Source organism: Procambarus clarkii, chromosome 82, assembly GCF_040958095.1.
Source record: "Procambarus clarkii isolate CNS0578487 chromosome 82, FALCON_Pclarkii_2.0, whole genome shotgun sequence".
In the NCBI taxonomy this organism is placed as follows: domain Eukaryota; kingdom Metazoa; phylum Arthropoda; class Malacostraca; order Decapoda; family Cambaridae; genus Procambarus; species Procambarus clarkii.
In genome coordinates, this window is record NC_091231.1 from 21994352 (window position 1) to 22138530 (window position 144179).

Consider the following 144179-nt stretch of genomic DNA (forward strand, 5'->3'; position numbering starts at 1 on the left):
AAAATGTCAGGTAGTATTTGCTAGAGTACTTGTCATGGGGGTGAATAAGTGATGAGGTCTCTCTCTTATTTTTAAAAAACTACTTTAACAGATAAAAGAAAAAAAACTTGACATCTATACAATTTTTTATTTTATTATGAGTACATATACAAAAAAAAACAAGCACTTTTTTATTATTCGTCGTTAGTGTAATAAGATCTAAGGTTCCTCCTTTTACTCGATGGTCTTTTCAGTACTTGTGGCGGTACTTGACCTTTCCCTGTTCCATCTTGTTTAGGACGCACCAGCACAAATTCTTTTTTGCATTTTTTCATTACATGGGCCAAATGAGCCAGTGTAGGGTAGTAAGATGCCAGCCATTCTTCTTCTTCACCTGCTCTAGACCAACCCACCCCAGAATTGCAGCCTATACCAAATGGCATAACTATCCGTTTGATAGAATTATTTCTCTTGGCTTCGCTCATAATGCGACTCACGGCCTTTTTAAAACACCATCGTCTGTTGATAGTTGTATCTCTCCGCAATCCCGCTACTAAATCAATATCTTTACTGTGCTTAATATGAAATTGGTTAATGTCATTATTTTCAATAGACGCACCTACACTATATTGACATATGAGGGCTATGAGATAAGGCTGCACATTAGGTTCTGGTGGCGGGGAGAGGATTATATTTCCTGGAGTGTCACGATCCGTAACTACAGCACAAAGCGTTTCAGGACATATTTTCTTTTCAACCACCCCATAAGGATATTTTTCCCACAGCTGTTGGGAGTAACCATTAGAAAACTGGTGTAGGGCAGGAAGATCATAGACAATACAGTCCCCGGGTTTAAATATATCATCGTTGGGGAAATCCACTTCAATAATAGAATCTTTGAGTCTCCGTAATTTGGCTCGCATGTAGTTGGAACACATCTCGAAGCGATTAAAAAGGTTTTTTAACATAACCTTTGTCTTATATACACCTTGTCACATAGAGTTGTTAGAGGCTTTTATAATATGTAATTCATAGGTTTTTTTTTCTTTTTGTACAGAGAAATTAGGAAACAATAAATAAATAAATGAAATACAGGTCAACATTTTGTGTGTGTGTGTGTGTGTGTGTGTGTAGAGAAATTAGGAAAAGTAAATAAAAATACAGGTTAACATTTCTTTTTTTTGTGGTTTAATTTGTATGAAATATTACAATATAGATTCTACAGCTTTTCTAATCTCATCTTCATTATATTCCATTTCCATTTTCTCTTTGTCTTCATTGTCGTCGTCTTCCACAATAGTGAGCACTTCATCACCTACAGTAACAGACATGGCGCCGGTAGATGGATCATCTTCCACGACAGCTGACCCGTCTTCTCTCACGTCAGCGGCAGGTCCGACAGTAGAAACAGAGTCTTTATCATTCGTAGAAACAGGTGGAATGGCCATACGTCGAATCTTGTGTCTAAAGATGCCATGGGTTGGAGAGCGAGTTGGCGTGTCATTATTTACAGGACATATCATTAAAGTGTCTATACCACGTTCTTGCAGTTTCTGAGCTAATTTGCACATCACAGGGAAATATTTAGTCTCCCATATGTTGCGTTCGCCACTTGTGAGATACTGCCCGCAAGCCTTGCCCAACCCATATGGGAAAATAATCCTTCCCACTTGTCCTCTTCGGCTTCTCTGAAGAATATGTTCAATGGCTTTTCGCAGAGCTTTGTCAAACCAACGCCATCTTTGGTATTCGGTATCATTTTTCAGGCCGTCATAAAAATGCTCATCCAAACTCCATGCTTCGTGCCTGGGCTTTTTGTAAGAAGATGGCGTCGCTGGACCGTTGGTAAACTGGGTGATTAATCCAATAAGGTGCGGTAAAACAGCATAACTTTCATAGGGGTCGTCATCCATCCTATTGCAGAATTCGGGTGCTTCGCCAACAAATATGAGGCCGGGGATATCTCTATCAGTTCTAACAGCACGATTTTTGTACGACAGATTTTTCCGATGCAATCGAGCATAGGGGTATCGTTCCCATAAAGTGTGCACCATTTCACTCAACTGCACGCTTGTTGCATCCAAATCATAGAGCAGACAATCACGATTGTTATAGATGGGCAAAGAGGCAAAGTCGCCAATCAGGGAGGGGAGCGCCATAGTGCTGGCTTGTGAGGTAGTGACTCGGAAGGGGGTCTATATACACTTTTCACGCCGGCGCGGGGGACAACTGCGCATCGTAGAGTTGCCAGGAACATTTTTTTTTTCCTTGGAGCTCTGGTCATTACGCACCAATATAACATTAACATCGTAATGTTTTAAGTTTTCCTACAGATCTTCGATAATTGGAAGATATGTTTCCTCCCAAACTTCATCTCTTTGAACACAGGTGCGACCAATACCCACAGGTAATACAACTCGTGCGATTTCCGGAGAAGACTTGATGAATCTCGTTATGGCTTCTATAGCCATTTTGAAATAGATGAGGCGATTTTGCGTTGTATCTTCTTTTAATCCGGCGAGCATATCACGATCTTTGGCGATCTCATTGTTCTCTACAGGCGCCCCTATACCATATTGCACTGCAGCAGCAATAATGCAGGGGAGATTTTCAGCTCGACGATTGGAGACATGAATTGAACCGGGAATTGGGCGATCATGGGGAACACATCTCTTGAGATTATACAAAGGCCTGCGTTCACCATAGGCGCTTGCGTGTTTGTATTTCACTGATATGTCCTTCGCCATCCCATACGGGACGCAAGATATGCAGTTTACAGGATACACAATGCAAGTTTCATTATTGCAAAATTCTTCATCGGTTAAATATCCGGTGTGCGTTTCCAGCCACGTCTCCATTTTTCTTTTTTTTTTTACTTTCCCTTATGTTTTGGATAAAGCCTAGTCAACCGCCCTGTGTCGACCCTGCGAATATTCGTCGTGGGGGCTTTGCGCCCTTATATCTCCATCCCTGCTAGTGCGTGTAAAAGTTGCCACATACTGAGCAAATATTTATATTATTATTATAAGGGCCTCGACCAACAAGAAGCCCATAGGAACATTTTTTTTTCACTGACTTAATTAGTATAAAAAAAAAACCCACCTCAAATAGCGCAATATGTATCTCAAAATATCTTGCCATAAAATATCAATATACGTCAGCTTAATACCCAAACACTGGCAACCTTTTTTTTTCAGAAGCAGAAAAGGTCAAACACAGTGCGACATGTTACAATTTTTTTTTTTAATGTTCCCCCCCCTCCCCATGAAAAAACCATAGTCAGACCATATTCCCTTAATGAAATATATATATATATATATATATATATATATATATATATATATATATATATATATATATATATATATATATATATATATATATATATATATATATATATATATATATATATATATATATATATATATATATATATATATATATATATATATATATATATCTATATATATATAGTCATGGAGGCCACATCATTATTGGAAGGTTTGTGATAACTTATTGACATTAGGGATACCTTATGTAGTTAATGACATTTCTCGATAATTATCACAAAAAATAAGTACTTGGTCACCTTTCCTAGACTACCAACTGCCATCTTCTTTTTTTTTAATTCACTGCATTATGCAACATGATTTAGCACATTTGCGAGTCATTTGTCCTTTCCCTGTTTCCTCATAATTATGCCATAAAAAAAAAGTAGCGGTGGCTAGAATTGCCAAACCAAAAAAAAAAAAAAACCAGCACATATGTAGCGATCTTTGAAACTTATTTCGGGGAGGGAAAGGACGGGCAATATATAGCCTAGGATCTTGCCTCCATTCGCCAGTGTCGCACCAGTACACAATGGAACCTTCCAGTACTAAAAAGTTTTACTCCAGGGACAGTCTTAAATGTGCCCAAATGCGTTTAGACACCTTTATAAATTGGCCTGTCGAGTGGCTAAACCCCCAAGACCTGGTGAATGAGGGATTTTATTATCTGAGAGTTGCGGATCATTGTTCCTGCGACTTTTGTTGTAAAGTTGTGCATGCTTGGATTGAGGGCGATACGCCCCGTAGTAGGCATGCGAAAGTGTCGCCAAATTGTTCCTTCATAAGAGGCGAAAAGAACAATAACGTTCCTTTGGAAATCACCAAACTGGCATTCGAATATGGGCTGGATTTCTTTTCACCCCTATTCGAACCAAAGAATATAGCAACATCTGATCGTGAGTATATTGTATAAATATAATTTACTAGTTTATCTGTGAATAATTAGTATTGGCGATATGGAGGGAGGACAAAAATAAGTATAAACGCAGGAAGTCTTTTCAAATAATTTTTCTTTATTTTTTTTTGTTTTTGAAAGAATTGACTTAGAACCTGTGTCTTATGCATATATGTGATGGAGCATCTTTGTTTTTTTAGAGACCCCACCCCGCAAGGAAGAAACTAAAATGACTGGAGATGATTTGCAGGTTCTGGGCGTAATTCCATACGCTAAACCTAGATATCCAGGCTTGGCAACATACAAACAGCGTTTGGAAACATTCGACCTCAGCTGGATTGGTTGTGTCAAGCAAACATCTCACGAATTGGCAGAATCAATCTTGCAGTCTCTGTGGTGTAGTGGTAAGACACTCGCCTGGCGTTCCGCGAGCGCTATGTCATGGGTTCGTATCCTGGCCGGGGAGGATTTACTGGACACAATTCCTTAACTGTAGCCTCTGTTTAACGCAACAGTAAAATGTGTACTTGGATGAAAAAACGATTCTTCGCGGCAGGGGATCGTATTCCAGGGACCATAGGATTAAGGACTTGCCCGAAACGCTACGCGTACTAGTGGCTGTACAAGAATGTAACAACTCTAGTATATATATATATATAAAAAAAAAAAAAAATCAGGATTTTTCTTCTGTGGTAAACAAATATTGTTGGAGTTTTTGTTATTTTTAGTGTGTGTGTGTGTGTATCCTCCTGGCCGGGGAGGATTTACTGGGCGCAAATCCTTAACTGCAGCCTCTGTTTAACTCAACAGTAAAATGGGTACTTGGTTGTAAAAACGATTCTTCGAGGTGGGGATTGTATTCTAGGGACCTGCCCGAAATCCTAGGTCGTACAAGAATGTAACAACTCTTGTATATATCTAAAAAAAAAAGTGTGTTTACTCCCCTAATTGTGCTTGCGGGGGTGGAGCTCTGGCTCTTTGGTCCCGGGAAGTGTGTGTGTTTTGTATTACAACATTGCCGGATGTGAGCTATAATAATAATAATGAATGGGAATATTTTTTTTTCCTAAATTTACAGGCCTAAATGACCACATGCGCTGCTTTTTCTGTGGAAATGGTTTTCGTAATTGGGAACCCGCTGACGACCCTTGGACACTGCACACGCAATGGTATCCTGAGTGCACCTTTGTCAACATTAAAAAGGATGCACAGTTCATTAAGAATGCTAGAGAATCTTCGCAGCGTCGAACTGTAAAACCCATAGATGAACATCTTTTAACTGGTCTGATGGAAGGTTTGGGTTTTTTCCCAGCATTAATTGAACATTTTGGATTTCCTGATGTCTGTGTGAGACCTGCCTTACGGCAATATCTCAAAAGCACCAAAGATTTATTACCGTTTGTTACAGAGGGCAGATGTATAGAATTAATGTTGTGGTATATGCAAGAGAGCACTAAAGCCGAAATGGGTTTAAGGGGAATTCATTATGAGGATGTGGAAGGTAGGGCAGAGCCTGAGAATCTGGAATGGCAATCTGCGCCCTCTGACATGGAAACAGTCGCCACGGCTAATGAAATGGATGTCGACGTTGTTGGATCAATGAGCGGGTTCATGAGCACTAATCTTGGTTTGCAGGCTTTGCCTTCTCCTGTTGAAACAGAGGCGGAAGAGACGACTATAGTCGCTAATGAAATGGATGTTGAAACTGGCGAAGAGGCCACAGACTTTGATGCGACATCCCATGTTGAAACTGTGATGAACACATCTACGCCAACGTCTTGGGCTGCTGATATTTTGTGTAAAGTGTGCTTTACCAATGCGTTGAGTGTCGTACTGCTGCCCTGCAGACATATGGTAACATGCGGTAATTGTCTTGTATCTATGAGAAACTGCCCCATTTGCAGATGCACCATTTTGCATGTCTTCAACTGATTATTTCCTAAGAAGACAAAAAAGGCATAGAGACTAATTTATTTATGTAAATAAAAATTGTACAAATGTCGAGTTTTTTTTTTATATTCATAAATTAGTATAAATAAGCTCACATTTTCATGAACAGTATTTTTTTTTTTTGGGGGGGGGGGGATTAGATTGCAATTGCTTATTTACTGCCCTAAATTTGTTGGTCCGGGGGGTGGGGGCGAGATACTGCCTCATTTAGAGAAATTTGCTATGTTCAATAGCTCGGACGTTGGGGAACTGAACCGGGTCCTGCACGAAGGTTGCTCAACATTCCGCTCGAATATGGACAAAAATAGAATCTCTCTCTCTCTGAGGTAAAGAACCTTTTGAGAACTAGCACTCAAAGGTTATAAAAAAGATTAACAACTTTATAATTAGAGAGGCTGCTAAGATAATGAATCATTTAGTGAAATTTGTAATGTCCAATATCTTGGACGTTGGGGAACTGAACCAGGACCCGCACGAAGGTTGTTCAACATTCCGCTCGAATATGGACAAAAATAGAATCTCTCTCTCTCTCTCTTTCTGAGGTAAAGAACCTTTTTGAGACCTAGCACTCAAAGGTTAAAAAAAGATTAACACCTTTATAATTAGAGAGACAGCTAAGATACTGCATCATTTAGTGAAATTTGTAATGCCCATTAGCTCGGACGTTGGGGAACTGAACCAGGGCCCGCAGGAAGGTTGCTCTGCTCCTGTGCAAATGAGGAAACATTTGGGAGAAAGAGGAAGCAAGATTTACTCCCTTGGAAAACCTTTATAAAAAATTTGTGGCCAGAGTTTTGAAAATATTGGCAACTTTTTTTTTTTATACAGAATGAAACTCTTAATTAATAAATAATATATATCCTGAAGAATAAATCTTCCTTTATGAGATATATATTTTTAGTTAGTTTTAAAAGCTTGTATTTATCATAATGATGAAGCCTTCCAACCATGGCTCATTAAAAGTTTTTGTTTATGAAATCGTGTAAGTATTTATGCAATATTTATTATAAAACAATCATAATACGCAGTGGCATATCATTTTTATAAAGAGGCTTTATAAGGTAAATATAATAGCAATGCGAAACTCTTTCTATCTGACGTATTATTTTAAATAAATACAGTTGGGCGAAAAACATGTCTATTGCCCGCGTGAGCGACTTGGGTGGGCTCTTGCAGATTCTATGTATTTTAATCTCTAAACATTTGAGTGCCAAGAACAACTCTCGTGCAGGCCCGCATTCAGTTCCCGACGTTCAAGCTTTTGCTATAGTAAATGTCTCTAAAAATGAGGCCGTATCTCGCCCTGACCAACTGTTTTTGGCTCAATTGTAACCCATCCAGCCGCAGTCTGCTGGACAGGACCCAGTGCAGGTTTGGAAGGCTTTGGCAATTAAAGCACCGTAAGATTGTGAGTGTTCAAGTCTAGGGGGGACTAAGCATTTTTTTTTGTGTGAATGTGCAAAGCCCGTGTTTATTTGTGTAAGTTAAAAATTGAGTTTTTGTTTGTGTAAAAGAGTTTAGCAATGTGTTTAAGTAAGATTGTGCAACTGTTTTAAGTTTAGGGGGGACTAAGTATTTTGCGCGAATGTGAAAGCCCTGGGTTTATTTGTGTAAGTTGAACCAAAAAAAAAATGAGTGTTTTTGCGAGCGAGTTTGTTTAAGCATGTGCTATAATTAAAAAACTTCCAAAGTAATGACAGTAATGCCAAAATGAATTCATCTTTTCACTTTTTGAAAGGTGGAGGTGTAACATTTTCTGAAAACCTTTGCGCTTGATATACCACGGCACTGACATAAATGGCAACTGTCGACTTTTAAATTTTAACACATGATTTCAAAAAGCATTTCATAGCAACAGATAGTGCCAGTCGATGCGCTATATGAAATTATTGGGCCCCCACCACAACAGCTGCATACTATTATGATGTTGAAATATGAAATTTAATACAGAATACGAACAGATTCCCAGTACGTATTAAATTGCTTAAACCACTCAACTACTTTCCTTTATAGTATATTTACGAGTCAATTTAATGTTTGGAGTGTCAAACCCAACACAATATGGCTGAGGCCCCACTATTTAAACTTCTTTTCGTATTCTATGAAATATCACAGGTATTGTTAATGCTTGTAACGTTTATTACAAAAGATAGACATACATTTTATGCTATTTTTCATATTAAAATCTAATTTGAAGCCCGAGAAATATATCTATAAAATCTATAAACAGGTTAGAACCATACAAACGCAAGTATGCCTTTTTCACCAGTAATCAACTGAATGCCACAGAAAATGGAATCTTTACTTTAGCTACAGAAAATGGAGCAAAGCCAAGGGGGGATGACTGGAATAAACAGTTTCCAACCTGACTCTTCTCGCACATAAACATGTCTTTCTTGACCTCATTTCAAATTATATAGAGTACTGAAAGCTCATTTTCCATAGCAAATATACTAAGGAACTCATTTTACGACTAGAACGCAAACTAGGACCCCTCATTCAGATTCAAAACACGAGAATTATTGACTGAACATTTCCCCACTATCAAGCACACAGGACTCTTTAAAGCTATCTTAACTTCTTTAAAACCCCAATATGACCCATCTCACATGCAGATCCTGTTCTATGACTCGCCCTTCATGTCAATGTACCCCACAGTATCATGCAAATTCAAGATAAGGCTTACTACACCTATATATCCAACTTGGTCTTTGTAAGGAATCTTGACCCCCCCCCCTTGTATGCTTGACCCCCACTGGGGTTATCTACCTCTGACCATTACAGAAAATGGAGCTGTGCCCAAGGGCTCCCTATACTATTCAGTCATAGCCTCATTAAAGTACTCCAAAAACTTCTATATTCGCTTTCAACTGTGTTTCTTGGTTTGAATCTATTGAACATTCACCCTCTGATCCATTCAAAAGTAAGGGCCCCCAAATTGATACCGTAGTACTCTCGTAACACCCCTGGGCCAAATCGTGAATTTTTGCTCATGCCATTAACATACTCCAAAAACGTTTATATGCCTTTCACCAGTGTATTTTTTGGTTTCCAAGTATTGAACATTCATCCTCGGTACCTCTCATAAGTAGAGACCCCCTTCTTGAGGCCCTAGACTCATCTTAAAGCAAAGCGACAAATCATGCAAGAAAACAAGTTAGGATAGGGCACCAGTTCCTCAGGTACACCCTGGGTGGTGGGCCCCCCGGGACCCCAGGGGGGAATGGACCACCCCACCCCGCCAGCCAGCCAGGTGTGCGCTGACTGTGCCCTAACCTAACCACCTAAAACAAGCGGTTTGGTCGAATCCGCCCGCCAGGGTCAAGTCGGCATGGAAGTGCCCAACCGTTTCTGAAAATTTTTTCCCCAATTTGTCTCCTTTTACACTACTGATATGGACTCCATGATGGGGCTCCATACTCCAGGATTGGCCTGACATATGTGGTATACAAAGTTTTGAATGATTCCTCACACAAGTTTCTGAATGCCGTTCTTATATTGGCCAGCCTGGCATATGCCGCTAATGTTATACTCTTGATACGGGCTGCAGGAGACAGGTCTGGCGTGATATCAACCCCCAAGTCCTTTTCTCTCTCTGACTCGAAGTATTTCATCTCCAAGATGATACCTTGTATCTGGTCTCCTCCTCCCTACACCTATCTTCATTATATTACATTTGGTTGGGTTAAACTCTAACAACCACTTGTTCGACCATTCCTTCAGCTTCTCTAAGTCTTCTTGAAGCCTCAAGCAGTCCTCCACTGTCTTAATCCTTCTCATAATTTTGGCATCGTCCGCAACATAGAGAGAAATGAATCTATACCCTGCGGGAGATCATTTACATATATCAGAAACAAGATAGGTCCGAGTACAGAGCCCTGTGGGACCCCGTAGGGGCCTCATAGCCTGGTGGATAGCGTTCAGGACTCGTAATTCTGTGGCGCGGGTTCGATTCCCGCACGAGGCAGAAACAAATGGGCAAAGTTTCTTTCACCCTGAATGCCCCTGTTACCTAGCAGTAAATAGGTACCTGGGAGTTAGTCAGCTGTCACGGGCTGCTTCCCGGGGGTGGAGGCCTGGTCGAGGACCGGGCCACGGGGACACTAAAAAAGCCCCGAAATCATCTCAAGATAACCTCAAGATAACCCCACTGGTGACTTCACGCCAATCTGAGGTCTCACCCCTCACTGTAACTCTCTGCTTCCTATTGCTCAGGTACTCCCTTATCCACTGGAGCACCTTACCAGCGACAACTGCCTGTCTCTCCAACTTTTGTACCAGCCTCTTATACTGTACTGTGTCAAAGGCTTTCTGACAATCCAAGAAAATGCATTTCGCCCAGCCATCTCTTTCTTACATAATCTCTGTCACCTGGTCGTAGAATTCTATTAAGCCAGTCAGGCAAGATTTAAACTCCCTGAACCCATGTTGGCGATTTGTCAAGAAGTCCCTTCTCTCCAAATGTGTTACCAGGTTTTTTCTCACGATCTCCTCCATCACCTTGCATGGTATACAAGTTAAGGACACTGGCCTGTAGTTCAGTACCTCTTGCCTGTCGTCCTTTTTGTATATTTGAACCACATTCGCAGTCTATCATATTTCTGGTAGGTCTCCTGTCTCCAGTGACCTACTATACACCATGGTGAGTGGCAAGCAAAGTGCTCCTGCACACTCTTTCAATACCCATTGTGAGATTCCGTCTAGCCCAACAGTTTTTCTCACATCCAGCTTCAATAGGTGTCTCTTGACCTCCTCTCTCGTAATTTCGAACCTTTCCAAGGCCGCCTGGTTTGCTGCCACCTCTCCTAGCGCCGTGACATCTCCTTGTTCTATTGCAAATACCTCCTGGAACCTTTTGTTGAGTTCTTCACACACCTCTTTGTCATTCTCTGTGTACCTGTCCTCGCCCACCCTAAGTTTCATCACCTGTTCCTTCACTGTTGTCTTCCTCCTGATGTGACTGTGTAGTTGCTTTGGTTCGATCTTGGTTTTATTAGCTATATCATTTTCATACCTTTTCTCAGCTGCTCTTCTCACACTAACATACTCGTTCCTGGTTCTCTGGTATCTCTCTCTACTTTCTGGTGTTCTGTTATTACGGAAGTTCCTCCATGCCCTTTTGTTCAGCTCCTTTGCTTTCATACATTCCCTATTAAACCACGGATTCTTCCTTTGCTTCTCTGTTTTTTCCTGTTGGGCTGGGACAAACCTGCTTACAGCCTCCTGACATTTTTGGGTGACATAGTCCATCATGTCTTGTACGGACTTGGTTCTGAGTTCTGTGTGTCAATGTATATCCCATAGGAATTTAATCTCCTCATAGTTTCCCTTTTGGTATGCCAGCCCTTTGTTTCCCAGTTCTTTTTTGGAGGTGATAATTCCTAGCTCAACCAGGTACTCAAAGCTCAATACACTATGATCACTCATTCCCAAGGGGGCTTCCAACTTAACTTCCCTTATATCCGACTCATTTAGGGTAAATATCAGATCAAGCAAGGCTTGTTCATCCCCTCCTCTCATTCTTGTCGGTCCCTTGACGTGATGACTTAGAAAGTTTTGTTGCTACGTCAAGCAGTTTAGCTCTCCATGTGGGTCTCTGTTCCCCCAATCTATCTTCCCATGGTTGAAGTCTCCCATGATTAGTTGTCTGTATCCGTTCCTGCTAGCCACAGAAGCTGCTCTCTCTCTATTATATTGATGGTGGCCAAGTTGTTTCTATCATATTCCTTTCTGGGTCTTCTGTCATTCGGTGGGGGGTTATATATGACTACTACTATAATTTTCTGTCTTCCAGTTGCTATGGTGCCTGATATGTAGTCACTGAAACCTTCACAGTTCTGAATTACCATCTCTTCGAAACTCCAACCTTCTCTTAGTATCAAAGCTACACCACCTCCTCCTCTCCCTTCTCTCTCTTTCCTCACTACATAGTAGCCCTGTGGAAACACTGTATTGTGTTATAGTTTTCGTTAGCTTTGTTTCTGTGAGTGCTATTATGTCTGGGTTTTCTTCTAGTGCCCATTCTCCGAGTTCACTTGTTTTATTTGTAATCCCATCTATGTTAGTGTACATTGCCTTGAAGCTCACTTTCTTCTGTTCATTTTCTTGTCCCTTTCTTGGCGAGCATTCTGCTGGTGTGGGAATCTGTTCCATGGGTGAGAAGGTCTGTGAGGTGGTTTGCAGGGTCTCAGAGGATTTTGGGGTGGGGGGTGGGGGGTTTAAGGGAAGGGGGACAGGTAGGGTGTGGGTTAAGGAGATAGGGGGGACATGAAGGATACGGGGTGAAGGGGGAGGAGGGATAGGGAGGGGAATGGGATGAAGGGGGAGGGGAGACAGGGAGGGGGGAAAGGTGGGAGGGGGACATGATGGGAATGAGGAAGGGGTGACAGGTTCAGAATTGGATGGGGGGGGGAGAGGGACGGTTGGGTGTGGGCAGGTAGGGTGAGGGGAAGGGAGGGTTTCTATGCAGAGGGGGGGTGGTGGTGTTGCCCTCCCCTCTGATGTTGCTGGGATGCTGGTTTTGGGTTCCCCTCTTGTCTCTAGGACTGTTGTGTTGGGGGCTGTGATTTCCTGGTTTGCTCCACTCTCTCTGCACTTCCTCCTTGCCTCTGCTGCCCTGGTTCTCTCCTCCTTCGTCCTGTCCCTCTGCAGGAATACTTTTTTGTATCCCTCCACATGCTGCAGAAGACTCTTCCTTTCGAGAATATCCTCCTTCGTGGTTTCGTTTGTAAACACTACCTTTATAAGTCGGTTTCTGTCCTTGTTGTACCAGCCCAACCTGGCAACCTTCTCAATGTTTTGTTCAGCCCCTTCCATCTGTAACCCCTTCAGTAGCCCATGTACTGCCTCTCTATCCTTGCTATCCCATTCTTGCCTGTTGGATCCTTCCTGTTCTTTGATGCCTACGACTACCACTGATCTTTTTCTCTCCAGCAGCTGAGTGGTGCACCTTGCTGCTTTCTGTGAGGTAGCAGCTTGCATGGCTACCTCCCTCACTGTGGCCATTGCTTCTGAGCTCTTGTGTGTGTGTGTGTGTGTGTGTGTGTACTCACCTAGTTGTACTCACCTAGTTGTGCTTGCGGGGGTTGAGCTCTGGCTCTTTGGTCCTGCCTTTCAATAGAATTCTCTCAAGCCTGTAAGGCAAGATTTACCCTCCCTGAACCCATGTTGATGGGTTGTCACGAAGTCTCTTCTCTCCAGATGTGTTACTAGGTTTTTTCTCACAATCTTCTCCATCACCTTGCATGGTATACAAGTTAAGGACACTGGCCTGTAGTTTAGTGCCTCTTGTCTGTCACCCTTTTTAAATATTGGTACTACATTAGCAGTCTTACATATTTCTGGTAGGTCTCCCGTTTCCAGTGACCTACTATACACTATGGAGAGTGGCAAGCAAAGTGCTCCTGCACACTCTTTCAATACCCATGGTGAGATTCCATCCGGCCCAGCAGCTTTTCTCACATCCAACTCCAATAGGTGCTTCTTGACCTCATCTCTTGTAATTTCGAACCTTTCCAAGGTCACCTGGTTTGCTGCCACCTCTCCTAGCGCCGTGACTTCTCCCTGTTCTATTGCAAATACCTCCTGGAACCTTTTATTGAGTTCTTCACACACCTCTTTGTCATTCTCTGTGTACCTGTCCTCGCCCATACTAAGTTTCATCACCTGTTCCTTCACTGTTGTCTTCCTCCTGATGTGACTGTGTAGTAGAGTTGGTTCGGTCTTGGCTTTATTAGCTATATCATTTTCATACCTTTTCTCAGCTGCTCTTCTCACAATAACATACTCGTTCCTGGTTCTCTGGTAGCTCTCTCTACTTTCTGGTGTTCTGTTATTACGGAAGTTCCTCCATGCCCTTTTGTTCAGCTCCTTTACTTTCATACATTCCCTATTAAACCACGGATTCTTCGTTTGCTTCTCTGTTTTTTCCTGTTGGGCTGGGACAAACGTGCTTATAGCCTCCTGACATTTTTGGGTGACATAGTCCATCATGTCTTGTACCGACTTGGTTCCGAGTTCTGTGTCCCAATGTATATACCATAGGAATTTATTCATCTCATAATTTCCCTTTCAGCCCTTTGTTTCCTAGTTCTTTTTTGGGGGTGATAATTCCTACCTCAACGAGGTACTCAAAGCTCAATACACTATGATCACTCATTCCCAAGGAGAATGTGTGTGTGTGTGTGTGTGTGTGTGTGTGTGTGTGTTTACTAGTTGTGTTTTTACGGGGGTTGAGCTTTGCTCTTTCGGCCCGCCTCTCAACTGTCAATCAACTGTTTACTAACTACTTTTTTTTTTCTTTTTTTTTCCACACCACACACACACACACACCCCAGGAAGCAGCCCGTGACAGCTGACTAACTCCCAGGTACCTATTTACTGCTAGGTAACAGGGGCATTCAGGGTGAAAGAAACTGTGCCCATTTGTTTCTGCCTCGTGCGGGAATCGAACCCGCGCCACAGAATTACGAGTCCTGCAGGAATTAGTCCTGCAGGAATTAGTCCTGCGCGCTATCCACCAGGCTACGAGGGCCCCACGTAGCCTGTGTGTGTGTGTGTGTGTGTGTGTGTGTGTACTCAACTATTTGTACTCACCTATTTGTGTCTGCCGGATCGAGCATTGACTCTTGGATCCCGCCTTTCTTGCCATCTGTTGTTTATAGGAATGACTCCTGTCATATTTCCTTTTCTTACCTAGTTTCAAAATTATGAATAAAGTTTGTTTCCACAACCTGCTCCTTAAGTGCGTTAAATTTTTCCACTTCTCTAACGCTAAAAGAAAACTTCCTAACCTCTCTGTGACTCATCTGATTTTCCAGCTTCCACTCCATGTTCCCTCGTTCTGTTAGTATTCCGTGTGAACATTTCGTCTATTTCCACTCGGTCAATTCAACCGAGTATTTTATACGTTCCTACAATATCCCCCCCTCTCCCTTCTTTTTTCTAGTGTCGTAAGGTTCAATTCCTTCAGGCGCTCTTCATAGCCCATCTCTCGAAACTCTGGGACGAGCCTCGTTTCAAGCTTCTGAGCCTTTTGCAGTTTCCTTATGTGTTTCTTCAGATAGGGGACTCCATGATGGCAAGGCATTCTCTAAGACTGGTTTCACGTAAGCAGTATGAAGCGCCCTAAAAGCCTCCTTACTTAGGTTTCTGAATGACGTTCTAACTTTTGCCAGTGTAGAGTATGCTGCTGTCGTTATCCTATTCATATATGTGCCTCAAGAGATAGATTAGTTGATACGTCCACTCCTAGATCTCAATCTCGAATCTTTACTGTAGGCAGTTCCCTTTCATTGTGTACTGTCGCTTTGGTCTCCTATCACTTAATCCAATTTCTCTAACTTTATATTTGCTCATCTTGAACTCCAGTAGCCATTTCTCTGACTATCTCTGTAACCTGTTCAAGTTCTATTGGATGATCCTACAATCCTCACCTGTCACAACTCTTCTCATTAATTTTGCGTCATCCGCGAACATTGATATGTTGGAGTCTACTCCTGTAAACGTCATTTATTTATTTAAATATTTATTTATTTATTCATTTATTAACTGTACCTGGCCACACATTGTTGTGGCTCAGCAGCGCATGTGGGTTGTTGAGCCACAGCAACTTATCCCTATCTTCCAGTCCCCCACCCCATCCCCCCCCCTCCCCCATCCCCTCGTACTCCCAACCATTCCTCATTCCCTCGTCCTCCCAACCATTCTCCACTCACCCATCCCTTCGTTTTCCCCACCATCCCATGACTCCCCTGTTCCCTTATCCTTCCCCACCATTCTCCATTCCCCCTGTCTCCTCGTCCTCCCCACCATTACCCCATCCCCTTTCCCCTCATCCTCTGCACCATCCCCCACTCCCGTCCCCTCGCCCTCCTCACTATTCCCCACTCCCTCGTCCAATGCATTCCCAAATGATCCGATGTTCATCAGAAAACTAGAAAGTTATTTCAGTTTCATCAGAAACTGAAATATAAGAAAAACAGTTTAAAAAACGAAATGAAAAACAGTGAAAAAATAAAAAAAAATAAAAACTATACTCACGAAATAAACGGTATGCTAAACAACATGGCTCAATTCCAACCCAATGTCACACAAAATAATTAAATCAAAATGAAAATGAATAAAAAATCTATGAAAATTCAATTTATCAATGCAATCGGAAACATTGAAATGGAATCGTAACGTATTTAGTACCGCATGTGTTGCTATTACGGGCAACAGATTGTGCTGTCTTTAAAAAAAGCATGTTTTTTTTACCTGTCACAGGTGTGGCATCTATATAGTAGGTATATAAAAACACACGCATATTCGAATGGAACGTTGTGTCAAAATTTCAAAGCAATCCGTGAAGAAGGTTTGGAGATTATAGCATGTGTTGCTTTTACATCCAACAGATGGCGCTGTTTTTAAATAAAAGCATGTTTTTTTTCTGTCACAGGTGAGGAATGTACATAGTAGGTACATAAAAACACATATCTATTCGAATGCAATGTTGTGTCAAAATTTCAGAGCAATCGGTAAAGAGGTTTCGAAGATTTCCCTCATGAAAAACATTGTTTTTCAAAATAAGCATATCTTTTTCCCATCACAGACGTGACATCTATGTAGTATGTATATAAAAACATGCTCGGGTGCAAATGGAACGTTGTGTGAAAATTTCAAAGTAATCAGTGAAGAACTTTCGGAGATTAGCGATTTTGAAGAAACGAACATTTACTTTTTTATTTATATTGATTTATTTATATACAAGAAGGTACATTGGGTTTATTATAGTACAGAGACTTGACGTTTTACATTCTTGTAAAGCCACTAGCATGCTTAACGTTTCGGGCAGATCCTTAATGTAAAATATAACTTTAAGAAGGTAATTTCAAGCAAAATTAAAAAATGTTTACAGGTACATTATGAGAAAGTTTCAAATTACATTGAAAGAACGTATAAAAATTACATTGTAAGAAAGTATAAAAATGCATTGTAAGAAAGTAAGAAAGTATAAAAATGCATTGTAAGAAAGTATAACGAAATACATTGTATAAGAAATTTGACAGAAAAAATGTAGGGACATTAAAGTAAATTTAAGGGTTATCCACAAGTACATTTTAGCATAATTTCAGGATTGTTACAAGCTATAATGTAGCAAGCTATGTGTATTACCATGATATAAGATAACAACAATGATTACAATGGTAAAGTTGTATGGGATTGGTACATATTTTGGGGAATTGAGTAGCACTAGATACAGTGCGAGTTTCAATCATTAGATAGGAAACTATGAAGATGAAACAAGTTACTTTTTGGTTTTATTTTTTAATAAGACAAAGTTTGACAACTTTTCAATTCGTTAGGGAGTGAGTTCCTTATACCATGTCACTTTATTTGCATAAAATGTCTACACAAATTATGTTTGACTCTGGGGATACCAAAGAGATATTTATTTCTGGTGTGGTGATTATGTGTTCTATCACGTCTGTTCATGAATAGTTTCAGAACAGAGTTTGCAGTTAAGAACAGGGTTTAGTAAATATAACTGGCACAAGAGACTGTGTGGAGTGAGTTTATGTTTAGCATGTTTAGGGATTTAAACAGGGAAGCTAAGTGTTGTCTGAAAACAGAGTTTGTTATTGTTCTGATAGCAGATTTTTGCTGGCTGATGATGGGACTGAGGTTGTTTGCAGAGGTTGAGCCCTCATGCACAGATAATATAAGTAAGATAGGAATAGATTAGCGCATAGTATAGTGAGAGGAGAGCCGAGTTTGGAACATAATATCTGATTTTAGAGAGTATACTAACCGTTATTGAGACTTTCTTGGATATGTGTTGTATGTGGGTGCTGAAGTTGAGTCTCTTGTCAATGTATAGGCCAAGGAACTTTCAATCATTTTTATTGCTGATGTTAACATTGTCTATCTGAAGTTAAATTGCATTTGTTGATTTGCTTCCAAATAAGATGTAGTAGGTCTTTTCTATGTTCAGTGTGAGTTTGTTGGTTGGCATCCATAAGTGAACTTTGTTTTAGTTCGTTTTTTACAACATTATTTAGTGTATGTGTGGGTTGGGTTCTGAGTAGATGAAGGTAGTATCGTCAGCAAATAAAATAGGAGTAAGAATGTTAGAGACACTAGGATGTGTGGCGGAAGGGCATGGGAGACACTTTTGTATACAATAGATAGTATTTCACTATTGTTCCCAGCTTTGGTGTTTATTGAGTGAATGATGGACACATCATCATTTACGTATATTAGAAATAGAATTGGTCCCAGCACAGATCGTTAAGGTACTCCTACTGTTCGCTATTCCAACTTCTCGCCCCTTACCATTACTCTCTGGCGCCTTCCTGTTACGTAGTTCCTTACCCATATTAGGGGCTTTTTGCTTACTCCCGCCTGCCGCTCAAGTTTGAATAGCAGTATCATGTGCAGTTCTGTATCATAAACTTTTGGCAGTATGCAGTCTGCCCATCCTTCTCTGTCCTGCCTTATCCTCGATATTTTATCATTGAATTCCAAATGATTTGTAAGACATGATTTCCTTTTCCAGAACCCATGTTGATGTAACAAACCTAATGTTCTCTAGGTGTGTAACAAGTCTTAGCCTAATTATTCTTTCAAGTATTTTGCAGGGGATGCTTGTCAGTGATACGGGTCTATAGTTAATTTAAGTGCCTCCTCCCTATCCCTTTTCTTGAAAATCGGTACGTCATTTACTTTCTAGCAGCAACTGGGCAATTCTCCCGACATAGGTGTCTCATTAAAGATCTCATGAAAGATCTCATTAAAGTACTCATTGCCAGAGGCACGCTGAGGGTCTGCGCTGCCTTTTTTAGTTTCCACGGTAATACTTTGTCTGGTCCAACTTCTTTAGTTGCATCCAGTGTTGTCAACTGTTTCATTACCTCATCTGCTGTCACCTCTGTATCTCAAAGTCTTTCATCTAGGGTAACCCTTTCTAACAATGGGAGCTGCGCATGCTCGGTTGTGAACACTCCATGAAAACTGGCATTAAATGCCTAGAAGATTTCCTTGTTACTTTCTCCATTTGCCCCTTCTGTTTTCCTTAGTCATGTCACTTGGTCGTTCACTGACAATTTTCTTCTTATATGTCTGTGTAGTAATTTAGGTTGCTTTTTCACTTTGATTACAATATCGTTCTCATAATTTCTTTCCGATATTCTTCTTATGGTAATGTAATCGTTCCTAGCTCTGTTACATCTAATCCTGTTGTCCTCTGTCAATAGGTGAGTTCTCACCTATTTGTGCCTGCAAGTTCGAGCTCCAGCTCTTGGACCCTCTTTTCTAGGCGTTGACCCTCCTGGCAATGCAATGCCAGGAGTCATTGCATTGTCTAATGCAATGACTCCTGGCCTATTTCCCTATCATACCTTCTTTTAAAGTTATGAATTGAGTTCATAAATGTCTTTCAATTTACTCACTACCTTATGCTAAAATAAATATTTCTAACATCTCTATGACACATCTGAGTCTCAAGATTCCATCAGTGCCTTCTTGTCTTATTGTTATTTATTGTAAACATTTCCTCTGTTTCCACGTTGTCAATCACAAGGTGTGTGGGTTTGTACGTGTGTGTGTGTTGAACTCACCTAGTTGTGCTTGCGAGGGTTGAGCTTTGTTTCTTTGGTCTCGCCTCTCAACTATCAACCAATGAAATGTGCCAGAGTATCAGAAAGTAACTCACCTAAGTTCCTTGGGACCGGCAGTGGTATGATAGGTTAGTCAAGATGATTGGTTGTGCACAAATATTAAGACTGGATTGTCGACGCATGTTGCAGCGTAATTGGTGTTTCTCTGATAAGATATTAGCTTTTGCCAACACCAATCAGTAGAGTAAAGTGGCTCTCTGTATATTACTTCGTAAGTTCTTGAAATAAACGTTTGAAGTTTATGTTAATCCCTTTTTATCACTATTTTAACCAATTTGATATTCTTGCATAATATAATTTCCCCAAAGTTACATAACATTTAGGCCCCTACACACACATACATAATTGATATGCTAAACACTGGAAACGACCCAATATTTCATTCTTTAACTTTCAGGGACTTTGACGACCAATGTGACTCGGGAGAGAATCGCAGCTGACATATAAGGAGTTCCGTACAGTTAGACACTTATCAATACTATGCATCATCCTGGATGCTTTCTCCATATCTTGTAAAGGTTGTGGTTGCCTTGTTGAAGCCGTCTGGCATTGCGTTGTGATGCTGTATGCAGTTGCAACCCAGACGAAGTAAAAATCCAGAGTTACCAGCATTTGACACTCTCTAAATACCCGCTTGAAGTCCACAGAGGTTCACCCTGTGGGTGTTTACTAACACGGATTTCTATTGCTGAAGAGATAGGATGGTCAGTGGATGGGAACGTCAATGGATGGGATGGTCAATAGATAGGATGGGTGGATGAATGGGATAGTCAATGGATGGGATAGTCAATGGATGGGATGGTTAAAGGATATGATGATGAATGAAAGGGATTTTGAATATATGGGATGGTGAATAACTGAGATAGTGCATGGAGTGGAATGTGAATAGATGGGATGGTGAATGGACAGGATTGTTAATGCATGGATCGAAGAATGGATGGGATGGTGAATAGACAGAATTTTAAATGGATGGAATGGTGAATGGTGGGGAATGTGAATGCACGAGATGGTGGATATATGGGGTGATGGATTGATGGAATGGTGAATGGTTGGAATGTTGAATTTATGGGATAGTGAATGCAGAGATTGTAAATGAATCTGATGGTGAATGGAGGAGATGATGAATGGATGGGGTAGTGAACGGACGGCATGGTGGATGGATGAGATGGTTAATGGATGGTATTGTGAATGGGTGGGATGGTGAATGGATGAGATTGTTAATGGATGGGAGGGTTAATGAATGTACTTGTGAATGGCATGACTAATGACATAAAGTTAATGAATGTATTGGTGAGTGGCATGACTATTATCGACGGGAGGAGAGGGGGGGGGGGGCGCCGTGGTCGTGCGGCAGACTAACCTGAACCATAGCACATGACGCCCGGAGCGTGCAGATGCACTAGTCCTCCTAAGCATAGACGCCATACTTGTGCTCCAAACAACTACCAATTGCACCAAACATCATCAGAGCGATAAAATAAGAGGACTTCAGATGAAGGAACAGCGATGGAAGGAAATCATTGAACATCTAGAAGGTGGGAAATACCTTTCGAGAAAATAAAGTTTCTCTTTAAATGAATTTACACTCAAAGAAGTGGTCTTTTTTTGTAGGGACGCGAGTCTTATTTTCCATAGCGTCACCCCTTTTATATAGGAACCATCGTGTTGTACCATGCAAATGCTCAGAAAGACAGGGCGTTTTTTCAGCTAGTCATCCCAACGCATTAAAGCCTTCAGTATTAAAACTTGCGCATGCGTCAAAGATTGCACGTCACCCGGGAGTATACAAAACATCACAAAGGCTAAGTCATTATCACTTTAGTGCGCGAAAAAAAAGCAGGTTGTGCGCACGGCGTTCTGGGCGCTCAAGCGTGAACACAAAATAGTTTATCATCTTTTCACGCTCCTAACATCAACTCTCAAGCTACGTTTTTCATTTTGGTATCAATGCGTTGGCAATAAAATTCTCTACAAGATCATATGCATAAAATGTCACCAAAACATTTGCTATCCCACCACGAAGTAAATAAACACGAAGATGACTCGCCGTGACACCCAAACAGGAAGTAAATGTTCATACTCTTTCGTTTGTTGCCAGCCTCACAGTCATCCTACAGCACCTATTTTGATATCACTGAACTCGCAATAAAATTCCCCACCTAGACATATGCCTATCAATATCTAATTATGTTCCGCACGAGTGTGGGAACTGGGCGAAGCGTTAGCCGTGATTTCAGCAGCGACGACACTGTTGTGATGCAGCGCTTTGAAAGTTTATACTTATTTCACTGTCCTGACATTATTTCTCGAGCTACGTAGTTCATTTTTATAGCAATGTGTTCGCAATAGAAATTTCCATATGAACATGGGTAGAATTGGCCAACAGAGCGTCAAATCAATTTGCGGCGAATAAAATCTTACGCGAGTTTGTACCCGTGAGCGTAAAAAGTTTTTACTTTGCTCATGTTTTTTCAAGTTTATACTTGATTCACTCCGTTTTTTTTGTTTGTATATTGTTCAGAATAAAATTCTCTACACAGACATATGCATATAAATGTAGAATCATGATCGCGGCCAACACAAGAGTGTGTGGAGTGCGCGATTACCCTCGTTGTGTCACCAATTCAATAGTATCTCCTCTAAGTTACAATACATTGCCGTTTTCTCAAATAAGCACAGTGCCTTTTAGAGAAAACAAAAATTTAATGGCAAACATATTCATACAAACCCCAAGTCGCTCAAGTAGTAAATACCCAATATAACACGGTCCGTAAATTTACGTCGTGATCCGACAAGCGGTTAGGCAAACCGCCCGTAAGTCCAAGTCGAAAATCCAGGAAAGTGATAATTATTATAATTCCCAGGGTAATTATCACATATAATTAGGCATGTAAGGTCATGCGGGAACTGTCAAGGACGCAAAGGTACTCCTAAAGTACAAGCCCCACTCCAGGAGTTCTCAGAGATAGCCGAACCCTTGGATTGGGTCGGGACTGCTTTAATTAATTTACACAGCAACAACTCAGGTAACAGATATGCGCTAGTTTTAGTAGGCTACCAGAGTGGTCCAGGTATACCACTCTGGTAGCCCCTCCTAGGAAAGACCCCCAAACAGTGGCAGATGAATTTCTAGATAGGTTTGATACGGTGTTCGGACCACCTAAAGTTTTAGTATCTGTCAGGGGACAGGATTTTATTGGTACTTTATTTCAGGAGGTATGTAAACTCTTAAAAACAACAACAGAGCTAACAGCAGTATACCATCCCCAAACGAACGGCATGGTGGAACGAACCAATAGAACGGTGAAGGATATGCTTGCCATTTTAGCAGAGAATGATCCGGCCACTTGGGATGAACAGTTGCCTTTTGTTCAATTTGCAACAAACACCGCAGTGCACCAGTCAATAAATACTCAACCACTCTTGCTGTTCACTGGACATTTGTGTAATTTTGCGTCTGGTCTCCTTAACAGATATACCATTATTTATGGAGAGGATTACCCTTCAGAAATACTCACCAAGATGAAGAATGCATGGAGGATAGCAGCTGAAGCATCAAAGAAAGCAAGAACACGGTATGCCCATTATTGTGATAGGCAGGTATAACCATTAACAGTGAAGGAGGGGAGCTTCGTGATGAGTTTGAATGAGCCAGCGCCCGCCTTTGAGAGCAGGAAGTTATCAGTTAGAAGGCGAGGCCCTTATAGAGTCATTAAGAAACTAGGGCTGTAACGTACGTTTATGTTACGTTGATGGGTAGATTAGATACACATTGTTTAGAGAGTTTTCATATTTATTTAGTAGTCTTGATTACAGTAGTCGGTTATTGGCATTGTCGTAAATGTTCAGACGGAGCTTGGAGCAGAGCAGAGAGCTGAGTGAGGCCGGATTCGCAGAGCTTTATGTGGGAGAGCGTGGTTGCTCGATTGGGAATTGTGAGTGTCTGAACTAAGGGAACGAGAGCGTTGTAGCTCGATGCGGTCGTAGTCTGCTGTCTGCTCTGTGTCGAAGCTGTAGCGTCTTGGGTCGATTAGAACTGTACACGCCGAGTGCTACATTGTCGACTGTGGAAATTATACTCTCCGCTATTCCTCATATCGCTTGCTGATATGGTGACTACACCTCGGCTCCCTCCAACAAGATGAGAAAAGTATTACCTGTACTTGGGGAAAGGATTGTAGCTTCTGTAATAAGTGCTAATTAGTTATGCTATTATGATAAAGATAATGAGATAATGGAGCGAGTATAAGATTACCTCGCTACAGGCCCAGTAAATTTCCTAATCAAGGGTATATTTGAATACCAGACTGAAAGAAGCATCCATCAATAAATTGAAACTTTATGTGGCAAGAGAAGGACTGGAATTACCTTCAGTAATCCCAGCACCCGAGAGAGTTGAGGGAATGGTTATTCCTGATGCTCAATCAGAGGAGGAGGATGACCTTTTGTCATACTTAAATAGTAGCCAAGTTAGGCCTGGTCACCCTATGGTCACCAGATCTCGCGCGCACGTGAGCGCACAATAACTGCACTAAACTGTCATCTAAGTCAATAGGTAGAGGCAAAGAATTATAATGTATGTGCTTGGTCAAGAGTGACGTACCTTTACCAACCCTGGAGGAGTTATCTCTCTTAAAACCTCCAGAGCAGATCCAGGTCTCCACCAGACATGAGTTATGAATGTTTTTTTTCCCGGGTCTGGTCACATTACCACACTATCTGCCATATTCCCTCTCGACTGAGGCCAGAATAGCATGTCAATGCTATTGTCTGGCGGGAACCAGGTTTAGTTTCCGAGGGACAGGAGGGGTAACATTTCACCCCCCCCCCCAGTCCTCCCCCCAAATCCCATCACACTCCCCCCTCCACCATCCCTCTCCCCCCCCCCACCCCCATCCCTCTCCCCACCATGGTGGGGAGCGAGAAGCGACGTTATTTTTAAGAGGACGGGTTGAGAACCTGTTTACTGGCTCGTAATGCTGCTGTCACCAGCAAGGGATACTAGGCATCATGTCTTAACAAGTACTCACCATCTCTTCCTCTTCCTTCTTATCACTTCTTTCTTCTCTCTTCTTTCTTCTTTCTTCTGTAGACAAGTGACATAGGTTCCACTAGTGTCCGTCCGCAATGGGGTCCATCCTGGGTAGACCAATGTTGGTGGGACAGACTGGAGTCGTTGTTGATCCTCTTCCATATTTACTGGGTCGTCTGGGGTCATCTACAAGTCGACCTGGGGTCCAGTGGGGTCCGTCCGTCTTGGGGTCCATCCTGGGTAGACCAATGTTGTGGGACAGACTGGAGTCGTTGTTGATCCTCTTCCATCTTTACTGGGTCGTCTGGGTTCATCTGCAAATCGACCTGGGGTCCAGTGGGGTCCGTCCGTCCTGGGGTTCATCTTGGGTAGGCCAATGTTGTGGGACAGACTGGAGTCGTTGTTGATCCTCTTCCATCTTTACTGGGTCGTCTGGGGTCATCTGCAAGACGACCTGGGGTCCAGTGGGGTCCGTTCGTCCTGGGGTCCATCCTGGGTAGACCAATGAATATGATTGGGTTTGATATGAATGGATAATATGATTGGACCATCGATTGGATGATGAATGAATAGGTTGGTGAATGGATAGTTTCATGAATACATGGGTTAGTGGATATTTGGATTGGTGGATAGTGTGGTTGGTGAATAGTTGGGTTTGGTAATTGACGGATTGGTGGATGGATGATTAAATTGGTATATGTAAGAGATGGAATATGTATGGGGCTGGTACATGGATGGGATAATGAATCAATGAGTTGGTGAATGGATGAGGTGTTGAATAGAAGGGGTGATGGATGAGGTGTTGAATGGAAGAGGTGATGGATGAGGTGTTGAATGGAAGGGGTGATGGATGAAATGTTGAATGGAAGGGGTGATGGATGAAATGTTGAATGGAAGGGGTGATGGATGAGGTGTTGAATGGAAGGGGGTGATGGATGAGGTGTTGAATAGAAGGGGTGATGGATGAGGTGTTGAATGGAATGGGTGATGGATGGATAAAATTGTTGATAAATGGGTTGATGAATGAATGGGTCGGTAAATGGATGAGGTGGTGAGTAGTTGAATGGGTTGCTGATTGAATAGCATGTTGAATGGATAAATTGGTGAATAAATCTGGATGTGAATGGAGGGATGATGGATGGATTGGTTGATAAGTGGGTGGACTGATGAGTGAATTGGTTGATAAATGAATGGGTTGATGAATGGATGGGTTGGTAAATGGATGGTTTAGTGAATTAACAGGCTCTTGAAAGAATTGGATGGTGGAAGGATATGTTGTTAAAAGGATGGGTTTGTGGATGAATAGGTTGTTGTGAAAGGATATGAATGATCTGGTGAATGAACATGATGGTGAATGAATGGGTTGGTGAGTGGTTGGATTGTTGACTTGATAGGTCTGCAAATTGGCGGATGTCATTATAGCTGCTGATACAATAAGGACACTGGTTGTCACCAGTATTCTTGGTGTGTCACCAGCTCTAGTGGGTTGTCACCAGTGTTCTTGGTGTGTCACCAGCTCTAGTGGGCTGTCACCAGTGTTCTTGGTGTGTCACCAGCTCTAGTGGGCTGTCACCAGTGTTCTTGGTGTGTCACCAGCTCTAGTGGACTGTCACCAGTGTTCTTGGTGTGTCACTAGCTCTAGTGGGCTGTCACCAGTGTTCTTGGTGTGTCACCAGCTCTAGTGGGTTGTCACCAGTGGTCTTGGTGTGTCACCAGCTCTAGTGGACTGTCACCATTGTTCTTGGAGTGTCACCAGCTCTAGTGGACTGTCACCAGTGTTCTTGTTGTGTCACCAGCTCTAGTGGGCTGTCACCATTGTTCTTGGAGTGTCGCCAGCTCTAGTGGACTGTCACCAGTGTTCTTGGTGTGTCACCAGCTCTAGTGGACTGTCACCAGTGTTCTTGGTGTGTCACCAGCTCTAGTGGACTATTACCAGTGTTCTTGGTGTGTCACCAGCTCTAGTGGGCTGTCACCAGTGTTCTTGGTGTGTCACCAGCTCTAGTGGACTGTCACCAGTGTTCTTGGAGTGTCACCAGCTCTAGTGGACTATCACCAGCTCTAGTGGATTGTCACCAGTGTTCTTGGTGTGTCACCAGCTCTAGTGGACTGTCACAAGCTCTAGTGAGCTGTCACCATTGTTCTTGGTGTGTCACCAGCTCTAGTGGACTGTCACAAGCTCTAGTGAGCTGTCACCATTGTTCTTGGTGTGTCACCAGCTCTAGTGGACTGTCACCAGTGTTCTTGGTGTGTCACCAGCTCTAGTGGACTGTCACAAGCTCTAGAGAGCTGTCACCATTATTCTTGGTGTGTCACCAGCTCTAGTAGACTGTCACCAGTGTTCTTGGTGTGTCACCAGCTCTAGTGGGCTGTCACCAGTGTTCTTGGTGTGTCACCAGCTCTAGTGGACTGTCACCAGTGTTCTTGGAGTGTCACCAGCTCTAGTGGACTGTCACCAGTGTTCTTGGACTGTCACCAGCTTTAGTGGACTGTCACCAGTGTTCTTGGTGTGTCACCAGCTCTAGTGGGCTGTCACCATTGTTCTTGGAGTGTCACCAGCTCTAGTGGACTGTCAGCAGTGTTCTTGGTGTGTCACCAGCTCTAGTGGACTGTCACCAGCTCTAGAGAGCTGTCACCATTGTTCTTGGTGTGTCACCAGCTCTAGTGGACTATCACCAGCTCTAGTGGACTGTCACCAGTGTTCTTGGTGTGTCACCAGCTCTAGTGGACTGACACCATTGTTCTTGGTGTGTCACCAGCTCTAGTGGACTGTCACCAGTGTTCGTGGTGTGTCACAAGCTCTAGTGGACTGTCACCAGTGCTCTTGGTGTGTCACCAGCTCTAATGGACTGTCACCAGTGTTCTTGGTGTGTCACCAGCTCTAGTGGGCTGTCACCAGTGTTCTTGGTGTGTCACCAGCTCTAGTGGACTGTCACCAGTGTTCTTGGAGTGTCACCAGCTCTAGTGGACTGTCACCAGCTTTAGTGAGCTGTCACCATTGTTCTTGGTGTGTCACCACCAGCTCTAGTGGACTGTCACCAGTGTTCTTGGTGTGTCACCAGCTCTAGTGGACTATCACCAGTGTTCTTGGTGTGTCACCAGCTCTAGTGGACTGTCACCAGTGTTCTTGGTGTGTCACCAGCTCTAGTGAGCTGTCACCATTGTTCTTGGTGTGTCACCAGCTCTAGTGGACTGTCACCAGTGTTCTTGGAGTGTCACCAGCTCTAGTGGACTGTCACCAGTGTTCTTGGACTGTCACCAGCTTTAGTGGACTGTCACCAGTGTTCTTGGTGTGTCACCAGCTCTAGTGGGCTGTCACCATTGTTCTTGGAGTGTCACCAGCTCTAGTGGACTGTCAGCAGTGTTCTTGGTGTGTCACCAGCTCTAGTGGACTGTCACCAGCTCTAGAGAGCTGTCACCATTGTTCTTGGTGTGTCACCAGCTCTAGTGGACTATCACCAGCTCTAGTGGACTGTCACCAGTGTTCTTGGTGTGTCACCAGCTCTAGTGGACTGACACCATTGTTCTTGGTGTGTCACCAGCTCTAGTGGACTGTCACCAGTGTTCGTGGTGTGTCACCAGCTCTAGTGGACTGTCACCAGTGTTCTTGGTGTGTCACCAGCTCTAATGGACTGTCACCAGTGTTCTTGGTATGTCACCAGCTCTAGTGGGCTGTCACCAGTGTTATTGGTGTGTCACCAGCTCTAGTGGTCTGTCACCAGTGTTCTTGGTGTGTCACCAGCTCTAGTGGACTGTCACCAGTGTTCTTGGTGTGTCACCAGCTCTAGTAGGCTGTCACCAGTGTTCTTGGTGTGTCACCAGCTCTAGTGGACTGTCACCAGTGTTCCTGGAGTGTCACCAGCTCTAGTGGACTGTCACCAGCTTTAGTGGACTGTCACCAGTGTTCTTGGTGTGTCACCAGCTCTAGTGGACTGTCACCAGTGTTCTTGGTGTGTCACCAGCTCTAGTGGACTGTCACCAGTGTTCTTGGTGTGTCACCAGCTCTAGTGGACTGTCACCAGTGTTCTTGGTGTGTCACCAGCTCTAGTGAGCTGTCACCATTGTTCTTGGTGTGTCACCAGCTCTAGTGGACTGTCAGCAGTGTTCTTGGTGTGTCACCAGCTCTAGTGGACTGTCACCAGCTCTAGAGAGCTGTCACCATTGTTCTTGGTGTGTCACCAGCTCTAGTGGACTATCACCAGCTCTAGTGGACTGTCACCAGTGTTCTTGGTGTGTCACCAGCTCTAGTGGACTGACACCATTGTTCTTGGTGTGTCACCAGTTCTAGTGGACTGTCACCAGTGTTCGTGGTGTGTCATGAGCTCTAGTGGACTGTCACCAGTGTTCTTGGTGTGTTACCAGCTCTAATGGACTGTCACCAGTGTTCTTGGTATGTCACCAGCTCTAGTGGGCTGTCACCAGTGTTATTGGTGTGTCACCAGCTCTAGTGGTCTGTCACCAGTGTTCTTGGTGTGTCACCAGCTCTAGTGGACTGTCACCAGTGTTCTTGGTGTGTCACCAGCTCTAGTAGGCTGTCACCAGTGTTCTTGGTGTGTCACCAGGTGTAGTGGACTGTCACCAGTGTTCTTGGAGTGTCACCAGCTCTAGTGGACTGTCACCAGCTTTAGTGGACTGTCACCAGTGTTCTTGGTGTGTCACCAGCTCTAGTGGACTGTCACCAGTGTTCTTGGTGTGTCACCAGCTCTAGTGGACTGTCACTAGTGTTCTTGGTGTGTCACCAGCTCTAGTGGACTGTCACCAGTGTTCTTGGTGTGTCACCAGCTCTAGTGAGCTGTCACCATTCTTCTTGGTGTGTCACCAGCTCTAGTGGACTGTCACGAGCTATAGTGGACTGTCACCAGCTGTAGTGGACTGTCACCAGTGTTCTTGGTGTGTCACCAGCTCTAGTGAGCTGTCACCAGTGTTCTTGGTGTGTCACCAGCTCTAGTGGACTGTCACCAGTGTTCTTGGTGTGTCACCAGCTCTAGTGGACTGTCACCATTGTTCTTGGTGTGTCACCAGCTCTAGTGAGTTGTCACCATTGTTCTTGGAGTGTCACCAGCTCTAGTGAGCTGTCACCAGTGTTCTTGGAGTGTCACCAGCTCTAGTGGACTGTCACCAGTGTTCCTGGTGTGTCACCAGCTCTAGTGAGCTGTCACCATTGTTCTTGGTGTGTCACCAGCTCTAGTGAGCTGTCACCATTGTTTTTGGTGTGTCACCAGCTCTAGTGAGCTGTCACCAGTGTTCTTGGAGTGTCACCAGCTCTAGTGGGCTGTCACCAGTGTTCTTGGTGTGTCACCAGCTCTAGTGAGCTGTCACCATTGTTCTTGGTGTGTCACCAGCTCTAGTGGACTGTCACGAGCTCTAGTGGACTGTCACCTGTGTTCTTGGTGTGTCACCAGCTCTAGTGGGCTGTCCCCAGTGTTCTTGGAGTGTCACCAGCTCTAGTGGACTGTCACCAGTGTTCTTGGTTTGTCACCAGCTCTAGTGGGCTGTCACCAGTGTCCTTGGTGTGTCACCAGCTCTAGTGGACTGTCACCAGTGTTCTTGGTGTGTCACCAGTGTTCTTGGTGTGTCACCAGCTCTAGTGGACTGTCACCAGTGTTCTTGTTGTGTCACCAGCTCTAGTGGGCTGTCACCAGTGTTCTTGGTGTGTCACCAGCTCTAGTGGACTGTCACCAGTGTTCTTGGTGTGTCACCAGCTCAAGTGGGCTGTCACCAGTGTTCTTGGTGTGTCACCAGCTCTAGTGGGCGTCGCCAGTGTTCTTGGTGTGGCACCAGCTCTAGTGGGCTGTTACCAGTGTTCTTGGTGTGTCACCAGCTCTAGTGGACTGTCACCAGTGTTCTTGGTGTGTCACCAGCTCTAGTGGGCTGTCACCAGTGTTCTTGGTGTGTCACCAGCTCTAGTGGGTTGTCACCAGTGTTCTTGGTGTGTCACCAGCTCTAGTGGGCTGTCACAAGCTCTACTGAGCTGTCACCATTGTTCTTGGTGTGTCACCAGCTCTAGTGGGTTGTCACCAGTGTTCTTGGTGTGTCACCAGCTCTAGTGGACTGTCACCAGTGTTCTTGGTGTGTCACCAGCTCTAGTGAGCTGTCACCAGTGTTTTTGGTGTGTCACCAGCTCTAGTGGACTGTCACCAGTGTTCTTGGTGTGTCACCAGCTCTAGTGGACTGTCACCAGTGTTCTTGGTGTGTCACCAGCTCTAGTGGACTGTCACCAGTGTTCTTGGTGTGTCGCCAGCTCTAGTTGGCTGTCACAAGCTCTAGTGAGCTGTCACCATTGTTCTTTTTGTGTCACCAGCTCTAGTGGACTGTCACCAGTGTTCTTGGTGTGTCACCAGCTCTAGTGGACTGTCACCAGTGTTCTTGGTGTGTCACCTGCTCTAGTGGGCTGTCACCAGTGTTCTTGGTGTGTCACCAGCTCTAGTGGGTTGTCACCAGTGTTCTTGGTGTGTCACCAGCTCTAGTGGACTGTCACCAGTGTTCTTGGTGTGTCACCAGCTCTAGTGAGCTGTCACCAGTGTTCTTGGTGTGTCACCAGCTCTAGTGGACTGTCACCAGTGTTCTTGGTGTGTCACCAGCTCTAGTGGGCTGTCACCAGTGTTCTTGGTGTGTCACCAGCTCTAGTGGGCTGTCACCAGTGTTCTTGGTGTGTCACCAGCTCTAGTGGACTGTCACCAGTGTTCTTGGTGTGTCACCAGCTCTAGTGGACTGTCACCATTGTTCTTGGTGTGTCACCAGCTCTAGTGAGTTGTCACCATTGTTCTTGGAGTGTCACCAGCTCTAGTGAGCTGTCACCAGTGTTCTTGGAGTGTCACCAGCTCTAGTGGACTGTCACCAGTGTTCCTGGTGTGTCACCAGCTCTAGTGAGCTGTCACCATTGTTCTTGGTGTGTCACCAGCTCTAGTGAGCTGTCACCATTGTTTTTGGTGTGTCACCAGCTCTAGTGAGCTGTCACCATTGTTCTTGGAGAGTCACCAGCTCTAGTGGACTGTCACCAGTGTTCTTGGTGTGTCACCAGCTCTAGTGGGCTGTCACCAGTGTTCTTGGTGTGTCACCAGCTCTAGTGAGCTGTCACCATTGTTCTTGGTGTGTCACCAGCTCTAGTGGACTGTCACGAGCTCTAGTGGACTGTCACCTGTGTTCTTGGTGTGTCACCAGCTCTAGTGGGCTGTCCCCAGTGTTCTTGGAGTGTCACCAGCTCTAGTGGACTGTCACCAGTGTTCTTGGTGTGTCACCAGCTCTAGTGGGCTGTCACCAGTGTCCTTGGTGTGTCACCAGCTCTAGTGGACTGTCACCAGTGTTCTTGGTGTGTCACCAGTGTTCTTGGTGTGTCACCAGCTCTAGTGGACTGTCACCAGTGTTCTTGTTGTGTCACCAGCTCTAGTGGGCTGTCACCAGTGTTCTTGGTGTGTCACCAGCTCTAGTGGACTGTCACCAGTGTTCTTGGTGTGTCACCAGCTCTAGTGGGCTGTCACCAGTGTTCTTGGTGTGTCACCAGCTCTAGTGGGCGTCGCCAGTGTTCTTGGTGTGGCACCAGCTCTAGTGGGCTGTTACCAGTGTTCTTGGTGTGTCACCAGCTCTAGTGGACTGTCACCAGTGTTCTTGGTGTGTCACCAGCTCTAGTGGGCTGTCACCAGTGTTCTTGGTGTGTCACCAGCTCTAGTGGGTTGTCACCAGTGTTCTTGGTGTGTCACCAGCTCTAGTGGGCTGTCACAAGCTCTACTGAGCTGTCACCATTGTTCTTGGTGTGTCACCAGCTCTAGGGGACTGTCACCAGTGTTCTTGGTGTGTCACCAGCTCTAGTGGACTGTCACCAGTGTTCTTGGTGTGTCACTAGCTCTAGTGGGCTGTCACCAGTGTTTTTGGTGTGTCACCAGCTGTAGTGGACTGTCACCAGTGTTCTTGGTGTGTCACCAGCTCTAGTGGACTGTCACCAGTGTTCTTGGTGTGTCACCAGCTCTAGTGGACTGTCACCAGTGTTCTTGGTGTGTCGCCAGCTCTAGTGGGCTGTCACAAGCTCTAGTGAGCTGTCACCATTGTTCTTTTTGTGTCACCAGCTCTAGTGGACTGTCACCAGTGTTCTTGGTGTGTCACCAGCTCTAGTGGACTGTCACCAGTGTTCTTGGTGTGTCACCTGCTCTAGTGGGCTGTCACCAGTGTTCTTGGTGTGTCACCAGCTCTAGTGGGTTGTCACCAGTGTTCTTGGTGTGTCACCAGCTCTAGTGGACTGTCACCAGTGTTCTTGGTGTGTCACCAGCTCTAGTGAGCTGTCACCAGTGTTCTTGGTGTGTCACCAGCTCTAGTGGACTGTCACCAGTGTTCTTGGTGTGTCACCAGCTCTAGTGGGCTGTCACCAGTGTTCTTGGTGTGTCACCAGCTCTAGTGGGCTGTCACCAGTGTTCTTGGTGTGTCACCAGCTCTAGTGGACTGTCACCAGTGTTCTTGGTGTGTCACCAGCTCTAGTGGACTGTCACCAGTGTTCTTGGTTTGTCACCAGCTCTAGTGGACTGTCACCAGTGTTCTTGGTGTGTCACCAGCTCTAGTAGACTGTCACCAGTGTTCTTGGTGTGTCACCAGCTCTAGTGGACTGTCACCAGTGTTCTTGGTGTGTCACCAGCTTATTACCTGTTCCAACTTGGCTTCTCTGTGCCATCCAAGCAATAACATCCCGTTACTGTTCTTCAGCACCCAGCTGGTCATTGTCAGCAAGGAGGAGGCAACATCCAGCTGGTCATTGTCAACAAGGAGGAGGCAACATCCAGCTGGTCATTGTCAGCAAGGAGGAGGCAACATCCAGCTGGTCATTGTCAGCAAGGAGGAGGCAACATCCAGCTGGTCATTGTCAGCAAGGAGGAGGCAACATCCAGCTGGTCATTGTCAGCAAGGAGGAGGCAACATCCAGCTGGCCATTGTCAGCAAGGAGGAGGCAACATCCAGGTGGTCATTGTCAGCAAGGAGGAGGCAACATCCAGCTGGCTATTGTCAGCAAGGAGGAGGCAACATCCAGCTGGTCATTGTCAGCGAGGAGGCAACATCCAGCTGGTCATTGTCAACAAGGAGGAGGCAACATCCAGCTGGTCATTGTCAGCAAGGAGGAGGCAACATCCAGCTGGTCATTGTCAGCAAGGAGGAGGCAACATCCAGCTGGCCATTGTCAGCAAGGAGGAGGCAACATCCAGCTGGTCATTGTCAGCAAGGAGGAGGCAACATCCAGCTGGCCATTGTCAGCAAGGAGGAGGCAACATCCAGCTGGTCATTGTCAGCAAGGAGGAGGCAACATCCAGCTGGTCATTGTCAGCAAGGAGGAGGCAAAATCCAGCTGGCCATTGTCAGCAAGGAGGAGGCAACATCCAGCTGGTCATTGTCAGCAAGGGGAGCCAGGCTCTTGGGAACTCATTACAGTAAAACATAGAAACAAAAATAAAGAGATTGCAGCAAGTCTGATTGCAAGCAAGTCCTAACTAAAGTCATTTATATATAAATGTTTATTCAATCTTTGAAACATTTTGTTTCATAAATCAATAATCCAGTTCACAAACCAATTGTTACCCAAGTCTAGAGCAAATTTAGACATATTTGGACATAATGGACATAATGGTCCGGGCGGCGGAGCATTATGTCCAGCATCAGGAGCGGTCGGCGGAGCATTATATCCAGCTTCAGGAATGGTCAGTGGACCAATAGGTCCAGCATCAGGAATGGTCAGGGAGTATTATGTCCAGCATCAGGAGCGGTCGGGGTGTATTATGTCCAGCATCAGGAGTGGTCAAGGGAGCATTATTTCCAGCACCAAGAGTGGTCAGATGAGGATTATGTCCAGCATCAGGAACGGTCAGTGAACCATTATGGCCATATGGAACTGGCGGCGGACCAATATGTCCAGCATCAGTAGCGGTCGGCAGACCATTAAGTCCAGCATCAGGAGCGGGTGGCGGGCCATTATGTCCAGCATCAGAAGCGGTTGGGAGAGTATTATGTCCAGCATCAAGAGCGTTCAGCAAAGCATTATGTCAAGCATCAGGAGCGGTCAGCGAAGCTTTATGTCCAGCATCAGGAGTGGTCGGCGAAGCATTATGTCCAGCATCAGGAGCGGTCTCCGGTACATTATGTCCAGCATCAGGAGCGGTCGGCGGAGCATTAAGTCCAGCATCAGGAGTGGTCGGTGGAGCATTATGTCCTGCATCAGTAGCAGTCAATGGAGCATTATGTCCAGCATTAGGAGCGGTCGGGGGAACATTATGTCCATCATCAAGAGCGGTCGGTGGACCATTATGTCCAGCATCAGAAACGGTCGGAGAAGCATTTTAGTCCACCATTAGGAACGGGCGGCGGACCATTATGTCCAGCATCAAGAGCGGTCTTCGGAGCATTATGTCCAGCATCTGGAGCGGTCAGTGGAGCATTATGTCCAGCATCAGGAGCGGTTGGTGGACCATTAAGTCCAGCATCAGGAATGGTCGTGGAGTATTATGTCCAGCATCAGAAGTGGTCGGGGAAGCATTATTCCAAGCATCTGGAACGGTCCGCGGTGCATTATGTCCAGCATCAAGAGCGGTCAATGGAGCAATATGTCCAGCATCAAAAGCGGTTGGCGGTGCATTAAGTCCAGCATCAGGAGCGGTCAATGGAGCAATATGTCCAGCATCAAAAGCGGTTGGCGGTGCATTAAGTCCAGCATCAGGAGCGGTCAATGGAGCATTATGTCCAGCATCAACAGAAGTCAGCGGAGCATTATGTCCAGCACCAGGAGCGTTCTGCGAAGCATTATGTCTAGCATTAGGAGTGGTCTGCGGAACATTATGTCCAGCATCAAGAAAGGTCGGCGAAGTATTAAGTCCAGCATCAGGAGCAGTCGGCGAAGCATTATGTCCAGCATCAGAAGCGGTCGGCGAAGCATTATGTCCAGCATCAGGAGCGGTCGGTGGAGCATTATGTCCAGCATCAAAAGCGGTCGGCGGAGCATTATGTCCAGCATCAAGAGCAGTCGGCGGAGCATTATGTCCAGCACCAGGAGCGTTCTGCGAAGCATTATGTTTAGCATCAGGAGTGTTCTGTGGAGCATTATGTCCAGCATCAAGAAAGGTCGGCGAAGTATTAAGTCCAGCATCAGGAGAGGTTGGTGGAGCATTATGTCCAGCATCAAGAGCGGTCGGCGGACCATTATGTCCAGCATCAAGAGTGGTCAGCGGAGCATTATGTCCAGTATCAGGAATGATCGGCGGAGCATTATGTTCAGCATCAGTAACAGTCCATGGAGCATTATGTACAACATCAGGAGCGGTCGGTGGAGCATTATGTCTAGCATCAGGAGCGGTCGGCGGGCCATTAAGTCCAGCATTAGGAGCGGGCGGTGGACCATTATGTCCAGCATCAGGAACGGTCGGCGGAGCATTATGTCCAGCATCAGGAGTGGTCAGCGGAGCATTATGTCCAGCATCAGGAGCGGTCAGTGGAGCATTATGTCCAGCATTTAGAACGGTCAGCAAGAATAATGTCCAGCATCTGGAGTGGTTAGTGGAGCATTATATCCAGCATCATAAGTGGTCAGTGGAGCATTATGTCCAGCATCAGGATCGGTCGGCGGAGCATTATGTCCAGTATCACGAGTGCTTATCGGAGTATTTTGTCCAGCATTAGTAGCGGTCAGCGAGAATAATGTCCAGCATTAGAAGCGGTCGGTGGAGCATTATGTCCAGAATCAAGAGTGGTCGATGGACCATTAGTCCAGCATCAGTAGCAGTCCGCGGAGCATTATGTCCAGCATCAAGAGCAATGGCGGACCATTATGTCAGGCATCAGAAGTATTATGTCGGCGGAGCATTATGTCCAGCATTAGAAGTGGTCAGCAGAGCATTATGTCCAGCGTCAGGATCGGTCGTCGGAGCATTATGTCCAGTATCAGGAGCGGTCGGCGGAGAATTATGTCCAGCATTAGGAGCGGGCGGCGGAACATTATGTCCAGTATCAGGATCGGTCGTCGGAGCATTATGTCCAGTATCAGGAGTGCTTATCGGAGTAATTTGTCCAGCATTAGTAGCGGTCGGCAAAAATAATGTCCAGCATTAGGAGAGGTCGGCGGAGCATTATGTCCAGAATCAAGAGCAGTCGATGTCCATTAGTCCAGCATCATGAGCGGGCGGCAGAGCATTATGTCCAGTATCAGGAGCAGTCAGCTGAGCATTAAGTCGAGCATCAAGAGTGGTCGATGGAGCATTATGTCCAGCATCAAGAGCAGTCGGCAGAGCATTAAGTCCAGTATCAGGAGCAGTCAGCTGAGCATTAAGTCCAGCATCAGGAATGGTCGATGGAGCATTATGTCCAGCATCAGGAGCAGTCGACGGAGCATTAAGTCCAGCATCAGGAGTGGTCGTTGGGGCATTATGTCCAGAATCAGGAGCGGTCGATGGACCATTATGTCCAGCATCAGGAGCGGTCCGCGGATCAATATGTTCAGCATCAGGAGCGATGGCGGGCCATTGTGTCCAGCATCAGGAGCGGTTGACGGAGCATTATGTCCAGCATCATGAGCGGTCTGGAAACATTGTGTTTAGCATCAGGAGCGGTCGGCGGAGCATTATGTCCAGCATCATGAGCGGTCTGGAAACATTGTGTTTAGCATCAGGAGCGGTCGGCGGAGCATTATGTCCAGCATCAGGAGCGGTCGGCGAAGCATTATGTCCAGCATCAATAACAGTCTGTGGAGCTTTAAGTCCAGCATCAGGAGCGGTCGGTGAAGCATTATGTCCAGCATCAAAAGAGGTCGGCGGTGCATTAAGTCCAGCATCAGGAGCAGTCGGTGGAGCATTATGTCCAGCATCAAAGCAGTCAGCAGAGCATTATGTCTAGAATCAGGAGCAGTCCGCGGAGCATTATGTCCAGGATCAGGAGCAGTCGACGGAACATTATGCTTGACATATTTGACCAGACATGACTCACCTTAATAATGACCAGAGACACGGTTCACTGTAACAGTGACCAGAGACATGACTCACCTTACCAGAGACCTGACTCACCTTAACAGTGACCAGAGATATGACTCACCTTAACAGTGACCAGAGACATGACTCACCTTAACAGTGACCAGAGACATGACTCACCTTAACAGAGACCTGACTCACCTTAACAGTGACTAGAGACATGACTCAACTTAATAGTGATCAGAGACACGGTTAACCTTAACAGTGACCAGAGACACGGTTCACTTTAACAGTGACTAGAGACGTGGCTCACCTTAACAGTGACCAGAGACATGACTCACCTTATCAGTGACCAGAGACATGACTCACCTTAACATTGACCAGAGACATGACTCACCTTAACAGTGACCTGAGCCATGACTCACCTTAACAGTGACCAGAGACATGACTCACCTTAACAGTGATCAGAGACATGACTCACCCTAACATTGACCAGAGACATGACTCACCTTAACAGTGACCAGAGACATGACTCACCTTAACAGTGACCAGAGACATGACTCACCTTAATAGTGACCAGAGACACGGTTCACCTTAACAGTGACCAGAGACATGACTCACCTTAACAGTGACCAGAGACGTGGCTCACCTTAACAGTGACCAGAGACATGACTCACCTTAACAGTGACCAAAACATGACTCACCTTAACAGTGACCAGAGACACGGTTCACCTTAACAGTGACCAGAGACACGGTTCACCTTAACAGTGACCAAAGACATGACTCACCTTAACAGTGACCAGAGACGTGGTTCACCTTAACAGTGACCAGACACACGGTTCACCTTAACAGTGACCAGAGACATGACTCACCTTAACAGTGACCAGAGACGTGGCTCACCTTAACAGTGACATGACTCACCTTAATAGTGACCAGAAACATGACTCACCTTAACAGTGACCAGAGACATGACTCACCTTAACAGTGACCAGAGACCTGGCTCACCTTAACAATGACCAGAGACATGACTCACCTTAACAGTGACCAGAGACATGACTCACCCTAACAGTGACAAGAGACCTGACCCACCTTAACAGTGACCTTCCTCACCTTAAAAGGGAGGAAGTTTAGTGTTGGAGTAAGTGTGATGGACGGGCCGTTGGTGTGTCTGTGGAAGTCAATCATGGAGGCTCTTCAGTTCTCTGAGGGCAATGAACCAAGTAATGGGTCTCTAAGGAACGTGTTTCAGTTTGATGGGCCAAGGAAGTCACTATAGTTTGCCGTTAGAAGTGATTTCATCTTTTTATATTTAAATGAGGAGAAATCAAAGTTTCTAAATTTTTAATATGTTGTGAGAGCACAGTGTAGGAGACCTGTTATGCGGTTGTACTCACCTAGTTGTGCTTGTGTGCTTTGACTCTTTGGTCTCGCCTCTCAACTCTCAATCAACTGATTTACAGGTTCCTGAGCCTACTGAACTCTATCACATCTACACTTGAAGCTGTGTATGGAGTCAGTATCCACCACATCACTTCCTAATGCATTCAATTTGTTAAATACACCGACACTTAAAAAGTATTTTCTAATATCTCTATGGCTCACTTGGGTACTCAATTTCCACGTGTGTCCCCAAGTGCCTGTAGCCCTTGTGTTAAATAGCCTGTCTTTATCTACCCTATCAATTCCTTTGAGAATCTTGTATGTGGTGATTATGTTCTCCCCAACTCTTCTGTCTTCCAGCGATGTGAGGTTTAATTCCCGTAATCTCTCCTCGTAGCTCATACCCCTCCGTTCGGTTACTAGTCTGGTGGAAAACCTTTGAACATTTTCTTTTTTAGTCTCATGCTTGACTAGATATGGACTCCATGCAGGAGCCGCATACTCCAGGATTGGTCTGACATATGTGGTATACAAAGTTCTGAATGATTCCTTACAAAAGTTTCTAAAGGCCGTTCTCATGTTGGCCAGCCTAGCATATGCCGCTGATGTTATCCTCTTGATATGGGCTTCAGGGGACAGGTCTGGTTTGATATCAACCCCCAGGTCTTTATCTCTTTCTGACTCTAGAAGAATTTCATCTCCCAAATGATACCTTGTATCAGGTCTCCTGCTTCCTACACCTATCTTCTTTACATTACATTTGCTTGGGTTAAACTCTAACAACCATTTGGTTGACCATTCCTTCAGTTTGTCCAGGTCTTCTTGAAAACTCAAGCTGTCCTCCTCTGTTTTAGTCTTCATAATTCTGGCATCGTCAGCAAACATATATGTGTCTGTACTCACCTAGTTGTGTTTGCGGGGGTTGAGCTCTGGCTCTTTGGTCCCGCCTCTCAACCGTCAATCAACAGGTGTACAGATTCCTGAGCCTTATGGGCTCTATTATATCTACACCTGAATCTGTGTATGGAGTCAGCCTCCACCACATCACTTCCTAATGCATTCCATTTGTCAACCACTCTGACACTAAAAAAGTTCTTTCTAATATCTCTGTGGCTCATTTGGGCACTCAGTTTCAACCTATGTCCCCTTGTGTTAAATAGACTGTCTTTATCTACCTTAACTATTTCCATCAGAATCTTGAATGTGGTGATCATGTCCCCCCTAACTCTTCTGTCTTCATGCGAAGTGAGTTTTAATTCCCATAGTCTCTCCTCGTAGCTCATACCTCTCAGCTCGGGTACTAGTCTGGTGGCAAACCTTTGAACCTTTTCCAGTTTAGTCTTATCCTTGACTAGATATGGACTCCATGCTGGGGTTGCATACTCCAGGATTGACCTGACATATGTGGTATACAAAGTTCTGAATGATTCTTTACACAAGTTTCTGAATGCCGATCGTATGTTGGCCAGCCTGGCATATGCCGCTGATGTTATCCGCTTGATATGTGCTGCAGGAGACAGGTCTGTGATATCAACCCCCAAGTCTTTTTCCTTCTCTGACTTCTGAAGAATTTCCTCTCCCAGATGATACCTTGTATCTGGCCTCCTGCTCCCTACACCTATCTTCATTACATTACATTTGGTTGGGGTAAACTCTAACAACCATTTGTTCGACCATTCCTTCAGCTTGTCTAGGTCTTCTTGAAGCCTCAAACAGTCCTCTTCTATTTTAATCCTTCTCTTAATTTTAGCATCGTCTGCAAATATTGAGAGAAATGAATCGATACCCTGCGAGAGATAATTTACATATATCAGAAACAGGATAGGACCGAGTACAGAGACCTGTGGAATTCCACTGGTGACTTCACGCCAATCGGAGGTCTCACCCCTCACTGTAACTCTCTGCTTCCCATTGCTTAGATACTCCCTTATCCACTGGAGCACCTTACCAGCTACACCTGCCTGTCTCTCCAGCTTATGTACCAGCCTATTAAGCGGTACTGTGTCAAAGGCTTTCCGACAATCCAAGAAAATGCAGTCTGCCCAGCCCTCTCTTTCTTGCTTAATCTTTGTCACCTGATCGTAGAATTCTATCAAGCCTGTAGGGCAAGATTTACCCTCCCTGAACCCCATGTTGGCAATTTGTCACGAAGTCCCTTCTCTCCAGATGTGTTACCAGGTTTTTTCTCACGATCTTCTCCATCACCTTGCATGGTATACAAGTCATGGACACTGGCCTGTAGTTCAGTGCCTCTTGCCTGTCTCCCTTTTTGTATATTGGGACCACATTCGCCGTCTTCCATATTTCTGGTAGGTCTTCCGTCTCCAGTGACTTACTATACACTATGGAGGCAAGCACAGTGCATCTGCACACTCTTTCAGTATCCATGGTGAGATCCCATCTGGACCAATAGCCTTTCTAGCATCCAGATCCAGCAGGTGTCTCTTGACCTCCTCTATCGTAATTTCGAACTCTTCCAAGGCCGCCTGGTTTACCTCCCTTTCTCCTAGCACAGTGACCTCACCGTGTTCTATTGTGAAGACCTCCTGGAACCTCTTGTTGAGTTCTTCACACACCTCTCTGTTATTCTCTGTATACCTGTCCTCGCCTGTTCGAAGTTTCAATACCTGTTCTTTCACTGTTGTCTTCCTTCTGATGTGTCTGTGGAGTAGCTTTGGTTCGGTCTTGGCTTTGTTTGCTATATCATTTTCAAAACTTTTCTCTGCTTCTCTTCTCACCCTGACGTACTCATTCCTGGTTCTCTGGTATCTCTCTCTGCTTTCTGGTGTTCTGTTATTCCGGAAGTTCCTCCACGCCCTTTTGTTCAGTTTCTTCGCTTCCATACATGCCCTATTATACCATGGATTCTTCTGTTGCTTCTCGGATTTTTCCCTTTGGGCCGGGATGAACCTGTTTACTGCCTCCTGAACCTTTTGGGTAACATAGTCCATCATACCCTGTACAGACTTATCTCTGAGGTCTGTATCCCAAGGTATTTCACTCAGGAAACTTCTCATCTGTTCATAATTCCCCTTTCGGTATGCCAGCCTTTTGATTCCTACTTCCTTTTGGGGGAGATAAGTCCTAGCTCTACCAGGTACTCAAAGTTCAATACACTGTGGTCACTCATTCCCAAGGGCGCTTCCATCTTAACTTCCCTTATATCTCACTCATTTAGGGTAAATATCAAATCAAACATTGCTGGTTCATCTTCTCTTCTCATTCTTGTTGGTTCTTTGATGTGCTGGCTTAGAAAGTTTCTTGTTGCCACGTCCAGCAGCTTAGCTCTCCATGTTTCTGGTCCTCCATGCGGGTCTCTGTTCTTCCAATCTATCTTCCCATGGTTGAAGTCTCGCATAATTAGTAGTCCAGATCCATTCCTGCTAGCAACAGAAGCTGCTCTTTCTATTATGTTAATGGTGGCCATGTTGTTTCTATTATATTCCTGTCTAGGTCTTCTGTCATTTGGTGGTGGATTATATATGACTACGACTATAATTGTTTTCCCTCCATTTGTTACGGTACCTGCTATGTACTCACTGAAACCTTCACAGCCCTGAATATCCATCTCCTCAAAATCCCAGCCTTTTCTTACCAGCAGAGCAACATCACCCCCACCTCTTCCTTCCCTCTCTTTCCTCATAACATAATAGTCCTGTGGGAACACTGCGTTTGTTATCGTTTTCGAGAGCTTTGTTTCTGTGAGGGCTATTATGTCTGGGTTTTCCACTAGTACCCGTTCTCCAAGCTCATTTGCTTTATTTGTAATTCCATCTATGTTAGTGTACATCGCTTTGAGGCTCACTTTCTTCTGTCCCTTCTCAAATCGCCTCCTTGGTGAGTGTTCTGCTGGTGGGGGAGGCTGTTCCATGGGTGTGAGGACCTGTGAGGTGGATAACAGGGTCTCAGAGGATACTGGGATGAGGGGCAGGGGATCCAGTGAAGGGGGAGGGACAGGGAGGGTATGGGCTGAAAGGGGAGGGAGGACGGGAAGGAAAGGGGGGGAGGGAGGACGGGAAGGAAAAGGGGGAGGGAGGACTCGGGAGGAGGGGAGGGGTAGAAGGGTGGGGATTGGGTGTGGGGGGAGGGAGATTTGGCTGAACATTTGAGTGGGAGTAGGGAGGGTTTGGGGTAGGGGGGTTTTCTATGCAGAGGAAGGAGGCGGGGTTGTCCTCCCTTCTGGTGTTACTGGGTAGCTGGTTGTGGGTTCCTCCCTCGCCTCTGGGGGTGTTGTCTTGGGAGCTGTGACTTCCTGGTTTTCCCCTCTCGCCCTGCGCCTCTTCCTTGCTTCTGCCGCCCCGGCTCTCTCCTCCCTTGTCATGTCTCTCTGGAGGAATACGTTTTTTAATTTTCCCACGTTTTTCAGTGAGCTCTTCCTTGATAGGATCTTCTCCTTTGTGCTTTCGTTTGCAAACACTATCTTTATCATTCGGTCTCGGTCTTTGTTGTACCAACCTAGCCTGAAAATCTTCTCAATGCTATGCTCAGTCCCTTCCATGTCTAGTGCCTTTAGTACTTCAATCACTGCTGCTTTGACCTTGTCATTCCACTCTGTCCTATTAGACCCTTCCCGCTCTTTAATACCCACAGCAACCACTGATCTGTTCCTTTCCAGCAGTTGGCTAGTGGAGCGTGCCGCCTCCTGTAAGGTGGCTGCTTTCATGGCCACCTCCATCACTGCCGTCATTACTTCAGAGTTTTTTTTTTAGTATTTCCGCAAATGTTGCTTTTATTGTGGCATTCTCATCCAAAAAACTATTACCACCTTCTCCCTGGATGGTTTTCTGAGTCTCAGACTCGATACCATTCTCTTTGAGGGCTCTAATCTCCTCCTTTGCTGCTGTCAGCTATCTTTTCAGGTTGCTTATTTTGTTCTTCATTTCCTGCATCATTTCTTGCATCCCACTCTTGATGTCCTCCAGAAACTGGGCGAACATTTCCTTCATTTCGTCACCTTGGCTCTTCCCTGTTCCCCTGGTACCTCTGGCTGCCATGCTTGCCCCTGTTCCTATAGTTGTGCAGTGATAGGATTTGTCAGGAGGGCAGAGCGGGATGGGGGAGGGAGAGAGAGGAAGAGAGAGAGAAAGAGAGAGAGAGAAAGGGAGTGATAAAGGGAGAGATAAATGGGTGGGTGGGGGCGATCCGACCCTACCACTGAAGTGAGAAGAAAGTAGAAGGGGAGGGGGGGGGTAAGGAGATGGAGAGAGAGGTGGGAGGGAGAGAGAGAGGAGAGGGATGGAGAGGAAGAGAGGGGGGGAGGTGTGTGTGTGTGTGTATGTGTGTGTGTGTGTGTGTGTGTATGTGTGTGTGTGTTTGTGTGTGTGTGTGTGTGTGTGTGTGGGCAGAGAGGGAGGGGGGAAGGAAAGAGAGGGAGAGAGAGCGGGAGAGAGATAGTGGGAGAGAGAGAGAGAGAGTGGGAGAGAGATAGTGAGTGGGAGAGAGAGAGTGGGAGAGGGAGAGAGTGGGGAGGGGAAGAGTGTGTGTATGGGGGATGCCGGAGACTTTGGGTGGGGGGGGGCGGAGATGGCGGCCAGGTCAGATCAGGTCAGATGGGGGGGGGGGTTAAGAGGGGGGGATAGTAAGGTCCTATTCCTTGTTCCCAGGTGTTAATGCCTTTTCCCCTGACTGAACGTTTGTGTGTGTGTGTGCGTGTGTGTGTGTGTGTGTGTGTGTCTGTTTTAGCATGTGCACGTTTGTGTGCGTGCATACGTACGTGGGTGGGCGTGCATGTATGTGTCTCGAGATCCCTTAAGCGTTACCTCTACCTAAATGACCCACCCTGAGATTTTTAAATATATATGATATCCTGAACAAGAATTTGATAATATTTTACCTCAACCTTTTACCTTAATCTGAGATTAAGTGTCTCTGTCCTCATGTTCTCGGCCTTTATGCTGAGTGTCAGAGTAATGAGGAAAGCGGGTGGCAGCCGAGTGAACATCGTCCCTCACAGTATGGTGAGTAACAGAGGCGTCAGTACCCCAGGTGGTCGGGTTGAATGCCTGGGAAGGAGTGGTATGAGTACTATCAGGTCCCCCCAGACCTCATGGCAATTGTCCGCCTTGGTTGATCACCCAGAGATTATGACAAGATCTTTGATCTAGTAAAGCCGTTTTCATGAGTGAGTGGACTTAATGTCTTGGATCTGGAGTGGTGGGAGTTCAGGCGCTGGACGAGTTCCTCGAGGATAATAAGGGTAGATGGAAGCCCAAGATGCCTAGGTTTCAGTTCAGTCTTGTTTAGTATTTAATAACCTTAAGGTTTAAACAAAAAATCGCTTATTTCAACTTTGAATAAATATAAGATTTTTAACAAGCAGGGTGATCATCTCCACAAATAATGCAGTGATGTGGCGGCCCTGGCAAAGCTGATCAGAAGCAACAAGTGGGGTAAAGTGTATCTGTACTCTGACAAACATCGTTGTTACGGACCCGAGTCCATCGTCGGAGCACGGAGCGATGATGACAACGCCATCTGTGAGTCCGCTCCCAAAACCCCCTCCAAATGGACAACGCCATCTAGTGAGGGCGGGATATACCAGCCACAGGTGCTAGATTCCCGTCTTAATCAGCTCGTAACATAGCCGCTGCTGACCTCTGGTGAGGTGGCGCTTAGACAGCAACACCATCTATGGAGTGGATAGGTGGACGTTTGTGTCTAAGCCTGTAAGTGAAGTTCCCTAGCCCCAGTACTAATGGCGTGTCTGATTACAGAGTCGACCTGGGACTGCTGTATTGGACGATGGATCAGTCTACCCACGGCAGCCGAGGTCTCTCTACGAGTTTGCTCTGAAGAAGCTGTGAGTCACCCCCGGACGAACCCTGTTGAGAGTGTTAGCCTGCCTGTGACGTGGCAGTATCAGGAATCACCTTATCCGGAGCTGGCTGGTGGAAGAGACTAGCCACTGTGGTGCTTAGAGAGGAGGGTGATCAGCGGGATCACATGAGGCTCCTGCCTAGGGCTCACAACCCTAGTATCTGTCGTGGAGTGGCCTACACAGCGGAGCTGATCGGAACCTGCCAGCTACAGGCTGGATTGTGGTTGAAGGCCTCCACGACGGAGCACCCAGTGGGACTGTGATTTGGCTGGCCTGTGGCCAGGGTAGATTCGCAGAGAGAATCAAAGAGGATTCATCGTGGGTCGAAGAAAAGAACCAGGGCTACTCATCGTGAGCACCGTGGAGCATCCTGTGTCTTCGGAGGAAGACAATTCTGTACATTATAGTGTATTTATAACCCCCATGTGACTGTTATATATTTATTTATGGTGGTGGTGAAAATATATATATAAATCAGAACATTTGTATCCCTCCCCCTTTAAGTTAACTTGCGTTACGGAACTTATCCCTTGAAAGCCTCTACTAACTTGGGGCTGGATTCCCAAATTCTAATAACACCAGAAAAGAACCCGGATACGCCCCAGTAGGGCCGTAACAATCGTCTCCATGATTGAAGGGTTTCATAAATTACACTCGACGAGGAAGTAACCATGAAGGGGATGTCCCCAATTATGTCCAAAGGATTGATTAACACATAAGGGCATCAACCACTATTACGTATTTATATGTCTAGTCTCTTCTTTACTTAGATGGTTTGATAAATGCATTGTAATCTGCTTCTGTTGTATAATTACAGATTATTTTTACAGGATACCCAAGAGGCTTGATGAGAATACTCCTCGTGTCGTATACGGTGGCTGTCGCATTTTTCTTCACACGGTTCTTACAGCAGCAGGTAAGTAGTTATAAACTGACACTTGTAGCTTCCTTTAATTCATTGTTTTATATTATCGCATTTGTTTTATTTTTAAATTAACCAACTGGGGAGCTCGGCATCCCTCCATGAAGTACAGGGCCAAAACTTCATTACACACAATTTTCATCTTTGTAACATCTTCACGGCCATAACAGACTCTTCCAGTTCTCTTATGAAAACAAAATATGTAGATGATGTCATATAGGTTACAAAAACTTCAAAGGAAGCCTATGGAAGAACAACAGACTTGAATCCTCATTTAACCCTTGACTTCCCCTTGATTCAGCTGATAAAGTGTTATCAGTTATTTGTACTTACAGAAGGTAGATTATTTAATTTAAAAGAAAATTATGAACATTAAGGGAAGTTTTAATTGAAGTTTATAGCTGAACCAAAGAAACACTTGCTAAATGACTACCACTACTACCAATGCCACTTCCAATACACTATTTGCACAACAACCATCATTACCACCATCATCATGGTTGATGATTTCAACTTATGGCATCTAAAATGGAAAAAATATGGCAAATAAAGTCATTCCAGAAAGAATCTTAGGAAGAAGTCTAAATTAACAGTCACACACAAATGAACTCATGCAGGTGTATGAGAGTTTTCCTTTAAACAGCAAATAGTAGTACCAACTAGAAAGGAGAACATCATAGATCTTATTTTCACAAACAATGATGAACTCATTAGGGTCATAACGATTACCAATACATGTTACTCCTATCACAACCTAATGGAAGTCCAGAGAAGCATGGGCAATAGACCTGTGCAGCCAGTCTCAATTTCAAGATGAGGAGAATTCAGTATATTCAATTTCAGTAACAAACTGATTAATTGGGAACTAATAAACCAGGACAACGCAGAAATATGCTGGGAAGAACAGCTAGATAATGCAAAATTAAGCTAGTGTGTCGAGAACGTATGCACAATAATACAAGATATATGTGGAAATCACATACCATTACGAAAAAAGAGAAAAAGATGCAAATAGGAACGAGAACGGCATTCCCTCTATATGCGAAGAAAATAAATCACAGAACATCTCAAATGTGCCACTCTATTTAAACAAGGACTAGGTAGAGATAAGGAAATGCTCGAGCTTAAGGTGCAAGAATCATATAATTCAGGAGAGGCAAAGAATACAAATGACTATAAGTGCAATAGAGAGGAATACAAAAATTCTTCTTCTCAAGTTCAAAATTTAGAATAAAATTTACATATAGCATTCAAACCTTGCACAAGTGTGACGGAACATTTACAAATAACAAAGAAATGAATGAAATTCATAGGCTACATAACGACTCGCTATTCAATGAATCTCTGAACACATTCAAGATCGATGATCCAAACGAATTCTTTATGCATATGACATCAGCATCGAACCGTATATTAGATGACACCCTTTCCCCACTAAACATTGAAGTAGCCAGAGACAACATGCCCATGCACTCTGCACCAGGCCCAGACTCCTGGAATTCTTCATTCATCAAGACGTGCACAACACCACATCACAGGCCATAAGTATCTGTTGGAGAGGAAGCCTAGATACCGGTGTTATCCCTGACGTACTCAAAACAATGGAGATCGCGCCACATCAAAAAGGAAGTAGTAAATCTGATACGAATAATTATAGACCAATGACCCTAACATCATATGTCATATAAATCTTTTAAAGAGTGCTAAGAAGTAAGTTCACTAATCACATGGACTCGCAATATCTACATAACCCTGGACCACTTGGTTTCAAAACAGGGTGCTCTTGCCTCTCACAATTGCTAGATCCCTTTGACATGGAAGTAAATGCCACAAGAGGAAAGCACAATGCTGACTTATTATACACTGACTTTGTAAAAGCTTTCGACAAATGTGACCATGGTGTTATTTCACATAAAAGCATCCAAAAGTAATTACTAGCAAAGAAAGAAGACGGATCCTTAACTTTCAAACGAAGAGAAATCAGAGTGCAATAGTTAATAAAGTAAAATCCGTATCATCCAACTGGAAAAGCTCAGTCCCCACAAGGTACCCTGCTTGCTCCTGTATTTTTTTCTTCCTCTTATCAGACATATAAAAGGAGACAATCTATTGTGCTGTGTCATACTTTGCATATGGCACTGGGATTTTGATAAGAGTAGACAATATAGAGGTCATTTAAAATGCCACAGATAATATGTTTAATGCAACTCATGCGCTCTGGAAGAAACGAAAATATAAAAACGGAAACTATATATAAATCACAGGTAAGGTGCCAGGTGACGGTGCACCGAAACTTCCTCAAACACTCAATTTTTGTTGTGAATAATCTTCATGGTAAATGCTCCAACGTTTTCTAATAGATCAACATCAAACCATGAAAAGAAAAAAGTTAAAAAAAAAAATAGAAAAAATCACAATATCAAATTAGTGATAAAAATCTTAAAATGTCACTAATGTGGGGAATTTTGGCTCCAGTATAATACTAATAAAATGTTTAATTTTAAAATGCAAAATAATGATTAATTCTAAGATAGCTCGAAGGACCAGAATGAGTAATGAAATGAAAAAATCAGTGGTCTATGATTATATGTGAATAAATTCTATTAAGCAATGACGGTAAATTATATAATTCTAGAGCCAGCCTCCCATGACACATTTTTTTCTGGGGGTACTCTATAAGATTAATCTGTGTGTAACATATATTATGCAATAATAATAATAAGTAAGGGCAGTATCAGATATATATATATATATATATATATATATATATATATATATATATATATATATATATATATGGATGTGGGAACCGACCTGTGAGATTTATATTTATTTAATTTATATGAATTTATATTTACGTTAATTTATATACTTCGATAGCAATTTGTATAATGATAAGTGGACTGTATTTCTGCAATAATCTCTTAATCTCACAAATCGATCCTCTACACATTAGGGGGGGGGTTTATATTAATTGAATATATATGCAGCCAATCAAACTACAGTAATAGACTACATACATTGAAGAGGTTCCTTATCTTATAGTACAGCAGGTTAGTCCACCAGGTATAACTAGGGTGTAGACACCAAATTATCCTCTTTGAGGTAGCTTCCATCACCCAGTAACTGGTGCACAAAATCTTGCTTCCTCGTCTTGACCTGTCAAAAGGGCGCTAGCTGTGAAGCCAGGTTCTATATATGACAAGCTATATCAGAGAAAACACTCTACATGGAACATGAAGACCTGGCTTAATTACCTTTAGTTTGAGGCTATTTCGTGCTCTAACCGGCTAACCCTACCCAATGACATTAATGGCCACTAATGATAGATAATGGGTTTCGGAAAGAACACTTAACTTGATTTGATGACAGCGTGTTGAAAATGGTACACCTTTGGTTTCCATAACACTACGTCCAAGTAAAATTAACAGGAGCCAAATTTGCTCCCGTGAGAGCCTCTGGTCTAGTATAAACAACAATGCCTGCCCTCCTTCCCCACTGACGCCTGGCCTACATTGTCCAAATGTCAGAAAGTGATAGAAGGGTCACATTTACTCTACTTTAATATTGATAATTAAGTTAATTTATATAAGATGTTTTTATGATGGTAAAGTCCAAAGACTAATGTATTTAAGAATAATTCCCACCATAATAGGTGGTGAATTATAATAGTATGTGGTGATGATATCCCGTTTTCTTTAGACGGTAATTCCACTACAAGTTACGTTTTCTATGGGTAACTTGTTTATACAACACAGCTCTTATCTGTCTGTATTAAATGGTGTCGGATTTTCCGACATAATTCCCCAGGGGCTGCTCACGGGTCGAAGTCCTAATTAGAACAGACGAACACCGATACTCCTCCTTCGAATTATTAGATTAATTTGATGTTAGTAGTTAGTAATCACACATTTGTGCGTCTGTTCGTACAGGACGGATGTCCTGTACTAGAGTTGCAGGGGTTAGAAGTCTAATGCGATTTCATTTCCCTGTCAACTCTTGAAAGGCTAATATTCAAGCCTAATTACATATTATTTAACCCAGAAGACTGGATGTGATCAAGTACTACAGTCAAGTATGATTCAGGGACTGCAGTGAGATCAGTGACATTAGATATAACTTGAAGTTTGTTCAGGTAACTGGTCACTGATATATAAACACTGAGGCCCATGGAATACATCTTGATTAAATAATAAATGCATCAAATCAGTCATCAGATTTATTGGGGTTTAATTTAGTTAATATATTCAGAAGATTGAATAGCTCATCATTAAAGTAAAGTATGGTTCTGAGACTGCAGTGGGTTCAGTGACATTGGTCGCAGTGACTTGTAGCTGTTTTAGGCTACTGTTCACTGATTTGCCACTGAGGCCTCAAGAACTCATCTTCAGCTTTAAATGATGATACTAACATCAACCTCTGTTGGTATAGTCAGCTGTAATCTCCTTAGTATAATGCTACTGGAGAAATATAATCAGCTGACAAATTTAGATTTCTATTGGTATTGTTTATCTGCAGGCATAGGTCTCCTCAGGCTTGATACTGGGCCTGAGAGTAATTTACCTCCTGCAGAGTTTAACATGGTTATACCCTGATATTTAGTAGGGCTACCGATGAATCGATGACAATAGTCTGTCCCTACAAGGAGACCGAAGTCGGTGAGGTGATCAGACTTAATATTATCTGCCAATTTTATTCCTCTATTTCTCAGGAATTTGGCTGTTGCTCTCAGACCTTGAACTTGTAGGTCTACTGGTATTTTGTCCACCACAATGGCTTGTACTCGACAGACGTACCTGCCTAAACGTACTGATGGTTGTACCACCTGGTAGACTTGAGGTCCTGCATCTGTTACAAACCCTGAGATGTTGAATGACATCTGGGCTACAGGCCTTAATTGTAGTTCATCTGCCAACTTTTTAGTGACATATGTTCTCTGGGACCCTTGGTCAAACAATCCACGGGTATGGACCTTGGCCCTCTTATTCAGGATGGTAATTTGGGCAGTAGGCAAAGCCGTATTACCTTTAGACTTTGCCGAATGGACACTCTTTGTTTGTTGCACCTTGCAGTACTGTACTGAGGTGGGAATGCTATCTTCCACCTTGGGGTTTGGAGACGTTGTTTTGGTGTCTCTGCACAATGCTGCATGGTGTTGACCTTTGTTACACCTATTACAGGTGTGTAATTGGGTCTCACAGTCCTTGATGTTATGTTTCCTGAGGCACCTCGTGCAATGTTGCAAATCTTTGAGTCGCTCAACACGGGCGTCACTATCAGGAAAATTAGGGCAGTGGTACATTGAATGTTTCTCATTGCAGAACAAACATGTTCCATAGCTTCCAGTACCCTTTGGTGTCACGTTCTTGGGTGACACAGTAACTATAGGCTTGGAGGGTCCCACTGCATATACGCCCACACTGCTACTGTTCCACTTTGGTGTTGAATTATATTGTCTAGATTGATTTGGAGTACCTTTGGTACTCTGTGGTTTACTATTATTGGTTTCTGAGGGTTTACTTGGTGGTTTTAATTTGTCATGTGTTCGTAATTGATGAACTACTGACTTCAGACCTTCAGATATTTCATTCATAGAAAAGATGCTTTTATTGTAATGAGCACTCATTTGTCTCAATATATCCCTAGGTATTTTCTCCTGGACAATTATTTTCAAGACCCACTCAGCCCCGTTTGTATCTGCTGTCAGGCTGAGGGCATTGATCAATGATTCTACCTCCAGCTTGAAGACTTGGAGTGAATCAGCTGAAGCCTCCGGTGGGGGTAAATGCAACAGCTCATGAACTAAATGTGATGTTCTTACTTCTGGATCAGCATAATTATCCTTGAGGAGTTTTACTGCCAGATCATAGCCGTCATTAGTTAATCTCAGATGGGATACTACTGTTTTAGCCTCACCTGATAATTGGCCTTGCAAATAAGAGAATTTACTACTCTTTGGTAAAGATTGTTTTGAGTCTACAAGGTCAAAGAATTTGTTCCAAAATTCGTCCCAATCTTCCTCATCTTTTCCTGAGAAAGTGGGTAAGTTAATTGGAGGGAGTCGAGCTTCTGCTTGACTCGTATTAGATGCAACTGTTGTTGTTGCTGTTGCCTTGTTCTGGGCAATTAATTTGACATAAGGCTGTAACGTGGCCTGAGTGTGATCTTCATAATTCGCAAGATCAACCATAATGTCGTCTATTTCTGTTTCTGATAAATTGGTGTTGGCAAGTTCAGCCACATATGTTGCTATTTGACATTTGATTTGCTCAAATTTACCTGCAGCTGCTTGATAATAGCTTTCCAGGTCAGCATAATCAACTTGAGATTGTTGTGACAAATCTTCACATTTCTTGATCTGTCTTGTTAAGTGGCCTTTAAGACCTGCAAGGGTTCTTTTCATTCTCCCTGCATTATCCATACTGGCTAGTTGGTGAAGCCTTGTGGGACTTGTACTTGAGCTGCTCATAATACTGAACAAGCTCTAATGGTAGCCTAGGGTAAATTCTGCACTCACTAGGCAATAATCCTACCTCTACTAGAGGTTAGCACTTAAAATTAATACACATTATATATATACAATCATACACACTAATGATTTGAGTGATAAACCAGTGTCACTGGAAGTACCTTTAGGTTAGCTCTTCTATATCACCCTAGGATGGTAGAGACACTAATTAATCACTCAAAGGTGTAATGATCATAAGTAAATTATTATATATACACAACTCAACTCGAGTTGATAAAAATTACACCCAAAATAGGGTCTGGACCATTCATTATTGGTGTTAGGTTATTGAATATAGTACAACTGACTATGGTAATAATGGGACTAGGATGAACGATAATAGTTCAACTAGTCATATCCTACCCTGTTGTGGGTTGGCAATTAGTAAATATTATACTGTGATCACTAGTGCAATATATATTAAATAATTCTCTATTTTGGAGAAATAATATACACAATTATTGATAATAGCCTCTTAATTAGCCTCTATGAAACTTCTAATACTATCTAGAAGTATTAAATATTATTAGTGACCTCGCGAAATAAAGTCCACAAAATTCGTAGATAATCTCTCGCGAAATGTAACACCACGAAATCCGTGAACAATCTTGCGAGGACACAGCCACTAATTTGGCTGGCTTCTATATTAGTGCTGTCATTTCACAGAATAACACGCCACCAAATCTCTGTGGGTGTGCATGAAACAGCTGACGAAGCTGATCTGAACTGAGCGGGGCTCGTGAACTCGCACGAGTCAACGCCGCCGTCATTGACTGCTGGCTTTGTTTAAATAACACTGCACTAGTATATTTAATGAATCCACTGGTTAACTGGTTCATCCGGTACTAAGATGACCAAATGTGGGTTCAAAGGACCAAATAATCCGGTTTGAAGGCCCAAATAATGTGGGAACCGACCTGTGAGATTTATATTTACTTAATTTATATGAATTTATATTTACGTTAATTTATATACTTCGATAGCAATTTGTATAATGATAAGTGGACTGTATTTCTGCAATAATCTCTTAATCTCACAAATCAATCCTCTACACATTAGGGGGGGGGGTTTATATTAATTGAATATATATGCAGCCAATCAAACTACAGTAATAGACTACATACATTGAAGAGGTTCCTTATCTTATAGTACAGCAGGTTAGTCCACCAGGTATAACTAGGGTGTAGACACCAAATTATCCTCTTTGAGGTAGCTTCCATCACCCAGTAACTGGTGCACAAAATTTTGCTTCCTCGTCTTGACCTGTCAAAAGGGCGCTAGCTGTGAAGCCAGGTTCTATATATGACAAGCTATATCAGAGAAAACACTATACATGGAACATGAAGACCTGGGTTAATTACCTTTAGTTTGAGGCTATTTCGTGCTCTAACCGGCTAACCCTACCCAATGACATTAATGGCCACTAATGATAGATAATGGGTTTCGGAAAGAACACTTAACTTGATTTGATGACAGCGTGTTGAAAATGGTACACCTTTGGTTTCCATAACACTACGTCCAAGTAAAATTAACAGGAGCCAAATTTGCTCCCGTGAGAGCCTCTGGTCTAGTATAAACAACAATGCCTGCCCTCCTTCCCCACTGACGCCTGGCCTACATTGTCCAAATGTCAGAAAGTGATAGAAGGGTCACATTTACTCTACTTTAATATTGATAATTAAGTTAATTTATATAAGATGTTTTTATGATGGTAAAGTCCAAAGACTAATGTATTTAAGAATAATTCCCACCATAATAGGTGGTGAATTATAATAGTATGTGGTGATGATATCCCGTTTTCTTTAGACGGTAATTCCACTACAAGTTATGTTTTCTATGGGTAACTTGTTTATACAACACAGCTCTTATCTGTCTGTATTAAATGGTGTCGGATTTTCCGACAATGGACTCTGAATAATAAAGTACTATCTACAATGAAAACTGATTAAATCTCAGCTGTGACAGAGGGACGTAGATACAGTCCACTGTACGCCAGTCTGGAAACAGTTTGAGATAGTGATACTTGGAGCACTTTAGGGTATGGCGGTCACACGCTTCCTCAAGGGTGTTTCACCATTCTGCAATAATGATAATTCCGTAATTTCCACCCCAAAATAGTATTCACACACATATAAGGTAATATCTAAATATTTGGAGGGAAAGGAATTGCACTCATGTGGGAATATTTGGTACGCCCGCAGCGTCACGACATGGCTACCTTTATTAGTTATTATTGTGAGCTCATCAATGAAACTAAAAGGTAAAAATGCCTGCCGAACTGGTGTCCGTTATTCTGGTAAGCTGCGTTCTCAATCCAGCATCTAGGGATGTAAGGATTCCGTCAGGATGGTAAGATTTGTTGGACCGCTTCGGAGCACCGAGAGTCCTCTCTCCTCCTTCCCGAAAGTCTCGCATGTGCAATAGCTCACCATGAGGATTCGAGCATAAATTATATTTATTTATTAAAGCTAAATAGGGAAGGGGGTGTTTATGAACACTTTATATTTTATGTGGTGATGTTTAATTCTCACAGTGCAAGTCAGTTAATGTAGACTGCACAAATAAAACAATACTTGCTTGGTGGTGGAAATGATGTTAGATTATGATATGATTTACTGGAACAGCGATTATGCTGGGTACAAGAATTCCAGTAAACTGTTGTATACTAAAAGTAATCCTATTACTAAATAATTATTCCTAATAAAGGAAAGTAACTGGTTGTACTTGTGGTAGATCTACAGGCATGTGGAAATTTTATCCTCTGTGCGTGGCTGACGCAACACTACACAATTCTAGGAGATATTACATTATGTTCCACAACCTAATACAGTAAATTCTACAATACTAAACTATGTATTAGTAGTGTTAGTTAATTAGTACGCTTAATACAGAAAATACATCCTGTTGTATTAAGGATTAGTAAATGAATATTAGATGTGTATGAAGCCTAATACAGGAAATACATCCTGTTGTATTAGGGATGAGAATAACTGTTGGAAATTTCCAACATAATTCCGGGGTGGGAAATTACGGGTCGTAGTTCAATGTTAAGTACTAACGTACCTATTCCCTTTCCCTGAAATTACATTCTTATATGTTAGTAGGTTAGAATGTACATAACGAATGTCCCGGATCTGTGTGACAGGTATGATCTGTTATCACGGGATTAATGATTATTTACACTGACGTAATGATTAATTATTCTATATGTCTCTTTGAGATCAAGGAGATGCTAAATCTACAGTGAAATCAGTGTCTAGGGTCGCAGTGACATGTAACTAGATGAGTTACTAGATACTAACTGATCACTACAGACTCACAAATCACCTCAACATCAAATGAGAAATTCTAAGTGTTTATACAAAATTAAATTTAGCCTAAGGTGTAGTTCTTTCTGCACAAAGTAATTTAGGCTATTTAATAATAATAACTAAATTCCTAACCTAGCTAAATTCTAGATAAAATAGGGAACTGAGTATATGAGCATCAGTCTCTATAAATGTAGTCATTGGTCTGCTATAGTGACTACAGATTTAACTTGCACTCAGCTCTAACTAATGTCCCTAATCTGCCTAAGTAGAGGGTAAATGCGAATTATATACAGTAGACTACAGTGCTATAACTTCTCTGAAAGTATAACTAAACACATATAGCAACCTAAAGATTCTAAACGAGTAATAAACCTATTCGGTTTAAATACATTAAGTTACAGTACTATAACTCTCTGGAGTTATAATTAAGTACATGATAACTTATATGAAGACTGAATGTGCTCAGTTATTACTGTCGAGAATAGTTCTGGGTCTACAGTGGGTCAATGACATGTGTCGTCGCTGTGACGTGAACCGGTTTAGGCTACTAGTCATTGATTTATCCACTGAGATCCATAGAACTAACTCGGCTAGTACTAATTGCGCCAGGTTTAATCTGAAACAGATAAGTTGAGTTTATTCTATTACGAGAAACATTTTGTTTCACTACTAATAGTCTTCTGGTGAATGTTCACTTACAGGCTGTTGCAAAGTTCAATTTTGCTTGTGCTAAGATACTTCTCCAAACTGTCTCTAAGAGGCTTGTGGGCAGAGACAAGAATGCAGAAGGAGCTAAAAAAAAACTGATACAACCCTGCAGGTGTATCATATTAAATGGATTACTAAATCCTAGTCCAGATGACTTGATATAAATGTAGTCTTCTCTGGAAGACTTACCTAAGATACTATAAATGCTGTCTTCTCTAGAAGACTTACCTAAGGTATGATAAAGGCGATAATATGTTATGAAATGCTATGAAGACTATGAAATGCTATGAAGACTAAATGTGGTCAATTATTACTGTCGAGAATAGTTCTGGATCTACAATGCGGTCAATGACATGTGTCACTATGACGTGAACCGGTTTAGGCTACTAGTCACTGATTTATCCACTGAGGTCCATAGAAACTAACTCGACTAGTACTAATTGTATCAGACTCGATCTGGAATTAATGTTGGTTGTCAGCTGGCATAGGCTTCCTCAGGTTCAAGACTCTACCTGTAAGTAAGTAGCCCCCGGCTGAATTCAACAAGTTCATTCCATGTTAGCTTGTAGTTCCAGTAATAATAATGGTCTGCCCCTACTAATAGATCTACATTGGTGAGGTGGTCAGACGTTATCTTGGAGTCAGTCAACTTGATTCTATTTTTCTGTAAAAATTTGGCTGTGTCTCTTAGATCTTTGACATTCATGTCAAGAGGGAAGTGATTAACTACTATGTCCTTAATAGGTCTGACATAACCGCCTAGGCGTATTAGTGGTTGTACTACTTCAAATTCTCGAGGTCCAGTATCTGCTAGGAATCCTGATATGTTCAATGTCACATTACACAAGGGTTTAAGTTTCAGCTTGTTAGCTGCTTGTTGAGTGATGAACGTTCTCTGGGATCCTTAGTCGAATAGACCTCTTGTAGTGATTTTAGAATGCTTACTATTTAATTGTAGCTGTGCAGTAGGTAATACGGTATTATTACGAGACTTCGTGTTATGCACCTTAACCTCCTGTCTCACCTTACAACACTGCATAATGATGGAAGTATCCTGTTCCACCTGGAGTTCTGGTGATTTTGGCCTATCAACTCCACACAATGCTGAATGATGTTGGTCCTGGTGGCACCTGTTACATATGTGTAAAGGGGTGGTGCATGTGTTAGGATCGTGTTGCAACAAGCACCTGGTGCACTTGTGCAATTCCGTGAGGCGCTTTATCCTAGAAACGCGATCAGGAAAGTTTTGACACTGATAAATAGTATGATTCTCTTGGAAAAAAGAGACAGCATCTCCTTCCTTCAGTTGATGTAAGAGTCACTAACTTGGGTGACTTATGGGCTACAGGTTTAGAAGGGCTGATAGTGTAGGTACCTACTGTAATATTCTTCCATCTTGGAGTGGAAATAGCGGTTTTTTATTTATTAGTCTGTTTGGAGGTACCTTTGGATTTGACTGTTTTATCAGTGGATGATTTGTCAGGGTCAGATATTATTTTCTCATGAGCTCTCAGTCGATTAACTGTTATCCTTAATCCCTCGAAAATTTAATCTAAAGATAGGATATCTGTTCTATAATGGGAACAGATGGATGCTAGGATCTCCTTAGGAAACTTACTCTGTATTTTAATTTCAATACCCACTCTGCTTTAGGTACATCTGCTTTGACACCTAGAGCTTTAATTAGAGACTCTACCTGGAGCCTAAATTCTTGTAGAGCTTCAGAGGTGGTATCTGGTGTAGGTATCGCTCTTGACTTATAATAAAGATTAGCAATATATATTTCTTTATTGCTGTAATTAACTTCTAGTAACTGAATAGCAGTATCGTAGTCCTTATCACTAGGAATTAGGTGTTCGACAACTGCTTTTGCTTCACCCTCTAGGGTACTTTGCAAATAGAGGAATTTATTAGGTTTGCTAATAGATTTCTTGGAGTTTACTAAGGAGTCAAATGTTTTCCAATAGCATTCAAAATTCTCATCATCTCTACCATGGAAGTGAGGAAGATCAATTGTAGGAAGACGAACTTCCTGGAGTGTCTCCTGTTTATTAGTTGCACTTGTGGTTAGAGTATTTTGAGAAACTGAGTTGCTCTGCAATTTTTCTAGAGATTGTGTTAATCTATTTCGATGATCTTGGATACCCTCCTCAAACTTCTCCATCTCGGCATGGAAGGTATCTAGTTGATCCGGCTCAGCATTCTGTTGCATGAAGACTCTGAGATAGTCATCTGCAGCCTCATATGTTCTTTGCAACTTTTGCTTGGCCGTCTCTATGAGATTTTCTAATACTTTGGCTGTGGCACCTGATTGTACCAGCTTATCACACTTATTCAACTGTCTAGTCACATGGCCTTTGTGACTCGTGTATGATCTAAGATATAATAAGTAGTTAATGGACATTTCTTCTGGTGCACTGCCTGTGGACTTTGGCTTAGTTGATGCCTTGGTTTGGTAATGAAAATAACTGGGGTACTGATTCATTTATACGTGGAACCAGTACAGATGTGGGTAGCCTAATATCTGATTCTTCAGTCAGGCTATGTGAATCCTATCTCACATAGAGGTTAGCTTACCTACCTAATAGTAAACAGCTAATATTTGAGTGGTATTTCAGTGACACTACAGGAATTCCTCTGCTTAGATCCACATAATCAGTTTTGGATGGGTAGTGCCACTTCAATAACACTCAAAATGTACACAGTAAATACATATAATATGATATAAAAACACAATTGTGTAAAATAATGATAAGTCCTACCCTGACTTGGGTTTGCACAATAATAAATGTTGACTAGGTTGTACGGCCTTGTACAATGCTAGTCTACTAATAATCCTACCTATCTAGGTTAGCTAGTAATAATGAGTTAGGCTAGAGTTGTACACTAGTCAGTACAATTCCAGTCTAAGCATTCTATTCTACATGGATTGGCATAAAATGCTATAATACTACTGATGTGCAGATTCAGGATAGTGCCATGTTTTTGGCTTTTTATAATTTTTGAGTTATATAGAGTATATATAAGTGATTATATGTGTATGAAAATTATTCTACTACTATAAATGTGGCAGATATTTTACTGCTGTAATTCTATATGTGTGGCAGGTATGCTGCCATGGATTCTATGAATTGGCAGATATGCTGCCGTAAATTCTATGAGAGTGGCAGATATGCTGCCCTAAATTCTGAGTGGCAGATATGCTGCGCTAAATTCTGAGTGGCAGATACGCTGCCTTAAATTCTATCCTAGCCCCTGATATTACTCCCTAATTAAAGAGTATAATGTTATCAGGGATGAAAAATGATTAATGAATTGTAGATAGAAGGGAGCCGGTCGGCTGAGCGGACAGCACGCGGGACTTGTGATCCTGTGGTCCTGGGTTCAATCCCAGGCTCCGGCGAGAAACAATGGGCAGAGTTTCTTTCGCCCTATGCCCCTGTTACCTAGCAGTAAAATAGGTACCTGGGTTTTAGTCAGCTGTCACGGGCTGCTTCCTAGGGGTGGAGGCCTGGTCGAGGACCGGGCCGCGGGGACACTAAAGCGCCGAAATCATCTCAAGATAATAGCCTAACTTCTGGCTATATTCTACTAATTCTACTACTGATGATGGTTCGTGATTGATCACAAGGATCTTGGTTCGAAGGACCATAAAAATGTGGGGAATTCTGGCTCCAGTATAATACTAATAAAATGTATAATTTTATGAATGAAAAATAATGATTAATTCTAAGATAGCTCAAAGGACCAGAATGAGTAATGAAATGAGAAAATCAATGATCTATGATTATATGTAAATAAATTCTATTAAGCAATGACTGTAAATTATATAATTCTAGAGCCAGCCTCCCATGACACATTTTTTTGGGGGTATTCTATAAGATTAATCTATGTGTAACATATATTATGCAATAATAATAATAAGCACACAAATAGATAATGAATAAAATATGTAATGCAAGAAATACTACTGCAATGTAAAGATTAATATGCATAAAGGGCAGTATCAGATATATATATATATATATGGACTCTGAATAATAAGATACTATCTACAATGAAAACTGATTAAATCTCAGCTGTGACAGAGGGACGTAGATGCATTCCACTGAACACCAGTCTGGAAACAGTTTGAGATTGTGATACTTGGAGCACGTGAGGGTGTGGCGGTCACACACTTCCTCAGGGGTGTTGCACCATGCTGCAATAATTATAATTCCGTAATTTCCACCCCAAACTAGAATTCACACACATATAAGGTAATATCTAAATATTTGGAGGGAAAGGAGATGCACTAATACATCCTGTTGTATTAGGGATGAGAATAACTGTTGGAAATTTCCAACAACTAATTGTTATTTTATTAGCATTTGGAGAACATATCTTATGTATGCCAGAATGGCATATAACGTTCATGAATCTTTGATAAAAATATTGTTTGAAAGAATAGTTTACTGTAAAACATTTTTTTCAATGTGGCCATCCAAATATGTGCCAAATTTATACGTAAAAAATTTATAACTCCAAACGTTATGGCTTTATGACTAAACAAAGTTACAGAGACCTTAGATCTAAGAACTTTGCACATAATATGTATAAATGGTGCAAGTCGGTCAGAAACTTAATTTTTTATCAGGTCTCAAAGTTAAAATTCCTGTTTTAGAGATAATCGAAGTTGAAGTTATTGACAATGAATATGGGTAGTTCTAATCAATGAATTGTCTTGTATATTTTATAAACATTGCTTGGCATTCGTACTCGAACATATGAAAGTTGTAGGTCAATATTTGTGGAAATGAAGTCATGAAAAATAACCCCTCAAAACATGATATAGGGATTCGTTAGGGATAACTGTAAAAAAAGACACTGTGCCCTTAACTGTCTAACAGTAGGTTAGACATATATATAAATGAGATTGGGTGGATATAAATAGGAGCTGACTGGTAAGGGCCAATTGGCCTTCTGCAGTTACCTTCATTCTTATATTCTTATGTTCTTTTAACGAAACATATATATTGAAGTGACTTTATTGTCCATATATACGTGATAAGGCCCTCATATGGTCCTTGTTCATCAATACAACCCAAATAGTCAAAGATAATAGAGCTTGAACTCTGTAAATAAATCGGCCCCCCAAAAAATAAAGACAACAACTTCTGCTACCTGTGGCTGATAAACATGTCCACCAATTTCGTTCCAACTTCACATGCTTAGTGCCAGATATACATTCTCGAAGATGTAGAAGTCACAACAAAATCCGCATAGAAACAAAGGAGAAAGAGATAAAAAAGCGGTTGTCAGCTTTTCGTACAAAGGAACATAAGGAATATTACCATTGGGCAATGTATTTATATAATATATAATATAATACAGCATAATAACATACTAACTCATTATTATGTGTGAAATTTGGCCCTCCAGGTGGCACCAGGGACATATCCACTTTGTGGACCCTCCTTACTACTACTTGTCTTCTTTGTACGTCGAACAAGTGCTTGTATCACTTTATCCCTGAATGCCAGTAAATAGGTGCTATCGTTATTATCAGTACCGGTTGCCGCCCGTCGCACACGCATTTATTTGTTAAAAGTTCGTAAAAAAATCCATTTCATAACATATTGGGATGAAATTTTCAGGACGCTGATGCCAAATAACTTGGGATTTGTTTAAAAGTTTTCACTATATTTCATATTTAGAAAGGTCTCCTCCGTCACCGGGCCCCTAAAGTCATACTGTAGAAGGAAAAAACTATGTATAGGATATCTGATTTATCATATCAGTAGGATTTATCTTTAAAGAACCCACTTATCTGTTACAACCGAGAAAAGGGCCAGGCTCGATAACATGAGCCTCTCAGACCAGGGCTGCTATACCAGTAATGATAATTTTTAAGATAGTGCACTATTCTAGAGTGAAATCTTGTTGCACACTAACAGGCCCTTTCAAAGCTGGAGATATTGCCGACCTAGAGATTGTGCATAGATTCTTTACTGCAAGAATCCACTATAAAACTTCAATATTTTTGGGACCGATTAAAATGTTTAAATCTGTATTCTCTAAAGCGCAGGCAAGATAGAGATATATAATAATTTACACTTGGAAAATATTAGAGGGATTGGTTCCAAGTCTGCACAAGGAAATAACATCACATGAGACCAGGAGGCATAGCATGATGTGCAAAATAGCCCCCATTGAAATGAAGAGGTGTAATAACTACTCTTAGAAGGAGCTCTATAAACATCAAAGACCCAAGACTTTTCAACACTCTTTCTTTACACATAAGGGACATAACTGACCGGCCTCTCACGTGACCAAGACAGATCTCTACAAACACCTCCAAAGATTTCTAATCAACCAGATTGTGTTTCATATGCATTCAACAGCCTGATTAACCAGAACCCTAACCAGGAGGCTTGGTCAGAAATGGGGCTATGGGGACGTTAATCCTCAGAATCACCCCCAATGTAGCCACCACTACGACCACCTCTACCATCAGAACTACTACCACCAACACTATTGTCTCCACAACTACCACCACTACTACTAATACAACAACTACCACAACTACAACTACCCCATTACTATAACACCACAACTATAACACTATAACTACCACCACCACCGCTCTCATCACTGTAACTGCCTGCCAACGCCACCACCACATAACAACAGCTATTTACAATTTATTCACAATACAATAAAGTTAATAACACTGGGACTTGGAAAACTATCTAGTTTTCTCTTGAAGATGTCCATGTTTTTTCTGGCAATATTTCTTATACTCGCTAGGGGGAAGTTGAACAACCGTGGACCTCTGATGTTTATACATAGTTCTTTGATTGTACCTGTGGTACCCATATTCTTCACTGGTTCTATTCTGCATTTTCTTACATATCGTTCGTTCCAGTATGATGTTATTTTACCGTGTAGATTTGGGACCTCGCCCTCCAGTATTTTCCATGTATATATTATTTTATATCTCTCTCGTCTCCTTTCTAATGACTACATTTGGAGAGCTTTGAAACTATCTCAATAATTTAGGTGCTCTATTGCATCAATGTTCTCTGTACTCCCTTATATTTCAGCAATCTCTCCTGATCTGAAGGGAGAAGTGAATACTGAGCAGTACTCAAGACGGGACAGCACAAGTGATTTGAAGAGTACAACCATTGTGATGGAATATCTGGATTTGAAAGTTCTCGTAATCCATCCTATCTTTTTCTGGCTGATGCAATATTTGGTTGGTTATGCTCTCTAAACGTAAGGTCGTCAGACATCATTATTCCAAAATCCTTTACATGCTGTTTTCCTACTATGGGTAGATTTGATTGTATTTTGTACCCTTTATTACGTTCAAGGTTCTCATTTTTACCGTATCTGAATACCTGGAATTTATTTATCATGTTATTTTTTGCTGGCCAGTCGAAAACTTTATTAATATCAGCTAGACGTTTCTCAATGTCTTCAGCAGAGGTAATTTTCATGCTGATATTTATGACATCTGCAAAGGATGATACTAAGTTGTGCCTAGTATTTGAGTCGTTATCTGATATGAGAATACGGAAAAGCAGTGGTGCAAGGACTGTACCTTGAGGTATAGAGCTTTTTACTGTGCTTGGACTCGATTTTATATGGTTGACTGTTATTCATTGTGTTCTGTTCGACAGAAAAGAGTATCCAGCGTCCTACTTTACCAGTTATTCTAATTGACCACGTTTTGTGTGCTATCATCCATGGCCACATTTATCGAATGCCTTTGCGAAGTCTGTGTATACCTCATCTGCATTCTGTTTTTCTTCAAATGCCTCAGTGACTTTGTCGTAGTAGTCAAGTAGCCTTTTCTTTTCTACCACAGACGTGGCCACACATTTAAAATGTGTGCTAACATTGCTAGCCAACCCGTTCTCGCAAATTTAATAAGTCAATATTGATTTATTAAATATGTGCATAGGTGACATACTTAACATAATAGATACCCTTAAAAAGATTCATAGAAAACACCGACCTTACCTAACCTACTTAGTATGTTAAGATAAGCATCTTATTGCTTCGTAATTACAATTATTACCTAACCTATAATAGGTATAGGTTAAGTAATAATTGTAATTACGAAGCAATAAGATGCTTATCTTAAGATACTAACAAGGTTAGGTAAGGTCGGTGTTTTTTATGAATCTTTTTAAGGGTATCTATTATGTTTAGTATATCACCTATGCACGTAGTTAATAAGTCAATATTGACTTTACGAATTTGCGAGAACGGGTTGTGCTAGCACACTTGCAATATATGATAACCAGCATATATACATTTTCTTCTGTCCTCCATAGACAGGGCGAGAGATCTGTTAAACACATAGGTCAGGGGGGTCAAGTTGTCAAGTAGCTATGAGAGGCATGATCTTCCTGCTCTAAATCCATGTTGGCCTGGGTTGTGGAGATCATTGGTTTCCATGAAAGTAGTGATCTGACGACTGATCACTCTCTCAAATACTTTTTATTATCTGGAACATTAGTGCAACTGGTCTATAATTCTTTGCCAATGCTTTGCTCCCTCCCTTGTGAAGAGGGGTTATGTCTGCTGATTTAAGCACATTTGGTATCTCCCCTGAGTCCAAGTTCTTCCACCACACTATACTGAGTGCCTGCGCTACTAGCACTTTGCATTTCTTTATAAATTTTGAATTCCATGAGCCTGGCCCCTAGGGCTGAGTGCATGGGCATGTTGTCAGTTTCCCTTTCAAAATCTTCCATGCTTGTGTTGATATCAGTTATATTTACAGGAGTTTGAATATCACGCATAAAGAAGTTGTCTGGACCTTTCACTTTCATGTTGTTTATTGGAGTGCTAAACATGTTCTAATACTGTTTTTTTTTTAGGATTTCACTGATTTCTCTATCATCCTCCGTGTATGAACCTTCACTTCTACGAATAGGTCCAATACTGGCAGTGGTTTTTGCTTTTGATTTCGCATATGTGAAGAAATATTTAGGGTTTTTCTTTATTTCTTGAATTGCTTTCTGTTTTATTTGCTTTTCTTCAATCTGATAGGAAGGCTTCAGTCTCTGTTCTATTTCTTCAATCTCCCTTATTATTTAAATTATTCCTTCTTTGTTTAGAAAGTCGTGTATGATTAAGCATTTCCGTTATTTTTTGTCTTCTTTTATATTGTCGTCTTCGTTCTCTTTCTACGTTGGACCTCCTTCTGGCTTTCCTCAAAAGACACACCTTGAGACAATAAGTGTTTGAGACACACTTCATATGCTTCAGAAGTCAGTTTTTCTATTCCGTGTGTAGGATTTGTATTACTTACAACAGTTTCCCAATGAATGTTTGAAAGGTCCCTGTATATTTTCTCCGAGTCTATTATTTTATAATTACAATTGAATTTACTGAATAACCCTTCTCACTTGTTGTTTCTCTTGGACCTACTACCGTTATTAATGTTAGTTTGCACTTCAATGATCTTGTGGTCCGAGTCTATAGTGTCTGAGATTGTAATGTCTCTGATTAGCTTATCATTGTTTGTGAATATCAGGTCCAGCGTATTTTCGCTCCTAGTTGGTTCTGTAATCTGCAGATTGAGCGAGAATTTTTCACAGAATCACAGTGGTTTTCTGACCTGTGGTTGGTTATTTCCAGGTTGATTTCTGCTATAAAGAAATTGTTTACTATCCTCCATTTTTAAGTAAGTAGATTGAAGTCTCCAAGAAATATAATACTTGGTACTGGGTTTACAGGTTAACAAGAATAGTCTCTATTTTGTGTATCTGCTCAGAAATTCGTAAACTGTTGCCTCTGGCGGTTTGCATATTAGAATAATAATTAGACTTATATTTTCTACCTTGATTGCAAGTACCTCTACCACCTCATTGGACGAGTTTAGAAGCTCTGTGCATTCTTGTTCCTCTTTAATATACAGGCCTTCTCCTCCACTTGACCTAATTACTGTCACAACTATATATATTATATAATATGGGATCCATATATCACTATCCATGTAGTCTTTCTGTGGGTTTCTGTAAATGCACCAAATATTGAGTTCGATTCTATTAGAAGGCCGTTTATGAACTTTATTTCTTGATTTTTACTTTAGGCCTTGTATGTTTGCAAATATAAATTATTTCCCATATTGCTTGTCACTTCTGGTGGGCTTTGGTAGTTCTCCCCCCTGGACCTGGGTGTACTGTTTTGGTAGTGATTCGTCCAGTGTTGGTTGTAGTACGAGTGTTGTGTGGTGTAGTACCTGTGTACTTGATGATGACCTGCATTCCAGTTTTGTTGATATCACCCTCTTCCTCTGTAACCCTGAAGTGGTTCTATCTGCCTATTCCTCTGTCTCATATGTTCTATTCTGTTTCTAACTGCCATTTAAAAAAATATTGTAATAGCATATTGATCTTCCCATCTATAATGATGTGTACCTCTCATGTGGAATTCCGGCCACTGAAGATTATAACATTTTCTTTCATTGATTGAAAATTTACATAGTTTAGGAAGGAAGAATCTGCACTCTGTTCCAAAATGGCACGAACCCCTCGCAAAAAACTTCCTGATTTTCGAGGATGCAGAAAAGGGCATTTTGTGCCTTTTTTCCAATATTTCCTGATTTTATTTCTTGTGCATATTTTTTTCAAATATTCTCAGTTTTTATTTTCTCCATGTTATTTATGCCTGTGCTTGTCTTGGCCACCTGTTTATTTTCCACCTCTTTTCATCGTCCCAATTCCTACGTTTATGCACTGTTTTCCACTGTTGCTCTTACTGTTTATATTACCTGGTTTTGTACCATCTGTTGTTTTCTACCACAATACCCTTTCCCTCCACACTACTGTTGTTGCTCTCTAAACCAGCGGTTCCTGAGTTTTGGTTGCTGTCCAGTGCTGTTTTTCACAATCCGCATATATCGCTGGTAGCTTTTTTGTCAATGTTAATCTGTGTGCCTGAGGCATGACATTCGTCAGTTGGGTTATGTTTCCCCATTTTAACCTGTCATTGTAACAAATCAAGTATCTCCCATGTCTTTTTCTGCATGGTTTAGATAATTCTGCACGGTTCAGGTGAAATCTTGTGTTACAGATGTAACAATTGACGCCTACAATACGTCTCCCAAAAGCTTAAAACACTTGCCACACACCTCCATTATCTTATGTATTGTATTATATTGTATTTGTGCTTTACTGTATCTATCCCTTGCTGACTTTAGTAAATTTTACTATTTATAATATTATATGTATATATTTATGATATTATATATATGCTTATTTGTTCAAAATTTATGGGCAGGTACTTATCATATAGTAGAGGGTGATGGTCACAGTGGGATGTACAGTCGACCGTTGTTGTCCCAGTTCGCTGGATGGATGCCGCCAGTTGCCAGTTTCTCAATTAAAACATTGATTTATTGTTTGCCTGTATAACCATATGGAGTTTTCCGCCTAATTCCTGGTTTGCAATGGTATTCACTCACTCTATTACTAATTCTTAGATTTACATTCCCGTTTTAAAGTATACCTTCATAGTATATTATCACTGAGGAACGTCCCATACACTGGGTAGGCCTCGTGGCTGGTGTAAGCACAGCCTAGTGCATTGCCTTCTTTTGGCATTTGTAGTTTTATCATTTTCCATGTGCAATTCTCCTACACTTTCAACTTATATATATGTGTTATGTTACACTTTCCACTTCACTATTCAACGAATCACTGTTCACAATATTTGACAGTGCATGCGGATATCGGCTATCCATTAGCCTCGTGGCACTGGCTCCCACGTGGCCACACGTTTATTCTCTATTTAACATAAAGTTCCATTGTTATTGACTGTATTCATCTTTCCTTTGGGATTGTGATGACTGTGATCAGTGATCCATGGATGTAACCCTCCAAAAAACTGGTATATTTCGAAATTTTAACCGAGCACGGCCAACACGTCTTTCCCTCCCCTCACTCCCCACTAAGCATTGGGGGTCTTGTTCAGGATGGACAAAAAGGATGAAATATCTTGGTAAACACTGAACTGGGTAAACAAATGCCTGAAAGACAAGGAGCAAAAAGTCATAGACATAGAGGCGGTTACAAAAAGGAGGAATATAGCAAGTAGGACACAAAAGTCTTGATCCGCGAAATGCTGCTATTTATGTCAACGACCTCCCAATGCTGATGCGGAAAGTAAAAAAAAGGTCTGCGGGAAATTATAGAAGGATGTTGATAAACTCCAGGCATGGAGGAGCAAATGGTGTCTGTGTGCCGATATTAACACCATCTGAGGAGTGAGGTGCGGCGATATCGACGATATCTGCAGACCTGCTCTCCAACCCCGACTCATTAAGGTGTGACAAGGACAACGCTACCAGTTGGTGGAGGTGTGGCAAGGTCAGCACCGTCCGTGGAATGCTCCTGATCATAGCTCATTTAGGAGGTGGGTTGATGATATTGCTCTCTGGTGAGGGAGGTAACAATATCAACGCGATATCGTGTGCATCTGATCATATTTTCTCTTCCCGGTGAAATGCTGTCATTCTATGTTATCCTCGTGTACTTTCTGTCTGGCTAATGACTTTTATATCTGCAAAAGGGATGAGGAGGGTCTCTTGAGCTATTGAAGGCAGTTCGCCCATGGCAGTCCAGAACTCCTAACTTGTCCCAGCGAGGACAAGTGGCCGGCGTCGGTAGAAGACAGTGTTCTGTCTATGTAGTGTTACTAGTTGAACTGACGAACCGTAACTGGCCGTAACTGTCTGGAATTCAGTCCCAAAGAGGTGTAAAATAATGATGATTGAAAAATGAGAAACGGAACCAGAATGCATCTTCACCATAACGAGAGGCCAACTACATTGACTGGAAAGAGGGAATGATTTGAGTGAAAAACATTTCAGCACTAACGCCAAAGGCACACATAATAGGCAATAGGCAGCATATGTAACGGTAGTAAATAATAGATTTTAAATTCTAAATTAGCATTTAAAACCTAAATTAGGACTCCTTAAAGGCAATCTTCAACACATTGTTTAGACCAAAAATAAATGTGCAGTACTGGCAAGAAATGAGGATATGTGATGATGATAAACTAATGGGACTCACAACCCTAGAAGGTAGAATTAACAGAAGGGATATGATCACAACATCAGAGATACTGAGGGGAATAACCAAGGCGGCTATCTATCTTGAGGTTATCTTGAGATGATTTCGGAGCTTTTTAGTGTCCCCGCGGCCCGGTCCTCGACCAATCCTCCACCCCCAGGAAGCAGCCCGTGACAGCTGACTAACACTCAGGTACCTATTTTACTGCTAGGTAACAGGGGCATAGGGTGAAAGAAACTCTACCTATTGTTTCTCGCCGGCGCCTGGGATCGAACCCCAGGATCACAAGTCCAGCATGCTGTCTGCTCGGCCGACCGACTCTCTTCATCAAGGTGAACAAAGACAGCTTCTTCATATTGAGAGAAATTGGGATAGAAGATCACAAGTGGAAGCAGGAAATGCTAAGAAGTCAAAGGAATGAAAGGAATATACAATGTACAAATAGTAAAGAAATATAATAAACACTGAAAGAAGAAGCTAAAGAAGTCATCTCCATTCACAACCCTATAGCTAAATTTGATAAATTATATGGACATCAGAATAGTTAAAATGAAATACAAAGGGGTACAACAAGGTTCGTATGTGGGGCATAAAGAACTTGATCCCACTACCCCATAGACAAGTACTGACAGGTAAGTACACAGACACACAAACACACACACGATGCCAAAATTATGAGGAGGATTAAGACAGAGGAGGACAGCTTGAGGCTTCAAGAAGAATTAGACAAGCTGAAGTAATGGTCAAACAAATGGTTGTTAGAGTTTAACCCAAGCAAATGTAATGTAATGAAGATAGATGCAGGGAGCAGGAGGCCAGATACAAGGCACCATCTGGGAGATGAAATACTTCAAGAGTCAAAGAAAGAAAAAGACTTGGGGATTGATATCACGCCAGACTTGTCTCCTGCAGCCCATAGCAAGAGGATAACATCAGCGGCATATGCTAGGCTGGCCAATATAAGAACGGCATTCAGAAACTTGTGTAAGGAATCATTCAGAACTTTGTATACAACATATGTTAGGCCAATCCTGGAGTATGCAGCCCCAGCATGGAGTCCATATCTAGTCAAGCATAAGACTAAACTGGAAAAGGTTCAGAGGTTTGCCACCAGACTAGAACCCGAGCTGAGAGGTATGAGCTACGAGGAGAAACTACGGGAATTAAACCTCACTTCGCTGGAAGACAGAAGAGTTAGGGAGGACATGATCACCACATTCAAGATTCTCAAGGGTAGATAAAGGATAGGGTAGATAAAGACAGTCTTTTTAACACAAGGGGCACATGCACTAGGGGACACAGGTGGAAACTGAGTGCCCAAACGAGCCACAGAGATGTTAGAAAGAACTTTTTTTAGTGTCAGAGTGGTTGACAAATGGAATGCATTAGGAAGTGATGTGGTGGAGGCTGACTCCATACACAGTTTCAAGTGTAGATATGATAGAGCCCAATAGGCTCAGTAACCTGTACACCTGTTGATTGACGGTTGAGAGGCGGGACCAAAGAGCTAAAGCTCGACCCCCACAAGCACAACTAGGTGAGTACACACACACATATGGGCGCCGGTGGCTGAATTGACATCATGCTGGATACGTAATCCTGTGGACCAGGGTTCGATTCCCGGCGCCGGCGAGAAACAAAATGGGCAGAGTTTCTTTCAACCTTATATCCCTGTTACCTAGCAGTAAAAAGGTACCAGGGAGTTAGACTGTTACGGGCTGCTTCCTGGGTGCGTGTGTGTGTGTGTGTGTGTGTGTGTGTGTGTGTGTGTGTGTGTGTGTGTGTGTGTGTGTGTGTGTGTGAGTGTGTACTCACCTAATTGTACTCACCTAACTGTGCTTGCGGGGGTTGAGCTTTGGCTCTTTGGTCCCGCCTCTCACCTGTCAATCAACTGGTGTACAGATTCCTGAGCCTACTGGGCTCTATCATATCTACATTTGAAACTGTGTATGGAGTCAGCCTCCACCACATCACTTCCTAGTGCATTCCATTTATTAACTACTCTGACACTAAAAAAAATTATTTCTAACGTCTCTGTGGCTCATCTGGGTACTAAGTTTTCACCTGTGTCCCCTTGTTCGTGTCCCACCCGTGCTGAAGAGTTTGTCTTTGTCCACCCTGTCAATTCCCCTGAGAATTTTGTAGGTGGTTATCATGTCTCCCCTTACTCTTTTGTTTTCCAGGGATGTGAGGTTCAGTTCCTTTAGCCTTTCCTCGTAGCTCAATCCTCTCAGTTCCGGGACGAGCCTGGGGGCATACCGCTGAATCTTCTCTAACTTTGTCTTGTGTTTAACTAGGTATGGACTCCAGGCTGGAGCTGCATACTCCAGGATTGGTCTTACATAAGTGGTATACAGGGTTCTGAAAGATTCCTTACACAAGTTTCTGAAGGCAGTTCTTATGTTGGCCAGTCTAGCATATGCCGCTGATGATATTCTTTTGATGTGGGCCTCTGGGGACAGGTTCGGTGTGATATCAACCCCCAGATCCTTCTCTCTATTTGATTCTTGCAGGATTTCCCCTCCCAGATGATACCTTGTGTTCAGCCTCCTGCTCCCTTCGCCTAATTTCATCACCTTACACTTTCCAGAGTTGAACTTCAGCAGCCATTTTCTAGACCATTCCTCCAGTTTATCCAGGTCATCCTGTAGTCTCTGTCTATCTTCATCCGTCTTGATTCTTCTCATAATTTTTGCATCATCAGCAAACATCGAGAGGAATGAGTCTATACCCTCATGTGTGTGTGTGTGTATGTGTGTGTGTGTGTGTGTGTGTGTGTGTGTGTGTGCGTGTGTGTGTGTGTGTGTGTGTGTGTGTGTGTGTGTGTGTGTGTGTGGACAAGAAAGTTAGTTAGTCAGTAGTTAGTAACAGTTGATTGATTGGCAGTTGAGAGGCGGGTCAAAAGAGCAGACCTCAACCCCCGCAAGCACAACTAGGTGAATACACACGCTCACACATACACACACAAACACATACACACACAAACACATACACACACACACACAAAGACGGTGCACCCTAAAGAGGGTGCAGAAGCACTAAGTGTGTCTCTCTCTGTGGTGTATAACAGGTCACTGGAAACTTGAGACCTACCAGAAAGCTGGAAGAACAGCTAATGTAATCCTAATATACAACATGGGTAACAGGCAAAGAGGCACTGAACTACAGGTCTATCTCCCAAACACGTATACCATGCAAGGTGATGGAGAAGATCGTCAGGAAACGGCTCGAAGAACATCTAAAGGAAAAGATTTTAGTAACACACCACCAGCATGGCTAGAGGGATGGTAAATCGTGCCTCACAGTCTTAAAAGAATTCGATGACCAGGCGAGGAAAATTAGACAAGAAAGAGATGGGTGGGCAGAGTGATTTTTCTTGGATTGTCAAAAAGCCTTTGACAAAGTACCGAATAAAAGGCTGTTGCAAACGTTGGAGAAACAGGCAAGAGTAAAAGGTAAGGGTGCTCCAGTGGATAAGGAAGTATCTAAGCAACAGGGAACAGCGAGTAACTATGAGGAGGGGGGACATCAGAGTGGCGAGATGTCACCAGCGGAGTCCCACAGGGCTCTGTACTTGAACCCATCCTGTTTCTGATATATGTAAACGATCTTCCAGAGGATAGAGAATCATTCCTCTCAATGTTTGCTGATGATGCAAAAATTATGAGAAGAATCAAGACAGATGAAGATAGGCAGAGCCTACAGGACGACTTGGATAAACTGGATTAATTCGTCTAGAAAATGCCTACTAAAGTTTAACTCAGGAAAGTGTAAATTAATTGTATTAGGCGAAGGGAGCAGGAGGCTGAACACAAGGTACCATCTGGGAGGTGAAATTTTGCAAGAATCAAATAGAGAGAAAGATCTGGGGTTGAACCTGTCACAACGAACCTGTCCCCCGAGGCCCACATCAAAAGGAAATCATCAAAAACATATGCTAGATTGGCCAACATAAGAACTGCCTTTAGAAACTTGTGAAAATAATCGTTCAGGACCTTGTATACCACTTATGTAAGACCAGTCCTGTAGTATGCAGCTCCAGCCTGGAATCCATACCTAGTTAGTTGCAAGGCAAAGTTAGAAAAGATTTAGAGATATGACACCAGAATAGTCTCAGAACTGAGAGGTATGATCTACGAGGAAAGACTATGCAAGCTAAACATCACGACATCAGAAGACAGAAGAGTAAGGGGAGACACGATCATCACCTACAAAATTCTCAGGTGAATTGACAGGGTGGACAAAGACAAACTATTCAACATGAGTGGAACACAAAGGGGCTCAGCTTGGAAACTTAATACCCAAATGAGCCACAGAGACATTAGAAATAATTTAGTCAGTGTCAGAGTAGTTAAAAAATGGAATTCATTAGGCAGTGATGAAGTGGAGGCTGACTCCATACACAGTTTCAAATGAAGATTTGATAGAGCCCAATAGGCTCCAGAATCGGTACACCAATTGATTGAAAGTTGAGAGGTAGGACCAAAGAGCCAAAGCTCAACCGCCGAAAGCACAACGAGGTGGGTTCAACTAGGTGAATACACACACACACTCACACTCACACACACACACACACACACACACACACACACACACACACACACACACACACACACACACACACACACACACACACACACACACACATAACTTTCTAAGCCAGCATACCAAAGAGCCAACAAGAATGAGAGGAGAAGATGAACCAGCAATGCTTGATTTGATATTTACCCTAAATGAATGGGATATAAGGGAAGTTAAGATGGAAGCGCCCTTGGGAATGAGTGACCACAGTGTATTGAACTTTGAGTACCTGGTAGAGCTAGGACTTATCTCCCCCCAAAAAGAACTAGGAATCAAAAGGCTGGCATACCGAAAGGGGAATTATGAACAGATGAGAAGTTTCCTAAGTGAAATACCTTGGGACACAGACCTCAGAGACAAGTCTGTACAGGGTATGATGGACTATGTTACCCAAAAGTGTCAGGAGGCAGTAAACAGGTTCATCCCGGCCCAAAGGGAAAAATCCGAGAAGCAACAGAAGAATCCATGGTATAATAGGGCATGTATGGAAGCGAAGAAACTGAACAAAAAGGCGTGGAGGAACTTCCGGAATAACAGAACACCAGAAAGCAGGGAGAGATACCAGAGAACCAGGAATGAGTACGTCAGGGTGAGAAGAGAAGCAGACAAAAATTTTGAAAATGATATAGCAAACAAAGCCAAGACCGAACCAAAGCTACTCCACAGTCACATCAGAAGGAAAACAACAGTGAAAGAACAGGTATTGAAACTTAGAACAGGCGAGGACAGGTATACAGAGAATGACAGAGAGGTGTGTGAGGAACTCAACAAGAGGTTCCAGGAGGTCTTCACAATAGAACCAGGTGAGGTCACTGTGCTAGGAGAAAGGGAGGTAAACCAGGCGGCCTTGGAGGAGTTCGAAAATACGAGAGAGGAGGTCAAGAGACACCTGCTGGATCTGGATGTTAGAAAGGCGGTTGGTCCAGATGGGATCTCACCATGGGTACTGAAAGAGTGTGCAGAGGCACTTTGCTTGCCACTCTCCATAGTGTATAGTAAATCACTAGAGACGGGAGACCTACCAGAAATATGGAAGACGGCGAATGTGGTCCCAATATACAAAAAGGGCGACAGACAAGAGGCACTGAACTACAGGCCAGTGTCCTTGACTTGTATACCATGCAAGGTGATATAGGTGATACCAAAAAACCTGGTAACACATCTGGAGAGAAGGGACTTCGTGACAAATCGCCAACATGGATTCAGGGAGGGTAAATCTTGCCTTACAGGCTTGATAGAATTCTACGATCAGGTGACACAGATTAAGCAAGAAAGAGAGGGCTGGGCGGACTGCATTTTCTTGGATTGTCGGAAAGCCTTTGACACAGTACCGCATAAGAGGCTGGTACATAAGCTGGAGAGACAGGCAGGTGTAGCTGGTAAGGTGCTCCAGTGGATAAGGGAGTATCTAAGCAATAGGAAGCAGTGAGTTACGGTGAGGGGTGAGACCTCCGATTGGCGTGAAGTCACCAGTGGAGTCCCACAGGGCTCTGTACTCGGTCCTATCTTGTTTCTGATATATGTAAATGATCTCCCGGAGGGTATCGATTCATTTCTCTCAATGTTTGCGGACGATGCTAAAATTATGAGAAGGATTAAAACAGAAGAGGACTGTTTGAGGCTTCAAGAAGACCTAGACAAGCTGAAGGAATGGTCGAACAAATGGTTGTTAGAGTTTAACCCAACCAAATGTAATGTAATGAAGATAGGTGTAGGGAGCAGGAGGCCAGATACAAGGTATCATCTGGGAGAGGAAATTCTTCAGGAGTCAGAGAAGGAAAAAGACTTGGGGGTTGATATCACGCCAGACCTCTCTCCTGCAGCACATATCAAGCGGATAACATCAGCGGCATATGCCAGGCTGGCCAACATACGAACGGCATTCAGAAACTTGTGTAAAGAATCATTCAGAACTTTGTATACCACATATGTCAGGCCAATCCTGGAGTATGCAGCCCCAGCATGGAGTCCATATCTAGTCAAGGATAAGACTAAACTGGAAAAGGTTCAAAGGTTTGCCACCAGACTAGTACCCGAGCTGAGAGGTATGAGCTACGAGGAGAGACTACGGGAATTAAACCTCACTTCGCTGGAAGACAGAAGAGTTAGGGGGGACATGATCACCACATTCAAGATTCTGAAGGGGATTGATAGGGTAGATAAAGACAGTCTATTTAACACAAGGGGAACACGCACAAGGGGACACAGGTGGAAACTGAGTGCCAAATGAGCCACAGAGATATTAGAAAGAACTTTTTTAGTGTCAGAGTGGTTGACAAATGGAATGCATTAGGGGGTGATGTGGTGGAGGCTCACTCCATACACAGTTTCAAGTGTAGATATGACAGAGCCCGATAGGCTCAGGAATCTGTACACCTGTTGATTGACGGTTGAGAGGCGGGACCAAAGAGCCAGAGCTCAACCCCCGCAAACACAACTAGGTGAGTACACATAAGAACGGCCTTTAGAAGCTTGTGTAAGGAATCTTTCAGAACATTATATACCACATATGTCAGACCAATCCTGGAGTATGCGGCTCCAGCATGGAGTCCATATCTAGTCAAGCATAAGACTAAACTGGAAAAGGTTCAAAGGTTTCCCACCAGACTAGTACCCGAGCTGAGAGGTATGAGCTACGAGGAGAGACTACGGGAATTGAACCTCACTTCGTTGGAAGACAGAAGAGTTAGGGGGGACATCATCACCATATTCAAGATTCTCAAGGGAATCGACAGGGTTGATAAAGACAGGCTATTTAACACAAGAGGCACACGCACTAGGGTACACAGGTGGAAACTGAGTGCTTAAATGAGCCACAGAGATATTAGAAAGAACTTTTTTAGTGTCAGAGTGGTGGACAAATGGAATGCATTAGGAAGTAATGTGGTGGAGGCTGACTCCATACACAGTTTCAAGTGTAGATATGATAGAGCCCAATAGGATCAGGAACCTGTACACCTGTTGATTGACGGTTGAGAGGCGGGACCAAAAAGCCAGAGCTCAACCCCCGCAAGCACAACTAGGTGAGTACAACTAGGTGAGTACACACACACATACACATAAACATACACACACACAGAATCTCTCTCTCTCTCTCTCTCTCTCTCTCTCTCTCTCTCTCTCTCTCTCTCTCTCTCTCTCTCTCTCTCTCTCTCTCTCTCTCTCTCTCTCTCTCTCTCTCTCTCTCCCCCTACAATCCCCCCACACACACACTACACACACACACTCACTCACTACACACAAACACACACATACACACCCATAAACACACACACACACAGGTCAAGCAGGATGGTAAGACAACAGAACAAAGTTGGAGGAGAGAAACAAGACCAGCCATACATGGAGATGATTGCTCATGCATGGAAGGAAATCAGTGGGGAAATTGAAAGACACAAGGAAAACTATAAGTAGGCTGCAGATAGAACTGAGTGCAGCCCAAGAGAAGATAAAATCCTTAAAAGCAGGCCCCCTTCAGACTCTGGCTTAGGTAAACAACCCCCAGGTAATAGGGGATGTAGCAATAGCAGGCACCACTACAATGGGTGCCACCTTTGCTGAAATACTGAAGAGTCCCGATGCCATGTTCACAGTCAAGGAAGTTGTAATGAAAGCAGTAACTTCACAGGAGGCAGTGAGATGCACGAGCCAGCTAATGGAAAGGAAAAGAGCTGTAGTAGTGGTAGGTATTAAAGAACAAGAGGGTTCCAATCCAAGAAAGAAGAATGGAGGGCTCAGGACAAAGCTGCAGTGTCATGGATACTAAAGGAGATAGGAATGGAAGGGGCTGAACGAGACATAGAACAGTTTTTCCGGATTGGCCAGTACAGCAAAGACAAAAAAGAGATTGATCAAGGTAGTATTCAGGAACGAGGCCATTAAAGAGGACATGCTAGTAAATAAGAGCAAACTGAAAGTGCAAAGAATTACAAAGAAGTATACCTTCAGAGTAAAATGACCAGAGACGAGATAATAAGGTCAGCAGATGCAAGGAAAAGGTGCAGCGAGAGGGAAGGGAGCCAGGGAACTTCAGCCTCCAACCCAGCAATCCCAGACGGGAGTGGGGAACCTCAATCCAGCAATTCAGGAACCCCAGAGGGGACTGCAACACCCCAATTCACCACCCCTTAAGGCCCCCTCCTACCGCCAGCACATATCCTTCCTTGGCATTGCACAATGCCCATCATATCACCCAAATCTTCCCTCCCCCCTCACCCCCAGTATTCCTTGCCTTCCCATCCCCTGGTCTTCTTCCTGGCCCAAGCAGGCCCAGACGAGACCTAAGCCCTCCATCCCCTCACCGGACCTCCCCCCAAACTCCTGTCAATTACACCACAGGAGAGAGTGCCATCACCCCGAGCAAATCCTGCCACCCAACCCCCTAACACTCCCTGCCCCTCCACCCCTAGGAATTCTTCCTGACCCAAGCAGGCCTGGGCAAGACCTAAACCCTCCATCCCTCGCCCCATCTTCCCCTAAACCCCTGGCAACTACCTCACTGGAGGATGAGCCTACCCAAGTAGCAATGCCCATTCAACAACTTCCTACACTTGTGGGGAAAGAGAGTGAAAATGGGTGTAGGAAAGTGAGCTTCAAGGTAATGTACTCAAACATCGGTGCGATTACCAATATAGCAAGTGAACTGGCAGAAAGGGTACAGGAAGAGAACCCAGATGTAATAGGACTCACGGAAACAAAATTGTCAGGAGTCATAACAGATGCTGTGTTTCTAAAGAACTACCAGATAGTGAGGAAAGAGAGGGAAGGGAGAGGAGGTGGAGAAGTGGCCCTGCTGATAAGGAAGGACTGGAGTTTTGATAAGTTGGAAATTCCGGGCTGTGATGGGTTCAGAGATTACTTAACAGGAACTATGACAATGGGTGGACCTAAGATAATAGTTGCGGTCATTTACAACCCTCCCCTAAACGACAGAAGACCCAGACAGAAGTTTGATAGAAACAACATGGCAACCAATCATATAATAGAGAGAGCAGCTTCAGTTGCCTGCAGGAGTGGCTCCAGACTCTTAATCATGGGTAATTTTAACCATGGAAAGATAGACTGGGAGAATGGGGACCAACATGGAGGTGAAGATACATGGAGAGCTAAAATCTTGGAAGTGGCAACAGGGAACATTCTGAGCCAGCACGTCAGGGGACCTACAAGAATGAGAGGCAATGATGAACCAGCTAGACTCGACCTGATATTCACATTGAATGAATCAGAAATAAGGGAAGTCAAATTTGAATCCCCAATAGGAATGAGTGACCTCAGAGTCCTCATATTTGAGTATCTGGTGGAGGTAGGGATAACATATCCAAGGATGGGATCGGAAGGGAAAAGACTAAATTACCGAAGAGGAAAATATGATGAGATGAAGAACTTCCAAAGGGGAATACCATGGGAAACATAACTTAGAGACAAGAATGTGCAGGTCATGATGGATTTTGTCACCCAGAAGTGCCAGGAAGCTGCAGATAAGTTTATCTCAGTCCAAAAGGAGAAAAACGAAAAACAACAGAAGAATCCATTGTTCAACCAAGAATGTAAGGTAACGAAGAAATTGAGTAAAAGAACATGGAGAAACTACAGGAATAACAAAACACCAGAGAGCAGGGAGAGATACCAGAGGGCAAGGAATGAGTACATCAGAGTGAGGAGAGAAGCAGAGAGACATTTTGAAAATGACATTGCGAGTAAAGCTAAGGCCCAATCAAGACTGCTCCACAGGCACATCAGGAGGAAAAACAGCGGTGAAGGAACAAGTGATGAAGCTGAGAAAATGGGAGAATAGATACACAGAGAATGACATGGAGGTGTGTGAAGAACTCAATAGGAGATTCCAGGAGGTCTTCACAGAAGAACAAGGAGAAGCCCCTGCACTAAAGGAGGCAAACCAAGCAACCTTGGAGGAATTTGACCTCACCAGTGATGAGTTCATAAGGAATCTGTTGGAGCAGAATGTGACAAAGCCTGTTGGACCTGACAGAATCTCACCGTGGATACTAAAAGAAGGTGCAGAGACACTAAGAGCCACTCTTTATGGTGAATAACAGGTCACTGGAAACAGGAGACCTACCAGAAAGTTGGAAGACGGCTTATGTAGTCCCAATATACAAAAAGGTTGACAGGCAAGAGGCACTGAACTTTAGGCCAGTTTCCTAACTTGTATACCATGCAAGGTGATGGAGAAGATCATGAGGAAAAGGGTCGTAGAACATCTGGAGGAAAATAGTTTGGTGACAAACTACCAACATGAGTTCAGAGATGGTAAATCGTGACTCACAGGTTTAATAGAATTCTATGACCATGCAACAAAAATTACGCAAGAAAGAGAAGGGTAGGCAGACTGCATTTTCTTGGACTGTCTGAAAGCCTTTGACACAGTACACCATAAAAGGCTGTTACAAAAGTTGGAGCAACAGGCAGGAGTAAAAGGAAAGGTGCACCAGTGGATAAAGAAGTATCTAAGCAAAAGGAAACAGCGAGTAACTGTTAGGGGGGAGACATCAGAGTGGCGAGATGTCACCATCGGAGTCTGAGTTGGAAGATGGAAATCAGCACATCAGCAATCATGTTTGCTGATGATGCAAAAATTATGAGAAGAATCAAGTCGGATGAAGATAGACAGAGACTACAGGATGACCTGGACAAACTGGAGGAATGGTCTAGAAAATGCTAATGTTCAACTCAGGAAAGTGTAAAGTAATGAAATTAGGCGAAGGGGACAGAAGGCTGAACACAAGGTACCATCTGGGAGGTGAAATCCTGTAACAGTCAAATGGAGAGAAAGATCTGGGGGTTGATATCACACCAAACCTGTCCCCAGAGGCCCACATCAAAAGGATATCATCAGCAGCGTATGCTAGGTTGGCCAACATAAGAACTGCCTTTAGAAACTTGTGTAAGGAATCGTTCAGGACCCTGTATACCACTGATGTCAGACCATTCCTGGAATATGCAGCTCCTGCCTGGAGTCCATATCTAGGTAAACACAAGACAAAGTTAAAGAAGATTCAGCGGTATGTCACCAAACTCGTTCCGGAACTGAGAGGTATGTGCTATGCGGAAAGGCTAAAGGAGCTGAACCTCACGTCACTGGAAAACAGAAGAGTAAGGGAGGACATGATAATCACCTACAAAATTCTCAGGGGAACTGACAGGGTGGACAAAGACAAACTCTTCAGCACGGGTGGAACATGAACAAAGGGACAGAGGTGGAAACCTAGTAACCAAATGAGCCACAGAGACGTTAGAAAGAATTTTTTCAGTGTCAGAGTAGTTAGTAAATGGAACGCACTAGGAAGTGATATGGTGGAGGCTGACTCCATACACAGTTTCAAATGTAGATATGATAGAGCCCAGTAGGCTCAGGAATCTGTACACCAGTTGATTGACAGTTGAGAGGCGGGACCAAAGAGACACAGCTCAACCCCTGCAAGCACAAATAGGTGAGTACATTCACATTCACATACACACAAACACACACACTTATAGAGCTCTGTACAAGAACTTGTTTCTGATATACGTGAATGATCTTTAAGAAAATATGGACTCATTCCTCTCAATGTTTGCTGATGATGCTAAAATTATGAGAAGGATTACGACAGATGAGGACAGCAAGAGGCTACAGGATGACCTGGACAGACGGAAGGAATGGTCCATCAAATGGCTACTAGTGTCGGAAAACCCGACACTATTTACTAATAGTAAATACAATAAGCTGATAATATTGCTTGCTGTATACACAAGCTAACCCATAGAAAATGTAGCTTGTAGTGGAATCTTCCTTCAATAGAAAATGGGATATCATTACCACATAGTGCTATAAATTCACCAGCTATTCTGTTGGTAATTATTCTTAAATACAGTAGTCTTTGGATTTATTACACCATAAAAACATCTCATTTTAATTAACCTAATTATCAGTATCGAAATAAAGTAAATGTGACCCTTCTATCACTTATTGACATCTGGACAAAGAGAGCCAGGAGCGTCAGTGGTGAGGGAGGTCAGCCATTGTTTAAGAACATAGTGGCAGGAGCAAATTTAGCTCCTATAATTCTCCTTTGGACGAAGTGTTATGGAGATCAAATTAGCACTTCTTCCATCATCAACACGCAGTCAACATCCAAACAAGGAAAGTGTCTTACCGAAACCCGTTTCTTACCACATTTCTGGCCTGTTAATGTTAAGAAGATATAGGGCGAACCAGTTAGCATGCTTGACAAGCCACTAAACCCAGGAACATAGAAGAGGAAACAAGAATTAATCTTGGTACATCAGTTGTTTGGGTGTTGAAAGCTAACCTCGAACGAAGATTATTTGGTGTCTACATCCTAGTTATACCTGGTGGACTAGGCCTACCATACAATAAGATAAGGCCTCATAATTGTATTACTAATATATGTAGTTTAATATTGTAGTTTGATTGGCTGCATATATATAAATTTAATATACCCCCCCCCCAATGTGTAAGAATCGATTTGTGAGAATATTGCAGAAATACAGTCCGCTAAACATCATACAAATTTCTATCGAAATATATATATTAATGTAAATATAAATTATATATAAATTCATATAAATTAAATACATATAAATCTCACGAGTCGGTTCCCACAACTAGAGTTTAACTCGAGCAAGTGCAAGGTCATGAGGATAGGCGTAGGGAGCAAGACGCCAAACACAAAGTCCCAGCTGGGAGAGGAAATATTTAAGGAGTCAGAATGAGAGAAAGATCTGGGGTTGATAACACACCAGACCTGTCCTCCTGATGCCCACATCAAAAGGATAACATCAGCAGCATAGGCAAGGCTAACGAACATAAGAACTGCCTTCAGAAACATTTGTAAGGAATCATTCAGAACCTTGAAGACCTCATGTGTCTGACCAATACTGGAATATGTGGCTCCAGTGTGGAGTCCACATCTAGCCAAAACAAAACTAAGTTAGAAAAGGTTCTGAGGTATGCCACCAGGCTAGTCTCCGAGCTTAGTGGTATGGGCAACGAGGATTATTGGAACTAAAACTCACGACACTGGAAGACAGAAGAGTTAGGTTAGACATGATTGCTACCTGTAAAATTCTCAGGAAAATTGATAGGGTAGATAAACTGTTTAGCACGGGTGGTACGCAAACCCAGGGAACATAGGTGGAAACGTAGTACCCAACTGAGCTACAGGGACGTTTGAAAGAACTTTTTCAGTGTCAGAGAAGTTAACAGATGGAATGCATTGGGCAGCGGAGTGGTGGAAGCAGATTCCAAACAGTTTCATATGTAGATATGATACAGCTCGCCAAGCTTAGGAACCTGCACATCAGTTGATAGACAGTTGAGAGGCAGGACCAAAGAACCAAAGCTCAACTCCCACAAGCACAACTTCATGAGTACAGATGCACACACACACACACACACCGTTTGTAGGACTCGCGGCTAAGTAAACAGCGCTCTGGAATCGTAATTCTAAGGTCTCGGGTTCGATTCCCGGCTGAGGTAGAATACAAATGGGCAGAGTTTCTTTTATCCTGATGTATCTGTTCACATAGCAGTAAATAGGTACCTAGGAGTTATCCAGCTGCTACGCGTTGCTTTATGGGGCTGTGTGTGTGTACTCACCTAGTTGTACTCACCTATTTGTACTTACAGGGGGTTTATCTCTGGCTCTTTAGTCCCGCCTCTCAACGGTCAATCAACTGGTGTACAGGTTCCTGAGCCTATTGGGCTCTATCATATCTACATTTGAAACTATGTATGGAGACAGCCTCCACCACATCACTGCCTAAAGCATTCCATCTGTTAACTACTCTGACACTAAAAAAGTTCTTTCTAACGTTCCTGTGGCTCATTTGCGTACTCAGTCTCCACCTGTGTCCTCTGTTTGCGTACCACCCTTGTTAAACAGTTTATCCATATCTACCCAGTCCATTCCTCTGAGAATTTTGTAGGTAGTGATCATGTCTCCTCTTACTCCTCTGTCTTCTAGTGTCGTGAGGTGCATTTCACGTAGCGTTTCCTCGTAACTCATGCCTCTTAGTTCTGGGACTAGCTTAGTGGCATACCTCTGAACTTTTTCTAGCTTCGTCTTATGCTTGACAAGACTCCATGCTGTGGCTGCATACTCCAAGATTGGCCTTACATATGCCGTGTACAAGTTTCTGAATGATTCCTTACACAGGTTCCTGAAGGCTGTTCTGATGATAGCCAGTCCTCGTGTATGCCGCAGATGTAATTCTTTTTATGTGGGTTTCAGGAGACAGGTTTGGTGTGTTATCAACTCCTAGATTTTTTTCGCAGTCCGTTTCATGAAATATTTAATTTCCCATTCCGTATACTGTGTCTGGCTTCTTTTTCCACCGCCTAGTTTCATGACCTTGCATTTACTCGTGTTGAGCTTTAGTAGCCATTTGTTGGACCATTCATTCAGTCTGTCTAGGCCATCTTGTAGCCTCCTACTATCCTCCTCTGTTTTAATCCTCCTCATAATTTTTGCATCATCAGCAAACAATGAGAGGAACTATTCTAAAACCTCTGGGAGATCATTTTCATATATCAGAAACCGTATAGGTCCAAGGACTGAACCGTACGGGACTCCACTGGTGACGTCTCGCCAATCTGAGGCATCACCCCTCATTGTGACTCGCTGTCTTCTGTTGCTTAGGTACTTCCTTATCCAATGGAGTACTTTCCCTTTCACTCCTGCCTGCAAATGGCAAATATGCCATTTGCAGGTAAATTTTCAGCCTGCTTTTTCTCCAGCTTTTTCACTAGCATCTTGTGGGTACTGTGTCAAAGGCTTTCTGTCACTCCAAAAATATGCAGTCTGTCCACCCCTCTTTTTCTTGCCTGATTTTTGTTGCCTGGTCATAGTATTCAGTTAATCCTATGAGGCAGAACTTGCATTCCCTGAGCCCATGTTGTTGCTGTGTTACAAAGTTCTTTCGCTCCAGATGTTCCCACAAGCTTTTTTCGCACAATTTTCTCCACCAGCTTGCATGGTATGCAAGATAGGGACACTGGTCTGTAGCTCAGTGCTTCCTGTCTATCCCCCTTCTTGTATCAGGACTACATTACCAATATTCCAAATTTTTGGTAATTCCCCTGTTACCAGTGATTTGTTATACACTGTGGAGAGTGGCAGGCACAGTGCTTCTGCTCCTTCCTTTAGTATCCATGGGGAGATTCCATCCAGGCCTATAGCCTTTGTCACATCCAACTCTAGGAAGAGTTTCCTTTCATCCCCACTGATAATCTCAAACTCTTTTAGTGGTTCCTGGTTAACTATTCCCTCTCTCATCTCTGGAACTTCCCCTTGCTCTAATGTGAAGACCTCCTGGAACTTCTTATTCAGTTCCTCGCACACTTCCTTGTCGTTTGTAGTGAATATGTCTGCCCCTATCCTAAATTTCATTAACTGTTCCTTTACTGTTGTTTTTCTCCTGATGTGGCTGTGAAGCAATTTAGGTTGAGTCTTTGTGATGTCATTTTCGTATTGCCTTTCTGCCTCTCTTCTCAACCTGACATATTCATTCCTGGCACTCTGGTATTTTTCTCTGCTCTCGAGTGTCCTGTTGTTTCTATAGTTTATCCACGCCCTTTTACTTTGGTGATTAGCTAGCTTACATCTGGTTAAACCATGGGTTTCTCATATGGATTTCGTTGTTTTCCTTTTGGACCGGGACAAACTTGTCTGCTGCCTCCTTACACTTCTGTGTGATGTAGTCCATCATGTCTTGGATCGTCTTTCCTCTGAGCTCAGTTTCGCATGCTATGTCTGTTAGGAATTTTCTTATCTTTTCATAGTTTCCCTTTCGAAATGCCAGTCTTTTGTTTTCAGTTCCTCTTCTCGATTTTCTTAACCCTTCTTCAACCAGATACTCAAACGTCAGTACACTGTGGTTGCTCATTCCTACCGGGATCTCGAAACCGATATCCTTTATGTTAGAGTCGTTCAGAGTGAAGACTAGGTCAAGTCTTGCTGGTTCATAGTTTCCTCTCATCCTAGTGGTTTCCCTGACATTCTGGCTTAAGAAGTTTCTTGTCGCCACTTCCAACTGTTTAGCTCTCCACGTATCCTCACCTCCATGCGGTTCCTCGTTCTCCCAGTCAATCCTTCTACGATTGAAGTCCCTCATGATGAGCAGATGGCATCTATTTCTACAAGCCGCAGAGGCTGCCCTTTCAATTATAGTGTTAACTGCCATGTTGTTGTTGTCATACTCTGGCCTAGATCTTCTGTCATTGGGTGGCAGGTTATATATCTCTGCTACTACTATTCTTTGTTCTCCCATTGTCATGGTGCCTGTTATGTAGTCTCTGAATTCCTCGCAGCCTGGGATAGCCATCTCCTTGAAACTCCATTCCTTTCTCATTAGTATGGCCACTCCTCCTCCTCCTCCTCCCTCCTACCACCTCCTACCGCCTCCTCCCCTACCTTCCCTCTCATTCCTTATAACTGTGTAGTCCTGGGGAAACACCGCATACGTTATGATTTCTGAGAGTTTTGCTTCTGTGAGTCTGATTACATCTGGGTTTAATTCCTGTGCTCTTTCTATTAGTTCTCCTGCCTTGCTTGTAATCCCATCTATATTCGAGTACATCACCCTGAAACTGACTCTCTTCTGTCCTTCCTCAGTGTCTGATGACCCTTAATCAGGGGAAGCAGGGAGGGTTCGGGATGGGAGGGCCTAAGGAGGAGGACCTGGGGGATCTGGGGTTTGCGGGGGCTGGGAGGATCTGGTACGGGTAGGGTGGTGGAGGAGAGAGGGCTTGGGGGGATGAGGGAGAAGAGAACGCATGTGGGGGAGGGTGAGAGGAGGGGAGGTTTCGGGGGGGGGGGGGGTGAGTCGGGGAGGCGTGGGGGGGGGTATGAGAGGAGGGAGGGCCTGAGGGGGTATGAGGGGAGGGAAGGCTTGGGGGGGGGTGAGGGGAAGGGAGAGCTGAGGGGGGTGAGGAAGAAGGGAGGGCTTAGGGAAGTGGGGGAGATGGGCGGGCTTCGATGGGTGGGGGAGAATGGAAGGTTTAGGAAGGTGGGGGGGGGGAACAGAGGGCTTGGGGGTGGGGGAGATAGAAGGGCATGGGGGAGAAGGGAGGGCTTGAGGGGTTGGGGGAGAAGGGAGGTCCTGGGGAGGGGGGTGAGTGGGGGAGGATGCCCTATGTGGGCACTTAATGGGGGGCTGTCAGGGATTGGGGCAGGTAGGATGTCTATCGGGCAGAAGGCGGGGGTGGTGCTCCTCTCCCTGTAGCTGTTAAACTTCTTGTGGAGTGTTCCTCGTTCCTCACTGGGATTGTAGGGTTTGGGGTTGTGGTTCCCTGACTTCTTTCTTTCTCCCTGTGCTCCTTCCTCACATCTGCTGCCCTCATTCTCTCGTCCCTTGTCATATCCCTCTGCAGGAATACTTTTTTGAACATCGGTGCAGTTGCTAGTCTGCTCTTCTTTGCTAACAGGTCCTCTTTTGTGGTCTCGCTCATGAATACCACCTTTATCAATCGGTCTCTGTCCTTGTTGTACTTTCCAAACCTGAAAACCTCTTTGATATGCTGGTCAGCCCTCTCCATCCTTACCTCATTAAGAATCTTAGTAACTGCCTTTTTGTCCTTGTTTCTCCTCTCTGCTCGGCTGGTCCCTGATTGCTTCTTAATACCTGCTACTACTACTGCTCTATTTCTCTCTATCAGCCAGCTAGTACATCTAGCTGCTTCCTGAGAAAAGCCACTTCCATGGCACCTTCCCTTACTGCAGACCTAGCTTCAAGGTTCTTTTAAACAATTCTGCAAATGAGGGTTGTATTGTAGAAGTCTCCTCTACAAGAATATTACCACCTTCCTGAGGGGTGGTTTGCGTCTGCTATTGAGTAGAATTCTCTCGCAGGCTTTTAAGTTCCTCCTTTGCTGCCTTCAGCTCATCCTGCAGGCTGATTACTGTCTCCCTCATTAACCTCATTCCTTCACTGAAATCTTTCCATATTTGTTCGATTATATCCTTAATCCAGACTTCCTGCCTTTCCCTGTCCTCTGGGAATGATCATGTCATATTTGTCCTCCTGCGTTTTTTCCCCGAGTTAGCCTCTCTGCCATTATTTTCCCTATGAGAGAGAGAGAGAGAAGTGATATGAGGGAGTGAGAGAGAGAGGAGAGAAGAGATGAGAGGGAGAGAGAGAAGGGAGAAATGAAGAAGGGAGAGAGTAAGAAGAGAGAGAATAAGAAGGGAGAGAGAAAGAAGGGGTAGAGTGAGAGAGAGAGAGAGAGAGAGAGAGAGAGAGAGAGAGAGAGAGAGAGAGAGAGAGAGAGAGAGAGAGAGAGAGAGAGAGAGAGAGAGAGAGAGAGAAAAAATTAGAGAGAGAAGAGAGAGAGAGAGAGAGAGAGAGAGAGAGAGAGAGAGAGAGAGAGAGAGAGAGAGAGAGAGAGAGAGAGAGAGAGAGAGAGAGAGAGAGAGAGAGAGAGAGAGAAAATGAGAGAGAGAAGAGAGAGAGAGAGAGAGAGAGAGAGAGAGAGAGAGAGAGAGAGAGAGAGAGAGAGAGAGAGAGAGAGAGAGAGAGAGAGAGAGAGAGAGAGAGAGAGAGAGAGAGTGAGAAAGAAAGAAAGAGAATTAGAGAGAGAGAGAGAGAGAGAGAGAGAGAGAGAGAGAGAGAGAGAGAGAGAGAGAGAGAGAGAGAGAGAGAGAGAGAGAGACAGAGAGAGAGAGTGTGTGAGGGCGAGGGGTGGGGGGTTGTGCATAGTGGAAAAGGGAGGAAGGGGGGGGGGCGTAATTTGGGAGAGTGTAAGGCTTGGGAAGTTGGTGGGATAGGGTGAGGTGAGAGGAAGTATTGACGGTCACCAGGACCTGTGTCTCATGGAAGTATCAAGAACCTGTACCAGGAATGAGCGACCCAGAATTGTAGGTCTAAATATTCCAGATATATTTTGAATTAATTATTTAAAGACACTCTGTACACCTTATTGATGACCTAGAGAGGGGTACCTACCATCAGCTCACCCCAAGCAAGCACATCTAGGAGAGTTTGAGGAGATGTCCATATGATGGGGTTGGGTCTCCTGTCCTCTCCTGCTTCCCTGACATGCACGTGTTCCTGGCTGTCCCCACGTGTTCCTCGTATACTGTTCGGTCCTATCTTTCTCACTGATCATCAATCAATAAGCACAACATAGTATACGTTTCTAAACGGTGCACACACTTTGGGGGATTGATCACTATGAATGCTATATTTCGCTTCACGCAGAATACTCGGCAAGGCAGTTCGTAGGTCCTGGCTAAACAATCCCACTACACGATACACTGATCTTGCCACTCAACCTTCTTATTTTATCCTAATTGATCTACTGTTGTAGGAGCTCACTATATACTTGATCACTGCATTTGTGTACACTCCTGTGACAAAAACTGTTTCTTGTCTCCGTAACACTACAATGTTTCGAGACAATTGATGTTATCTGCGGACAACCACTGACACACGTGTGTCACCCACGGCGGACTGCGACTAACTGCCTGTGTGTGTGTGTGTACTCACCTAGTTGTACTCACCTAGTTGTGCTTGCAGGGGTTGAGCTCTGGCTCTTTGGTCCTGCCTCTCAACCGTCAATCAACAGGTGTACAGGTTCCTGAGCCTATTGGGCTCTATCATATCTTCACTTGAAACTGTGTATGGAGTCAGCCTCCACCACATTACTTCCTAATGCATTCTATTTTTCAACCACTCTGACACTAAAATAGTTTTTTCTAATATCTCTGTGGCTCATTTGGGCACTCAGTTTCCACCTGTGTCCCCTAGTGTGTGTGCCCCTTGTGTTAAATAGCCTGTCTTTATCAACCCTGTCGATTCCCTTGAGAATCTTGAATGTGGTGATCATGTCCCCCCTAACTCTTCTGTCTTCCAACGAGGTGAGGTTTAATTCCCGTAGTCTCTCCTCGTAGCTCATACCTCTCAGCTCGGGTACTAGTCTGGTGGCAAACCTTTGAACCTTTTCCAGTTTAGTCTTATGCTTGACTAGATATGGACTCCACGCTGGAGCCGCATACTCCAGGATTGGTCTGACATGTGCTATATAATGTTCTAAAAGATTCCTTACACAAGTTTCTAAAGGCCGTTCTTATGTTAGCCAACCTGGATAATGCTGCTGATGTTATCCTCTTGATATGAGCTTCAAGGGACAGGTCTGGCGTGATATTAACCCCCCAAGTCTTTCTCTCTCTCTGACTCTTGAAGTATTTCATCTCCCAAATGATACTTTGTATCTGGTCTCCTGCTTCCTACCCCTATCTTCATTACATTACATTTTCTTGGGTTAACCTCTAACAGCCATTTGTTCGACCATTCCTGCAGCTTGTCCAGGTCTTCTTGAAGCCTCAAGCTGTCCTCCTCTGTCTTAATCCTTCTCATAATTTTAGCGTCGTCAGCAAACATTGAGAAGAATGAGTCTATACCCTCTTGGAGATCATTTACGTATATCAAAAACAGGATAGGTCCAAGCACAGTGCCCTGTGGGACTCCACTGGTGACTTCACGCCATTCTGAGATCTCACCCCCTCACTATAACTCTCTGCTTCCAATTGCTTAGGTACTCTCTTATCCACTGGAGACCCCTACCAGTACCAGTTACTCATGCCTGTTTCTTCAGCTTATGCATCAGCCTTTTATGGGGTACTCTGTCAAAGGCTTTCCGATAGTCCAAAAAAATGCAGTCCGCCCATCCTCCTCTTTCTTGCTTAATCTTTTTCACCTGATCATAGAATTCTATCAAGCCTGTAAGGCAAGATTTACCCTCCCTGAACCCATGTTGATGGGTTGTCACGAAGTCTCTTCTCTCCAGATGTGTTACTAGGTTTTTTCTCACAATCTTCTCCATCACCTTGCATGGTATACAAGTTAAGGATACTGGCCTGTAGTTCAGTGCCTCTTGTCTGTCACCCTTTTTGCATATTGGTACAACATTAGCAATCTTCCATATTTCTGGTAGGTCTGCCGTTTCCAGTGACCTACTATACACTATGGAGAGTGGCAAGCAAAGTGCTCCTGCACACTCTTTCAATACCCATGGTGAGATTCCATCCGGCCCAACAACTTTTCTCACATCCAGCTCTAATAGGTGCTTCTTGACCTCATCTCTTGTAATTTCGAACCATTCCAAGGTCACCTGGTTTGCTGCCACCTCTCCAAGCGCCGTGACTTCTCCCTGTTCTATTGTAAAGACCTCCTGGAACCTTTTGTTGAGTTCTTCACACACCTCTTTGTCATTCTCCGTGTACCTGTCCTCGCCCACCCTAAGTTTCATCACCTGTTCCTTCACTGTTGTCTTCCTCCTGATGTGACTGTGTAGTAGCTTTGGTTCGGTCTTGTCTTTATTAGCTATATCATTTTCATACCTTTTCCCAGCTGCTCTTCTCACATTAACATACTCGTTCCTGGTTCTCTGGTATCTCTCTCTACTTTCTGGTGTTCTGTTATTACGGAAGTTCCTCCATGCCCTTTTGTTCAGCTCCTTTGCTTTCATACATTCTCTATTAAACCATGGATTTTTCCTTTGCTTCTCTGTTTTTTCCTGTCGGGCTGGGACAAACCTGCTTACAGCCTCCTGACATTTTTGGGTGACATAGTCCATCATGTCTTGTACGGACTTGGTTCCGAGTTCTGTGTCCCAATGTATATCCCATAGAAATTTATTCATCTCCTCATAATTTCCCTTTCGGTACGCCAGCCCTTTGGTTCCAAGTTCTTTTTTTGGGGGTGATAATTCCTAGCTCAACCAGGTACTCAAAGCTCAATACACTATGATCACTCATTCCCAATGGGGCTTCCAACTTAACTTCCCTTATATCCGACTCATTTAGGGTTAATATCAGATCAAGCAAGGCTGGTTCATCCCCTCCTCTCATTCTTGTCGGTCCCTTGACGTGTTGACTTAGAAAGTTTCTTGTTGCCACATCCAGCAGCTTAGCTCTCCATGTGTCTGAGCCTCCATGTGGGTCTCTGTTCCCCCAATCTATCTTCCCATGGTTGAAGTCTCCCATGATTAGTAGTCTGGATCCGTTCCTGCTAGCCACAGAAGCTGCTCTCTCTACTATATTGATTGTGGCCAAGGTGTTTCTATCATATTTCTGTCTGGGTCTTCTGTCATTCGGTGGGGGGATATATATGACTACTACTATCATTTTCTGTCCTCCAGTTAGTATTGTGCCTGATATGTAGTCACTGAAACCTTCACAGTTCTTTAATTACCATCTCTTCGAAACTCAAACATGACTTGGAAGCTAAAAGCTTTTGGCAGAAGGAAATGGAGAAAATATTAATAACTTGAGGGAAGTTAGATGTAAAACACAGGAGATAGTTGTAAAGTGGGAACATAAATAAAATATGAAAGTTGGCAGATGACATGAACAAACCTCAAATGAAGGAGACAATTGATGTATTGTACCAGGAGAGGCTATCAACCATTAAGACAAAACTCGAAAACCTGAACCCTGTAACAAATTGTCAGTATGAACATTGCAGTGGAAAAAAAGATGGTGAATGCTGGTCTCAAATTGCAAATTCACAGACAATAAAACAACAAACTATGAGGATAATACTAAAAGAAAGAACGATAATATTTCAGCGTCTGCCTAAGATAAAAAAAACAGACACCACAGTGAACCGTATGCAATTAGAAAGAGAATCATTAGTAAAGCTCCTGAGAGGGCTTCGCCTTCCAGAGGTTCAAACAGATCTGGGAGAAATGTACAATATGGGATCATATACTGTCAAGAGAAATGTACAGGTTGGGGTCATATACTGTCAAGAGAAATGTACATGCTGGGGTCATATACTGTCACGAGAAATGTACAGGCTGGGGTCATATACTGTCACGAGAAATGTACAGGCTGGGGTCATATACAGTCACGAGAAATGTACATGCTGGGGTCATGCACTGTCACGAGAAATGTACATACTGGGGTCATGCACTGTCACGAGAAATGTACATGCTGGGGTCATGCACTGTCACGAGAAATGTACATGCTGGGGTCATATACAGTCACGAGAAATGTACATGCTGGAGTCATATACAGTCACGAGAAATGTGCGGGCTGGGGTCTTATACTGTCACGAGAAATGTACATGCTGTACATCACAGGCTCTTCCTCCAGAATGATATGAACAGGCAGGAATAAATACAATGAAAGAGTCACGAGAAATGTGCGGGCTGGGGTCATATACAGTCACGAGAAATGTGCGGGCTGGGGTCTTATACTGTCACGAGAAATGTACATGCTGGGGTCATGTATTGTCACAAGAAATGTACATGCTGGGGTCATATACAGTCACGAGAAATGTACAGGCTGGGGTCATATACTGTCAAGAGAAATGTACATGCTGGGGTCATATACAGTCACGAGAAATGTACAGGCTGGGGTCATATACTGTCAAGAGAAATGTACATGCTGGGGTCATATACTGTCACGAGAAATGTACATGTTGGGGTCATATACAGTCACGAGAAATGTACAGGTTGGGGTCATGTATTGTCACGAGAAATGTACAGGCTGGGGTCATGTACTTGTCACGAGAAATGTACAAGCTAGTGTCATATACTGTCACGAAAAATGTACAGGCTGGGGTCATATACTGTCACGAGAAATGTACGGGCTGGGATCATATACAGGCTGGGGTCATATACAGTCACGAGAAATGTACAGGCTGGGGTCATATACTGTCAAGAGAAATGTACATGCTGGGGTCATATACTGTCACGAGAAATGTACATGTTGGGGTCATATACAGTCACGAGAAATGTACAGGTTGGGGTCATGTATTGTCACGAGAAATGTACAGGCTGGGGTCATGTACTTGTCACGAGAAATGTACAGGCTAGTGTCATATACTGTCACGAAAAATGTACAGGCTGGGGTCATATACTGTCACGAGAAATGTACGGGCTGGGATCATATACAGGCTGGGGTCATATACAGTCACGAGAAATGTACAGGCTGGGGTCATATACAGTCACGAGAAATGTACAGGCTGGGGTCATATACAGTCACGAGAAATGTACAGGCTGGGGTCATATACAGTCACGAGAAATGTACGGGCTGGGGTTATGTACTTGTCACTCGTCCCTCACCTTGGCCTTGTGTTACGTGGGTTACAGTTAAACAGCGGGGGAATCATGCTACAAATCCTGTAACCCCACACCGCGGGTCTTCTCTCCCTCTACTAGGATACCATGCATCATCCCCAGGGAGCTCTCTAAGTCATGCCTCAAGTCCGGTCACCACTAATGGACGTTGGATCCAAGGGGGAGAGGAGAAGGCCCAGCGCACACTACTTGAGCTCGATCCTGCAATGCGCGACTCCCCAACCAGGTCTGCCCACCTGCACATGTAAAGTTTTGCTGGACCACCGGCCATAACCTCGGTTCTCACCTTGATTTCCTGGTCGCCAGCTGGGTAATCTTCTCTGCGTCCCAGCTACGCTCTTAGTTTAAATGTAATGTCGTGTTGCCAGCCAAGGGTCTCCCTTCCATATAATGCCAGTTTATGTGTGGTGTAATCAAGTATCATTTATTCTTAATTCTCAATGAGATGGAGGAGACACAAAAGCACGATAAAAGTTAATAAAATTTACTAAAGAAAGAACTATATAAACATGGGTGAAGTATGCATATAAAGACATGTATTGTAATAATAATAACAGTAGATAGCAGCGCTTCTCTGGTGACCTCCAGCAACTTGCATCAGCTGGGCGAATTTAAAGGGGGGTCTACAGCCCCCTCCTCCTCCTCCTGGAGCTGCCTCGCATCCCGTAGTCACACAGTCCTCTATCGGCTTGGCCACTCACGCCGCTCGCTGTTTTCGCCAGGCAGTAGATAATATATGCAAGCTGCCCTACAGTCTAATCTACTCCTATAGTATCTAGAAATACTCTAACATAACCTAAGTATATCACTAGGCCTATCTCGCCTAATACCAAGGGAAAATGTGAGGGAATAATGACAATCCTGTCCTCAGATGCCTGGACTCCGTTGTTCGTCATGGTCCTGGTCCCTCACGTCATTCCTCGGCAATCCGGTTGAGTTATCGTGAAGACACGCGTCGTCTCCATGCTCACTCCCATATTGCAGTTCCCAGTCGCTGGTTCATCCAGTCGTCACTGCTCACTTCATCTCCCTCAGTCGCCCCTTTACCGCGACCACATACTCATGGACCTAGAAGCGCCATCTCCTTCCTGAGTTCCCAATGGGCGTGATCCAATCACAACAACTCTGAGTATATCGTTTTTCACTGACGGTGAAAAACGACGGTGTTTTTCACTGACGGCGAACCACTCACTACTTCTGCCGTCGCCACTTCAGACTCTTCCAAGACAATCACGCTCACAATCCTCGGCGTCCTTATACTGCTGGAACTCGACTTCCTCACACTTCTCTGAGGTGTTTAGTCTTCTGTAGTCGCTGTGCACTTATCATGCTGCGTTACTCCACTGAATAAGGCACCTGGACTTCGAACTCGAGAGCTCAACCAGCGCACGTCTGCTCTCAATGAAGCGCCGTGAATCTCTGCGGGTTCAGTGCCCTGCAGGCTCTGAGCCAGGCCTCCCGGTGACATCACAGCTTCCAGGGGCGGGCTCTCATTGGTCACTCACGTCACTTGTACACAGCCAGCTTACTGGCGTCTTCATATTTTAAGCACAATCCAGGCAGGGCCGTCGCCATTTTGTATGTACTAGGGGCGTAAGCCCTCTTACAAGCCAAAACTAAAATAACAGTTTTAGTCCGAAAACGTACTTTTGCTAGCTGTCACCTATGTCAAACTGATCCCTGCAACTTAGGTAATCTGCAGGGTGTATAGACATGAATCTTCTCGCTGGATAAGGGAATATATAGGAGAGGGCACCGTAACAACTGTCACAAGAAATGTATGGCCTGGGGTCATATACTGCCACGAGAAATGTATAGGCTGGGGTCATATACTGTCACGAGGAATGTACGGACTTGGGTTATGTACTGTCACGAGAAATGTACAGGCTGGGGTCATATATTGTCACAAGAAATGTACAGGCTGGGGTTATATATTGTTACGAGAAATGTACAGGCTGGGGTCATGTACTCTCAAGAGAAATGTACTGGCTGGGGTCATATACTGTCACGAGAAAATAAGAAACCTAGTCCAATCAAACTGATAGTTACTAATGAAAATGCTTCAAGCATCTTGATGAATTGAAAAAGAGTTCTTAGAACAATGAGAGGGATTTCACAGGCTCTTCCTCCAGAATGATATGAACAGGCAGGAATAAATACAATGAAAGAACAAACAAGGAGCGGGGCAGAGAAAAGGATTGAAGGGAGGAGAGTCGGCAATATAGCCAGCTAGAGGAGGGAGTGAGACAAGAGATTTCTAATTCACCCAGGAAACGCGAGAGCAACACCCACATAGTAGAAATATAGTGTAAGACCATGTAAACAGGTAACATGACTAACGAGCAGCTAGAGCCCCAGGGTAGAAGGAATCGGTTCCTAGGCTTGACAAGGAACGAAAAACTAGAATACCTCTAGCTCCTCCCCCAAACCAAACATACCAGAAATCCAACATATCTACAGACTTACTTCCACCAACATTCCCCCATGGAGATATTGAAGGACGTACCTAGGCTGGAATCTAGACATTCAAAGGACAATACAACAATAGAGACTCTAGAAGCCAAAGCACCAAAGTACACCAAAGCCAATGGATTGTCTGATAAAGCATATGAACTTGACTAAAGGGCTGAGGAAACAGTAATGTAATGTAATAACATTAGTAGAAACCAAAGTAACTGGTATGGTTAGCATTTCCCAAGGAAATTCCAAATAATGAGAAGCGAAAGACTACTGAGAGGAGGAAAAGATTGTAGAAGAAGTAGTAGAGAGGAACACTCCTGATGCAACATGTCAAAGAGGAAACAAGGAGAAGGGGGTAGTGACCAAACAGCTAGGGTAGATCTGATCTTTGCGCAGAAAGAGATGGACATTGCAAACATAAACATGAAATGCCATTAGGAGCCACTGGCTACTCTGTTCTAGTCCTGGAATACGTGGTGACAATGGCGACCATAAAAAGATGTATCAAGGGGGATAATGTAAGGTTAGCATACAAGAGAAAAGAATACCAGAAGGTCAGCGAATTCCTGTAGCAGATAGAATGGGGAAGAGAACTCAGAGGAAAATCAACACATGGCATGATGGACTACATATCGAACAAACTCAGACAGATTTAATCCATTACACACATAAATCACAATAGTGTGATGCATCAAATGATTTGTTTTCGATTTGTTCATTTAATCCATCACTAAGGGAAACAAAACGCGCATTAGCCATTGGTTCAACAGTATATATCCGAGAGCAAAGGGAACAACAACAAAATCATGGAAGAAATAATTAGAGCACAGAATAATAAGAAATTCCAATGTATCAAAGAGGCCAGAAATGTGTACACAGAAACTAGGAAAGTAGCAGAGAAGCAGTATGAGAATGACATTGCACACAAGTTAACCCAAGTTCTGGAGGAATTCAGGAGGGAGATGCATGAAATGAGGATTACAATTAACAACCTGCAAAGTGAGCTGACATCAGCAAGGGAGGAGATCAAATCCCTCACAGAGAAAAATAAAGACTGAGCATCAGATTATCATCCAAAGGGAAGGTGGGAATGTTACATTGGAAGGAAATGCCTCTGTACCTGAAACATTTGCAGACATACTGAAAAAGAGCTCAGAAGCAATGGCCAAAGTGGGGGAGGTAGCCATGCAAGCAGCCACCTCACAGGAAGCAGCAAGGTGCACCACTCACCTGCTGGAGAAAAAAAGATCAGTGGTAGTTGTAGGCATCAAAGAACAGGAAGGATCCAACAGGCAAGAATGGAATAGCAAGGATAGAGAGGCAGTACATGGGCTACTGAAAGGGTTACAGATGGAAGGGGCTGAACAATACATTGAGAAGGTTTTCAGGTTGGGCTGGTACAACAAGGACAGAAACCGACTTGTAAAGGTGGTGTTTACAAACGAAACCACGAAGGAGGATTTTCTCAAAAGGAAGAGTCGTCTGCAGCATGTGGAGGGATACAAAAAAGTATTCCTGAGCCAGGGCAGCAGAGACAAGGAGGAAGCGCAGGGAGAGAGGAGCAAACCAGGAAATCACAGCCCCCAACACAACAGTCCTAGAGACAAGAGGGGAACCCAAGACCAGCATCCCAGCAACACCAGAGGGGAGGGCAACACCACCACCCCCCTCTGCATAGAAACCCTCCCTTCCTCTCACCCTACCTGCCCCCACCCAACCCTACCTCCCCTCCCCCCCACCCCATTCTGACCCTGTCACCCCTTCCCCATGCCCATCATGTCCCCCCTCCCACTTTCCCCCCTGTCTCCCCTCCCACTTCATCCCATACCCTTCCTATCCCTCCTCCCCCTTCACCCCGTATCTTCCATGTTCCCCCTTTCTCCTTAACCCACACCCTACCTGTCCCCCCCCTTCCCTTAAACCCCCACCCCCGCCCCAAAATCCTCTGAGACCCTGTAAACCACCTCACAGATCTTCTCACCCACGGAACAGCTTCCCACACCACCAGAATGCTCGCCAAAAAAAGGGACAAGAAAATGAACAGAAGAAAGTGAGCTTTAAGGCAATGTACACTAACATAGATGGGATTACAAATAAAACAAGTGAACTCGGAGAATGGGCACTAGAAGAAAACCCAGACATAATAGCACTCACAGAAACAATGCTAACGAAAACCATAACAAACGCAGTGTTTCCACAGGGCTACTATGTAGTGAGGAAAGAGAGAGAAGGGAGAGGAGGAGGTGGTGTAGCTTTGCTACTAAGAGAAGGTTGGAGTTTCGAAGAGATGGTAATTCAGAACTGTGAAGGTTTCAGTGACTACATATCAGGCACCATAGCAACTGGAGGACAGAAAATTTTAGTAGGAGTCATATATATCCCCCCACCGAATGACAGAAGACCCAGAAAGGAATACGATAGAAACAACTTGGCCACCATCAATATAATATAGATAGCAGCTTCTGTGGCTAGCAGGAACAGATCCAGACTACTAATCATGGGAGACTTCAACCATGGGAAGATAGATTGGGGGAACAGAGACCCACATGGAGGCCCAGACACATGGAGAGCTAAGCTGCTGGATGTGGCAACAAGTAACTTTCTAAGTCAGCACGTCAAGAGACCGACAAGAATGAGAGGAGGGGATGAACCAGCCTTGCTTGATCTGATATTTACCCTAAATGAGTCGGATATAAGGGAAGTTAAGTTGGAAGCCCTCTTGGGAATGAGTGATCATAGTGTATTGAGCTTTGAGTACCTGGTTGAGCTAGGAATTATCACCCCCAAAAAAGAACTTTGAAACAAAGGGCTGGCGTACCGAAAGGGAAACTATGAAGAGATGAATAAATTCCTATGGGATATACATTGGGACACAGAACTCGGAACCAAGTCCAAACAAGACATGATGGACTATGTCACCCAAAAATGTCAGGAGGCTGTAAGCAGGTTTGTCCCAGCCCGACAGGAACAAACAGAGAAGCAAAGGAAGAATCCATGGTTTAATGGGGAATGTATGAAAGCAAAGGAGCTGAACAAAAGGGCATGGAGGAACTTCCGTAATAACAGAAAACCAGAAAGTAGAGAGAGATACCAGAGAACCAGGAACGAGTATGTTAGTGTGAGAAGAGCAGCTAAGAAAAGGTATGAAAATGATATAGCTAATAAAGCCAAGACCGAAACAAAACTACTACACAGTCACATCAGGAGGAAGAAAACAGTGAAGGAACAGGTGATGAAACTTAGGGTGGGCGAGGACAGGTACACAGAGAATGACAAAGAGGTGTGTGAAGAACTCAACAAAAGGTTCCAGGAGGTCTTTACAATAGAACAGGGAGAAGTCACGGCGCTAGGAGAGGTGGCAGCAAACCAGGTGACCTTGGAAATGTTCGAAATTACAAGAGATGAGGTCAAGAAGCACCTATTGGAGCTGGATGTGAGAAAAGCTGTTGGGCCTGTTGGAATCTCGTCATAAGTATTGAAAGAGTGTGCAGGAGCACTTTGTTTACCACTCTCCATAGTGTATAGTAGGTCACTGGAAACGGGGGACCTACCAGAAATATGGAAGACTGCTAATGTAGTACCAATATGCAAAAAGGGTGACAGACAAGAGGCACTGATCTACAGGCCAGTATCCTTAACTTGTATACCATGCAAGGTGATGGAGAATATTGTGAGGAAAAACCTAGTAACACATCTGGAGAGAAGAGACTTCGTGACAAATCGCCAACATGGTTCAGGGAGGGTAAATCTTGCCTACTGGCTTAATAGAATTGTATGACCAGGTGACAAAGATTAAGCAAGAAAGAGAAGGCTGGGCGGACCGAATTTTCTTGGATTGTCGGAAAGCTTTTGACACAGTACCCCATAGGAGGCTGGTATATAAGCTAGAGTGACAGGCAGAAGTAACTGGTAAGGTGCTCCAGTGGATAAGGGAGTACCTAAGCTATAGAAAGCAAATAGTTACAGTGATGTGTGAGACCTCAGATTGGCGTGAATTCACCAGTGGAGTCACACAGGGCTCTGTACTCGGTCCTATCTTGTTTCTGATATACGTAAATGATCTCCCAGAGGATATAGACTCATTTCTCTCAATGTTTGCTGAAGATGCCAAAATTATGAGAAGGATTAAGACAGAGGAGGACTACTTGAGTCTTCAAGAAGACTTAGACAAACTGAAGGAATGGTCGAACAAATGGTTGTTAGACTTTAACCCAAGCAAATGTAATGTAATGAAGGTAGGTGTAGGGAGCAGGAGGCTAGATAAAAGGTATCATTTGGTTGATGAAATTCTTCAAGAGTCACAGAGAGTAAAAAATTGGTGGTTGAAATCACGCCAGACCTGTCCAGTGATGCCCATATCAAGAGGATAACATCAGCGGAATATGCCAGCTTGGCCAACATAAGAACAGTATTCAGAAACTTGTGTAAGGAAAAATTTAAAACTTTGTATACCACATATGTCAGACCAATCGTTGAGTATGCAGCCTCAGCATGAAGTTCATATCTAGTCAAGCATAAGACTAAACTGGAAAAGGTTCAAAGGTTTTCAACCAGACTAGAACCCGCGCTGAGAGGTATGAGCTACGAGGAGAGACTAAGGGAATCGCTGGAAGACAGAAGAGTTAGAGGGGACGTGATCACCACATACAAGATTCTCAAATGAATTGATAGGGGAAGATAGAGACAGGGTATATAACACAAGGGGCAGATGCACTATGGGACACATGTGTAAAATGAGTGCCCAAATGAGCCATTGAGACGTTAGAAAGAATTTTTCCAGTGTCAGAGTAGTAGACAAATGAAATGCACTAGGAAGTGATGTGGCTGACTCCATACACAGCTTCAAGTGTAGATATGAGAGAGTCCAGTAGGCTTAGGAACCTGTACATTAGTTGATTGACAGTTTAGAGGCAGGACAAAAGAGCCAGAGCTCAAACCCCGCAAGCATAACTAGGTAAGTACACACACACACACACACACACACACACACACACACACACACACACAAACACACACACACACACACACACACACACACACACACACACACACACACACACACACACACACACACACATATATATATATATATATATATATATATATATATATATATATATATATATATATATATATGTGTGTGTATATCACGAAAATAAACACGTGATTAAGAATGTGACAATGTCAGACCACGGAGGAAAAAATGAAACAGGAAATTTCCTTAAGTACTTTCGTATATTAAATACATCTTCAGAAGGTCCCTTCTGAAGATGTATTTAATATACGAAAGTACTTAAGGAAATTTCCTGTTTCATTTTTTCCTCCGTGGTCTGACATTGTCATATATATATATATATATATATATATATATATATATATATATATATATATATATATATATATATATATATATATATATATATATATATATATATGTCGTACCTAGTAGCCAGAACGCACTTCTCAGCCTACTATGCAAGGCCCGATTTACCTAATAAGCCAAGTTTTCATGAATTAATTCTTTTTCGACTACCTAACCTACCTAACCTAACCTAACCTAACTTTTTCGGCTGCCTAACCGAACCTAACCTATGAAGATAGGTTAGGTTAGGTTAGGTAGGGTTGGTTAGGTTCGGTCATATATCTACGTTAATTTGGACTCCAATAAAAAAAATTGACCTCATACATGATAAAATGGGTAGCTTTATCATTTCATAAGAAAAAAATTAGAGAAATATATTAATTCATGAAAACTTGGCTTATTAGGCAAATCGAGCCTTGCATAGTAGGCTGAGAAGTGCATTCTGGCTACTAGGTACGACATATATATATATATATATATATATATATATATATATATATATATATATATATATATATATATATATATATATATATGTCGTACCTAGTAGCCAGAACGCACTTCTCAGCCTACTATGCAAGGCCCGATTTGCCTAATAAGCCAAGTTTTCATGAAATAATGTTTTTTCGACTACCTTACCTACCTAACCTAACCTAACTTTTTCGGCTACCTAACCAAACCTAACCTATAAAGATAGGTTAGGTTAGGTTAGGTAGGTTTGGTTAGGTTCGGTCATATATCTACGTTAGTTTTAACTCAAATTTTAAAAAATTAGCTCATGCATAATGAAATGAATAGCTTTATCATTTCATGAGAATTTTTTTTTTAAATATTGACATTCTGTAAAACTTGGCTTATTAGGTAAATCGGGCCTTGCACAGTAGGCCAAAAACTGCTTTCTGGTTACTCGGTACAACATATATATATATATATATATATATATATATATATATATATATATATATATATATATATATATATATATATATGTCGTACCTAGTAGCCAGAACGCACTTTTTGGCCTACTATGCAAGGCCCAATTTGCCTAATAAGCCAAGTTTTCCTGAATTAATACATTTTCTCTAATTTTTTTCTTATGAAATGATAAAGCTACCCATTTCATTATGTATGAGGTCAATTTTTTTTTTATTGGAGTTAAAATTATCGTAGATATATGACCGAACCTAACCAACCCTACCTAACCTAACCTAACCTATCTTTATAGGTTAGGTTAGGTTAGGTAGCCGAAAAAGTTAGGTTAGGTTAGGTTAGATAGGTTAGGTAGTCGAAAAACAATTAATTCATGAAAACTTGGCTTATTAGGCAAATCGGGCCTTGCATAGTAGGCTGAGAAGTGCGTTCTGGCTACTAGGTACGACATATATATATATATATATATATATATATATATATATATATATATATATATATATATATATATATATATACATATATATATATATATTTATATATATATATATATATATATGTCGTACCTAGTAGCCAGAACTCACTTCTCAGCCTACTATTCAAGGCCCGATTTGCCTAATAAGCCAAGTTTTCCTGAATTAATATATTTACTATAATTTTTTTCTTATGAAATGATAAAGCAACCCTTTTCTCAATGTATGAGGTCAATTTTTTTTTATTGGAGTTAAAATTAACGTAGATATATGACCGAACCTAACCAACCCTACCTAACCTAACCTAACCTATATTTATAGGTAAGGTTAGGTTAGGTAGCCAAAAAAAGCTAGGTTAGGTTAGGTTAGGTAGGTTAGGTAGACGAAAAAACATTAATTCATGAAAACTTGGCTTATTAGGCAAATCGGGCCTTGAATAGTAGGCTGAGAAGTGCGTTCTGGCTATTAGGTACGACATATATATATATATATATATATATATATATATATATATATATATATATATATATATATATATATATATATATATATATATATATATATATATATATGCGAACAAGTCCCAAGACTATATGCAATTGAAAACTCACACCCCAGAAGTGACTCGAACCCATACTGACAGGAGAAACGCAACTGGTATGTACAGGACGCCTTAATCCACTTGACCATCTCGACCAGACATATGGAGGTGATAGCCGAAGCTATTTGAATAAAATAGCTATAAGAGACTGCTTGCCTGTTTGTCTGTGGAAAGGTAATGGGAAGACACGCAAAACACAAAATATAAACAATGAAATTTTAATTACTTTAGAAAACAAGATATGAACAAAGACAATCCCTTGGGTTACGTAAAATTCAAAACAAGTCAACAAACAAAACAACATGAATAATTAATAGATGTGAAATTTACTCTAAAACAAAATAATGTACAAGACAATAATAATAATCAGGTGCTGAGAATATTGGCTAAAGCTGCCACCTCCCTTAGTACACGACAGCCAGGGCTTAGTCTACCAGAGAGAGATGTCAACTTCTAAGAGAACAAAGATATTCTGAGGAGGACGGTGTGAGCTGGCCCAGACGTCGACTCAGGTAGAGGGCATGAGTGAAGGTGCACGTGCTGTCGGCGATACACCAGCCAATCAGGAGCAGGCATGCGGAGACTGGGTAGTTTGCTCGTTGACGACGGGTGGAGAGCCGGCGTGTCAGGGGGTGCAAGGTACGCTTTGCTTCCTGGGCAAAACATTTTGTGATACTGGTGGACGTATCTTTAATATAGCATATTGTACTTGTAGAATGACGTAAATGATATAGGGAAGAGCAGGCTCAATCTCTCTTGAAAGAGATTATCGTCACAACTCTCCCCCGAAGCCTGCGGTTCCGGAAGAAGTTACGTCTTCATGTGGTAGAGTGATAGGTGGAGCTGCCTCTACTTCATAGACTCTGGAGAGGGCGTCGGCTATGATGTTGTCAGACCCCGTGATGTAGAGATCTCCAGGTTGAATTTCTGCAGATATCAAGCCCATCGTAGAAGACGTTGAGTGTTTAATTGGGCTTGCTGCAGGAGGTGTAGGGTGTTGTGGTCCGTGTAGATGGTGTAGACCGAGCACTTTTCAGGTATTGTTTGAAGTGCTGCAAGTTCAGGACGATGAGTAGCTCCCTGTCGATTGTGCTGTAGTTCCCTGTAGCTGTGGTCGCTAACAGGTATATTCTCCTCGCCTCGTTGTTGTATTAGGTCACCTCCGATGCCGGTACCACTGGTGTCGACATGAAGGATGAAAGGCTTGGTGATATCGTCATATAGCTTCAGGAGGTTGACGTGGCACAACTGGGTCTTCCGCCGCCTATCTGGAGTCTCTAGAACGTAGTTGTGGTTGTTTCTGCACTCCTTGATGCGGTAGGGTCCTGAAAACCTGTTTTGGAAGGGAGAACCTGGGATAGGGAAATAGGCCAGTGCGAAGTCTCCCGGTTTAAATTTCCTTACTTTGCTGTTCTGGTCGTAATGAGTCTTCATCCTCTCCTGTGCTTTCAATAGATTATCCTTAGCAAAGTTATGCACCCTCTCTAGAATGTGTTGTAGGTTTTGAAGAAACTGGGGCACATTCTGATGCTCACTGAAGGTGGCATCACGTAGAGAGTCTTTAAAAGCTTTGAGAGGAGTACGGCACTTACGTCCGTAGAGCATCTCATAAGGAGATACTCCTAGAGACTCATTGGGAAGACTTCTAAATATACACATGATTAGATCTAGTTGTTTAACCCAATCCTTAGAGGTTTCATTGCAAAACTTCTTCAGGAGTGCTTTAATAGTCTGATGAATACGCTCAAGAGAACCCTGTGAAGCAGGATGATAGGGGCTGGACAATACCTGTGTGATGTTGAACTCTTCCAGTGTCCTCTTGAAGAGATCACTGGTGAAGTTGGTGCCACAGTCGTTCTGAACCTCCCTTGGAAATCCATACTGGGTGAAGATTTTCAATAAGTGTTTCACCACAGTAGCAGCCGTAATGTTCTTTACTGGAACTGCTATGGGGAATCTGGTGGTAGGACACAGGATGGTTAGTATATAGGCGTTACAAGAACTGGTCCGAGGTAAAAGAACAACACAGTCTATAATAAGTCTGTGGAAAGGTTCCGCAAGCACCTGGATGGGTGTCAGTGGTGCTCTGGGGATAGAGATGTTCGGTTTACCTGCCGTCTGACATGTATAACACTGTTTGACGTACTGTTTGACGCTATTTACCATACCTGGCCAGTAGTAGTCTTGACGGATTCCATGGTAGGTCTTGTTAAAACCGTAGTGCGAGAGTGCTACGTGGGCCAGGTGTAGAATAGTGGGCCGCAGGCTGGCAGGAATCACTAGTTGTTCGACGTTGGCCCAATCGTTCTCCTCCTTCAGTTTACTGGGTCTGTATCTGCGGTAGAGCAACTCGTTCTCTAGAAAGAACCCAGGAATACTGTCAGGTTGAGTCTCAGCCTGGAAGAATAATGCTGTCAAGGTAAGATCTTCCCTCTGTAACTTACGGAACACCAACGTGGTAAGATTCGGAGGTAGTTTCTGAGGGTCTTGAGGGACAGCGGTAGCAGTAGAGTCAGCTGGCTGGGGTCGTGCAGCTTGTGCACGGGTGGTCACTAAAACCGGAGGAGAAATTTCATCACTCTCTTGAACCTTTGCTGGAACATACTCAAAGATGGGATTATCCATTACAGAGGTACACACCTGGGGTTTGTTCATGACGATCAGGTTGGTCGGTTGCAGGTCTTCTGCCAAGTCGTTGCCCAGGAGAAGTTGCACTCCAAGCATGGGAAAAGGCTTTTCCCTGATGGCGACTTGGACTTCACCGGTCACGAAGGGACAATCCAGGTGGACTCTGGCGAGTGGATAAGGAGTGGTAGCAGTGAGGTCAGTGATGAAGACGGTTTCCCCGGTGTAGGCGATATTGGGCACAGCCGATTTCAAAGTGATTGATTGAAGAGCCGCTGTGTCCCTCAAGATCTTCAGTTTGAAACGTCCCTCCGGATCTGAACCGTTGGTAGAGACAGTTCCAGGATACAGGTGTTTACTGAAGAGAGAAAGATCATTAACATGAACACCAACATTCATCACAGGCTTACCGGACTTAGGAGGAGTCTGTTTGGGTTTACTGGATTCAGTATTACCTTTGTATTGAGACTTACCACATTTATCTATGGTATGTCCATAGAGTCTACAATACTTACAGTACAATTGCGAGCCAGCTTGATCGGTACTCACTTTCTCGTAACTATACCAAGACTTCTTACTGGAAGGTGGTTCTGGTGTCAGCCGGTGGATGAGGCTCTAAGTGTCAGCCGACTTAGCACATCTTAGGTAGTCGGTCTCTTCTTTATCTGCTAAATATAAACGGACAGGAGGCACACGCCTCAAGAATTCTTCAACTAGCATGAGGTTGACGAGTTCTGCAAAGGTAGAGACATGTGCTGCTTCCAGCCATTTCATAAAATATCTCCTTTTGGTATTAGCAAATTCTAGAAAGGTGGTGGTACTTGCCTTTAGGTGGTCACGGAATTTTCTTCGGTAGCTTTCGGTGGAGAGAAGGTAGGCGTCCAACACTACTTGCTTCAGGGTCTGGTAGTCATTCTCAGACGCCAAAGTACTGAGTGTAACTGCAGCTCTACCTGTGAGATGTACTCTGAGAAGGGTAGCCGATTGGTCGGCAGGCCAGCTAAGTTGATTAGCAAGGGTCTTAAAGGTGGTAAAAAATACGTCAACTTCTGTCTCTACGAATGGTGGCATTAACTTACTTGCATGTGAGATATTGAAACTTACAGGAAAACTGGCGGTAGCTTGCTGGCGTTGAGTGAGGTGTGTAGTTTCCAACGCGAATTCTTGTTGACGACATTCCATAGCCAGAGCTGCTTGTTGTTTGTCATGTTCGCGTTGCATCTCTACGTGACGATGTTTTTCTTTAAGCTGTACTCGCTCACGCTCACGGAGTATTGCAGTTTCACGTTCCTTGAGGGCGATCTCTCTTTCTTGTTCTTCTTTCCTCAAGGCGGCTTCTCGTTCTTTTATTTGTAGGGCTTCTTTTGCCAGGGTCGCTTCTCGTTCCATTTCTTCCTTTCGTATTGCAGCTGCTTCCCTTTGTTGTTCTTGTTCGATCTTGGCAAGTTCTAGTTTGAGTTTCATCGTTGCTAAATCAGGTTTATCTGCAATAGAGTAAGTTTCGTGAGTTTCAGAGTCAATCTTACCTTCCTCTAAGAGATGATCCAGTAACAGGTTATGCAGTTCATTTTTGTTGGCTCCATGGGGAACATCTAGTCGATACTCATGTGCAAGAGTTTGTAATTCAGTCCTCTTGGCACGACTCAAGTTCCCTATTTCACCTGCTGGATCTGCACGGAAAGCTTGGAGACGAAACATGGTGAAATTAGCAACTAAATGTACAACGAATATACTGTTGTTATATGGTGAATGTCAGAAACAGGACAACGTGGCAACTGGTACCTATCCTGTGGAATCGTTAACAATTAATGTTAATTTCAAGATGGTAAATGATTAATAAATCAAGATCGCAGGAAATCTTGTACCCGGTACTCAATGTAAGAGGATAAGGGCAAGAAAATCCTACTAAGTAAGCGAAACTGAGTTTCTAAAACAAATGAAACATTTAATTGCCTCAAAAGTGAATTAGGTAGTCCAAGAATGTAGGCATACCTTGCCGAGTCTCTATAGGACATAAGCAAGTTTTTCCCACTGAAATGAAATATGATACTTACAGAATTAGCGAACTTTTGTGCTCTGAAAAAGGAAAGCTAACTCCCTACCTAAGTAAATATCATCCTCTCTGACCGACGTGTAGGGGTGCGAGGTGTCAACTGGTGACGAAAACTGCTGCTGAGGTCCCAATTCAGCAACAAAAGTTCGTGCTAGAGGAACTATGGCCCTCTTTATCCTCCGACCGTCGGATTGCAGAAGATTAGGTGCTCTTGACCCGGGGACAGACCACAGTACCAGGGTACCAATATCATGATCTGTCGAAAATATGAGAAATATCCTAGGGACAAAAGATGGTAAACACGAGTAATAACACGGAGGGAGAGATGACCAATTAAGAGAATGACTGAGGCCTACAGTCACCACGTAATCCAAAGTTGTCTCACACTCACCATATGCTACTCTCGATGTACAATACACACAGCACCATATGAAAATAAAATTGAATATTGAAAATAGTGAAAAGCTACTGTACCAAAGCCAAGTACGCTTACCACAAATTTACGTTCTGGTACTAGTACCTGAGTGAAGCTCCTTGGACAGGCCCCCATGAAATGTGACGGTAAAGTGTTGGAGTGTTGATCTTCGGCAGTCCTCCAATGGCAGGTGGCAATGCCTTGTCACACTTACAGAAAAAAAAAGACACAAAAGACGCAAAACACAAAATATAAACAATGAAATTTTAATTACTTAAGAAAACAAGATATGAACAAAGACAATCCCTTGGGTTACGTAAAATTCAAAACAAGTCAACAAACAAAACAACATGATTAATTAATAGATGTGAAATTTACTCTAAAACAAAATAATGTACAAGACAATAATAATAATCAGGTGCTGAGAATATTGGCTAAAGCTGCCACCTCCCTTAGTACACGACAGCCAGGGCTTAGTCTACCAGAGAGAGATGTCAACTTCTAAGAGAACAAAAATATTCTGAGGTGGACGGCGTGAGCTGGCCCAGATGTCGACTCAGGTAGAGGGCGTGAGTGAAGGTGCACGTGCTGTCGGCGATACACCAGCCAATCAGGAGCAGGCAGGCGGAGACTGGGTAGTTTGCTCGTTGACGACGGGTGGAGAGCCGGCGTGTCAGGGGGTGCAAGGTACGCTTTGCTTCCTGGGCAAAACGTTTTGTGATACTGATGGACGTATCTTTAATATAGCATCTTGTACGTGTAGAATGACGGAAATGATATAGGGAAGAGCAGGCTCAATTTCTCTTGAAAGAGATTATCGTCACAATATATATATATATATATATATATATATATATATATATATATATATATATATATATATATATGTATATATATATATATATATATATATATATATATATATATATATATATATATATATATATATATGTGTGTGTGTGTCGTACCTAGTAGCCAGAACGCACTTATCTGCCTACTATGCAAGGCCCGATTTGCCTAATAAGCCAAGTTTTCATGACTTAATTGTTTTTCGACTACCTAACCTACCTAACTTAACCTAACCTAACTTTTTCGGCTACCTAACCTAACCTAACCTATAAAGATAGGTTAGGTAGGGTTGGTTAGGTTCGGTCATATAAGAACATAAGAACAAAAGTAACTGCAGAAGGCCTATTGGCCCATACGAGGCAGCTCCTATCTATAACCACCCAATCCCACTCATATACTTGTCCAACCCGCGCTTGAAACAATTGAGGGACCCCACCTCCACCACGTTACGCGGCAATTGGTTCCACAAATCAACAACCCTGTTACTGAACCAGTATTTACCCAAGTCTTTCCTAAATCTAAACTTATCCAATTTATCCCCATTGTTTCGTGTTCTGTCTTGTGTTGATATTTTTAATACCCTATTAATATCCCCCTGTTATATCCATTCATCCACTTGTAAACCTCTATCATATCACTCCTAACTTTTCGCCTTTCCAGTGAATGTAATTAAGCTTTGTTAATCTTTCTTCATATGAAAGATTTCTAATTTGGGGAATTAACTTAGTCATCCTACATTGGACATGTTCAAGTGAATTTATATCCATTCTGTAATATGGCGACCAAAACTGAACTGCATAATCTAAATGGGGCCTAACCAGAGCAAGATATAGCTTAAGAACCACACCAGGTGTCTTGTTACTAACGCTTCGATTAATAAATCCCAGTGTCCTATTCGCCTTATTACGAACATTCATGCATTGATCCTTTTGTTTTAAATTCTTACTAATCATAACTCCCAGATCCCTTTCGCAATCTCAACACCATCTAGCTCGTATCTTGTAACTCTATCATCATTACCTAGCCTCAGAACTTTACATTTATCAGCATTAAACTGCATTTGCCAATGCTTTGACCATTTCAAAACCCTATCTAGATCAACTTGAAGTGATAGCGAGTCCTCCTCCGAATTAATTTCCCTACCGATTTTCGTATCATCGGCAAATTTGCAAATTGTGCTACTCAAACCTGAATCTAAATCATTTATATATATTATAAACAACAGAGGTCCCAGGACAGAGCCCTGAGGTACTCCACTAACAACATTATACCACTCTGACTTAACCCCATTTATACTAACTCTATGTTTCCTTTGGAATAGCCATGCCCTAATCCTATAGCACCCCCAATACCATGAGCTTCTATTTTTTTAATTAGTCTTTCATGTGGCACTGTATCAAAAGCTTTGCTAAAGTCAAGGTACACAACATCACAATCTTTACCACTATCAACTGCCTCAATTATGCTGGAATAAAAAGTTAGCAAATTTGTTAAACATGAACGGCCATTTGTAAAACCATGTTGCGACTCATTTATTAATTAATGTTTTTCAAGATGGAGACGAATTGCATTTGCAATTATTGATTCAAGTAACTTTCCCACAATAGACGTTAGGCTAATTGGCCGATAGTTTGACGCAAGTGATCTATCTCCTTTCTTAAAAATTGGTACCACATTAGCTACCTTCCATGACTCTGGCACTCTGCCTGACTCTATTGATTTATTAAATATGGTAGACAGTGGCTCGGAAAGCTCCTCTTTGCATTCTTTAAGCACCCTGGCAAACACTTCATCCGGCCTTGGGGATTTGTCTAGTTTTAGTTTTTCTAACTGTTTAATTATATCCTCCCTGGTAACTGCTAAACTAGTCATCCTGTCCTCATCCCCACCCACATAGACTTGATCGGCTGAAGGCATATTGTTAAGTTCTTCTTTAGTAATTACAGATATAAATTATTTGTTAAAAATACTACTCATCTCCTTGTCATTATCCGTTATTTGACCTGTCTCAGATTTTAATGGACCTATCCTTTCCCTAGTCTTAGTTCGATATAACTGAAAAAAACCTTTAGGATTTGACTTTGCTTGCTCTGCTATGCGAACTTCAGTTTCTTTTTGCTTTCCTAATCTCTTTTTTAACATTTCTAACCAGTTGTATGAATTCCTGTTCTAAACTGACTTCCCCATTCTTAATCCTTTTGTACCAAGCTCTCTTTTTACCTATAAGGTTCTTTAAATTATTTGTTATCCACTTTGGGTCATTAGTATTTGATCTTTTCAATTTGTATGGTATACTACGTTCCTGTGCTTTGTTTAGAATATTCTTAAATAAGTTATATATTAAATCCACATCGAAATCCCCTTTTACGTCACCTATCGCTGGGTTCATATCTCGCTCCAAGACCTGCCCACACCCCATACCCAAGACGTTCCAATCTATTTGACCCAAAAAATTTCTTAGGCTATTAAAATCAGCTTTTCGAAAATCTGGCACTTTAACAGAATTTTCTCCTACAGGTCTATTCCATTCTATGCTAAATCTGATTACCTTGTGATCACTGTTCCCTAGCTCACTCCCTATTTCGATGTCATTAATTTGTGTTTCCCTGTTAGTTAACACTATATCTAAAATATTATTATTAAAATATTATATATCTACGTTAATTTTAACCCCAATAATAAAAATTGACCTCATACATAATGAAATGGGTAGCTTTATCATTTCGTAAGAAAAAAATTTGATAAAATATATTAATTTAGGAAAACTTGGCTTATTAGGCAAATCGGGCCTTGCATAGTAGGCTGAGAAGTGCGTTCTGGCTACTAGGTACGACATATATATATATATATATATATATATATATATATATATATATATATATATATATATATATATATATATATATATATGTCGTACCTAGTAGCCAGAACGCACTTCTCAGCCTATTATGCAAGGCCCGATTTGCCTAATAAGCCAAGTTTTCATGAATTAATTGTTTTTCGACTACCTAACCTACCTAACCTAACCTAACCTAACTTTTTCGGCTACCTAACCTAACCTAACCTATAAAGATAGGTTAGGTTAGGTTAGGTAGGGTTGGTTAGGTTCGGTCATATATCTACGTTAATTTTAACTCCAATAAAAAAAAATTGACCTCATACGTAATGAAATGTGTAGCTTTATCATTTCATAAGAAAAAAATTAAAGAAAATATATTAGTTCAGGAAAACTTGGCTTATTAGGCAAATCGGGCCTAGCATAGTAGGCTGAGAAGTGCGTTCTGGCTACTAGGTACGACATATATATATATATATATATATATATATATGTTGTACCTAGTAGCCAGAACATCGTAATAGGCCTACTATGCAAGGATCGAATTGCCTAATAAGCCAAGTTTTTCTGAATTTATATATATTTTTCAATGTTTTTTCTTATGAAATGATTATGCTATCCATTTCATTATGTATGAGTTCATTTTATTTAAACTTGAGTTAAAAATATCGTAGATATATGACCGAACCTAACCAACCCTACCTAACCTATCTTAACCAAACCTAAACTAACACAATTAGGTCAATAATTTATGTTCCTAATATAATATAATAATAATATTTCAAATAAACTAATTGGAAACAATTTATTGAAAATAAAGTAAATCACTCGGCCTATTAGGTAAATCGGGCCTTGCATAGCAGGCCAAGGAGCGTGTTCTGGCTACTAGGTACGACATAAATATATATATATATATATATATATATATATATATATATATATATATATATATATATATATATATATTGTGACGGTAACGCGTTGGTGTTCGGCTGTTCAAAGCTAGGGGTATGGCCTCGTCACATAGTATTAAAAAAAAATAGAAAATCTGGAACTTCGTCTGTGGTAAGGTAAGGAGAAGACACACAAAACACAAGTAAATTTTAACAATGGAATTTTAATTACGTTAAATAAACAAAACATGAATAAAATGGACAAACAAATTCGTATAATAATATATATATATATATATATATATATATATATATATATATATATATAGATATATATATATATATATATATATGAATGAAAACTCACACCCCAGAAGTGACTCGAACCCATACTCCCAGAAGCAACGCAACTGGTAACTACAGGGCGCCTTAATCCGCTTGACCATCACGGCCGTCAAAAGGAAGTGATAGCCGAGGCTATTTGAGCCACTTCCCCGACGGCAACTCGGATGGTAATCTTGGGCATAGCATTTCACCAAATCGCCTCATTCTTTGGGGCACACGTGAGGAACACAAATGCGAACAAGCCTGAATGGTCCCCAGGACTATATGCGAATGAAAACTCACACCCCAGAAGTGACTCGAACCCATACTCCCAGAAGCAACGCAACTGGTAACTACAGGGCGCCTTAATCCGCTTGACCATCACGGCCGTCAAAAGGAAGTGATAGCCGAGGCTATTTGAGCCACTTCCCCGACGGCAACTCGGATGGTAATCTTGGGCATAGCATTTCACCAAATCACCTCATTCTTTGGGGCACACGTGAGGAACACAAATGCGAACAAGCCTGAATGGTCCCCAGGACTATATGCGAATGAAAACTCACACCCCAGAAGTGACTCGAACCCATACTCCCAGAAGCAACGCAACTGGTAACTACAGGGCGCCTTAATCCGCTTGACCATCACGGCCGTCAAAAGGAAGTGATAGCCGAGGCTATTTGAGCCACTTCCCCGACGGCAACTCGGATGGTAATCTTGGGCATAGCATTTCACCAAATCACCTCATTCTTTGGGGCACACGTGAGGAACACAAATGCGAACAAGCCTGAATGGTCCCCAGGACTATATGCGAATGAAAACTCACACCCCAGAAGTGACTCGAACCCATACTCCCAGAAGCAACGCAACTGGTAACTACAGGGCGCCTTAATCCGCTTGACCATCACGGCCGTCAAAAGGAAGTGATAGCCGAGGCTATTTGAGCCACTTCCCCGACGGCAACTCGGATGGTAATCTTGGGCATAGCATTTCACCAAATCACCTCATTCTTTGGGGCACACGTGAGGAACACAAATGCGAACAAGCCTGAATGGTCCCCAGGACTATATGCGAATGAAAACTCACACCCCAGAAGTGACTCGAACCCATACTCCCAGAAGCAACGCAACTGGTAACTACAGGGCGCCTTAATCCGCTTGACCATCACGGCCGTCAAAAGGAAGTGATAGCCGAGGCTATTTGAGCCACTTTCCCGACGGCAACTCGGATGGTAATCTTGGGCATAGCATTTCACCAAATCACCTCATTCTTTGGGGCACACGTGAGGAACACAAATGCGAACAAGCCTGAATGGTCCCCAGGACTATATGCGAATGAAAACTCACACCCCAGAAGTGACTCGAACCCATACTCCCAGAAGCAACGCAACTGGTAACTACAGGGCGCCTTAATCCGCTTGACCATCACGGCCGTCAAAAGGAAGTGATAGCCGAGGCTATTTGAGCCACTTCCCCGACGGCAACTCGGATGGTAATCTTGGGCATAGCATTTCACCAAATCACCTCATTCTTTGGGGCACATATAGTCCTGGGGACCATTCAGGCTTGTTCGCATTTGTGTTCCTCACGTGTGCCCCAAAGAATGAGGTGATTTGGTGAAATGCTATGCCCAAGATTACCATCCGAGTTGCCGTCGGGGAAGTGGCTCAAATAGCCTCGGCTATCACTTCCTTTTGACGGCCGTGATGGTCAAGCGGATTAAGGCGCCCTGTAGTTACCAGTTGCGTTGCTTCTGGGAGTATGGGTTCGAGTCACTTCTGGGGTGTGAGTTTTCATTCGCATATAGTCCTGGGGACCATTCAGGCTTGTTCGCATTTGTGTTCCTCACGTGTGCCCCAAAGAATGAGGTGATTTGGTGAAATGCTATGCCCAAGATTACCATCCGAGTTGCCGTCGGGGAAGTGGCTCAAATAGCCTCGGCTATCACTTCCTTTTGACGGCCGTGATGGTCAAGCGGATTAAGGCGCCCTGTAGTTACCAGTTGCGTTGCTTCTGGGAGTATGGGTTCGAGTCACTTCTGGGGTGTGAGTTTTCATTCGCATATAGTCCTGGGGACCATTCAGGCTTGTTCGCATATATATATATATATATATATATATATATATATATATATATATATATATATATATATATATATATATATATATATATATATATATATTGGTGTATACTGGCAGCAGGTTTTCTTTCAAACATGTTTCATTGAATATGACCGCATATTCTGTATTTATTATTTTCTGGTTTAGGGCTTCTATCCCTCTAACTATTTTCTTAGCATCAGGGCTTAATTAAAATAGGAGTTCTCCAAAACTCATTTTCGTACTTTTAAGGTGAAGAAAAGAAGTGATTTACTATAGAGTGTATTACACTTATTTATATAATTTGCACAACGTTTCGAACCTCCATGGTTCATTCTCAAGTGAACAGATCTTACAATACTAGTTGATTTTATACCCGCACTGGGTCAGGTGATAATACAATAAAGGTGAAAACATGGGGGGATACATAAGGGATAAATGTGAGGTGAAACATAGAGGCTGCAGAAGGCTTATTGGCCCATACGAGGCAGCTCCTATCTAAACACAAAGATCAATCCAGTGTAATTGGCCTATTATGTTGGACATTGTCTTCTGTGTTGGCATCGATATGTTTTTGTCTTGTCCTTACTCTCATAGTGGGTAGAGTAAATAGTTCCGTGATTTGGGTGTTCATGGTAGGTCGCTCTATCTTTATGTGAATTGCCTCAAGAATTTGTAATCTTCTTGCATCTTGAGTTTTGTCTATTATGCAGGTATTCTTGTTCAACATTTCTCTTGTTAGAGTAATGTCATGGGCTTGTCTCATGTGATTCCTAGGGGCACCGGATTGAAGATGGCATGTCAAACGCCCCGTCAGCTTGGTCAACGTCATACCTATGTACTTACATTGAAGGTTACATCCTTCGTGGGGGCAAGTGTACATGTATACAACGCTTGACTGCTGTAGAGGGTTCTCCGTCGGCTTCGGGCTGTTTTTGATAAGGAGTTCGGAAGTCTTCTTGGTTTTGTAGAATATTATAAGGTTTATGTTTTGGTTAGGAGTAGTGCTTTTTACTCCTTAACGGATTATTTCTTTCATTATTCTTTCCTCTTTTATATGTTCACTGTGCATGGTTGATTTGTAATATAATTTTATTGGAGGTGTTGTGGTTTCTGTTCTAGGTTCTGAATTATACCAACGGTCCAAGTGTCTTCTTATAGCAGCGTTTATTTCCGCGTTGCTATATCCGTTGTTCACCAATACCTGAGTTACTCTTTCAAACTCTCTACTCACGTTGCTCCATTCAGAGCAGTGGGTAAGCGCTCGACGAATATAAGCATTGAGAACACTGGCTTTGTATCTTTGGGGGCACTCACTTCTACCTTTCAGGCAAAATCCTATGTTGGTGGGCTTGGTATATACGTTGGTGCTTAAAGAGGTTCCTGTTTTTGTTATTAGTACATCCAGGAATGGTAGACTGCTATTTTCACTATTTTCATGTGTAAATCGGAGTACTGACTCTCTCTCTAGGTGTCTTTTTAGGACAATTAGTTCATATGAGTCTTTTACTATTACGAATAGGTCATCTACATAACGGCAGTATACAGTTCGTTTTTGTCTGCTACTGAAGACCCTGTCTTCGATGGTTCCCATATAAAAATTAGCAAATAAAACTCCTAAGGGGGAGCCCATTGCTACTCCGTCTATTTGTAAATACATGTCTCCTTGTGGACTGATGAAAGGGGCTTCCTTTGTACATGCTTCGAGAAGACTTTTCAAGTGTGGCTCAGGTATGTCTAATTTGGGGGTGCTCTCGTCTCTGTATACTCTGTCCAGTATCATTCCTATGGTTGTGTCGACTGGGACGTTGGTAAATAGGGATTCAACGTCCAGGGAAGCGATGATTCCATCGGGCTGGGTAGATTTGATCAATTCTAGGAAATCTGCTGATGATTGTAGACTAAACTTACTTGGAGTGTATGGAGTTAGGAGTTCATTGAGTTTCTTTTCCAGGTGATAAGTTGGGGTTGGTATTTGACTGATTATAGGGCGTAGTGGGTTACCTGGTTTATGCGTCTTAACATTGCCGTAGGCATATCCTAAGCCATAGTCGCCTTGAAGTTTATTGAAATGCACACTACCTTTCTTTGCGTTGATTGCTGTAATTGTTTTGTTTACTTTCCGCTTAAGGTCTTCTACGGGGTTCCTCGTGATTCGTTGAAATTTGGAGTCGTCACTAAGGATGTCGCTAATTTTGTTCATGTATTCATGGGTAGGAATCAATACATATAGACATAGCAAATAAAGCCAAGACCCAACCAAAACTGCTATACAGCCACATCAGGAGGAAAACTACAGTAAAATAACAGGTGATGAAACTGAAAAAGGTAGAGGACGGGCACACAGAGAATAGCAAAGAGATGTGTGAAAATCTCAACAAGAGATCCCAAGAAGTCTTCACAATAGAGCAAGGAGAAGTCCCTGAGCTGAGAGGGGGGTTGCGATAAACCAGTCAAACTTGGAAGATATTGAAATTACCAGACACGAGATAAGGAGGTATCTGCTCGATCTAGACGTGACTAAGGCTATTGGACCTGATGGAATCTCACCATGAATGCAAAAAGAACAGGCGGAAGCACTCATCAGGCCTCTCTCTACAGTGTATACAAAATCACTGGAAACAGGAGACCTACCTGTGAGTTTCAAAACAGCTAACGTAGTCCCAATATACAAAAAAAAAAACGGGCTAGGCAGGAAGCCCTAAACTACAGCCCGTTGTCCTAAACTTGAATACCAAGCAAGACGATCGTGAGAAAAAGGCTGGTAGCGCATCTGGAGAGAAGATACTTTGTAACACACCACCAGCATGGGTTCAGGGAGGCCAAGTCATGTCTCACAGGTTTAACAGAATTCTATGACCAAGCAACAAGGGTGAGAAGGGTAGGCAGACTGCATTTTCTTGGATTGTCAGAGAGCTTTTGACACAGTACCCCATAATAGACTGTTGCATAATTAGGAGAAACAAGCTGGCGTAAGCGGTAGGGTGCTACAATGGATAAGAGAGTACCTAAACAACAGGAAGCATATAGTTACTGTGAGTGGTGACTCCTCAGAATAGTGTGATGTCACCAACAGTTCTGTACTCAGGCCTATCTTGTTTCTTATATACATGAATGATCTTCAAGATGGTATAGACTCATTCCTCTCAATGTTTGCTGATGATGATAAAATTATAAGAAGGATTAAGACAGGAGGACAGCAAGAGGCTACAGGATGACCTGGACAGGCTGAAGTAATGGTACCAAAAATGCCTACTAGAATTTAATGCGAGCAAGTGCAAGGTGATGAAGATAGGCTTAGCGAGAAAAATGCCTATCACAAGGTACCAGCTGGGATAGGAAATCAGGAGTTAGGAAGAGAGAAAGACCTGGGGGTTGATATCACGCCAGACCTGGCCCCTGAAACCCATATCAAAAGCATAACTTCAGCGACATATGCCAGGTTGGCCAAATAAGAACGGTTTTTAGAAACATTTGTAAGGAATCATTTAGAACCTTGTATACCACATATGTCAGATCAATCCTGTAGTATTCCGCTCCAGCATGGCGTCCATATCTAGTCAAGCATAAGACTAAACTGGAGAAGGTACAAAGATTTGCCATCAGACTAGTCCACGAACTGAAGGGTATGAGCTACGAGGAGAGACTACGGGAATTAAACCTCACGACGCTGGAAGACAGAAGAGTTCAGGGGAACATGATCACCACAAGCCAGATTCTCAAGAGAACTGATAGGGTAGACAAACACATATTTTTTAACATAAAGGGCACACGCACTAGGGAACACAGGTGGAAATTGAGTGGCCAAATGAGCCCTAGAGACATTAGAAATAATTTTTTTAGTGTCAGAGTAGTTGACAAATTGAATTCTTTATGTGGTGATGTGGTGGAGACTAACTCCATACACAGTTTCAAGTGTAGATATGATAGAGCCCAGTAGGCTCAGGAACCTGTATACCAGTAGATTGACAGTTGAGAGGCGGGACCTAAGAGCCTAAGCTCAACTCCTGCAAGCATAATTTGGTGAATACAGACACAGCCAGACTTACAAAAAAAGAGCTAGCTTTCCGAAAGGTAAACTATAAGAAAACATGAACATTCTTAACAGATATATCATGGGAAACCGAGCTTAGAGAAAAAACAGCCCAGACATGATGGACTATTCCACGCAGAAGTGTAAGGTGGCAGTAGACAAGTTTGTTACAATCCAAAAAGAAAAAAAAAATGCAAATGAGGAATCCATGGTTTAATCAGAGATGTAAGCTGGCACAGCAACTAAGTACAAGGGTAATGAGAAACTATGGAAATAACATAACACTAGAAAGCAAAGAAAGATACCAGAGGGCCAGGAATGAATACGTCAAGATGATAAGAGCGGCATCAAGCGACAAAAATCAGGCAAGAATGAGACGGGTGGGCAGACTGCATATTTTTGGATTTTCAGAAAGCCCTTGACACAGTACCCCATTGGAGATTATTTTACAAGATGTAGATGCAGTTAGGAGTAAAAGAGAAGGTACTTCTCTTTTACCTACGCAACAGGTAAAAGAGAAGGCACCTAAGCAACAGAAGACAGCAAGTCTCTGTGAATGGTGAGGTCTCAGAGAGGTGAGGCGTCACCAGTGGAGTCTCGCAGGGTTCAGTCTTTGGACCTATCTTGTTTCTGATTGTTACGACCCCAAGTGCATCGTCAGAGCACGGAGCAGTGACGTCAACGCCATCTGTGAGTCTTCTCCCGAACCCCCCCCCCCCCCTCAACATGGACAACGCCATCTTGTGATGACGGGAATATACCGGCGAGAGGCGCTAGATTCCTGTCCTAGTCGGCTCGTGAGGTAGCTGGTGACCTCTAGTGAGGTGGTGTTTAGAAAAGCAGCGCCATCTGTCATAAGCAGAGTTGGATGTATGTGTCTAAGCCAGTAAGTGATGTTTCCTAGTGGTCCCATGTAGTGTCCCAGTGAACTGATGACGTGTCCGTATTCACAGAGTCAACGTAGGGCTGCTGTGATACAAGGAGAGGCAGTCTACCCAGGGCAGCCAAGGTCTCTACACCAGTCTGCTTTATGGAAGCAGTGAGCCGCCGCCGGAAGAGAACTGTTAAGTGTTCTACTGTCTGCCTGTGGAGTGGCAGTGACGGGATTCGCCATACCCGGGGCTGGCTAGTAGAAGAGACAACTGACTGAGGTGCCGAAGAGGAGAGTAACCAGCGAGTTGCACGAAGCTCCTGCCTAGGGCCCGCTACCCTAGTATCTGCAAGTGAAGTGGCCAGCAGCGCGAGGCTGATTGGTACCTGCCAGCAACAGGCTGGACTGTGGTTGTGAGCCTTCACGAAGAGGCACTTAGTGCCTCCCTAGTGCCTTAGGGAGCCAGTCGGCCGAGCGGATAGCATGCTGGACTGTGATCCTGTAGTCCCGGGTTCGATCCTGGGCGCCGGCGAGAAACAATGGGCAGAGTTTCTTTCACCCTATACCCCTGTTACCTAGCAGTAAATAGGTACCTGGGTGTTAGTCAGCTGTCATGGGCTGCTTCCTAGGGTTGGAGACCTGGTCAAGGACCAGGCCACGGGGACACTAAAGCCCCAAAATCATCTGAAGATGACCTCAAGAAATGGAATTGTGACTTGGCTGGCCCGTGGCCAGGGTAGACTCATTGTTGTTTCCCGGTACTTACTGAGAGTAGTACCACGGATGACGAAACACGGAACAAGACTGCATCGATTGAGCTTTGCCGAGTGTTTAGTGTCTTCTGAGAGAGACGTTGGTGTACATATAGTGTAGTAATACTTCCTTTTAAGAGTTATATATATATATATATATATATATATATATATATATATATATATATATATATATATATATATATATGGTGATGGGAAAATAATTATATATGGATAAAGTGATGAACTGTTGTATTTAATGTACCTCCCCCTTTTATTTTACTTGCATTACTGAGCTCAACCCTTGAAAGCCTCTACTAACTTGGGGCCGGATACCAGAACTTTCGTACCACCAAAAAAGAACCCGGTTGTGACCCATTGAGGCCGTAACACTGATACATGTAAATGATCTCCCAGATGGAATAGACTCGTTCCACGCAATGTTTGCTGAGTATGAAAAAATTCTGAGGAGGATTAAGACCAAGGAAAATGAACTAGACAAACTAATGGAATGGTCCTGCAAATGGCTACTAAAGTTCAACCAAAGTAAATGTAAGGCAATGCAACTGGGCTAAGAGAACAGGAGACCAGACACATGATACCGAAAGCGAGACGAAATCCTTCATAAAAACGGTTATCTAGGAGTTAATATTATGCTAAACCTGTCTCCTGAAGCCCACATCCATAGAATATCATCATTTGCATATGTGAGGCAGACTAACATCAAAATTACCTTTAGAAACTTGCGTAAGGAATCATTTAGAACCTAGTATATCACATATGTCAGACCAATCCTGGAGTATGTGGGCCCCATGTGATGCACAAGGGGTTGGTAGAGAAGGTTCCGAAGTATGCTGCTAAACGACTCTCAGAATTAAGGAGCACGAGTTACAAGAAAAGGCTGCGTGAATTGCTTTTCACCTCGCTGGAAGACTAAGGAGCTCGGGAAGACAAGATCACCACATACAAAATTCTCCGGGGAATTGACAGGGTAGACAAGGATGGATTTACACCGGTGGTACTCACAGAAGGGGACACAGGTTGAAATTGAGTATCCAAATGAGCAACAGGGACTTTTGAAAGAACTTTTTCAGTGTTAGAGTAGTTAATGAATAGAATGCATTAGGAAGTGATGTGATGGAGTCTGACTTCATATAGGTACAAATGTAGATAAGATAGAACACAATAAGCTCAGGAACCTGTACTCCAGTTAATTAGCAGTTGAGAGGCGGGCCCAAGGAGCCGAAGCTAAACCTCACAAACACAATTAGGTGAGTATACACACTTACTTTACTTACGTGGCCAGTTGCTGGTAGAAGACAGATTTGTACCAATTTTCAAGACGAGATAGGGAAACTTAACTAAAGACCTGTATCACTAACAAGTCTCCTTCTACAAAGTCCATGAATGAATAATCAGGTTAAGACTGGTTACATTCTTAGAGATAATTAGGTAAATAAACAAAACACCAACATGGGTTCTGGGAAGGCAAATCATACCTAACAAAGTTTTTGGAATTCTATAATAAAGTAACAAGAATAAGGCAGGACGAGGATGGAAGGATTGCATATTTATGTCATGCCAAAAAGCCTTTGATACAATACCACACAGGAGACTAATATACAAACTCGAGAGACAGACATTGTTAAGAGATAAAGCCCTAACATAGGTAAGGAATTAACTAGCAGGCAGGAGACAGAGAGTTGGCGAGAAGTCAGAATGGCGAGCAGTAAAGATTGGAAATCCTCAAGAATCGGTTCTTGGACAAGTTCAATTTCTAATATACATAACAGACGTCTACAGGAGTTGAGTCTCTTATGTCGATGTTCGCGGTTGACGCATTATAAATGTGACGAGTTGTGACAGATGATGACTAGGATACTCCAAGAGGACTTAAACAAGTTGAGGAGATGGTCGGAGAAATGGGTACTGGAGATCAACACGATGCAGGTGTAAAGTAATGGAAATGGCACAAAGTGACAGGAGGCCACAGGGACCGTACAAAGTGAAGGAAAACTACCTACTTTTCATGACTCGAGAAGGAGACCTGGAAGTGGATACAATACCAAATCTAACTCCTGAGGCACATAAAAATAGGATAACGACAGCAGCGTACTCTACGCTAGCAAAAGTTAGAACAACATCATTCAGGAACCTAAATGAGGAAGCATTTAGAACACTTTACACTTCCTTCATGAGACCAGCATTAGAGTATGCCGCCCTATCATTCCCTCACCTAAAGAAACATAAAGAAATTAGAAAAGGTTCAAAAGTTTGCGATGAGGCTCGTCTCAGAATTGTGAGGTAAAGGGGCATGAAGGACTGAAGGAACTGCACCTGACGACGCAAGAATAAAGGAAGGATTGGGGAGATATGATAGAAACATATAACATACTTAAAGGGATTGAGAATGTGGAAATAGACGAAATGTTCACACTGAGTACCAACAAAACAAGGGGGAATGGGTGGAAGCTCAAAACTCAGATGAGTCATAGAGGTGTTAACAAGTTTTCATATAGCAAAAGAGTTGTGGGAAAATGGAATGAACTAAAGGAGCAAGTTGTGGAAGCAACCTTTATTCATAATTTTAAATACTCATATAATAGGAAAAGAGGACAGGAGTCATTGCTTTAAACCACCTGCGGCAAGAAATGCGAGGTCCAGGAGCCAAGGCTAGATCCTACAGGCACAAATAGTTGAGTACAAATAGGTTAGAACACAAACGCATGTAAAAATACATACTCACACACAGGGAGGAATGGGATGCAGACATATAAAATAGTTAAGAGGATTGACAAGGTGGAAATACAGAAAATGTTTACTATGAATGCTAATAGAACTTGGGGGGGGGGGCATGGATGGAAGCTTGAGACTCAACTGTGTCATAGAGATGTTAGAACATTTTCTTCTAGCATAACGGTAGTGAGTAAACGGACGGACCTAAAGAAGCAGGTTGTAGAGGCCAACTCGGTTCACAACTGTAAGAACAGGTATAATAGGAAACAGGTCAGGTTTCATTGTAATAGACAACCAGCTGCTAGAAAAGTGGGGTCCAAGAGCTGCATCTCGATTCTGCAGGTACAAATAGGTGAGTACACACACACACTCTGGCTGACTGGACAGCACACTCGACACGTGATCCTGTGGTCCCGGGTTCGATTCCCGGCGCCGGCGAGATACAATGGGCAGAGTTTCTTTCACCCCTGATGCACCTGTTACCTAGAAGTAAATAGGTACCTGGGAGTTAGTCATCTGTCACGTGCTGCTTCCTGGGTGTGGGTGTGTGTGTGTGTATGTGGTGCGGGAAAAAAATAGTAGTTAGTAACAGTTGATTGACAGTTGAGAGGCGGGCCGAAAGAGCAGAGCTCAACCCCCACAAACACAACTAAGTGAATACACACACACTGTGTGCGTGTGTGTTAGGGGTGCCGTGGCTTAATGGACAGCGATTGGGACTCGTAATCCCAGGGTCCGGGTTTGATCCCGGCAGCCGGTGGAAACAGATGGGCAGAGTTTCATTCACCCTGATGCCCCTGTTACCTAGCAGTAAATAGGTATCTGAGAGTTAGACAACTGTTACAGGCTGCTTCCTGTGTGAGTGTGTGTGTGTGTGTGAATTCACCTAGTTGTATTCACCTAGTTGTGCTTGCGGGGGCTGAGCTCTGCTCTTTCGGCCGTCTTCTCAACTGTCAATTAACTGTTTCTACTACTACTACTATTTTTTTCCACACCACACACACACACACACACACACACACACACACACACACACACACACACACACACACACACACACACACACACACACACACACACTCACACACACATACACACCAGGAAGCAGCCTGTGACAGCTGACTAACTCCCAGGTACCATTTACTGCTAGGTAACAGGGGCATAGGGTGAAAGAAACTTTGCCCATCGTTTCTCGCCGGCGCCTGGGATCGAACCCGGGACCACAGGATCACGTGTACAGCGTGCTGTCCGCTCGGCCACCGGCTCCCCACTGTGTGTGGGGGGGGGGGGGGGTGGAAGACAAAAAAGACATAGTAGATAGTAACAATTGACTGATTGACAGTTGAGATGCGGGCCGAAAGATCAGAGCTCAACCCCCACATGCACAACTAGGTGAATACAACTAGGTGAATACACTATACTCACACACACACTCACACAACAGTGGACGTTGAAAGGGAATTGTGGGCAACGATTCTCAGCTGTGACGAGAAAATAATTAATAAGAAAGAAACACACTCCCTTGGTTGTTAAGTAGGGAGGGGAGGATGTAATTAAGCATTTTGGGACAATGAAGTGAATCATGAAGCTTCGTATTTCTTTGATTTTCGCTAGCCTGGTCTTAATAAATGCAGTACAATACATAACCTGTATAGACCATGCTAATAAGACGTATTCCTCTCTACCTTACCTTGGTGGTCTAAGGAAATGTGCAACATTCAATATCTAAGAATACACACCATGGAGAGGAGAAGCATTGTTGGGGATGGCGTCAGGGATGAAATCGTTGTAGTGACAATAGTGGTGAGTATATATAACAAGGTTACACCAGGAGTGGGGAGCTATACGGGCGCAAATGCACAAAACATATATTAGAATCACAGATATGAGGGAACAATGTATGAACCAGATGAAATAAGCAATAAATGGGAAAAATAACAAAAATGGGAGAGGTACTACAGAAACTCAAGAGTCAATTAGAATAAAGAGAACAGAGAAGGAAAATAATATTTACATAAAGAACTAAAAGAGTGCCAAGAGAGGGTGCAGAAACAAAGAGTAGACGCAGTGAAGAAATTTAAGGCAGAATGAGAATATATGGGAACCTACTGGAATAGCCAATGGGAAGAGTTATGTGAGAAATGTGACAGAGAACATTCAAACACGGAGAAGAACTACGGAACACTCAAGTAAAGAAGGCAGCAATTTATGACAAACAAACCCAGAAGATAATAACAACCTTAGATAACAAATTAGAGAGACTGAACGCTGAAAATAGGAACAAATTGGCCAAAGTACCCAGGAAAATTTATATAATTTGGGAAAGAATGTTGGATATGGATCTACAAATATCAAACCTTCAAAGCATGAATATAATCCAGAGAGAAAAGAAATATTATTCAAAGTCTTCCAGATACAGCAGGACACCAGGGCTGAACGCTTGCAAAATGAAAGGTAATCACCCACACATCCTTTGGCTACTATTCCCACGCAAGGAAACCTAGAAGTTTACAGTCTGGGTTCATATACAACACCACAAGAACATCGAAGAAATATACCATTAAAACTGGTATTTATAAATGAGTTGGCATCAAGAATCCTGGTGAGATGCAAAGATAACCTCAGTGGTATGGGAGGATTCAGAAAGGTATATACCTTTAATTTGACAAAAATAAATATAAATAAAGTAGAAGATAAAACCGAGCAGGGAATGAGTAAAGAGGAGGGAGGGAGAGAGAGAGAGATAGAGAAACTCTAAGTGTGGAGGAAGCGAGAAGTAGACAGCAGGGGAAAGGAAACCAAACCACTTCTCCAACTGCCTTAGGAGCAACAAGTCGAAGTATTGGCATTAGGAGTCAAGAGGATGATATAATACAACAAGAGTAGTCAGAAAGGCAGTAACTGTCATCCCTTGTTACTAATTGTACCAGTAACGGTACAATCAGTAACCAGGGATGATAACGAGTAATTATCCCAGGCCCCACACCATTATCCTTACCCCAGACAAACCCAACATACTCCCAAAAGCTATCTAGCATTCTACTCATCACATTTTCCCAAACCTCTCCTTTTCTCCACCCCCATTTCCCGCAGCGTCTTCAAGGACAAAACCTACACCGAATCCCAAGGGAGTGGTGGAGCTTAAAAAAACACTACAGCCACATATCTGCTTCTTGGCGTGTCGTCTACATCACTTCATACACGATATAGAGCTCACTCAACCTTTGCTCACTGTAAAATCTTCAAAACTCATTTTGCATCCTGTCCAGTCATCAAATAAATGATGTTGATTTAGGGGCGATGATGATCGAGGGATCGAATGCGCCCCTGCGTACACGTAAAGGGTTTATCGTGAAGTCTAATGACAAAATGAATTTTGCCTATCGGCGGAAGCTAATGTGCGTTACGGCAAATAAAGATATGAATGGGGAGATAATTGGATAGCCCCAAGAGACCTTAAGGGTGACAAGCACCGTCTCCACCCCCCACAGAGAACACTGGGTAGCAAAAGTGAAAACTTGGCCTTCAACTAAAACTCAAAAGGTAATTCAATGTTCCCGGCAAAACGGGAAGTCATTCACCTACCAAGTCTGAGCGCACTCCGGGAAGGGAACTATTAGGGGAAAGCGGCAATCAAATATAACTGTATAGCACTGGGAAGGGATCAGGATAGAGACTATGAATGGGATGGGGTAAAGGAATTTTGCCCAACCACTTGGATGGTCGGGGATGGAATGCCGACATGCATGATGCCAGACCGTCTCTCTACCGTCCATTCAAAGCGGTTGACGACACACCAGGAGCCCACCACGTCTGAGGGCACACCAGGAGCCCACCACGTCTGAGGACACACCAGGAGCCCACCGTGACCCGTAGACCCCCAGTACCTCTCGGGCCAGCCGGCGCTGGACACTGTCACCCCGCCGGTAGAAAGAGCCAGAAAAGGTTCAAAATCTATAAATAATCCTGTGACCCAAGGTGATATGTGCGCCAGGCGTCATAACATTCCGGACTATTGAATCGGAACGCAAAACGGCAGTATCAAAACTTAAAATCGCCCGAGATGGAGCAGGTGTCCAGACGGCCGTTCGTTGTCAAGCTTGTGCCAGTAGTCCATCAAATAACTGGCGAAGTTAAGATACCCAACAAGATACTCCATTAGAATTAATCAAACTCTCAGCCAAGGCAAAATCCCGCCAAACAAACAGCGAAACTACGGCGTTGCTACAACGTTCGAACAAGATTTATCACCTCCTAACAAGTTATAACAACCAATATAACAAATTGTAACAACGTTCTAATACGTCAAAAACACGTTAAGCCAAAATGTAACAACTTTATTTCAAGTTGTAACATGCGGAAAATATGTTCAGTTACGGTTTGTGTTTCCAGGGAATGCCAGCAGTAGCACTGTGGGACCCTCACTACTTTGGTACTACAGACTCTTGTCAAGTATAGACAAACACTTCCAGAGTTAATATACAGTTTCTTGGTGTATGCTGATAGTTCTGTGCCGCACATCCCATGCATGTCCAAGAGTGTTTGTTGGATAATAGTATTCAGCAGTAATACATGTCATCAATAATAACAGAGAGGACCCAAAATACAGTTGAATATATGACATTTAATGAAATAAAGGAAATACTACCAAATTTTCGAACTGGAATCACTGAAAAGTTTAAACAAAACCTCCTAATGGGTGTCAGCACAGCCAGTCTGCTAATGCCCCATTTATAGTCAAAATTATTCTCTACTGCACATTACTTTTTTCTATACCTGTTGAATGCATGCAAGAGTGTCAAAAAGCAAATAAATCGAAAATCTACTCGGAAAACAGAAGTTACAGAGGTTGTCGTCATCAACTTTACAATTACTTTAACAGTTAACTCATCAGCTCAAAGAACTGGGAACGCACAAGTTATAAATCTATGACCCTCTCTACAGGGTGACAAACAGTTTTGAGTCCCGCTAAAAATGTTACTGCAAGTGTCTCTGTTGCTACTTACTATAACTGGGCCACTGCACTGCCGAAACTTCACTATACAAGAATGTCAAAGGTCTCTCACATGGCGACTGCTTCATTGCATTGTTCTTACCTTGAAGATTTCACAACGGATCCTTGCCGACCAGGACTGTCCATAGTTCTGTAGCACTCCTTGAGAAAACTGATGTGTAGTTATGCCTCGAGCCCTCCCCACCCCACACGTTAGTCCTGCACAGCTCGTTGGATGGCCGTCACTCCATCCACCACACGTTAGCCGCCTCCCATTGCTTCAACTCTGCAACATTCTGGAAAATCGATGAATTTCACCTATTTGAGAATCATTAGGGTTCTCCTCAGAACTTCAGAATGTCCCTGTTATCAACAAATTATGGACATAAGGTTTAAAAAATTCTTCTAAAACTCTGGAGGAATGCCAGGGAAGGCCTGGCACACCTTCCCTCAACTAAAATTAAGCCAACATCCAGCCAATGAGACTTATCAGAAAACCCGACACCATTTACTGACATTTAATACAACAGGCAGATAATATTGCTGTTGTTTTGTAATAACAAATTAACCCTAGAAAAAAATAAAAATTAACTCATAGAAAACGAGTGCATAGTGGAAATTTCCTCCAGTGGAAAACTGGGGATATCATTGCCACGTCGTTACTAAATTCACCAGATATATTATTGGGATTCTTAATCTGAACGCAAAGATCATTCTTAATACAGCAATCTCTGGACTGTAAATATCATAAAAACATTTCCCTTGACTCAACTTAATTATTAGTACCAAAATAGAGTAAATGTGGGTCCCTTAACTACTTCTTGATATCTGGGTAAAACAACCAACATATCAGTGGGAGAGGGCCAGAAGAGTTGCCATTAATTTTTAACACAACGAGTCTTGCTGGAGCAGAACAACTGTAATTTACACTTGGACCAGTGTTATGGGACTAATAGTGCTCCCTTTATCAACTCCAACTTCGTCTACAATAAGAGAAGGGTCTTCTCCAATTCCTATACTATCTAGCTTACTATTGGCCAGTAATATTAGATTTAGGATATATTCTGGTCAGGACACATAGCAAGCCACCCAATAATGTAAATATTATTTTACTCTTATTCAATCAATATAATAATAATAATAATAATAATAATAATAATAATAATAATAATAATAATAATAATAATAATAATAATTTATTTAGGAAAAGTACATACATAGCTGCAGGGTTACAGTACAAACATTCTGTTAGATTTAAAGATAGAGGTAGTACATACAATACCTAAAGCCACTAGTACGCATAGCGTTTCAGGCAAGGTGAGGTGGGAAAACCCCCACTTAAACTAAAACTTAATAGTACTTGAGCTTAAAGTATAAATTGCGTTGAAAGAAAAAAAATAATAAAAGATAAAAAAAAGAGGGGGAACATGGCAGAAAATAGCCAATATACAACTTGGTCAACAAACAGCCTTTTTCTTTTTTTTTAAATATTAAGACATGGGTTGACATTTAGAAGTAAGGTAGGGTTACATGGAGTTAATTAGGTAGTACTTAGTTTTCATCTTAAACTGTTTGAGAGAGGTACAATCTTTGACATGACTGAGAAGGTCATTCCACATTCTGGGTCCCTTGATTTGTAGAGCATTTCTTGTTTGATTTAGTCTTACTCTTGGAATATCAAATAGACATTAGTTTCTGGTGTGGTACACATGAGTTCTGTTACAACCTTCTAGGAAGCGTTGAAGGTCAGGATTGACATTACAGTTCAGAGTTTTAAATATATAGAGTACACAAGAGAGGATGTGCAGTTACTTAATATCTAACATATTCAGAGATTTGAGTAAGGGTACCGAGTGCTGTCTGGGGCCAGAGAGAGATATTGTTCTAATAGCAGCTTTGTGTTGGGTAATTAGAGGACGTAAATGATTTTGGGTTATCTTGAGGTTATCTTGAGATGATTTTGGGGCTTTAGTGTCCCCGCGGCCCGGTCCTTGACCAGGCCTCCACCCCCAGGAAGCAGTCCGTGACTGCTGACTAACACCCAGGTACCTATTTTACTGCTAGGTAACAGGGGCATAGGGTGAAAGAAACTGCCCATTGTTTCTCGCCCGCGCCCGGGATCGAACCCGGGACCACAGGATCACAAGTCCAGTGTGCTGTCCGCTCGGCCGACCGGCTCTCTGGGTTATTTTGAGGTTAACCTGAGATGATTTCGGGGCTTTAGTGTCCCCGCGGCCCGGTCCTCGACCAGGCCTCCACCCCCAGGAAGTATCCCGTGACAGCTAACTAACACCCAGGTACCTATTTTACTGCTAGGTAGCAGGGGCATAGGGTGAAAGAAACTCTGCCTATTGTTTCTCGCCGGCGCCCGGGATCGAACCCAGGACCACAGGATCACAAGTCCAGTTTGCTGTCTGCTCGGCCGACCGGCTCCCAAGTAGTAGTCTAATACCGGGGTAGTAGGACCCGAAGCACAAATACCATAGTTGAGATAAGTATAGATGAGAGAGTAATAGAGCGTCACCACGGCAGGGCGAGGAACATAATATCTGATCTTAGAAAGAATGCCAACAGTTTTAGAAATTTTTTTGGCTATATTTAGAATGTGTCCCTGGAAATTCAGCTTGTTATCGTTGAGGACACCAAGGAATTTACCATCAACCTTACTACTGATTTGTATATTGTTTATTCTTAAATTAATTTCATTTGAGGATTTATTACCAAACGAAATATAGAAAGTTTTGTCAATGTTAAGGGTGAGTTTGTTTGTAGTTAGCCAAAGATGGACTTTATTTAGTTCAGTATTCACAGTAACGTTTAGAGCAAGAGGGTCAGGACTGGAGAAATTGAAAGTTATGTCATCAGCAAATAAGATTGGATTGAGGTGTTGAGAGGCATTTGGAAGGTCATTAATGTAGATGAAAAAGAGGAGAGGGCCAAGTATGCTGCCCTGTGGAACACCGACATTTGTAGGCAGTGTCGGAGAAATGGAATTATTCACAGAAACATACTGGAGCCTGTCAGTAAGGTAGGACTGAAGGTATTGCAGGGAGTTACAGGTGACTCCATAATGATGTAATTTAAGAAGAAAGTTTTGGTGGTTGACAGTGTCAAAAGTCTTACGTAGGTCCACATATAACCCAACAGGGAACTCATTTTTATCAAGAGCTACATGTATCAAGTTAATCATACTAATAAGTGCATCGTTAGTGTTTTTTTGGGTCTGAAGCCATATTGACAAAAGCTTAGTATATTGTGTTTGGCTAGACAAGAGTAAAGCTGCATGTAGATTAGTTTTTCAAATATTTTTGACAAGTTTGGGAGAATTGATAAAGGTCTGAAGTTGTTGACATCAGTGAGATCACCACATTTATGGACTGTGGGTTACTCTCGCTTTTTTTTAGAATATCTGGAAAGGTTTGGAGTTCAAGTGACTTGTTGTAGAGCAATGCAATGGCAGGAGCTAAAGATCTGGAGGCTTTTTTGTAGATTAGAGTTGGTATCTCCGCAAGGGCACTAGACTTGGCCTCAAGGGAAAGGATTACCTCATTTACATCAGTGAAATTAGCAGGCGTTAAGTACAGAGACTGTGGATAGTTACCAGTAAGATAGTCCTGAGCATTGTACTGGAAGATGGAATATCATTAGCAAGGGATGACCCAATGGATGAGAAGAACCTATTGAATTTAATAGCAGTATCAGTGGCTGAAAGCAGACCGTCGTTATTGGACAGGATTATTGGTTTGTTATTTAAAATCTTTTTTTATCCTAATATTTGTGAAATTGTGCTCCATGTTTTCTTGGTGCTGCCCTCTGTTTGAGTAAATTTATCTTCGTTGTATTTAATTTTGGCTCTTCTAATTGTTTTAGATAGTAATGATGAGTAATTCTTTGAAAGTTCTTTGGAGACGGTACCTAACCTATATTTCTTCTCAAGGTCATGTTTTTATTAATAGATTTAAGTATCCCCTTTGTAAGCCAAGGATTGTTTAGCCTTTTAGTTGTGACTTCTTTCGTTAGCATAGGACAGTGAGTGTTATAAAGGCTGAGAGTCTTTTGAAGAAATGATTGCATTGCTAGGTTGATGTCCCCTATGGTATCTAATTCGGACTCCCAGTTGATATTAGTGGCAGCAACTATAAAACTGCCTATAGAAGTTTCATTGTGCAGCCTAAAGCTTATCTTCCTTGTATCTAGAGGTGGTTTGTAAATGTTGGTTAGGAGAAATGTGGGGTAATGGTCTGTAGTGCTATCAGTGATTTTCCCTGAAGTAAGCGGAGAGGTTATGTTGGTCCAGCTGTAATCAAGTGCTGTGGCAGTACTATCCGTGATTCTAGTAGGTCTAGTGACTAGGGTATGAGGAAGCAGGAATTCATACAGTTGAGGAAACCAGTAGCAGGAGGGTTATCAGGCTCACAGAGGTCAATGTTAAAGTCCCCAGAAATAATTAAATGTTTTTGTTCAGTCTGTTCTCTAGTATTAGATTTCTAAGGTTAGAGTTAAATTCAGTCACATCAGTGTTAGGAATTCTGTAGACTGCTCCCACAGTCAGGACAGCCTCACTACCCTTGACCTTGAAACAGGCAAATATATACTCTCTACAAGGGTCTCTAGTTTTAATTACTTTTAAGCAAGTCAGTTCTTGGTGGTAGTAAAGAGAAGTACCACCAGTACCATATACTATATTTTCCTTGATATAGCTGCCATATTTAGGAGTACTGATATTATTTGTAAGTGCCCTTTGACAGGTGTAATTAAAGAGGAAGAAGAATTAACACTAGTTACCTAGTACACCAGTACAAATGTTAATGCCAGCCTCAACCACGAGGGTTATTTGGTGTGATCATCCTTGTTCATAATTGGTTAATCAGGCCCACTATATACAGATAAAACCTCCCCATTTTAGTTAATAGTATACGTAGTCTAATATTGTCGTGAATGTCTACTAACCAATAATTTATATTGATAACTACATAAATAAACCATGAACTCCCCCACAATGTGCAAGGAAAGTGATTTGTGAGTATTTTAAACCATACAGTCTACTTTAAACATCAAATAATTTGCTATCAAAAATATAAATTAACATAATATACAAATTACTATAACAATTTATATCAACTAAATAAATATAAATCTCACAGGTCACTTCCCTACATTAATAGTCCTTTGAACAGGATGAACCAGAAATACAACACTGGTCCATCAAATTAAATAAACTAGTGCAATTTAACAATATTATAAATATTGTCAGTCACAAGACCGGCGGCATACAACCCTAGGAAGCTCAGAACCTCTCAGAGGCTTTGTGGAGGCAACCCGTTCTCGCAAATTCAATAAGTCAATATTGACTTATTAAATATGTGCATAGGTGACATACTTAACATTATAGTTTCCCTTGAAAAGCTTCATAGAAAACACCGACCTTACCTAACCTACTTAGTATGTTAAGATAAGCATCTTATTGCTTCGTAATTACAATTATTACCTAACCTATACCTATAATAGGTTAAGTAACAATTGTAATTACGAAGCTATAAGGAGCTTATTTTAACATACTAAGTAGGTTAGGTAAGGTCGGTGTTTTCTATGAAACTTTTCAAGGGAAACTATTATGTTTAGTGTGTCACCTATGCACGCAACTAATAAGTCAATACTGACTTATTAAATTTGCGAGAACGGGTAGTGTGGAGGACACCCACCAATTTCGTGGTGTTTATATCTGCGGAGTGACAGCGCTTAAATTAACACCAGACAAATTACGGCTAAGCCTTCGCAAGTTTATATACACTAAATTTGTTGTGCTTAATTTGGTGAAAGGTGACTAATAACAGACTTAATACTTCTAGATAATACTAGAGGTTAATAAGAGACTAACATCACCAATTGTGTATTTAATTTCTCTTAAATAAAGAATTATTTAAACATATAAATAATCCAAATTTAATATATATTGCACTAGTATCATATTACCATGACTAGTTGAACTAATAATTGTTCATTCTAGTCAAATTTAGTACCATAGTTTAGTTGTACTACATTGAATAACCTAGTACCATTAATTAATGGTGCAGACCCTATTTTAGGTGTGATTTATAACAGCTCGAGTTGAGTTGTGAATTTATAATTTACCTGTTTTATAATTGTTTACCAATTGTTTTATCATTGCACCTTTCAGTGGTTAATTAGTGTCTACACCAACCATAGGTGATTTTGATGAGCTAACCTGTTGGTACTTCCAATATTGACACTGGATTATCACTCAAATCATTTGTGTATGATTTATATATAATGTATGCAGGCGATGAGTCACAATAACGTGGCTGAAGTATGTTGACCAGACCACACACTAGAAATTGAAGGGACGACGACGTTTCGGTCCGTCCTGGACCATTCTCAAGTCGATTGTCTAGTGTGTGAATTTCTAGTGTGTGGTCTGGTCAATATATAATGTATACTAATTTTAAGTGTTAACCTCTAGAAAAGGAAAGACTATAACCTAGTAAATTACAAATTTTACCCTAGGCTACTACAGTTGGTGCTTGCTCACAATTTATGAATTAATACCCCTGTTACTTTCACTACGAAATTTTGAGGCCTAAAAAACAGAATTCAGCAGCCAGTACAACACACGAAATGTCTAGTAAGAGTATGTTGTACCCCTGATCATATGTGAGTCACAACGGACATGTGACTAGACAACTGAACAAATGTGATCAATTGACCTGACAAATGTGATACCTAAAGTACTTGAAAACCATATAGAGGTGGGTAACAGAAAATACAAAGAACTACCAAGGCTGGGAATAATTATCTTCAAAGCCTCGTTCAACAAAATGCTGAACCCGACAATCTTCCATGCCTAAACGGAACAATATGTAGAGGATGTCCAAGTTCACCTTTATAAATTAATACAGTTTGTAAAAAAATTAAATATAAACTCTGTCTCTCAAAATGCTCTAACAACAAGTGGACCATCTGAACCATTCTATGAAGTTCTTCGTACTGCCATTGATCTACTTCAATTTCATGGCAGAGAAGAGGAAAATTTCGAATGTTACTGGAACATGTTCGTTAGTGAACTCTAAAAGTTTTATTAACAAAACAAAGAAATTCCTTTATTTGCGAAGTACTTTTGAGGGTTGAAACAAAGACAAGTTATTGTTCATCTGATTCCAAATGATGACGACTGCAATACTGCTATACAATTGTTAGAGGTCAACTATAGTAACCAAGAGATTGATATAGCTAACCTCTACTATAAACGTAGAGCAATACCAACACCAGAAAGAACAGCTGAAGCTATACAATAATTTAGACTCCAAGTGGAGTCACTAGTCAAAGCTCTTGCTTCCAAGGCAGATGTTCCTAGGGCAGAATGGATGTTAAAATTTGAGATTTAGAGTAAATTCCCCAAAGAAATTTTAGCCCCCATCTGTTCTCATTACCGGCCAGACATCCTCACATCTGGATGAAATATTTAATGGATTAAGGATGACAGTGAACTGCATGAAAGCCCATGAGACAATGGCACCAGCAAACTGTTCTTCAACTGACAAGTCTAAACCGACGAAGTACATTCAGGACCCAAGTAATAATAATCAAACAAAGAGTACAATAATTACTACATCTAAATTTACACAATCTATTTCCTCACCAAAGTGGAACCAAGGCAGAGTGGGCATATATGCAGTGGGACCCCATCCAAGCCTATAGTCAATATGTCATCCAAGACGATGACTCCAAAGGGTGCTGTGAGCTATGGAAAATGTTTGTTTTGCCAAGAGAAACATTAAATGTACCACTGCACCAAATTTCCTGATCGAGACACCCTTTTTGAGCGACTCAAAGAGTTGCAAAATTCCCCAAGGTGCCTCAGGAAACAACCTCCTAGACTGTGAGGTCAAATTACCCATCTGTAATAAGTGTAACAAGGGTCAGCATCATGCAGCATTGTGCGGAGACACCAAAACAGACTCCAAATCCCAAGGTGAAAATTGATATTCCCACTGCAAGGTGCCACAGAAAATCAGTGTCCTACCGACAAAGACCAAGAATACCTCGACTTTGCCAGGGTCAACTCACCCAAGTATGTGTATGCCAAGTTAGGTATAGCTCAACTCACCATCCAAGAGAAGAGGGCCAGGGTCCATCCCTGTAGGTTGTTTGACCAAGAGTCCCAAACAACATTTGTCACTAGAAATGTGGCAGATGATCTACAATTAAAGCCTGTAAAATAGGTGACCTTAAATATTTTTGGGTTCCTAGCTGATACAGTACCTCAAGTCTACCAGGTGGTACAGCCATCGGTACGATTAGGCAGCTACGTCTGTCAGGTTCCAGCCATTGTGGTGGACACAATTCCAATAGACCTACATGTACAAGTGCAGGCGATGAGTCACAATAACGTGGCTGAAGTATGTTGACCAGACCACACACTAGAAGTTGAAGGGACGACGACGTTTCGGTTCGTCCTGGACCATTCTCAAGTCAATCGACTTGAGAATGGTCCAAGACGGACCGAAACGTCGTCGTCCCTTGAACTTCTAGTGTGTGGTCTGGTCAACCTAAATGTACAAGCTCTGGGAGCTACTGCAAAATTCCTGAGAAATAGAGGAATAAAATTGGCAGATAAAATTAAGTCTCATCACCTCATTGACTTCGTAATTTTTGTAGGTGCGGACTACTACCACCAATTCATCAGTAGCCCTACTAAATATCAGCACATAAACATGTTTCAGCAGGAGGCAAATTACTCACAGGCCCAGTATATAGCCTGAGGAGATCAATGCCTGCAGACAAACAGTACCAATAGAACACACCCTCGACCTCATCCATCCATCAAGGGTCAGCCCTCGTCATGGCCATTGTGGATTTGTTCAATACCAATAGAAATTTAAATTTATCAGCTGATTATACAACTCCAGTAGCATTATACTATTGAGATTACAGCTGACTATAATAAAGGTTGATCTTAATATCATCATTTAAACCTGAAGATGAGTTCATGAGGCCTTAGTGGCAAATCAGTGAACAGTAGCCTAAACAGCTACAAGTCAAGTGCGACTAATGTTACTGAACCCACTGCAGTCTCAGAACCATAATTGACTCTATTGATTGAATATTCAATCCTCTGAATCTAATAACCATATTAAATTAAATTTGTCAGCCAAAATAAACTCCAGCAAATAAGCACAAGGGTGCATGACTGTTACGGCCCTACTGGGTCACAACTGGGTTCTTTCTCTGATCTTATTAGAGTTTGGGTATCCGGCCCCAAGTTAGTAGTGGCTTTCAAGGGGTGCGTTCCGTAACGCAAGTAAATTAAAGGGGAAGGGATACAATTGCACTGGTTTCAATATATTGTTACACCACCACCATAAATAAATATATAAAGAGTCACACGCGGGGTTGCTATTACTACACTTATTATTTACAACAACTCGTCTTCCTCCGAAGACACGGGATGCTCCACGGTGCTCACAACGAGTAATCCTGGTCCTCTTCTCATGGCCTCACGATGAATCCTCAGATTCTCTAGACGAGTCTACCCCGACCACAGGCCAGCGAAATCACAGTCCCACTGGGTGCACCGTCGTGGAGGCCTTCAACCACAAATCCAGCCTGTAGCTGGCAGGTTCCAATCAGCTACGCTGCATAGGCCACTCCACGACCAATACTAGGGTTGCGAGCCCTACACAGGAGCCTCGTGTGATTCCACAGATCACTCTCCTCACCACAACATCCCAGTGGCAAGTCTTCTCTACTAGTCAGCCCCGGGTACGACAATCCCTGGTTCTGCCACCTCACAGGCAGGCTAACACTACAGTGTTCATCCGGGGGGGTGACTCACAGCTTCTGCAGCAAATGCGTGGAGATACTACGGCTGCCTTGGGTAGACTGATCCACCGTCCGATTCAGCAGTACCAGGTCGACTCTGTAATCAGACACGTCATTAGTACTGATGACATTCTAGGGCACCTCACTCACAGGCTTAGACACAAACACCCACCTATCCACTCCATAGATGGCGTTGCTGTCTAAGCGTCACCTCACCAGAGGTCAGCAGCGGCTATGTTACGAGCTGATCAAGACGGGAAACCAGCCCCTGTGGCCGGTATATCTCGTCCTCACTAGATGGCATCATCCATTTGGAGGGGGTTTCGGGAGCTGACTGGCAGATGGCGTTATCGTCACTGCTCCGTGCTAGGATGCTGGGCTCGGGTCCATAACAATGACTGACTATATAAATCCAACAACTGATGTTGATACATTTATTATTTAATCAAGATGTATTCCATGGGCCTCAGTGTTTATATATCAGTAACCAGTTAAATGAACAAGCTTCAAGTTAACACAACTAATGTCACTGTTACCACTGCAGTCCCAGAATCATACTTGACTGTAGTATTCACATTCAGTCCTCTGGGGTTAAATAAAATATAATTAGGCTAGAAATTTCGCCTCCCAAGTGTTAACATAGAAATCAAATCGCCAAAGAACTCCAACCCCTGCAACTCTAGTACGGGACATCCATCCTGTATGAACTGATGCACAAATGTGTGAATACTAAATATTAACATCAAATTAATCTAATAAATCTGAGGATGAGTATCGGTGTTCATCTGGTCTAAATTTTGGACTTCGACTCGTGTTTAGCCCTCTCGGGAATTATGTCAGAAAACCTGACATCATTTACTAACATTTAATACATTAGGCAGATAATATTGCTGCTGTTTTGCAATAACAAATTAATCCTAGAAAAGGGTTAATTTCTTTCTATTATCCCACTTTCGGTAGTAATATATGTACTCTAATACTGTAATGAATGTCTACTAACCAATAATTTATATTGATGACTAGTAGTACTCGGCCATGCATTGTTGTTGCTCAGGAAAACACATGCGTTGCTTAGTGACAGCAACCCCTCCCCTTTCCCCCCCATCCTCCCTCGCCCGTCCCTTCATTTTCCCAGCCATTCCCCACTCCTGTCCCCTCGTCCTCCCCACTTCCGTCCCTTCGTCCACCCCCACCATTCCCCACTCCCTCGTTCAATGCATTCCCAAATGATCAGATGTTCCCATCAGAAAAATGGGAACATCAAATGATCTGATGTTTCTATCACTGAAAAATAAGACGAACAGTTAAAAAACTAAATTAATAAAATAAAAAAATATAAAAATTAGCTATACTCAAAAAATGAATGGTATGGTAAACAACTCAGCCCAATGCCAATGCAATCTCACACAAAATAATTAAATCAAAATGAAAATAATTCGAAATCTATGAAAATTTAATTTATTAGTGCAATTGGAAACATTGAAATGGAATCGTAACATATTTGGCATAGGGTGTGTTGCTTTTACATGCAACAGATGGAGCTGGTTTTCCAAGAAAAAGTGTTTTTACCTGCCACAGGTATAGCATGTATGTAGTAGGCACATAAAAACATGGGCGTATTCATATGCAATGTTCTGTCCAAATTTCAAAACAATCTGTAAAGAGGTTTTGGAGATTTCCCCTCACATGGAAACACATTTTTTTCCGGAAAAGTATGTTTTTACCTGTCACAGACGTGACAACTATATAGTAGTATAAAAACACGCTCGTATGTGAATGGGATGTTGTGTGAAAATTTCAAAGCAATCGGTGAAGAACCTTCGTAGATTAACGATTTTGAACAAACTAACATTTACATTTTTATTTATATAGACTACATAAATAAACCATCAACCCCCTAGGATGTGTATGGAAAACAATTTGTGATAATTTTAAACCATAGTGTCCACTTTTAACATCAAACAATTTGCTATCGAAAATATAAATTAATGTAAACTAAATAAATTTAAAACTCACAGGTCAGTTCCCCACAAGAAATCTCGTAGCTCCCTTTTGCTGGTCACCTGACTATTGGTCCCATGTTGATTGGCACGAAAATATCTAGAGTCCATTTGCAAACTGCCATATTAGAAAATGTCAGAAAGTGACCACCTAAAAAATCTTTAAAGTAATGTTTCTAATAAACTGTGCAACTTGCACATTTCCCGCTTGAACTAAAATTATCACTGGCCCATTGCACAAGTAGGTTGAACAATTTCTATTATATCCGGAAAATGCACAAACGAGAATGGATTGCAGTGCTAATCGTAACAATATCCATTGTGTGCTCCAAACCCTCAACCCGCACTCAATCCCATTGTCAATAACGCGCACTAACCACCACCACTACCTCAGTGACCTCCACTCCCAGGATATCTCTAGCGACCAATCCTCCAACCTTTTTCTTACCTTCTACACACGAACCTATCAAGTACCTCCCATAACCAGGCAGATATTCATAATGAGAATAGAATATCAATGACCAGCCAAAAAATTTGAGAAAAAGATTGTTGAAATTAACCTCATATAAGAGCAACAGTAATTACATTGTAACTGAAAAAATCACTATGGTAATATACCACAGACAATACCAGGTATCAAGAAGATAAAGGTTTGAAAATATAATTTTTTAGAAAGATACCAATAATGAAGAATATTTTGCACAAATGACTTCAGTGAAAGGAAAAAAATTTTTGGATAGAGATTTACATAACAGAGTAATGTATAGATGTAACATAGATGACCAGAGTAACATAGATGAGCAGAGTAACATAGATGACCAGAGTAACATAGATGACAAGAGTAACATAGATGACCCCAGACAAGAATATAAGAAAGCAAACAGAGCTTGGATAAATATCATACAAAGTGAGGCCGAATTATCGAATAGATTGATGGCAAAGCTTCTAGTATTGCGAGGTGTCAATAATAGACAAATTGACTAAAAATCGATGTATCAGAAAAAGCGTAAAGAAACATGGAGAAGAGACAAGAAATAACTTCTACCAAAACTGGTAGAAGTTTCTTAAGATAAATTTCCTAAGAGAACATATTAGAGAGGAAACATGGAGGTGAATGGGAGACCAATCAACATGAGTGGATCTAGACCTTACCAGGAGCAAATTGGTCATTGAGTAAGTGACCATTGTGAACTGGTCTTTGAATGTGCAGTTCTTATGAAGGTTGTAGTAAAATGAAGAGAAGACGAAAGGGAAGACTAGTTTTTCATACAGGCGAGTATCAGAAGGTTAGAAAATTCTTAGTAACAATACCCTGGGATATAGAACTAGGAGAAAAAATGGTATAAAACTTGATAATAATCCAATGTAAAGTAACTCAATTTATACTGCCCATATTTGGATAAATAAGCTAAGATATAAAAAAATTCTGAATTTAACAGACAATGTTTGGAGGCAAAAAGTTAAAGTAAAAGAGTATGCAAGATATTCATGGGGCACAGAACCGAGGAAGAACCATAACGTATATACAAGAGGCAGGAACGAATACACAGCAAAGAAGCAATATGATAAATATATAACATCCAAGGCTAAGATCATCCTAAATTACTAAATATCCAATTGAGGTAAGATGTCGGTAAATAATAAGTGATCAGACAACACAAGTGAGGAGTCCATACAAAGAGTAATAAGGAAGTTTGTGAATGTTATGAGCTCATGTACAGTGCCCCTATTTCACTGTTAAGAGACATGGACAAGAACCTCATATTAATGTAATGAGGGAGTAACCTTCAGCATCACTGGAACACATAGCCTGGCCAAATATCAATCAATGTTCTAGGGGAATGAAAGGCTAGTAAAAAATATTC

The 144179-nt window shown here is 42.5% G+C and overlaps 1 protein-coding gene across 1 annotated transcript; it reads left to right on the forward strand.

Moving 5' to 3' along the window:
• The first annotated feature begins 35181 nt into the window (after window positions 1-35181).
• Window positions 35182-36480, forward strand: LOC138358191 (perilipin-4-like). The gene has a single exon (XM_069315694.1). It carries the CDS (start codon window positions 35182-35184, stop codon window positions 36478-36480), a length of 1299 nt encoding a protein of 432 aa, XP_069171795.1.
• The last annotated feature ends 107699 nt before the right edge of the window (window positions 36481-144179 follow it).

Excerpts from the sequence above, each read along its gene's own strand:
- LOC138358191 (XM_069315694.1), top strand. The coding sequence starts at position 35,182 with ATGTCCAGCATCAAGAGCGGTCTTCGGAGCATTATGTCCAGCATCTGG.